The 129,476-nt window shown below is 32.7% G+C and overlaps 5 protein-coding genes, 3 long non-coding RNA genes and 1 pseudogene across 18 annotated transcripts; 6 read left to right on the forward strand and 3 right to left on the reverse strand.

Annotated features, from left to right (window-relative positions):
- Positions 1-1,084: 1,084 nt before the first annotated feature.
- Positions 1,085-18,486, reverse strand: LOC148617087 (uncharacterized). 2 transcript variants are annotated; one of them, XM_088584399.1, is made up of 8 exons: positions 18,165-18,486; positions 13,017-14,006; positions 12,375-12,504; positions 11,123-11,288; positions 8,926-9,964; positions 6,726-6,843; positions 2,981-3,135; positions 1,085-1,923 (listed from the first exon to the last, which is right to left on the reverse strand). In XM_088584399.1, exons 2-8 carry the CDS (start codon positions 13,973-13,975, stop codon positions 1,818-1,820), a joined length of 2,673 nt encoding a protein of 890 aa, XP_088440525.1. In that variant the 5' UTR covers positions 13,976-14,006; positions 18,165-18,486; the 3' UTR covers positions 1,085-1,817. The 2 variants fall into 2 exon arrangements, with proteins under 2 accessions (XP_088440525.1, XP_088440526.1); XM_088584400.1 differs by lacking the exon at positions 18,165-18,486 and adding an exon at positions 14,517-14,622.
- Positions 18,487-26,230: 7,744 nt separating this feature from the next.
- LOC148617088 (sodium-coupled neutral amino acid transporter 7-like) lies at positions 26,231-40,787 on the forward strand. The gene is made up of 9 exons (XM_088584402.1): positions 26,231-26,565; positions 29,743-29,864; positions 31,904-32,102; positions 33,516-33,657; positions 34,202-34,294; positions 35,970-36,027; positions 36,564-36,823; positions 38,173-38,372; positions 39,098-40,787. Exons 1-9 carry the CDS (start codon positions 26,397-26,399, stop codon positions 39,286-39,288), a joined length of 1,434 nt encoding a protein of 477 aa, XP_088440528.1. The 5' UTR covers positions 26,231-26,396; the 3' UTR covers positions 39,289-40,787.
- A 1,217-nt stretch (positions 40,788-42,004) lies between these two features.
- Positions 42,005-49,445, forward strand: LOC148617089 (uncharacterized). The gene is made up of 4 exons (XM_088584404.1): positions 42,005-42,078; positions 44,522-44,857; positions 45,415-45,486; positions 46,199-49,445. The coding sequence occupies exons 1-4, from the start codon at positions 42,036-42,038 to the stop codon at positions 46,921-46,923; spliced, it is 1,176 nt and encodes a 391-aa protein (XP_088440530.1). The 5' UTR covers positions 42,005-42,035; the 3' UTR covers positions 46,924-49,445.
- A 6,190-nt stretch (positions 49,446-55,635) lies between these two features.
- Positions 55,636-62,758, forward strand: LOC148617090 (uncharacterized). Of its 4 annotated transcripts, none has more exons than XM_088584405.1 (6): positions 55,639-56,020; positions 56,227-56,317; positions 57,266-57,563; positions 58,388-58,420; positions 58,996-59,031; positions 60,475-62,757. In XM_088584405.1, the coding sequence occupies exons 2-6, from the start codon at positions 56,267-56,269 to the stop codon at positions 60,669-60,671; spliced, it is 615 nt and encodes a 204-aa protein (XP_088440531.1). In that variant the 5' UTR covers positions 55,639-56,020; positions 56,227-56,266; the 3' UTR covers positions 60,672-62,757. The 4 variants fall into 4 exon arrangements, with proteins under 4 accessions (XP_088440533.1, XP_088440531.1, XP_088440534.1 ...); XM_088584406.1 differs by having other exon boundaries at positions 55,745-56,020; positions 57,258-57,563; positions 60,475-62,755; XM_088584407.1 differs by lacking the exon at positions 58,388-58,420 and having other exon boundaries at positions 55,636-56,020; positions 60,475-62,758.
- Positions 62,759-70,304: 7,546 nt separating this feature from the next.
- On the reverse strand, positions 70,305-85,417 carry LOC148617091 (uncharacterized). 3 transcript variants are annotated; one of them, XR_015922394.1, is made up of 4 exons: positions 85,394-85,417; positions 80,952-81,018; positions 74,887-74,932; positions 72,571-73,710 (listed from the first exon to the last, which is right to left on the reverse strand). It is a non-coding gene; the product is annotated as an uncharacterized LOC148617091 (long non-coding RNA). The 3 variants fall into 3 exon arrangements; XR_015922395.1 differs by lacking the exons at positions 72,571-73,710; positions 80,952-81,018; positions 85,394-85,417 and adding exons at positions 70,305-70,774; positions 76,712-77,921; XR_015922393.1 differs by lacking the exons at positions 80,952-81,018; positions 85,394-85,417 and adding an exon at positions 76,712-77,921.
- On the forward strand, positions 75,281-78,935 carry LOC148617092 (uncharacterized). Its single transcript, XR_015922392.1, has 4 exons — positions 75,281-75,409; positions 76,650-76,749; positions 77,915-78,203; positions 78,869-78,935. It is a non-coding gene; the product is annotated as an uncharacterized LOC148617092 (long non-coding RNA).
- LOC148617093 (uncharacterized) lies at positions 84,714-85,769 on the forward strand. The gene is made up of 3 exons (XR_015922391.1): positions 84,714-84,863; positions 85,194-85,244; positions 85,667-85,769. It is a non-coding gene; the product is annotated as an uncharacterized LOC148617093 (long non-coding RNA).
- A 14,827-nt stretch (positions 85,770-100,596) lies between these two features.
- LOC148617094 (uncharacterized) lies at positions 100,597-106,274 on the reverse strand (annotated as a pseudogene). Its single transcript, XR_015922396.1, has 4 exons — positions 106,177-106,274; positions 103,217-103,322; positions 102,454-102,745; positions 100,597-101,890 (listed from the first exon to the last, which is right to left on the reverse strand). The product of XR_015922396.1 is annotated as an uncharacterized LOC148617094 (transcript).
- Positions 106,275-106,965: 691 nt separating this feature from the next.
- On the forward strand, positions 106,966-116,177 carry LOC148617095 (uncharacterized). Of its 4 annotated transcripts, none has more exons than XR_015922397.1 (6): positions 106,966-107,308; positions 109,884-109,947; positions 110,804-111,103; positions 113,035-113,097; positions 113,563-114,217; positions 115,258-115,366. XR_015922397.1 is itself a non-coding variant. In XM_088584410.1 (6 exons), exons 2-6 carry the CDS (start codon positions 109,887-109,889, stop codon positions 115,377-115,379), a joined length of 582 nt encoding a protein of 193 aa, XP_088440536.1. In that variant the 5' UTR covers positions 106,976-107,308; positions 109,884-109,886; the 3' UTR covers positions 115,380-116,177. The 4 variants fall into 4 exon arrangements, 3 of the variants coding, with proteins under 3 accessions (XP_088440537.1, XP_088440536.1, XP_088440538.1); XM_088584410.1 differs by having other exon boundaries at positions 106,976-107,308; positions 114,182-114,217; positions 115,258-116,177; XM_088584411.1 differs by lacking the exon at positions 113,035-113,097 and having other exon boundaries at positions 106,970-107,308; positions 114,182-114,217; positions 115,258-116,177.
- Positions 116,178-129,476: the final 13,299 nt, after the last annotated feature.

Consider the following 129,476-nt stretch of genomic DNA (forward strand, 5'->3'; position numbering starts at 1 on the left):
ACAGCACAGACCCATCTATATAAGAGCTGGGTATGAACTTAGTTGCTTCGGAAGTGTGAGTGTTCTTTTTCCTTTAAAATATATACACCGGCGGCGATGTTCATTTATATTGGAGATCAAAAGATATCTGTGAACGTAACGGTTGTTGATCATAATATCATAATCTAAAAGGACACTATATTGACCATTCTGGTCATATTGACTACCGTACAAATTTTGGAAAGTGTGCAACAAATCTGTATCCAAACAAATCCATAGTTCAAATGCAATTCTAGATCATAGTAAAATGTATATTTATTGTTTGAACTTGAAAAATATTGCCAGGTTCAAGATCTTGAACATAAATATTTTTTTTTCAAATTTTGATATCATTTATACGTCCATCTAATATACAGCTGTAACAAAGCAAGCAAAGGATGGATGGATTAAGTACTAAAACATCAACAGACAGAAATTGACAAACATGAACAAACGGAAAACAACAAACATCTTTATAAACCGTGTACTTATTCTATCTCGCCCCTTTCAGTTATCGGCCCTTTTTTCAATGATTTTACAAACGTAAGAAAAATGTATAAGTGCAATGTTCGTTAAACGATTAAAATTTGATATGAGTAAAGCACAACCAACAAACGTTGTTGGTTGTGCTTTACTCATATCAAATTTTAATCTTTCAAGGCATTTTTAAACTTCAATATTCGTTGAAAGTTGATTAACTACCATTACATATAAGTGTTTTAGGAGGAGAAGCGGATATGACAGGGGTGCCTCTGAGCGTATGGGAAATACAGAGGGATAGGGATTACGGGTGGATATTCAGACTGAAGGGCATGCATACACCCATAACTACATAGTGATACTTTGCAGGAGAGGGTTAAACAGAGAGTCAAAACAGAAAACAATGCTTAAGGACATATTACATTTTTAAAGGGGAAACAACGAAATACATATTTAATTGTTTAGGTAAAGATGATTGTTAGTATTTCGATTTTAGGCAACATGGGGCATTTTTTATGGCAATCATTGGCAGGCACGTTTGCCTGGATTCTTCCATTGTCGAGGATTGAAAAAGTTAAAGAAGACATAATTATTTTCGTTTATAATTATTAGTCATTTGATGACTATTCAGGTGAAAGGAATGTTTATATGAATCGAATGCAGTTACAAATGAAAATGAAGAAAGGTAAGATCTATATACATGACATGAAGTTATCTCTCTCAATTATAAATACGTATTGAAATACAATTAAACAGATGTTTTATATGGAAAAGAAATGTAACTGTAGTAAACACATCTGCAGATGATTATTTAAAAAATTATTATGGCGAATAGATAGAGCATAAATGTCATGAAATTGTTCACAAAATATATACATTTATAAAATGTCGATCAACTGACAAAGGTGTGGTCCAGTCGTTAAATTTCAGCCTGTTCCTTTGGTATATAACGTAATAACAACTATGAAAAATTCCTATCCGTTCTAAAGGTAAAGTGCTCATATGTCACAGAAAAGCAGATCTACAAATACATGTAATTACTATTTTCGAAACCGCACTCTTATAAGATTCTCTGTAGAAGATTGCTTTCTGTATCCTGCTGCATATTGGCGTACTACGACTCATTTAAAACAGGCAAAGATTCAGCATGCTTCAATTAATGAACACAGCTATTGTGGCCCATTGACTATTTTGCATTCGCACCTTTCTGCTAAGATCCTAACCAACTTATACATTTATTTTAGTAAGTTATCCACAATAGGTCAATAGCACTATATTTTGTAATACATATCCAAAGTGTATTCAGGTCACATTGTTTCTTACATTATTATAAGAGATATAACGAATACAGTCATTATGATCAATGTTTTGACTGATGCCAATACAGACGGTGCTGAAGACACCCGACAAATTAGCTGATCAAACCTGAAAATATATATTACACAGTAATGATAATCTTGCATGAATAAAGGAAAAGTCGAAACGTTTAATAATATAATTATTTAAATAGTTGGTGACAACTTCTTAATCATGAACTATGGTTTATACTTGATGTGTTCCAAATCAAATGCGAGTCACCGAATTTTAAAGTACCTTTCTGTGTAAGAATCAGGCAATGGGTGGCACAACATATTTCTCAATTTGGTCTTTTTTGCCTAAAATATATTCAATACATCTAGAAAACAACTGAAAAGCTTTTTTAATTTTATCCTGGAGCATCTGTGACGTAGATCTTTTTCACTGCTTTATATATATATATATATATATATATATATATATATATATATATATATATATATATATATATAAGGAAAAAGTGCGGGAAAATTTTCCCGCCATTTTCCGTAGTGCATTATTTCAACTAAATTTGACCTATTTTTATCTTAAATAGGCAAAATTTTACAAACACTTTGATGGTTTCTTCTTGAAGTTATCGGGCATAAATACTTGGTTAATGCAATAAAATCTGTGTGTTTTTTTTCCTTTATGTGCTACACCTTATACATATTTTGTCTGATTCTTAGACGGAGGGTTTCAACGTTCACGGATCCGGATACACTTTCTGACGACTACATGTATTCTGCGAGATTTACGCGGGATCATCGGGATTCATCAGGAATCAGAAAGCAACATTTCTTCACCCAATTATAAAAGAACATATGGGTACGGCTGATAAAAGTGATGTATATATTAAAAGGTAGACAACTCAATATTAGAAACTGTATTAACTGTGGGGGAGTCGATAAGTTTGCGTAGAGCACTTCTGTTCTACCTAAGTCTTACCTCGCGAAAGTATATATTGATCATGCTAACCATAATTTTAATGGTCTTTTGATTTTTGTCAACTACGCTACTGCAGCAGACCGACATACTACCAGTAAATTAAGTTTACAGTATTTATATATATATATATATATATATATATATATATATATATATATAATATATACTTTTTTTTAAATTACTTATTTCATTATTATACCTGCTAAACAGATTTTTCTTTTTCTTTTCATACTCCAGTTCAATAAGTGACCCTTCAATCCAGAATTTCCCATCTCGGATTTGATACTCATATCCCTGACGGCAATCACATCTATATGCCCCTCGTGAAAACTTGAATCCTGCTTGCGGTCGGCACTGTTGTTAAGTAGATAACAATAGATGATATTATAAAAATGTCGCGAATAAGAAAAATGCATTAAGGAGTTAGACCTGGAGTAAGGGACACAACTATTACAAGTCACGTTTATATTTACCATTTTAAATCATTCTCATGGAAGCATCAAAGTAACTTGGATTGATTTCATTCTGTTTCAAAGCAAACTTGAAAGGCTTTTAATTGGTGAAATTGAATATGATACAAACATATTAGTGAGGGTTATGTCCCTTACCCTAGGTCTACTTCCTTGATTGTGTGTTTTCCTCTACGTCCGTTTCCAATACCGACGCTGAACGTTTTATAGTCGATTAAAAAAAAATATCCGGATTTTTTCCGGTTACGACTTAATCGTCTTGAAAATGTAAAATAAAATGTTCTTCCTACCAATCTACTTATATTTTTCGATAAAATACATGTAGGTAACACACAATTTATTTATTTTGTCAAAGGAATATTTTTTTAACTCTAAAATAGAAATATATATTTATAATCAAAGGAACCAAGGTTATAGCGGTAATCAAAAGAATGCAATCCAGGGACAATGACCAGACATGGAAAACAGACACACACAACAAAAACATAAAATAACCAAAATAATACGTACAAAGCAACAAAAGTAAAGTTTACAGATTATCTTTTTATATACTTTATGAGATTATGAGATATCTTATAAATTTCATTTAATAAGATATATCAATAATAAAGTGCATGTATGTAAGATATCTCATAAATTTTATAAGATATCTTAATGCTTTATGAATATCTTATTACATTTAAGGGATTATCAGATATCTTAAATATTTTGAAAGATATCTTATAAACTATTCACTATATAAGATACATTATAAGAAACATAATATATCTACTAAATTATATAGCCTAAGGTTATCTACAAATTGGAATGATATAAAAACGGCGTGCCATACTCTTAATGGTATTCTAGCTATTCCAACATTTTGAAATTACATATTCTACCTATTCCAACATGCAGAGAAAAATAGATGTTGTTATAGCCTAATATGTTGTTACAATAATTAGTAATTAATTAGTTTTACAGGTAAAATTTACCTGAGAATTAAATATGAAAAATTACTGTTTATAAATTTTCCTACAAAATAAATTTTGAGTGAAAATGAATTAAATTCTAATAATATAAGAAAATGAGGAATATGTTTTATTAAAATAAAAATAAAAATTATATTAAACTTTTTAAAACCATTTTAACTTTCTACCATTTAACATGCCAATAATTGACAATGCCAAGCTGGTTTTGGTTGATGAAGCCAAGCTTATTACTTTTTTATTTTAATGATTTATGAATAGTATTCACTTTTATCTTGATGCCAAATGTCAGTTCAAAGCTGAACATCCCAAGCTTTAAAACGAGCTTAAATAGTGAGGGTCAGCCAGTCTGTAGTCATTCATGGTAAAACATGGCAAATGCACAGTTAGATTCCACCTATTCCAACATGAAATTTTTGTTTTTTTAACTTAAATTTCAAAATGTTGGAATAGGTGGAATGAACCCTCTTAAGGGAAGTGAACACCTTTAGCGTATTGAAATACTAACTCGACTGAAAATTCTGGTTTCGCTCTCCAATTTTGGACGGACGTACGTAACGTACGTAACTTTTATGGATACATGTACATGTAAATACATATATTAAATCAATGAATCTTTATCAAAACCCAAGTAGCTAACAATCGTAAACGGAATGTTCAAATACAGTCAAACCTGTTTTAAGTGGAAATCCAAGAAAGAGCAGAAATCATGGTCACAAAAGACAGTTGATCTACATGAAACATGCTTATTCTACATAGAATGCACTACAAAGGGATATTCTAAGTATAATCTTTTAAGACAACTTGCTGTTGAATACAGGTGGTCGCTATGACAATGTACTACGAATGTTTGAAAAAAACAGAAAGTTTTCATTCAATATTTAAAATATTAGTAAAATATTAAGAAAATGTTTCATTTTTTTTCAAGAGACATAGCCCAAGAGACAATACTAGAAAACATTGAGATGGAATCCATCTCTGTGGGTCACGCTGTTGCAATTTGATTTAAGTATTCTACCCACACGCCAAATATCAAAAGCCCACATTGGAAGACAGAATACCGACCGACAGAGTAATCACTACAGGGCTACCGCCATTTTTCGTGGAGGGCCCTAAGTAACCGGTGCAGTGGAATCAACTTTTGTAACCTCTAATTTTTCCAAGTACGCACACGTCTTTTTCTGTTTATAACCTTATTTATGATGCTCACTGATATTTGAAACAGGAGGAATAAGATGTATAAAGATCATTTTGGTATACTCATACTACAGTTTAAAGACATGATAGATAATCTGGAATTTTGTGGGTAAAGAGTCAATTTTCGGGGTATAAAAACCCTCAGCATAGGGTAAATGGACCTTCTTAGTATCAGTCCAAGTTTGTATATGTCATCTTCGGTAGCTTTTACTAATTAGTAGTTTTGAATTATCTTTAATGTCATGTATTTGAAGATCGCTAACTTATGTTAAAATAATAAATTTCCCTGCTACCACCTAGAAAAAATAGGGTAGGTAGATATGGGATTTGTTTTTTTCAAAAGCATTTGCATTGCGTTAATGAGGAAACGATCTAGACTTTAATAACGGTATCGATAAAGTGTTTTGGGTAGGCACGAAAAAATAGGGTAAGTAGGTAGCAGAAAAAAGACATGTTTTTGTCTAAAAAGTGCATTTGAAGATGTTTGTCCATAGTAAATACTGAAAGAATAACCAAGGGAACTAAGGCCATAGCGGTAATCAAAAGAACACAGTCCAGATACAAAGACCAGACATGGAAAACAGACACACACAACAAAGAACACAAAGTAACTTAAATCATACACACAAAGTAACAAAAGCAAATGAGCAACTCGGACTCCACTAAAAACTGGGAGCATGGACCAGGTGCACCGGTAGGACAAGCGTCCTGAAACTACTGATTAAACATTGGTAAGATGACTTAGACTAAACAAATTTGCGTTCCTTCGTTTGCACTTCGATGTAGATCATTGCCAAGCAGTGGTCGCAAAGAGAATGTTTCAGTATTGAAAATTAACCTAGAGCTGCATTCGATACTTAAAATTTAAAAGGCACAAACCTCAAGTTTAAAACAAAGTAGTCTTTTCACACTGAAGTACTTTGATTTAGATTCGATCAGTTCATTACATGTTTTATAATCACCATCAAATTTAAACATGCACATAGGAGATTGTATCCGAGTCATTTTTCAGCAGGTTATTTTCTATTCAGATGATCCAGATGTTATTTCAGAATCTGTGATTTTTGTCCAAGTACGTACATGTATAAACCGTGAGACAGACACGATAAGTGATTATAGATGCTCAAGAAGAAAACACTGTTCGTACATAGTTTCATCATAATGATTATTAATTTGCATTTTCAAGCCTATAAATTCACCTCCAGCTGCTATAAATTAGATCAAATGTAACCCTAGTATAGAATGCAGTAATCTTTCCGAACTTTACTTCAAGAAGCATTGGTGACTGCGACTATAATTGTTTGCTTACCTTGGTTGACATCGTATGGCATCTTGCTGTATTTTTGAAAGCATTGGCAATATAGAATGGCTGTGGACATTGGTTCACCTCTAGATTATCTAATGGGACATCTATTGTCACTACACCTCTGAAATACATCACGAATATTGACAAATAAACTACATGTACCTGACCCGATGCGTGAAACAAAAATTGCGATCGGTCATCGATCACTAATCAGTTTTCAATAGTTCAGCGATCAAACCGATCCTTTAAACCTGCGGTCTCTGTATTTTACGGTTTTATTAGCTTTCTTTGTGAATTTTACACATTTTGACATAATGCAATAGAATTAAACATATTCAATTTATACTTTTATTTACATTTTTTTTTATTTTAAACAGATCATCCGTCATTTTACATAACAAAACTGCGATCAGGTCGTCACCAGTCATCGATTATCGATCCGTCAGCGATCAATCAGTCAGCGGTCATCAACCCGTCAAATCGTTGCGCGGATCTATTCAAGAACGGTACATGTACATGTAATCTCTAACTACTGATTGTGGAAAAAGCACGAAAACGTTTGTTTTGGTGTGGTACATGTGTAGGATACAATCAGGTCTAAAGTGAAGTTATACATTTAACATAAGAATACAGCTTTAACATACTAGATAGTGAATTCAGAATGCAGATATAGCAAATTTATATTTCCCGTTTATATTTTAATATACCGGAAATATTTAATTAATGGAAGCGGGGGGTTTGCGGCTATAGAACCATTTCCTTTGTGATGTGCCTTTTCTAAGTCAGTACAATTGCGCTGGTTTTGAACTTTCAGGTTTTTACCACGATATTTCAATTTGTTTTACCTACACTGCTAATGACTTTTCCTTTTGACTATTTACATTACAGTTAATTGTTTCCAAAACATATCACAACACTGACAGTTAGCACAAATTCTTTCCGTAGCCAAATTGGTAAAACTTTCATCGCGTCAGCAGCTTAGAGTGAATTCTCATGTACTGCAGCAATTTCATGTAAACAAATCATGAACAGCAGCAATACAGTTTAGCTAATGAGCAGACACTATATTGCAGTGCAAGTATAAAAAAATCTTTGGTAGTAAGTATTTTTAAGTATAATGTGTTGCATTAAAAATGCAAGAAGAAAGCCTTTGCTGCAGCCATATCACAAGTCTTGTGGCAGGAAGAAGAAATAATCACGTGCCGCAGTCATTGCATGTACTATAACAACAGAACAGATCACGAGTTGCATGATAGAAGAAAATATCACGTGCACATGTAAGAACAAGATCACGTTGCAGCCATAACACGAGAAGAAATCAGCAACTAGACAAAAATAGATCATGCGTAATCATGTTTATTTAAACATAGTAACTTGAAGCCCTGAACATAAGTGTCAGTTGGTGCAGAGTCTTTGACATTACTGTTACAAAATATAAGTAACAAAACACCAAGTAATAAAAGTTCAAAGTATTGCTTTTTTCGGAACACAGCTATCATATACTTAAATTGCGCATTCTTATTGAATTATAGTATATCATTTACCATTTTTGTACACCTATACAAAATAGAACATTTAGAAGGTGTCGTCTTTCTAACAATGTTATTACATTCTACATGTACCCCGACCCTACATTATATTCTAAAAAAAATGTTAATATCTATTACAATATTACGAAATTTACATGTATCCGTTGAAGTAAGAAAAGTATGGCCATGAATGTATTTGTCAATATTATATTATACATGTATCTGTTGATGTAAGACTAGTGTGGTCATAAATGTTTTTGTTTCAATGTTCCATGCTTGGTTGACTATGTCTTATTTTTGAGAAAACTATGTTTATACAATGTACTTATATATAACAATCTAAGTTCATCAACACTGACGACTTTTTGGAGAGAAAATGTGATATCTGTATTTTTTCTCAAATAAATTTAATATACCCATTATACTAATGAAATACTGTAACACATTTTTATGTCTCAATTCTTGCACATTATAATATATATAGCGTGCAGTTATTCATGTGTAACATAGGTGCAAAGAAACCGATTAAGGAGGAATTTGAAACCTCTAAACATTTTCTAAATTTATCTTTTTTTTAAATTTGAAACCATATATATTTGTATTGAAGACTCGCTTAAACAAAATCAACCTTTAACAGAAACCTCGAGACCTTATGTACTATAGTAAATACTTACGCAAACTCAATCTTATTTGAAATATAATTCTTCAAGAAGAACGGTGTTGAGTACGTCATAACCCACTCATCGACCATTCCATCACACCGGAAGTATGGATGAGACCATTGACCATCATAATACGCAGGCGCTATGTATCGCATGGGGAAATATTCGAACCTAATTTGACTGGTACCAGCTGGATCGTAGCGTACCATAGGTCTCATTTTATACGTCATTAAATGATCGAAGTTGGTTTTCCAGTTAGCCTTAACTCTAACGTAAAAATCCTCATAGATATATTTCCTCGGATTCCCGGCAGTATCGATGGCAAACGCAACACCGTCTTTCATATATGCAAATGGACCAAATAGTTCTCGTTTCGATCCATCTTGATTTTCAAACATATATGGTTCAAAATAAAGACCACATGATAAAATCTTATGGTCAGCCATTACATTTGCAATAACTTCACCGAACATTTGTTCCATGTGTAGTCGGCCACCACCTCTGAGGTTACCGAAATTATCACTCGACTGTACATTCTGAAGAAAATTACTGAGAAAATGTGCCAATCTTAGTGCAGTTCTACCTTGGTATTCGAACTGTTTATCTACTCCGTAAGCAGCATCTCCTGGAAGATTCAAATGACTTGGCGCTGAACTTTTGCAATTATCTTTGTTGATACTTGCCTTTTGTCTAAAAATTCTCATCATCTTTTCAAATCTCATTTGATCAAATTCAGATCTTTCGCCACTGTTTGTAGTTCTCTTTCTACGTTTACGGTATTTATCTTCTAAATATACAGGCGTCAGTTTTTCGATTTGCTTTTTCCTCTTTTCATAAAGTTCTTGAACTTTCCTTGTGTATTTGTTAAACTCCTCAATGTAGCGAGATGCATTATCGGCGATGGATTTCAACGTTCTTGAACTATACCTTACTGGTTCTGCCATGGATTCATTAAACGAACCAACTGATCGCTTTCTCACGTTTACATTTGCGACACCAAACTCAACTACAACCTGTTGTGTTTTGTCAACAATTGGGAGCACACCAAGTTCTACAATACATAGTGCACACAAGTCTATAATATATAAATAATATTGTTTTCCATTATAATAAAGGCACGTACCATATTCTTCTCGAAGAGGCCTTGGATTTTATTTTGACTTATTCGGTAATGTGGGAAACATTGAGGTTTTTTTTCTGTCCATGCCTGAATAAAATTGGAATAATTATTTTTATTTTTACAATCCACAATACCCTACCTAACCTTCCTAATAAAATGGTTGGTGCATAATAGTCTTCTTCTAGAGCTTCAATCATACATGGTATTTGGAATTTTAGTACGCTTTTAGAGTTGACTTTAGTAAGAATTTAGATATAATCAATATATTCACCAGGGAATTTTATTTTCATTTAAGCTATTTCGTGTTATTCGAAGGTGAAAGAATTGTGAAGGTCCAGGTTAAAAATCTTTTAAACGCGACAGTCAGAATGATGGTACTTATTCAAAACATTAAAAATGACCATTTAATGAAACCTGACTAAATTTAACATTGATTAAACCGAAAACTTGTCTACTACAGACACAATTAGAAGTCCTTTGGTGTCAGTTTAAGTACCAGTCCATATAAAATCATGGACTATGGTAAGGTCATTCATGGTGAAGAAAAACCCACCAAACAAAAGATGCTTTTTTGGTCTACATAAGCAACATTTTTATATAAGAAAAGTCCAATGCATATTCAGATCTGTATTTTTTTTTAGAAAATCACACTTAAACCTCCCACTAAAATCAACAAAATCGGACAAAGTCAAGAACGATAACTTTTTACGTATATATATATATATATATATATATATATATATATATATATATATATATATATATATATATGGACTTTATCTCAAAAGCGCAACACCCAAATGAAAAAGTACGACTAGTTATGTGTTCGTTATCTGATTCCGAACAAGAATTACAAGTAAATTCCATGGGTTTTTGACATGCATGAATCATCTCCTGCCTGATATTTATAAAGACTGGTACTGAAATGTATTTTGAACCTTGATTAATCGAACACAGACAGAAGGGGTTCGGTTTAGACGGTTTTTATTGTAAATCCTCAAGAAGAGACCTCTTTTTTAATATGTACTTTTAGCCTTGTACGTTCGAATCGTGATCTCTCGATTTTATGAAGGACATGTAAGGACTTACGTTGATCTGGTACACATTCGAAGTTGTTTTTGTACTCATACTCTGTAGCTCTTTCTACATCATCTCCTTGAAAGGGACCAGAAATCCATTTGGGGTACCGATAGGGATTTTTACAGTGACAAACGTATCCACCACGTCTACGACCGTATCCCATTTTATGCTTGCACTAATATAAAAAGTTCAAAGTGTTCAATCAAAATTCATATGTCAAAATATCCAGTGCCATTTTTCGAAAATTAAAGAAAAATCAAAATACAAAGCTATCTACATCAAACGTAACTCCTTGACTTTTGAAATCGACACTTTTAAGTTGAATCTGAATATTGTCCTTTAAAAAAGGACAAATTGGTACTTTTCCTTGAATTCTTGTATTTTCAATAAATCTTCAATTTGCTTTTTTTTGAAATTTGAATTATTGAAGGGTTAAAGGAAAAAACTAAAGTAGATTTATAAAAATAATACTAAGACTAGAACTGAATTGCTTTTTTCTATTACGATGGTTTATAACGTCTTTCTATCATTTCTGGCCACAACATCATTCTAAAACTTTGACATAAAAGTACACGTATATGCCTATCCTACTCTGCTACTGCCAGAACTTTTAAAAACACCTATTAATTCTGAATAATGGTTTGCTTTAAGTACCAGTCCACTAAAAATTCAGACACTACCAATGGTAAAGTACGTATAATTCATGGTGTAGAAAAACCCACCAAATAAACGATGCCTTTACAGTCTATATTTGCTACACATTCACATAACGATAATCATTTCTGTATTCAGATCTACACTTTTTAAAAAAATCAAACATTTATCTCCCATTAAAATCAATGAAAATGAACCAAATCAAGAACGATTACAAAGTGCCAATTTCATGTAAAATCTATATAATTTTTTATCTCTAAAGCGCAACAACCAAATGAAAAACTAATACCGGTTATGTGATCGGTATTTTTTTTTCTGAACAAGAAATAAAAGTGCATTTGGTAGGGTTTTGACTTGCATGAATAATCTTCTGTCTGATTTTTATAAAGACTGCTACTTGAAAACTTTGCTAGTAGGTAAACCGTAGGAATTGCTTTTTCCCCTTGTTCATTCATGTTGTAAAAGATAATGATGTATTTTAAGGGGCTTTCAATGATTGGCTGTCCTTGTTATCATCAACCCTTTTTCGATGATGTAAATCGCTATTCCCTTCATCAATGAAACATAATTATGCCAAACTAGTGAAGAGTATTGTTGTAATAGTTACCCCTGTAGTTGGTGGTTTACATCTTGAAATTCCAGCCAGAAAGCTTGGTCCTGGGTTACCCGGACTTACACCACATGCATTAAAATCTATTTCCTGGAAATCGGTGTCCATAATTACCAGACCAACAAACCTGTAAATTGTATCAAAAAAGACTGTATGTATTTAATTGAACAACTGTTATGCAAAATGATCGTTTGAAGAAAATCGGTCAGGAAGATTGTTACAGTTTTGTAACATAAAACTGCCAAGGACACAAAAAAAAACAAAAAAAACCTTTGAAAAGAACGACGCAAAACGTTGATCCTGATAACTCAGTGTCTCGAAATACAAGATCTATGATATAATTGTTTTTGTTGATAGATATACACGTGCGTTTTTGTTTGTTTGTTTGTTTGTTTGTTTGTTTGTTTTACCTACTACATCTGATTCAGACCTTGAAATTACAACGCCAGACGTATGAATTGAATTTAGATGTGTATGCTAGTGATGGACTGAGAGATTTTCAAAATGGTTGAAGAGATAGATTCCTATTTTCTCAAACTAATAGAATGGGAGAGAGCACGCAGTGTGTATCTGTTCTGCATGCTAGGTAAGTGTATATAAAGGTCTGAGGATTTATTGCATGCAGGAAACATAGATTACCTTTGTCTTCTTAAATGCGTCCAGTTTGAATATCTTGGCATAAAGTCGACAATTGGCGCTACGGCACTGACTTTCCACTTTTTAGAACCCCGACAATCAAAATATGGTTCTGTGAATCGGACTGGCAGCAATGAATCATCATTGTTTTGTTGCTTCGGTAAGTTAGGTCCAAAGAAATTATAGTTGTCAAATTGATCATTAATGAATTTCCCTGTTACATTGGAGTATTTGATTCCAACGCCGAAAGTGAACTTTTTGCTTTTGTCGGATTCGCTGTTGACATCGGGTAAATAAAACTTGTACCATGGGTTCATTTTATAATTGCTGTGCGTATAATTTTTATTTGTCCCGGCCCCTATATCGGTAACATAAGCTGCTCTTCTAGTTGGTTCTCTGAGATAATTGTCCTGGTCATATGTGTCATCCCATCGCCAACCTTTGACCCCGAATAAAGGAATCGTATTATTGAAATCGAGGGTCACAAACCAGTTGGGATAGTAACAGTTATTGTCAAATATGATAGAACTTCCGTTTATATTGTTCGGATTGGCGTTCATATCGGCGGTAACAGACATATATAGATAATGTATGTTAGGTTGTTGATAAAACAGTTTAGTGTCGTTCATTTTCTGAAGAATGTAACTCATGAAATAAGCGCGGTTCAAAGCCATGTTATGCAAATGAACCAGATTCGTACGATTCCGGTATATCACTTGACTCTTCAAAACGTTTGCCTTTGGAATTTGTGAAACAACGTCTTTCCGCATTAGCATCGAATTGTAAGATTTGCTCCGACATGTTTTGCCATTTACTGCATGGAAATAGTCATCAATGTAGTCAAAATTATCATATTTCATCCATGAAAACTGTCCTTTACCAGCTAACACGAAATGGATGAATACAACTATGATCGCAGGACCTGCCCTGATCAGTATAGAACAGGAACTTCTCTTCGCCATGTTGTCACATCTGTTTTGTCATTACTATTATCTAGATATTTAAAAAAATATATATATTCAAACAAAAGAGATCCAAACAAGACAATGCACTTTTATAAGCAAGACTTAATGTATGATTAAACAATTTGTCGTTCGGTGAGCCTTGGTACTCTATATTGAAAACTGAATGTTGTCTTCCTGTTGTTTCCGTGGTTGCATATTTAAGAAGATTATTGGAGATTTTGTCTCATACACGTTTCCCTCAATTTCTCTGTATCAAAATGGTTAAAATAGGATACACGTAGTTTAGAGAGAAGTAGAGAGAACATGAATGTCATTTTAACTTGACTTTTCATGTGTTTGTTTTTTTTTTGTTTGGTTTTGTTTTGCTTGTTTGTTTTTAACGTACCTAATGCCATACATAAGTACATGAAAAAAAAAAAATAAATAAAAACAACACAAAACAACACAAAACAGCAACAAAATACACCACAATACGGTTTCTATGTTAGAAAATATAGTACGTTATTTTAGTTTGAGCATAAGATTGCTTCCGTCTTACCGTGTTTCCGTGCATTATCCTGTCTTATCAAATTCCCATTTAAGTAAAGTATTTAAATGTCAAAAACAAGGGTCGTATAATTGATATGTACGAAAGATTCATGTAGCTGAATCATGTCAATAAACGTACTTCATGCATGCAAAAACTTTTCATCGAAGGTCAAAAAGTTAAAATACCCTACGTTAAGGCTCATCCCGAGGATGAGGTACAATATCAGATAACTAGATTATATATTAGTCAGGTCTAAAAGTTTTTTTTTGTCTTAATCTAAGTAAGAAGAACCCTTCATAATGGATTGTATTTTTTTTTTTTCATGTAATTTTTGGGGGGATGGGTGGTGTGGGGAGGGGCGTATGTTATTTGTTTGTTTTGAACTATATCATTTTAGCTCCCCTGGACCAAATTGAGGTGTGCTTCCTTCTTCGGCTTGAAGACCTCTTGATATAAGTCTCCATATAATCGACACTCTAAACTCTTTATTAAATTTATTGCCCACAGAAAGTGAAAAATGGCATTTTTTACAGTTTTAACAAATACTAGTATCTTAAGGAGGTAGACATAGGGTAAGTGACATAACTATTATATTCAATTTCACCAAAGGCTCTCAAGCATTCGTTTGAAGCAGAATAAAATGAATCCAAGTTAATAAGATGCTTACATACGATTGATTTAAAATGCTGCATACAAACGTTTCAATGATTTTTAAGACTTGTGTCCCTTACCCTAGGTCTATCTCCTTAAAACCAAAATAAGACGGAAAAATGTTCAATCAGTGAAAGAATCCATATGATAAAGCTTTTTTATGTTAGTCAATAAGCAGAGAACCGTAAAAGATAGAAAGAACTTTTTATTGACTTTTAATTGATGAAATAATCCTCATTTTAAATCCTACTGTAGTATACTTTTGGTCGAGGTTGCAGGGCAATTCCTTGCTCGATTCTCTACACTTGGAAGGTGACAAATGATTATTTTGTTTCGTTTTGTTTTTCTTTCTGTCCTTGCTTTCTTCTTGTTTTTCTTTTCTTTTGTATGTTGGTTTTTATTGTTCTTGTATTGTTTTAAATGTTTTGCTTTTATTTTTTTTTTTATTTGATATTTTGTTTTTGTTTTTTAAGTGTATTACTAATGTCATGTTTATGGATAGAAAATAACACTTGCGATTGATGAAATGAGTGATCAGTCCTACAAGATTCAGCTGAGTTATGGTGAGAAAAATCTCATTAATAATATAAATTTAGTAGTTCTTATTGTCCCTTGAAAGTTAAAATAAATATATTTTTCATATTTTCGCTTTTATTTTACGAAACCCGTGGTATTGATTATTCCTGGCATCATATATTTTAAAGGCGAAAAATGAGTACAAGGTGAGCAGGTCATGTCCTCTGTGGTCTAGCTCTGGGCTAATTCGAATTTTAAGGAACTATTGTCAACCTCACATGTAGGTAAATATGGTCTCGGCTTTTTAAACACCAATTAAGTCTGGATATGGAGTGATATGTTCTGCTGTAACGATTTAATTATATATTAATCCGAGATAATATCAAAATTAACGTCCTTTGCATATTTAAGGCATAGTGTTACTGTACCATCAATTCTAACTCAACGCTAGCACGTTTAATTAGCAAGCATGTACACGGTAGGATGTACAGGGTGTTGCATCAAAATCACGAATCCTTAATCCCTGTTAAATATGACATATTTGAATACAATGTAAATGGTTATAATTATGTTATTAGTATTTTTTAAAAGTACTTTGTCTATTCCATAACAGAATCAGGCAAAAGTTGACACATCATTCTACTTAATCGTATCTATTTTTAACTATTTGATGTACAAAAAATGTTTTTCAATATTGGAAATGATATCCGATATAGAAGGGCTACTATTTTAGTAAAAGATGCCAAACTTTTCTTTTAAAAAATCCTTAAAACTAGTCTGATAGAAATTGGCGATTCTTATCATAATATATGTTTTTTTGTCTTTTTTGAAACATTACAAAATGATTTTTGTTTAAATTTTTGCTTATCTAAGACGGTAATTCAAATGTTTTGATTTTTTTCCATTGCATGTTTCAAATAAAATTCAACAAAGTACACCTAATTATTATTTTTTCTGCGAATATTTCTTTTTCAAAATCTCTTGCTTGTTTTTATTACACTTTTTCAAAGCATTTTACGTGATTTCGTATTGCTTAAATGTTTCCTTTGTCTCTTATTGGACATACGTGAAGTACGCATTGAAGGCAAATGTCGCCTTTTTTTGGTAGATTTTATCGTAAAAAAATTATGTGACGAAAAAAATCAAAATACTTATCACTATTAAACAAAGATTGCCGGAGCAGCTTCCACCTTCATTATCAAGTATGAAGTTTGTTTAGTACTCTAGTAATTCTTGTCGGGCTTTATATTCATATCCACGTGACTGTAGCATTCATTTGAAATCGCGTTTTGTTTTGTTTTGTTTTGCTTTCTCAGGAAAACTCAATCTCAATGCTTTGGTTTATGCATGTACAAGTATAAAGATAATATGGGCACCGTTGGTTTGAATTGCATGCGCCCTTCTCTTATCTTATTGATTTTGCCAGATCAGATAAGTAAAAGTTAAACCGTTGTAATTTATCATAACATAGATATCACAATGTAATTTTATGAACAATAAAAATGATTGAGTTGCATCTTAAATTCAATCCGTTTAGAGCTGTTGCATAACCACTTATGATGCATGAGACTATCTGATGCAGCTGCTGCTAGTACGGCCAAGGACAATGGTACATATAACAAGGTCACACACAAAAAATAGGTACATGTAATAGTAAGGATTCCTTATCCAGCAAAAGCGCCAAGCCACGCATTGGACATTAAGATTTCCCTTAACAATGTTTAGTGGTAAATTTTCAATAATAATCTAACGGATTTCCGGGGGATTTACCCACTTTTGGGGGAATAAAATGTATTAATGTCCTGTATTTGGGGTGGGGCAAAAATTAAACAATTATAAAGCCTAGATCTCCCTTAAGTTTTTTTTTCACGAATTCCCCTCACTAGAACCGCCACTGCTTGCTTCTGACAATGTCGAACGAAAGAATTACTAGGTTAATCACTTGTAAAACGTCTCTTTCCATCATTATTTGGTGATAAGGTTATAGATATTCAACCAATGAATTTCTAAGAAAGAGAAGGTGGTACAAATGTATGTATGAATAACTGATTAAAAATCATTGACCTCTAAAACTAAAAAGAATAAAATAAAAACAGAAATTAAAATTATGGAAAGAAAAATATCCTAGCGGTAAACGAACATCAAACGGGTACTGCTACTAAGTGTATGTGTGGTCTCTTTTTTTGAAATGTTATGATTTGCTCTGAAGTACCGTTATTTATGTTAATTTGTTTTATAAATTCAAATAACCAAAGAAGTGTTTTTTTCTTACAAGTCGAGCAAGATTGTTTATAAGTCGTACTTAAACTTAATTTTGTCTTTTTTGTTATACCATATCATGGTGTCAGCCTTCACTTCCGGTCCGCCATTTCAGCTTAAATTTCATTTAAACACAACTTTTTCAAATACGGAATACATTCAAAACCGCGCGGGAGGTTCTTCCTATAACACCAAAGTAATTCTTCATTATAACGAGGTTTAAAAACTTACCAGGAATCCTGCAATTTCACTTATTTACAGAAAAGTTCGTTGTTTTGGAATTAGACTTGAGTCACATATAGAAATTGTTATCTTTCAATGTCCGTCAAACCAATGGCATTTATCTCTGAACCTGATAAAGACATGTTATCATCACATTTATTTAGTCCTATATAGCAACACAAAATCGCCAGATATTACACGATAGGATATCAGAATACAAACAGCTTTAAACCTTTTAAATTCTGTGGATGCGCATATACTATTACTTGCATATATTGTATTGAAAAAAAACCACACTGTTTATATGTGTATGCATATTAAAAAGAAAAATCTCGGAAGAGTCGTAATTTCTTTAATTTATTTAGTTTATTTTTTATCCGACGATGAAGTCACGGTAGTTTAATTTTCGAACTCGTCTTTACCGGTACCGACCAGTTAGCAGACGAAATGTACTTTTATCGAATTAGTCATTACCACTTGGCCGCGTTTAATTAGGGGTTACTTTGATGTGTAATCATGTTTGGACTCTTAGACTATAAAAACCTGGAGTTTTTGTTTTGTTTTGTTTTTTTGTTTTTGTTTTGTTTTTGTTTTGTTTTGTTTTGTTTTGTTTTGTTTTGTTGTTTTGTTTGTTGGTTTCGTTTTTGATTTGTTTTCGTGGTCTATATACACGTACCTAAAGCTATGTGTTTATAGTCGGGTTCTCAGCGCATTTTATACGTTGCATACGTGCATCTTATGTCTTAGCAATACTCTTTTAGCATTTACTAAAAAGTGCATGCACTGAATACCTCTACTCCTACAAACATGGCCAAGGGATTCTCTCTAGCTCAAGGTTTAAGTATGTGAATGTCCATTTTTCTCTTTTTTCCTTTTACCTGGTTGGTCTACTATAAATCTATAAGTGTTTTTCTAAAAGGTCGTATAAAATACGTACATGTATAAAACAACAAAAAGGGGTTTACATGTATGTACATGACACATTGACGTAGCTAGTAAGATACTTTCACTTGACACTGTAACAGACACAAACTAACAGCATTAATAAGTCGCCAACCCGTTTTTCAAAGGCGCCGCCTCATTTTATCCAAATTAAAGTTACGCAAATACATGTTTTAGTTTGAAAGTGTCCTTGACATTTTAATATAATTAATGTTAATAACTAAATGATGTTAAAGCAGCATATCACAAAAAAAATATACATAAACACAAGTGTATGTGGTTTTATCTTGATCGTTATGTATCAAAATAAAATTACATCACATGTATTTTATTCTGCAATTTTATTAGTTATTCATAGTTCTCGATAAGATTCATCGTTACTTGGTTTTGCATTTATCTCACCAAAAAACGAGTTTAATTCCGTCAAATAAATAATAATTGATGTAGATGGTTGTCTGAATTTGTTGTGTAGACACATTTTTCATGATGAACGAAAAAAGAGCTTTACTGAACCTTATCGATGTGAAACCATTCACCTCTTTCAAAACGAATGTATTTACAAACGTTCAGTCCTTCAAACATTTTTATATTTCTATGTTGATCATAGATGTAATACTGAATAATTCAAGATATACAAGCAATGTTGATAGCTTTTAAGGAGGTAGACCTAGGGTAAGGGACACAACTCTTGTAAATCATTTGAATGTTTGTATTCACCATTATACATCAATCTCATGTAAACATCAACGTAACTTGGGCTGACTTCATTCTGTTTCAGATGAAAGCTTGATAGGCTTCAGTGTAATTGAATATGATACAAACATATCAATGATTTCCAGATTTATGTCTCTTACCCTAGGTCTACTTCCTTAAGGAGACAATGTAAATTCCACATAGTCCATTACCAAGAATGAAAAACAAAAACATGGCAGCCGTTATCATTCCCCACCAGGAATGCTCAATTTTACCTGAGCTTAGATTACTGTGGAAAGTAAAGGAGAAAATGAAAGGTGTCATTACTACATTTATAATTAATTCCTTATATCTTTTAAATCTAACACCGCTTGTTACCTGATATCTCATTATTCTGTAATTTTTTTTCTTTAAAATGGTGTTTTCGAAAGTAAAATAAAGTATTGAATTTATCTGTCTCCAATGTTTTGAAGTTCGGTGATTTATTTGAAAGTTTTCAGAAAAGAATCCATAATAAAATGAATGATGATAGTTGGGAATATAAAATCATGACTTTAACAGTTATTATTTGATACTGCAAAATTTTCCATCATTAACCATTCTTTTTTTTTTAAATATTCACTAAATGATTTTGATGGCTCTGGACGTTTGAAAAGGAACGATTTTTGTTCACGTTTACAGTTTGTTAAACCTATGAATGGTGACAAAAAAAGCGTAACTGAATTATATATGTTTTTGTAAGAATCAGGCAAAATGGGGAAAAATCAGAACTAGCACGTCAAAATCCCACTGATCTGACAATATAATTTTACTCAAGGATGCTTTCTTTATTTGAAAAAAGACCAATATTTGATCTCTGCATCACTTATCTTATCTTTATTCCTTGATTTTGATGGTGTAAATAGTCAAACTTAACTTTCAAAATGATGTTTTTTTTTCATACCATGTTTCACTCACTGCATGATTTTTACAAATACTGACACATAAGTGTTATTTGGGAAAAGGCAACTACTATGATTATATTTTTTCATTGTATATTAACCTTAAAGTTTGTTAATGGAGACTTTTTTCTTTGTTTATTAACCTTTATAAACGGAATTTGACTATACTCATGTGAATCGTATTCCGACAGTCTTGCTTCATATATCGCCTTCGTATTTAAAAAAAAAAACTTTAAGGGTGAATAGCTGCAATCAAGAACTCACTTGTCGTGACATTAAAGAGTATGCTATGAAAGCTGATTAGTGTTATATCGAGTTACGTGTAGGTAACTGGTTATATCCAATTACTTACTGGTTATATCTACTTACTAAATGGTCATATCCACTAAGCTTTGTACTTGTTAGAAAAAAATGTGAATGTGACGAGATAAAAATGCTGAATTATGTCGAGAATCGGTACTAGTAAATGTCCGAAATACGTTTCCATAAGTAAGCGGATGTAACCAGTTAGTAGTTACAAATGTAGTATCAAGTTACCTATAGGAACATGTAACTCGATATCACTAGTTAGTTGTTTGGTGTAACAAGTTACCTACATGTAACTTGGTCTAGTTAGTTGTTTGGTGTAACAAGTTTCCTACATGTAACAAGTTATTTACATGTAACTTAATAAAGTATAATTAGTAAGTTGTTTGTTGTAACAAGTTACCTACATGTAACTCGATATGACTAGTTAGTAGTTAGGTGTAACAAATTACCTACATGTAACTCGATATGACTAGTTAGTAGTTAGGTATAACAAATTACCTACATGTAACTCGATATGACTAGTTAGTAGTTAGGTGTTACAAGTTACCTACATGTAACGCGATATAACTATAGGTAGGTAAGTCGATATGTCCACTTAGCCAAGTTGGTATAACCAGTTAGCTCGGTAAAAAAAAATATCCATGCACCTGACACTAAACTGCTTCCGTAACATGCCAATATGGATGCATCAAATTTCACTCCACACAATTTTGTATTGGGTAAGAGGGTCATAGTTTTTGATATATCTCGCTTCGCATCGGCCATTAACTCGACTAATCTAATATCTCCCAAAACGCTGGAGCCCAACTGAATAATAAAATTAAGGGATAAGAAAAGCTTTTATGTCCTCAACTGTTTTTGTTAAACCATTCCAGAGCATGCCTTTCTTTCCAAACCAATTTATATAGAAATTTTAATTTTGTAATTCGTGGTGCTCCTGGCCTTTCAACTTCTAGAAAATGAACTATTATGTGCTCAATGTACTATGGGCGAACCAATGATCCAAATGAATTCTGAACATGAATTTGAAATAAGTAATATGTTAAGTCAAAAACAAATTGCCCTTTTACTAAGGATAATTTAATATATCTGAGGTAAGCTTGTGAGATCCATCGATCACAAGTGTTTATATCGTCTCTTCACTACAGCCGTGTTTCTTTTGCTATATCAGAAGCTCTTCCTTTTCCATGTATGAACTAATGTGAAAATATATTCCACAGAAATCAGAGTATTTTTAGAACTGTATAGAACTGGTATTTTGTTAATGCAGTACCGTCCATGTGCGTGAAAAGCTTTGAGAAAGACCCGAGCACTAGAGATCGTATTTGAATGTCTTCTTTGAGTAACTTAAAGGGTTAAATAACTTCGTCAACATATTTTTTAATCAAAGAGTAACAGTAATTCTCTAGTTTGAACTGTTTTTAAGCTTAGAATCTTTAAGATTATAGAGAGATTTTTTTAAAATGGTAAATAACATACAATAATCACACCACGCATCTGATGTAGCACTAAAACGATATCAAATACAACTTTACCCGTATTCTGGTGCAAAAGGATCATTAATTTATTGGCGTAATTTAACTACGAAAATCGAAAAGTAAACTGGCGCAAAAGGAGTACTGGCGCAACAGAGTTGTGGTGCAAAAGGAAAACGCCCACCTTAAATACATGATTATTTTCTTTTTAACATATACTTTACTGAAATGTGACAATTAAGTTTTGCAAAAGCAAGTTTTTATTCTACCCTCACATAGGAAAACTAGAAAAACTGTATACAAAGGTCACATTTTTATGCCAACGCTCAATTCCATAGAACCCCAAAAAGTCATTTTAGATGGGAAAACAAAATAGAAGGTCACACAGGCACCATAATGGTCATAAATAATGTGTGAAAGCTTCATATAATTCCATTTATCGGCTAGAGGAGTTTCGGATTAGAACTGAAGACGGTTGAATGAACTGACAGACACCATGATCACTATACACCTTCCATGATAAACGGTTCTCCGCTTGACGTGCATATACTGGATTTAGCAGTTAGGAATACATGTAGTAACAATTCGGTCATTTCCGCTCGTGTACACTATATGTAATATCGTTTATTTATTTATCACTTTTGTGTGTTTTTTTTTTTTTATGTAACGAGAAAGACTGGAGAGCAGTCCCGATTGTAACGAGAAAGACTGGAGAGCAGTCCCGATTGTAACGAAAAAGACTGGAGAGCAGTCCCGATTGTATCGAGAAAGACTGGAGAGCAGTCCCGATTGTAACGAGAAAGACTGGAGAGCAGTCCCGATCCCGATTGTATTTTTCTTGTTATTACATTGATTTTATTTAAATATGTTTTATTTCGTAATGAAAGTGTTACCAGAAAGTGTGGATAGTTCCGATTGGTACATTACATGTAATCGGAATAACTCAGTCTCTCTGGTACGTGTAACAATTTTGTGGAGATGAAATTCCGATCATTACTATGCAACATGCAGTTCTTGATAGTCAAAACTTAATAGAAATAAAATATAGCTTTGAGCATGGCTCAAACAGAAAAAGAAAGATCAACAGTATGTTGTGTATACAGATATTCTAGATTTTCATTAAACGTAAAGCTGATTGAAACTAGAAGTTAAAATTTAATATGATAAAATTATACATAATTCTAAAAGGGTAACAAGCCCAGGTAATTAGTAACCCAGAATCACTTGAGTAAAAAAAAAAATAAATTGCAGGTACATAATATTGACATAACACTCTCAAAACGATTACCCAAATTGAGTCAAGTAGTTTTAGAAAAGTTGTAGATACAAAATATTTATAAATCTCTTCAAAGAACACAGCATTGACAGCCTAATTAAGGAAATGGGTCTTGACAATTCACTTAGCAACTCAACATATTCACTAAGCACTACATGTATGTCCAAAGAGGGTATGATTAACAATCACATGACTGTAAACGTCCTTGTGTGTCATTTTAGTCATATTCTACCTTCTATTTGTTGGACACTAAAACTTCACAAATATCCTTACAAACAGGGGAAAATTTCCGTATCTGCCAAATGCATTACGTCCCTTTCAAAATTCCTTACTTAGTCTACTTTACTTGCGGCAGTTTAAGATATACTTTAGAGTTATGGTGATAAATCCTACTCTACAAGTGGAACAATTCATGGTCAGTTGTGGATTCTGAAATTCAGAAGATTTAGAGGAATGTCTTTCTTCTAGTTGACTTTCTTTTTGTAAAAATATACAAACTTTTTTTATTTTTCTACCTTGTACATCATACTGCAATACAGCAGGTTAACGTCAGGTCTGCATGATCTCATCGCCGTTTGTTATGTTCAAAGCAAATAACAGGCTTATTTTGTGCACAAAAAAAAAACAAAACAAAACAAAACAAAACAAAAACCAAACAAACAACTGTAAAATTGGTCCAAAATTCCCAATAAAATAAACAAGAAATCTGAGTGTCAGGGTTCTTTATTTCATCATATGTGGATATGTTTTACAAACGAAAAAGGCCCTCGCATGAGGTGCAAGAGGCCTCGGTTTCCAGGGACAGTGCAATTATTACATAAGCTGTTTATTCCACCTTCATTGCATTATCAAATCTTCCACAGACTTTAGATTTAGTCAAATTATGTTGAAGTTCAAAGAAGATAAATTATAGCTTCCTTCTTCAATAGTTTTCAATAGAGTGTCCAGAACAAACGAAATATTCCCGCTCAAAACCAATGACCCATAAACTGACCTATAGATATAGACTAATCCTTATATAGTGATATATAGAAAATACTAGAGACAGAGACTAAGTAAACATTGATTGTTTTAATGATTTTTATTAGAGAAAACAGTTAAATAATTAATAAAGATATAAAACAGTTATGAGTATATAAAACACAATGAACTATCAACATTTCACTCTGCCACACAACTAAACAAACAAACAAACGAAAATAAACAACAACAACAACACAAAACATACTGATTGAAACAAAAGGTACTCTGAGTCTGATGTTGTTCTAAAAAATATTTGAATTTATGGTCGACATCTTTTTATCGAATTTGGAGGCCCTTTGATACAAGGGAACACATTGTACGTAAAGGCATTTCAATACGCGCCTTTGAAGTCAGAATTTTATAAGGGACACTGCAGACAAAATTAAGAGAGAAATGCGTGGTCCAGTCCTTCAGATTCAGTTTCCTTTATGTTGATTCAAGTATTATTTACATCTAATTTACCTTTTTGACACGCGCGATGATTTTTATTCCGATTGTAAACTTCCCTTTTCTGAGTGGATATATACCGACCACTCCAGTTTACGGGGTAAACATTTCACAGCTGATCCATATGCAGGCTCGGCTTCTATATAATCATAATATGATGGAATATGCAGTTTCTATCTCACATGCACTGTGTCGGAGTAACTACATTGCTAGATCTTACTGAACGGTGCAATCATCTATTCCCAAACGAGCGTTAAAATTCATAATAGAAATACATTCCATTTCCTTACCAAATATATTAAAATTAAGTCCTTGCTGTATGGTTCATTAATGATCGAATGTTTTCATTATTGAATGATTATCAAGTTTAAGAGCTAGATCAACCGTTCAACATTCGACATTTAATTTCTACCTATCTGAGTAGTCTCCACCATCAAATATGCAGTCCGAGAAATATGTAAACACATGAGCTTGTTTGCCAGCAATATCAAAAATTGTGTGTTTACGATATTTAATAGTGGGATCCGATCATATTGCAAGACCCTTTGGTTAAAGTACTAGAAACGTCAAATTCATTCGGGTCCAAATTTTAAACTGCAGCTGAACAATATTATACTAGCATCTAATTTACTCAATTATTCTACCCTTAAAGTAACAATTGGAGTTAATAAGGATACATGATAGATAGTCATGGAGAGGTGAAAGAACAGACTGACCGACAGACGGATAAACAAGCATAATTCTGATAAATTTAGAATGAAACTTAAATGGATGTTACTTTTGCTCAAATTTTTGAAATGATTTAACTAGGACCCTTTTTAAGAATTACAACTTGGAGATTTTTCTTTAAATTCTTCCTCATCTCAAATGTTGTCCAATCAAACCACTTGAAATTGAAGATTTGAGGAAAATTACAAGGATTTGAGGAAAATCTCAATTTGAGATGTCCAATATATATTATCATTTACTTTCACAGTACGCCTTCTCAGTGCATCACGTGATAGTCCAAAATGGCGACTGCCAGGTACTTGTTTTGAAGTGAAAACGATGATTAATTCTCACGTATTTATTAATTTATTGACAAAATGTTTAACTAAGAATTTTTTTGTATCGAGTAAAACATCTTGAATACAACATGTCTACCTATGAGAATCTTGACTATAGAAGATTGAACCCGGTAGCAAATGAAGAGATACAGTCACTGCTGGACAATGACCGCAGACGAATAGTGGCTGTGATTAACGAAGAGGAAGTTAATTCGGTGTTGTATACAGGGCAAAATTCATCACAAAGTTCTTCATCAGGTAGGGTTATGTGCATTTTATTGATAACAATTATAAAGAATAAAAAATTAAGAATATTGGAAACACAGACTCTACCTATTGATTAAATCAGGGTAGTTCCGTTACGAAACCTGTTTGCCTACAGAGTTGTTTCAACAACTTTCCTGTTCACCTTCAGATTTGTTTCAACTACTTTCCTGTTCACATTGGGTCATTTTGCTTATATTTTACCCTGCCTTGGGTTATTTTCGTTGTGACAAATTTACGATTGAAATGATTTTTTCCCAAATTTTGTTTTTTTCATAATTTATTATTATTTTTTTTAATTTCATTTCTCAAGATGTTTAATTACCTTTTAAGTAGCTTGTTTAATAAATGTTAATTCAATTATAAATTTTAATCACAACAAATTAACAATTGTAACTTTCTTAATCTTACAAAAACATCATTTATATTAAATCAACAATAAAACCAAGCTTGTTTATTCAGTTAATTTAATTACAAAACAGATTAATTGCATGAAGGAACTCAGTTATTTGGCATTTTTATTTTCGGAAATCCTATCTTTTTATTCCTTATTCTTGTTAAATAACCATTTTCTTTATGCATATATCATTGTATATGCATGGGTAAGAAAATTATCGATATTGAAACTTCTATATTCTGTTGTAAATACTGTCAGTCCAACCTGAATCAATCCAGTTGTTGTTTTTTTTTCTTTTTTATTATATATAATTATGATTAGTACTCCCATGTGACTCCACTCACATCATCTTCACTGTGAAGAGTGCAGAAATTAAAATAAGTGTTGACAGTAGTGTATTTTATTTGTATGGAAGTTACATATATCCACAAATCACAATAATTGTTTTGTATTATGTGTACATGTACATAAAACACTATAAAAGAGTAATCAAGAGAACCAAGATTCTAGCGGAAATCAAAAGAATGTAAAAAACCTGACATGGAAAACAGACAAACACAACAAAGAACGGAAAGTAACTAAAATAATACATACAAAGTAACAAAAGTAAATGAGCAACTTGGACTCCACCTAAAACTGGGAGCATGGACCAGCTGCACCAGTAGGGTAAGGGTAAACATAGTATTTTTGTTGGTGTAATCATTTTGACTTTAGTAGTAATCAAATAAGCATGGTAGAATCTGTAATTAGAACCAGCAGTTTCATATTTTTTTAATCTTTGAAACCTTTTAAATTACATGTTGTTTCTTTTTTTTTAAAGGACAAAAATGAATTTCTACAAAACCTGTAGAAGTTTGAAATTAACAACCATGAAAATAAATAAAAAAGTTCTATCAATCATGTCCATGGTTTCTGTAATTTGTGTTGATCCAGTAATATTTTTTTTCCATTACAGATTAGGACAAGATTGCATTGAAGATCCCTGTTTTTCTTTAACTGGCAATATCATAATTTAAAAATTGAAAACAAAAAATAAACCTTCAAAACATTGAAAATTAATCTTTTCTTAAGAAAAGACACCAAATATAAGTATAACATATTGGGCAAAGAAATGAATACAAAATGCTAGAACTTATTCATGCACTTGGGTTATCTGATAAACTGAAATTTTTAAATGGAAGGGTAAGCAAGGGAACCAAGATTATAGCAGAAATCAAAAGAATGTAATCCAAGGACAAAGATCAGACATTGAAAACAGACACACACAACAAAGAATATTAAACAAACAAAATTGATAAGCAATATTTTACCAGGAGAAGTAAGACTTACATGTAAGTAGCACTCCAGCTAAGAATCATGCAAAATGTGATTTATGGGTAAAAAGCCTACATATTTTTATTTTTGATATTTTATTTGAATTGCCATAGTAAACAGAAATTATCATTGTTTTTCATATAACCTATGTTTTTAAGAGATAAAAAATATATAGAATGCATTGTAGATTTCCAAATTAAGGGAGATAACTCTGTAAATGACACTCAAATAAAATAGAATCTGTTGGGTTTTCAATGTTGATTATCTCCTAAGAGCAGGCAGATTTAAATGAATAATTACACATTTCATAGCATAGACCCATAGAAGAACTTAATGACAAAAATTGAAATGTGTAGCCTTTTTTGGGTGTATCACATTTTTCAGATTTTGCATAATTCTTACAATGACAGCTACTCAAAAAATGGAAGATAGGGAATATAGACTATTGCAAATTGCAAATGTTTAGACCACTGCCAACATTGTGTTTTATATTCAAGAGTTTCAAAATTGGGTCAACATCAAACTTGCAGAAAAAATAATGCTTAAATATATAGTCTTTCTTGTTGGTAACAAAATACTGCAAAAAGTTATTAAAATAAAAATGTCATATTTATTATTGGTTTTGTTAAATGAATAACATTACTGAACGCAATATAATACGATAAATTCATTATTGATAATACGATAAATTCATTATTGCTCTTTAGAAATAAACTTTGTCATTTTATATCTAAAGTACATGTAAAAATCTATACCTGCAGAAATTTTAAAGTTGATTGGAAGTACAACAAAATGTACATGTACATGTATATACATTTGTATAAGATAAACATTATTCTTCTCACTCTTTTCTGTAAAGATTTGAATTGAATAATAATATTATTGATACTTACATTGTATACATACAAAAATTGTACCAAAACACAATCATACTTACGGTGAACATGTGATATATTTGAATTAGTATATCTAGTACATTTATAAGTTTGTAGATAAGTAATTTAAAGGGATGAATGATTGAGAAGTGTAATCTATTCACAGATAAATTTGTATTTTTAATTAGTTTACATGGTTACAATTCTAACATAACGAATGTGTCTGAAATAAGACCCCCTGTCTTATGGAACTAACTTTGGTGTACCTGTGGTTAAATCTGTACCCACAAGGTAATGATCAATGTAACTGTTATTGTTGAATAGATCAGAGTTAGAAGTAGTAGCCTGCCTACCAGCTCGAGACTGGATATTTTTTGGCAGGGCTGGATAATTTTAGCAAAATCTATACAGCCATATAGTAAATATATTGAAAAATTGTATTCAGGACTGACTAGAATTTGAGTGAGTTTCCCACCTTGAATAGATATCATGGTTTTTTAACTTTATGACCCTGACAACGTGGAATATAATGGTTGTAATACCTACAATATTCTTAAGTTTTAATAAACGCAATTTTAATTGTAGGTTCATCATGGTATACCTCAGTTTTCTTGGTTGTGAATGCTGCTTTAGGGGCAGGACTTCTAAACTTCCCAGACTCCTACAACCAGGCTGGAGGAGTGATGATTGCTATTGTTATACAAGCAGTAAGATTTTACATACTGTATTGTCGGTTTCGAATTATGTTCCCCCACTGAAGTCGAGGAACATGCTATTTTACTCCTTTCTTTATAATTCTTTCCTCTTGTCCGTGCAACTCCTTTGAAATGACTAAATTGTATAAAATCAAACTTGACACGAAAGTAAGGCACCATTTCTATTTGTGTAGTCTATAAGAAGACAAAGTTAAATACATGTACATGTATATTGATATTTTTTTTAAAGGGTAGTGCCAACTAGGATTTTTTTTTTCTTCAACAATTTAAGGAGGTAGACCTAAGGTAAGGGAAATAACTCTTTAAATCAGTGATATGCATGTATCATATTCAATTTTACCTAAGACTTTCAAGCTTTCCTTTGAAACAGAATGAAATCAGTCTGAGTTACTTTAATGCTTACATAAGATTGATGTAAAGTGGTGAATACAAACATTCCGATGATTTGTAACAGTTGTGTCTCTTACCCTAGGTCTACCTCTTTAAGACTTTAAGACGCGAGCTACAAACATTTCATGTTGTTAAAGATACTAAACTAAGAAGATTCTTGATTTATGTTACACTTGATATTACAATTTAACTTCCTGTAGATATGACTGAAATCAGGTTTCCAGTGCTTCTAATGTATAACCTTGGTTCCCTTGATTACTCCTTCACATTGACTCTCTCATGAGGACTTTGTCCTCTACCAAAATGTCAAGGGCATTTAGAAAACTTGATCAGAAATCATAGGCTAATTTTTTGTACAGTTGTAAAATCACATACATTATGGGCTCGAATCAGGTTCATGTATGTTTTTGCAGGAGTTCATGAGCAAAGTTAAAACCATTTACAATGAAACCTGTCTAAACCAACCTCATTTTGGTTTGGTTTATCAAGGTCTAAACTACATGTACAGTACATCTAGAGAGGGAGGATTCTCTTACTTTTATTTCAGTGTGCAGTGGATCACAGAGTTTTACAGAGTCCAATCCTAAAATCCTCCGAGTGATTTCTTCCATCTGGGAGTATTTATTGCCTTTTTTGGGAGTATTTCAGTGTCAGTCCAAGTATTTTATTACCTTGTGTATTGTTATCATGTTCACCTGACAGGTAAGACAGGGTGTTGGTGATTTTCAAAGGATAATCAGGGCAATAAAAAAATCCCAGCTGGGAGTATATTATTGCCTTTTGAAGGAAGTATGCCAAGATCACTCCAGGATTTTTATGGCATTTTTGGGAATAATCCTGGAGTCACTCCGAAAAGTGACTCTGAAATAGGGAGTTTGAGAATCTAAAATCTTTGGGCGTACTGTACATTGTATAATTGAAAAGTACCTAGTAAAACTTCAGCTAAAAATCATGCAAAATGTGATTCATAGTTGGAAAGCCTACATATTTTTATTTTTCATATTTTGTTTAAAATGTTATTGTAAACAGATATTCATATATGTTCTGTTCACAGGAAATATTTATTATAAAGATGGTACTTTAGAATTAAAAATAAGGGAAATAACTCAGAAATAACACTGAAACACAATAGGAATCATTGAATTTTTTTTAATTTGAATTATCTCTTAAGAGCATACAGATTGGAATGAATGATAAAACATTTCATCATATAGACCCATAAAACAACTTGATAACAAAAATAAAGATGTGTAGCCTTTTGAAGGTTGTATCACATATTGCAGAATTTCTATGATTCTTACTTCTGCTACTTAAATTGATATAAAGGGTCTTTGAAAGTGTTTGGTTTTCAAGGATTTTTTTATTATTCAGGGTTCAGTATAGACAGGTTTCACTGTATATGAGTGTTCAGGGGTGGGTCCAGGATTTTAGATTAGGGGGGCGCACAGTTAAATATTCTTCTTGAGTGGGTGCAATGTAGATATCTTTTGTGGTAAAATTAGCGAGAAATTAAAGTTTCAATCTAAAACCGCCTAAATCTACCCCTGACAAGCCATGCTTTGTAAATTTTAGGGGGGGGGGGCACATATCCACCATGCCCCCGCCTGAATCCACCCATGGTGTTCTTTTCTCTGTTTCAGATTTTTCTAGTGTTTGTCGTCTTTGCAATTCTGATACTTGCCTATTGTTCTGATATAAAGAATACAGCTACTTACCAAGATGTAGTTCTATCAGTATGTGGTAGGAATGCCCAGAGATTATGTGCCTTTACAGTGATGGTATACTGCTTTGGGACATGTATAACATTCCTTATCATCATTGGTGACCAGTGGGAGGAATGTAAGAATAAAATGCTGTTAAGGCCACCCAAACTTATTTTTTGCCACTCCTGTTTTTAGGCCATCTCTATTTATTTTTGTGCTACTTCTATTTTAAGGCCACTAAAACTTAATTTTTTGCCACTCCTGTTTTAAGGCTACTTCTACTTAGTTTTTTACTACATCTGTATTAAGGCCACCACAACTTATTTTTTGTGTCACTCCTGTTATAGATGTAGACTTTTTAAGATCAAGTAGGGAAAATTTTAAATTTCCACCCCAATTTAAAAATATAGTGATTTGTTCCTTCTTTAACTTAATATTATCAATCCTTAAAAATCTTGATACATGTATATGTCTTTGATAATTTATAAAAAATATCTTTCTGATGTTTTTTTAAGAGGTAGTATTCCTTTAAGCAAAAATAAATTATATATCTGTTTTCTGCTACCTTACCTACCTTATTTTTTGTGGCTACCATAAACATTTTATGGCAATTTTGGCTCAAGTCCCTTTAAAGTCTAGATTGTTTCCCCATTAACTCAGTGTAAAATGTTTTTAAGTGTAAGTGTTTGTAAGAATCAGGCAAAATAGGAAAAATCAGACACCTGCATGTCAAAATCCCACTGATCTGACAAAGTAATATCACTGAAGGATACTTTTTTTTCTATTGAAAAGACCATTCTTTAATCTCTGCATCACTGGCTTTGCTCAGAAATTTTTCAATAGAATGTTAGAAAGAAGGTTTTTGACAGAGTTTTCTGCTCTTGAAATTTTCATTTTCAAATCCAACATGATATGGACAACATTGTTTTTTTCCCTTGATTATGATGATGCAAACAGTCAAATTACACTATCAAAATGATGTTTTTTTTTTCATACCATGTTTCACCAATGCCTGTTTCTTGCAGAAACTGACACTTAAGGATGTATACTTAGGGTAAGGGACACAACTCTTAGAAATCATTGGAACGTTTGTATTCAGCATTTTAGATCAATCTTATGTAAGCATCTAATTAACTTGGATTCATTTTATTCTGCTTCAAACGAAAGCTTGAAAAGCTTTGGTGAATTTGAATATGATACAAACATATCACTGATTTCAAGAGTTATGTCCCTTACCCTAGGTCTACCTCCTTAAGTATAAATATGTTTCCCTACCATCTTACCTACATTGTACCAACCTTATTTTGTGTTTGCTAGTACATGTAGCAGAAAACAGGACAATTTTTTTTGATTCTCCAAGTATGCACATACACAATACATGTGTATCTCCTAGAAACATTTAGAATGTTGAAATAAGAATATATTTGGAATATAATCTTACATAACTTTTGAATGGATTGCATAGATGTGCCCAGTTATTTTTATTTCAACTACTTCAGGAAAGGATCTAAAATATATGTATATAAAAGTTGTTTTTACTCTATTTCAGTTTTCCTGTATATAGCCAAAGAGTTCTATTGTAGTCACCACCCATGGTATATGAGCAGGAGCACCACTATATGTGTTACGTCTGTCTTACTTATTTTGCCTCTTTGTTTCCCTAAAAGGATAGACTTTCTTAAAATACCCAGGTAAAAAAAACACTGATACACCTATACCTGTAAGTTATTATAGCACTGTCCTTTGTAGAGCTATCATTTTCAGCACTGTGCTATCTAGTAAGGATACACTGTAAGCAATGTGTTATAATTTGGTGAAAAGATTGAAAAGGTGTGCCTTGCAGGTCAGCACTATGCTATTTCCAATTCATAGAGAGAATACTGTACAAAAATGTATTTGAAACCCTACTCATACAATGTAAAAAGTTGGAATACCGTTAGGATGGCATCAAGTCAGAAAATACTGGCACCAAGTCAGAAAATAGCTTGCCAGACAACCACCAGCACTGCTGGAATACTTGAAATCCCTGTCCCCCCACCAACCCCCCCCCCCCCCCCAAAAAAAAAAAAAAAAAAAGGTGAGGGAGTGAGTGACATTTATGTTTATGTACTTCAATATGACTGTTTCTTACATCTTTGTCTTGCAGTATGTTGGCATATTTTTTAATTCTAAACATGTTGTTTTTGGATGTAATATGGTGGGATTTTTTCTATTCTATTAATTTTGTTTTTACAGTATGTTGGGAGTATTTGCCATTCTATATGTTGTGTTACTGGTTACTGTTAAATATTTCCTGCCTCACCCTCCACCTGGTCACATCAGAACAAAGTAAGTACATGTACATGCATTGAGACAAAAGTATGTACTGTTACATGTTTAGCATGACACTTCTCTATATGTAGTAAAGTAACAGCCTCTATGAATGATTTGCATTTAATTCCTTGCCACATTAATTTGGCAGGTATTATATGATACCCTTGGAAAAGTTACAGTGAGTTATGTGTCCATCTGTCTGTCCCCCAACAGTTTTCATATTTTTATGTAAGAATGATTTTTTTTAAACTATGCACTGTTGTTAATTACTATAAAACACAGGTTTTGTTCATTTTTTGCAAAATCCAAAATGTAAATTCTGAGTTATTTTTAACATTTTGCCATCCCCCCCTTTTTCACCATTGAGTGGAGGGTATCACATAATGTTCAATAAACATCCTTTTAATACCGCAGCATTTTTTGGAGTTGTACATTGGTATGGTGATGTCCTTGTCGTCTGTAGACACTTTGATTTCGGACTTTGTGGCCCTATTGTTGTAGAAAAAGGGGCCAAAAGGGTAAAAATAGGTGTTTGGTCAAAACCCAAGTAAAATGTTTTTTTTTATTATTATTCTTTTTTTTTTATTGTGTCCCTTATTAAATTCTGATAAACTAGTGTATTCAGCAGGTTTATGTGTTTTGGTTTGTTTTCAAGTTATAGGGGGCCATAGTTGGACAATGCCCAAAAAAATTCAACTTTCTCATTTTTGGTCCAATTTTGAATTTTTTATTGAATTCCTCATAAAAATCCCTACCTGTATTTACTATTCAGATTTCAGATATCTCTTACAGTTTTTAAGTTATAAGGGGTCAGATGGGCCATGCCCGAAAAAGAAATTGATTTTTTATTTTTGTTTTGATTTCAGTTTTTTTTTAATTTGGAAGAGTAATCAAGGGAACCAAGGTTATAGCGGTAATCAAAAGAATGTAATCCAGGGACAAAGACCAGACACGGAAAACAGACATACACAACAAAGAACATAAAGCAACTAAAATCATACATACAAAGTAACAAAAGTTAATGAGCAACTCGGAGCATGGACCGGGTGCACCGGTAGGATTCCTCATTAAAATGCCTGCTTGCGTTTTTCAACCAGATTTCAGATATCTCTTACAGTTTTTGAGTTGTAAGGGGCCACACCTGGGGATTTGACTTCTTAATATTTTTGGTCTGATTTTGCAAAGTTTAATTGAATTCAAAATTTTGTGCAATACTGTATCCAAACCATTTGTTTTTGTCCATAATAAATTGGAATTCCTTATGCTTTAGTATGTCACAAACTAATATTGTGTCCACACTTGCCCCAACTGTTCAGGGTTTAATTACTGCAGTCATATCATGCTGTGCTTTGCAAGGATTCTTGATTTCATTTGATAAAATGATAAGGCAACCAGGTTTATAATTTATTTTCCAAGTGGGCTGTTCAGGCTCTTTGGAGACTATTGCTGTACATGCTATATGTATTCATTGCTTTGTTTATTATTTCAATGTAAAAGATAAGTTTGTAAGAAAATTTTTTGTTGTAACTTCAAATACTATATACCGTGAACTATACCTGTGTTAAAATGCCGTTTTTGGATATTTTGAAAGTTTCCTGTTGTTAGAGAACATTTTTTGGGGAAAAAACTAATAACTAGAAATTTATTTTTTTTGCTTATTAGATAATTAAATTTTTTTTTGTAATTTCAGGCCAAATCATTTGATAGATGTATTTCTGGTGATACCAACCATATGTTTTTCTTATCAAGTGAGTATCCCAGACTTGTATATGCTTTTGCAGCTTAAAAGCTATATACTTCGATACATGTATGATATACCCACAGAAATTTTAAAAAAATGTTGTCTTCCCTATTATGGAAAAGCTATGCTTTGGTTTGAATAATACAATCGGGCTATATTTTTCCCAATGTATAAAATTCTTGAACAGCTGTTGGAACAGCAGAGAAGGTGCATAGGTACATGGAACATTTCCTGAACTTTTCAAAACACTGCTGTTCCATGAATTGTATATTTACTAGAAAAAAATGAAAGGAATGCATTGGAAGATGAGTGTATATGTTTAATGATAAAAATTAATGCTAATCTATTTTTGTTTTTTGTCAATTTCAACTAAATCTTCTTGCCACAGAATTTCCCAGTTTCTGCTGATTTCTGAACTGGACCCCTTTTGGCTGATTACTATCACTTACCTTAATCTATGAGTATTTTTTTTTAAATAAAGAGAACCAGTGACAAGACAAATTCACTATATTTAATTAAATGTGTGTGTTGCTTTTTTTTCAGTGTCATGTCAGTATAATTCCTATATATTCCTGCATGGAAAATCGTAACCTGAAAGAATTCTCGAAGACAATAGGATGTGCCATGGTTGTCTGTGTTGTCACATATACTGGAACAGCTGCATTTGGTTATTTTACATTTGGAGAGAATATTACAACAGATATTTTATTGTCATATGATCCTGATGTTTGGGTTATACTTGCTGTGATATTAATAGCACTTAAGACATATACAACATATCCGATTTTGTTGTTTTGTGGCAGGTAGGCTCCTATTGGTAATTAAGTACCACTCCAGCTAAGAATCATTCAAAATGCGATTTATGGGAGAAAAGCCTACACATTTTTATTTTTGACATTTTGTTTGAATTGCCATAGTAAACAGAAATTAACATTCAGTTTTTTCATATAACCCATGTTCTTAGGAGATAAAAAAAAAAAACTATAAAGAATGCACTGTAGATTTCAAAATTAAGGTTAGATAACTCTGTAAATGACACTCAAATATACATGTTGAAGAATCTATTGGATTATCTCCTAAGAGCAGACAGATTTGAATGAATAATTACACATTTCACAATGTAGACCCATAAAAATATGTAGCCTTTTTTGGGGGAGGGGTGTATCAGATTTTTCAGATTTTGCATGATACTTACAAGGGCAGGTACTTAAGGTGTCAATTTGTAAATTGTCTCAAAGATTTTTGATTATTTCCATGAGCGCTGTACAAAGTCAATTGAACTTGGACTAGCAATGGGGGTTCCAGTATTGTTCTAGGGGTCAGACCCCCCACTTTTGGTGAAAATTTTGTTAATTTCATGCTATATTTGAACAAAAAGGGGTAAATAAAAGCTAAGAACCCCCTCTTTTCTGGAATCCCCTTTTTCAGAATATCTGGATCAGTCCTTGAATGTAGTCAATTAATTTAGAAAAAAAATAATCTTACAAAATTTATTCTTTTTCAAAATGCCAAATAATTGATAGGATTCATGGAAGAGGTACAAAAGTATTTGATATTAGTTTATTGATCTCTTTCAAATATATTTATGTGCTTTTATGCCTTCAGTGATGTAAAGGTATTAATAGTACTCCTATAGAAGTTGTGTTTTAATGACAGCTCAAACATGTACAATTTTTAATAGCCATAACAATATTTTTCGGAGTTATTGCCCTTTGAACTTTTCATTTTGCTAAAATTCCCAAATAAAAAAAAATGTTCTGACACATACAATTATATATTCTATTTATTCATTGATGTTGTCAAAATCTTTTCCAAATAAGATTTCATTGAAAGTGAATTATGATGTTCCTTGATTTATATTTAGATAACTGAAGAAGTTTGAGAAAACAGAAATGTATTTTATTGCAGTAAAAGATATCTGGGTATATATAGTTTTTGTACACATTTACATGTACATTAACTAATTTGTTCATTGGCTTGCACTAAGTGCATACTAAAGTGCATTTCCTTGATATAGTTAACACCATGTACTCTCCTTATCACTGATGATATAACAATATTTCTTTCTAAAAAGAGATAAAACAAATTCTGAAATAAATGTATCATATATTTAAATATAAAACACAGCTATCAAAATTGTTGCTAATTTCAGGGCGGCTTTAGTGAGTCTGTGGGTTGATATAAGAAAGATGACATTGCACCAGATTGAGGACACAGAGAGAATAAGAAGAATTGTTGTTACCATTGCTTGGTTTATATTGACTTTGGTACTTGCAGTATTCATACCTAATATAGGAGTTGTTATACAGATACTTGGAGCATTTGCTGCTGTTTTTATCTTCATATTTCCAGGTATGTTTTTTTGACGCAGTCGGTATATTTTCGCTTTTTACTCATTGATCTTGAAGACGCTCATCCATGGAAACGCAAGTCACCTGATCGCAATTCTGTTTCCTGATTGGCCAAACAATGATAACTTAGTGTAAAAAAACTGTATCGAAAATTGAAATTGCATGCCATGTGTTATTTTCTGAATGAAATGTAGAAAATTATATGTAAAAAGAACAAATTTGAAATTACATATTTATTAACATATGATATAAAAGATCATTTTTACATATGTCTGTCCCAAAAGAGGGGAGATTACTTTTACCCTGGTCTATTTTCACCTTGGTTGAATTCCTGGTAGAGTTACACCAAAGACTTTTAAATTGGTAGTCACTATTTCTCCATAAAACATGTAGTATTTCAGGGGATAAAGTGAGGACTGGTTGTCTCTGAGTCCAAATAAAGTGTTTAACTCGGGGAAGGTGTGGTAACCTGCAGGCAATGGCTTCTGTGAGCTAGCACAATAAAGATCCTGCTCAGAATAATGTGTCCAATTGGGTGATATGGTAACCTGTTGGCTGTTGCCTATATGAGCTATATTATTCAATAAAGGGCTGGCTCAGTCTGTGTGACTAATACACAGCAGGGTCAATTTGATTGGTCAATTGTTCTCATCTTAAATGAATGGAATATCTGCTATAGGATGTTAAACCTTAATCAAACAATCATGTTTTGTATTCTATTTTTAGGAATGTGTATGATGGCGGCAGTTCAAGAGAAAGTAGATGCAGCTATATGGACCAGGAAGTTAAAATATTTAGCAGCTTTTGCTTGTGCTTTCATCGTTCTAGGTGCATTTGTATTTGGACTAACATTTTCCCAATCTATAATGGCAGATCAAGGAGGAGTCAAAGCAGATAAATCAAAATATACCTGCTAGAGAGTCAATATCAAAACTAAAAAAATGCAATTGGAGCAGAATGGAGAAGGTGGGGAAGGAGAATGCCCTTTATTTGTCTAATTCTGAAATTCTTTAAGTGATAGGATGAATAGCAATTAAAAATTGTCATTTAAATTAATGCCAAATAGTTGGGAATTATGCAATATTTTGGGGAGAATGTTGATTTTAAATTGTGCCAGGTCATTGTTAAACATTTTAAATGTATTCATGTGTTTTTACAATTGTGAGATTTCTAGAACAAATATAGTGTATATCTATTTTTTTTTACTAGTAGCAGACTTGTGATTTATTCAGTGTTACAATATAATTTTATACATGTTCATTTTTAATATTCCATTTAATTTGAATTCAAAATTTTTCAGTCTTAAGACTATTGACTCAGGGAGTAACCACTTGATTTCTGTTGGGGACAAACTTTTCATGGTACATTTTTTTTACCATAAATCATCATCCTGCCTTTTTATTTTAAATTTGGTTCTAGCCTCGCTCCCATAAAAATCAAATAGATGCTCCCTTAAATGTATATTCTTTGTTCATGACAAGTAAAAATACTTATTTAGAGGTAGACTTAAACAATACATTTAACTGCATCACTATAATGGTACTGATTCCCTGTTTCCGTCAACCATTTTAATGTTACCAATTGAATTTTATTTACCATATTTATCAAAACTTGCAGTTTCACATATTTCAAAATACTTAAAACACTGAGGCTTCATTCATTGTATTGTGAAGAACCTCTCGGTGATGGATTAAAACACTGACGCTTCATTCTTGGTATTGCACAGAACCTCTGTGATGGATTAAAACACTGAGGCTTCATTCTTTGTATTGGGAAGAACCTCTCGGTGATGGATTAAAACACTATGGCTTTATTCTTTGTATTGTGAAGAACCTCTTGGTGATCGATTAAAACACTGAGGCTTTATTCTTTGTATTGCACAGAACCTCTCAGTGATTGATTTGTCTTCCTATTTCAATAGTTTTGGTTTTGAGTACTTCTTGTATACAATTAATTTTGAATTTAAATCTTCCTATATATTTGGTACTAATGCTGCTGACAAGAGGTTACTCTTTGAAACACAAGTATAGCACATTGAAATTTGCAATACTGGTATATATGATTGATATTTTGTATAAAAAAATGAGAGCTAAAGAATATCTTGCTCAAATTTCAAGTGTATATGTAAAAACTCTTCTTGTAATAATGTTCATGTATGTGCTGAACTTGTTCAAATGATTTTATGATTTAATTTCTAGTCATACATGTATTTTTAGGAAGGAATCTTTTGTTTTACTATGCATTCCTTTGAATTTGTTTATAAAATAGTACGTTTTAATTATTTATTTTAACCATGTGATGAATATGTTCATGATTTTATATGACAGGTACAGACTCAAAACCAACATAGTGTATTTTAAGATGACAGTTTTCCATTTTTTTATTAAAAATTGCAATAAAATTTATGTTCAACTGATATTTGTTGTGGTAATTGAATTGAATGAATCTTACACTTCAATGGATTAGTCTCATTTTAAGTATCACAAACGCGACACAGCATAATCTCCAGGACAAAATATTTGCTGCTTTAAGAAAGTAGACATAGACTAAATTTTGTGGAGTCAACAATAGCAATAAAATAGTCTCAACATCGCGGAGCGTCACGTATTAGTCTGAAATGGTCTGCAGGTTGTACAACTGTATAATGCAAATAGTTTTAAAATTTGTACATGTTGTATGAAAAATCAGTGATATTCAGTCTTGCAATAGCAGTTATTTAAAAAAGAATGCTTCTTGAAATCTACTTGGTTATTTAACAAAACTGTTTGGTAGCTAACTTTAAAAAATGGTCCAAATCCATTAGCTGAATGCCAACTTCTTTGAGTGCACAGTTTTTGTACTCGCCCAAGTGAGTGGTATATAGTGATAGAGGCGTTCTTTCTTCCGTTACAAAGGGGGTACACATCTCGTATTCGTTACTCTTCCTTCGCAATAAAAGGGAATTTAATGAAACTTTCACAGAATCTTAATTGCATACTTTTATCGTGCACCTCCTATTTTAGATTTTTATCCAAAAAAAAAACAAAAAAATGTAGGTCTTCAGGTGTATGTTATCGAAAAGGGGAGTGGGGGTATCAATTAAGTGAGTATTGTTCACATCATCTAGTTTTGTTTTTAAAACTGCCCATGCTCGTCCAAAACATTTATCAGAAAAGGTTTGGTTTCCCACTTACAAAATATCATCTACTTTAATTCGGTTAAACAAGATGGCCTCTTTTCTAGTTTGCTTATGGAAAAAGTTCATTTGGTCGTAATCTTTGAAATGTTTTTTTTCTGTTCTTACTGTTACATTCAGTTTGCATCCAAGTGGCGCAATTCGGAATCCCATTTATGGTATGAACAAATAATTGCTTCGAAGTGCGACGACTTCGAAGACTTTTTTTTCGTCTTTTGTGTTATATCAGTCAATTTGCCCCCAAAATCTAAAACAGAAAAACTCAGAATCTCAGTGAGCATGCAAATGCTCACAAAACAGAGTATTGTGTTTTGTTTAGCTATTTCTTTTTTCTCATTAAAAAAACATACATGATTTTATGTGTATACCCTTATTAGGACGGAAGCGTTAACGCTGTATTTTAGGAAAAAAATGTTTTAAAAATTATGTCATACATTGATTACACATCGAGGTCGGCACTTAAATGATACTTATATCAATAGGATTACCATGCTTATTAGTGTGATGGATTTTTATCTGAACTTATGTGCTTGTAAGTATAAAGCTTTGTGAAATACTTCTTATTTTATTGATATAATTGGTTATGAAAAGAATGAAGTATGAACACATGTGAATCTTCATTTTTCTGTATGACGTAACTTGAAGGATATTCGTTCAGTTTCATTAAATTTCTCTTTTAATGCTGTTTGATGCACTTGTGTTATACACTTACCCCGGAAAAAGCTCTTAACCCAGAAAAAAGATAAAGTTAAGCTCGAATAATTTTTAATGGCACTAAAATCATCACGTTCACGGCTACACAATTGTTCATTTTAACATACCTACTCCAGTACGATCCTAATAAGGAGGGATAAATTTATTATAGTTAGAATGTTACTATTTCTCTTTTTATGTTGGTATTTTCTCCTTGACACTGTGATTGGCCAAATTATGTTGATACATACTGAAAACTATTCGTCGATTCAGCTTTAAACATGATTCAACTTTACAAATATTTCAGTTTTTTACACCAGTTTTAAGTGAAGTTCAGGTAGCTCATTTATTCAAATTACTTTGTACGTGTTACTTTGGTAATTTCATATTTTTTGTTTCTTGTGTCTGTTTTCCCTGTCTAGTTTTAATCTTTGGAATAAATTATTCTGATTTCAACTCGAGTCTTTGTTCCCTTATAGATTTACTTATACTTTCATAGCATGTGAGTCATCAATAGAAAGAAGGGGGGACATGCACCCCAACCATCGACAGTCTGCAGAGTAATCAAGGGAACCAAGATTCTAGCGGAAATCAATAGAATGTAATTCAGGGACAAAAACAGACATGGAAAATAGACAAACACAACAAAGAACATAAATAAATATAATGTTCATTGAACATAAAATAATACATACAAAGAAACAAAAATAAATGAACAACTCGGACTTCACTAAAACTTGGAGCATGGACCAGGTGCATTGTTAGGGTAAGCACCCTCTGCTTTTCTAGAAACACCCGCCGACTTGCTCAACAATGTAAGAAATATCTAATTCGTTATCGTATGACTTAACTATTAGGGATTGTTATGATGATAAAAGATATGTTGTTGGTTTACAAGTATTGGGAAAAAATACTGTAGCGTCAACAGTTGGATGATTCAAATATGAAAATTTAAAAAGGGCCTTAATGTGAATACATGAAACTGATGTAAAAGAAGCTGAAACAAAACGTTTAGGCGAGCTTTGGAGACCATGAATAGAAAATTTAGATCTAATTAAGACAACAAAAAGTAAATCAAGAAATCAGATAAAATAACATAGATTGTATTTTAAAAGCGAAAATAATACAAACAGAAGAGCTACCCGGACTGGACTCCAAAACCTTGAGAAGTATATGCGTATAGTACAGTTCAAATGTAAGCGTATCGTCCTTTGCTTTTTTAAGAAAAACACAAACCCTATTTCATTTTTTTTTAAGATAAACAATTAAATACATGTCTTCCTACCTACACTCTGATCATTTAAACTAAGATACAGGTATAAGTAAATGACTCGAAAAATTCTTAAGAGAATTAAATACTAATCTGAAGTAAATTTTACTTTTTGGAGCTTTGCGTACAATTTATTTATGACACTTTTGTCAAGTGTCGTTTCAAGGGTGTCTTGAACAAACTGATTCATAACCAAATCTTCATGTTAAGGGTATTGCTGACCTGTAGGTTTATAGTTAATTTTCCCGGGTTTAGAGTATTTACGGGGTAAGAGTATATTCGCACGTAAAATCAGTTTCAGATTAGATGGCAGCAAACCTTTCAGAATCTTAAAGTAGGTTAAGGTAATAACTAAATTACGTAGTTCATCATCATTAAACGGTGTGAAAGAGTAATCAAGGGAACCAATGTTATAGCTGTAATCAAAAGAATTTCATCCAGGGACAAAGACCCGACATGGAAAACACACATACACAACAAAGAACATACAGTAACTAAAATCATATATACAAAGTAACAAAAGCAAATGAGCAACTCGGACTCCACTAAAAACTAGGAGCATGGACCAGGTGCACCGGTAGGGTAAGCGTCCTCTGTGAAATATGAAATAATACACGAATTGACAAAGTTAAAAATGAAGAAAAAAGCCACTGTGTTCCTGACTTAGTACAGAAAATTCAATGTAAAATTTTGGGTTAAACCAGGTATTATGGCTAGTCACGATTCTTGTTTCCATAATGGCCATACTTCCGGTATGGGTTAGTATGGTGCACACATATATCGACATTGGTAAAATAGTAGTCAACTCCGTGCTAGTTTAAAGTTGTGATTGGTCAAGAAGTAACTAACAATTCAAATGCTTCTAAATATTGTGAACGTTTTGTGTAAATTGCATGAGAATTTAGCGATTACATTCAAATACTTCAAATGTACTTTTTGTTTTTAAAATTTTGAAATGTAACTCGAGTGAAAATGATCTTAATACGTATAATAACATAACTGTATTTTATAGTGGTATTTGTGTGTCCTGTGATGATCGATTGTGTGGTTATTGATATGGCATGTGCTGTCATTAGTGAAAATGTTACTTTATCGTGTATATTAACAACAAATGATACGCATACAGTTCCATCCAAACGGTTCGCAGGTTGGTCGAGTGATCAAACAGAAATAACTCAAAATTTGAAAATAAACGGGAAATTTAGTGGCAAATATAGTGTTTCTTATGATGATGAGCATTACAAACTAACAGTCGTGAACCTCACAATTAACGACGCTGGAATGTACTATTGTGACATATTTTATAACCAGACTTATCGTCGGGACACATTTGAAATAAAGGTCATAGGTAAAGTATAATGTAATTTATAATATACCTATCATCATGTGGAATAACTTCACGCTTAATTACAAAAAAGGTATTTAAAACACAAAATAAACATGAAAAAAACCAGTAAAAGAATAATCGATGAACAAGTTTGACTTAACCAAAGCTTGATGGAGGGAGCTTGAACGGACCTACTGCTACTGATCTCTATCATTTTCTAACAAAATATGCCCGAAGTGCAGTTAAACATGTTAATACCTCAAAGTTCATAAAAAGCAGTCAATTCTTGAAATAACAAACAAGTGTATTATTGATAACATGCACAATTGCATGCTAATTTGAATGTATTAGTCTTATAACAGGAGTATGTATCGCTATTGAGTGGTGTGCAATAGGTTTTTCTAAGGAATGTAATTTTTCGGATTTCGGACCGATTGTTATCAATGACGTCACAAAGCATGGTATATAAAATAACTGCGTTTGCTAAAAAAGGAACCAACCAATAAGAAAGCTTTTTACAAATCAAATTGAATTGTTACTACTTTAGTTTTACATATTTATTTCTTATGTCATTTAAGGTATAAATAGTACAACACAAAGCAATGAATGTTTCCACACGAATAGAAATTCCACAGAAATCGTACCTATAGGTAATATATTGTGTTAGCGAAACTGCTAAACCAATTATGATAGAACACTTGAAACCGTGTCATCGTAATTACGCTTATCTAAAACTCATAGTCATTGATACCATTTCTGTTATCAGTAATACGGTTTATGATGATCTTTGTTCCTGTTTGTAACATAAAGAATATCGACCACAAATCTTTGACGTAGTCCAAATTGAAACTAAAACATTGATAGTCTCTCAATGTCTAACCCTCGTTCTAGATTCTAACACAGATAGACACTACTGATAGTTTTTTTCAATCATCAACAAAACCAAAAATTTTGCCCAAAGTAGATTGAAATTAACATAAAATGGTGTGTTTTTTTATTGCAAAATTTTCAAGCATCTCTTTTCCGAATGGAACGCTCGTCCTTCTTTTGATTTAGGTCATCTGTATTAATTTTAAGTAATTATATTTTACTTTACGCCTTTGTATCCGGGTATCAATATGTAAACGTTATTGACCACGATAAAGAAATAAGATGCAAAATACTAAGGTTTACACCGTTAAAGCGACATATTGAACGTGAAAATCAAAGAACAAAGACAAAACAGATATTTTCGTATTATCATTTAACGACCGATAAGGTGACCGGATATGTACTCTCCTACTCGGCGATATACATAGTAGATAAATTGTCTTTGTCAAAATTACAGGTAGTTTATAATCACGTTAAACGTTTTCGTTTTAGATTTTTTCCTTAGAGACAACTTGTATTTTGTCGTATTTGGAGCTGGTCTAATTTTTGTAATTGCTGTTAGCTGTATTATTGTCATTAACAGACACTGTAATTCATTTAAAATGAAAATTCAAAACGAATCCACAAACGAGGTAGAAAATGGTGTGGTGGAAAGTAATAGCGATTGCGCTACAGAAGTCCATGACAATCCTGACAACTACAATTTAATTGATGAGAGGAAAATGACATATTACGACTATGTAAGTGACAGTGACATTGAAAGTTTTTTAGCAACAGAAAAACGTCAACATCGTCTAATTAAGGATCTGTCTTCACAAGAGCAGCATTGCTCAACATCAAAGAATGATACTGATAGTTGTAGTCAACAGAGTTTTCAAAAGGATACAGCCATGTGTGCATTAATTTCCAAAGGGAAAATGGCTAAAAATAAACTTTATATATTGGAAAATGATAAAAATACAAATATCGTATTCAATCGAGGTTCTGCTGATACTAGTTCAGATACAGATGAAACAATATGTTTAAGCACCCAATTTCCGACCGGTTCATCACGATCTATTAGCGAAAGACATAGTTACCAGAATGTAGAAACTACACAGAATGATGCAATCACGAACCTTTACGTCCCTCTTCAGTTAAATGACATGGAATATTTAAATAATTATTCTCCATTAACAATACCACTATCTGGCAGTAAAGACAAAAATGATTCATAAACGATTCTTTACGTCCGATTACCAACCAATGACATTTATTAGAGACCCCTTCCCGACAATTTTAGTAGTGATAAAAAAGACAAGATGGTGAACATTTACAGAAGTATAGAACTTTTGTCGAAAACATTGTAGCTTTTTTTAGTAAGTATAAATGTGACTAACCGAATAGTAAATTATTCAACAATTTGGGAGAACGTTGACGTACATAGTGGCTAAGGTGGTGGAAGAGGATTAAGTGCCAATATTTTGTTTGTAAATAATCGGTGGTATCTTTCATAAAAGATGGAGATTTTCAACTTGTGGGCAAAGATGGGTCTAAATTTCCGAAATTTTCTCTGTAGGATGGCCGTTAGCAGAACCAAAGCTGTACAAAAATAATATGGAAAAATGAATGTTCAAGTACTACACATTTCAAGTCTTTGATATAATGGTCTTTGATATAATGACTTACATAAAGTGCGAAACAGTTTTGCAAGTTTACTGATTTTCATATTAAATCTTTGTATTTTCTTTCTATTTCAACACAATCTTTTTTCTGTTCGACTTTAATCATATAAAACATAGATCTTCGTTCTACGCTGTTACATGTGTAATTGTTTAAAAGGTGAGAAAGTGTAGTATATGCTGTATTGTTGTAAAAAAAACACCTTAAGAACAATAAACGTTTTGAGAAAGTACAATTAATTACTTCAAGACAATTTTATTCAACAGATACCTATCACTTAGATAGCCAACCATCAAATGTTTCTAAGCTAATAATCACTTGTTTTCTAACTCATGCCAATATTCGTACCGTTTGTCGCAGCATATGTTTTTTAGTTTTTAATTCCAAAAGTTGTGAATGTGACAGAAGTTAGACGTCAGATACGTTTTATAATTTATTTTATTAAAAAGTGGGTAAACCGAAGATATTGTTTTATTATTAACTTCTGTTTCTTTTCAAGACAACAACTACTTTTTTATATCTATTAAAATTAGAATAATTCTGTTTTATGAAAATTCGGAGCTTTATCAATGTCATCGCGTTTTTTTTAAAATCATTTTCATGAATGTATTTCCTTTTATAAAAAAATATGAATATCCGTTGATTCATATTTTTTTCTGCAACAAATTTCAACTGAGTATTTACTACAAAAATATAAAAGGAAATAATTCAGTCTAATACAGGTCAAATTCACAGTATAAAGTAAGTTTATAATATCTCCATTATATTCTTTTGAGAAAAGATGCATAATTATGCATAATTATGCATAAACCTCAACAGAAAACCGATTTATTTAACAATTTTCAGCAAATTCAAAACAAACACTCGAAAACTTTGTTGTTTTTTTTGTATACAAATTCACAATAGTATTGATATTGCTGAGTGTATTGAGTTTTTGTTAGTGTGCACTTCAGTGTAACGATAAGCAAATTTTCTTAAAACCTAAAAAAGAACTCATTATTACATCGCCACAACTGGTCCGTAATGATAGGTTTAACTGCAGTTCTATTGGCTCACTTCTATGCTAGTTATTTGATTATTTTTGGTTAGTTTGTGTTATTTATATTGCTTTCCTTGTTTACAAGTCTTTGTTTCCAGATCAGGTACGTTCTGTTCATTGTTATACTTTGTTCTAAACATGTTCTTCTTGATATCTTCTCAGTGGTGATTTATTTTCACAAAATGAAAAATAAAATTCAGCAATATATAATTTACCTAGTGATAATTGCAATTTTGTTTTTAAAAGTTGGAAACTAAGACTTATTTTTTTTGATTTCGCACCGTCGGTTGTAAATTATACATTGATCAACATTTCTACAGGAACAACACCATATTTTCAAGTCCACATTGTAATCGCTCTTTACACCAAAATTCAAAATTTATACTAGTGCGATATTCGTGGTATATAATACTTTATTTTCCAAGATAAAGCCAATAAATGATATGCCACACGTTACTATATGCTATTTCATTATCTGATTAAAGACTATGGAACCAAACTACATGTAGTCATTGGACGTTTGATGGTCTACAGTAAAGGTTGTATACTCCTTACTCGACCATTGCAGGTCCGGGTGTCAAAAGAATAGGCCTGCAGCGGCGCTAAGCTTGTCGTAAAAGGCGACTAAATAGTGCTCAGAATCTTGGCCCGGGCCTAGGGTGCTCTGCCCACAGAGCAACTGGGTTGTGTGCCCCAGGTGGTGGAATGGGGTACCCCTGGTGTGTTACATGCTGGGGTTGTCAGGCTATAATACGAATATCCTGACCGCAAACCATAGTGGTGCATCGTGTTGGGAGAGATTCCACGTTCCTCGCACGTTAAAGAAAACTACTGTGGTATTATCTAGGAGTAGGAACCATAGGGCTCCGCCACAGGAGGCTAAATTGCCCGACCCTACCCACCTCCCCCTATTTCCAGTGGCAAACAAAATTTGTCGACCCCATTATCCTTGTGTCCCATCCCATTTTTCATTTCATCATTATTTCATGTTCATTTTATCATCCACTTCATGTTCATCGCCTGAATATAGCTGAAATATTGCTGTTCGGGCGTTAAACCCCAACAAACAAACAAACAAAACTCCTATACTCTCCATGAATATATTATGTAGGTAATCTCTTGACATGCCTAGGTTTTACAGGAGAAAAAAATACCTTGATCATTTTTAATATTTAAGTAGAAGAATTTTGCAATGATTTTATTTCACAGTATTTTTATTTGCCCTGATTTGAATACTGTGAAAGTACTTTAATTCGTGGATAATAGTTTTCGTTGATTTGGGAAGAAACACCAGTCCGTGAATTCTTAAATTCGTGGTTTTGAGGCTTTCAGCATACACATCAATGGAAGTCTCCTTTTCGATGGGAACTATATTTCAAGGATTGGCCCTCCCACGAAAACCACGAAAATTGGTACCCCACGAACAATAGCAATTGCACAATGATCATAAAAACGTAAAAATCATTGGCAATTCATACATGTCAACAATACCTGTCATAGTTTCCAATAACGCATAACAAAATCAAAAAGTTTTACTGCATGCTTCATCTAAAGGAAAATAAAAAAATGCAGTATTTATAATTGTGAAGACAATTAATGTAAAAACTTCTTTTGACAAACTAATTAGGAGCTGGTTCTACTTGTTCCAGAATTGTTTAAAAACATGTAGACACATTTGATTGATCAATGTTGCAACACAATAAAGGTGAAAAGTTATTGTTTTTGCTGCTTTTAGATAAACAAAAAACTCAAACTTATTATCTAAAACAACGAAGTACATTTGGGAACCGATTAAAGTAATGATGAATATTGAAAAGAACAAGGTATTCATATAGCACTAATTGATGCTCATCACACAAATGCGGCACTCAAAATATGTTATCAAAATATTACTATCTTCTGTTAAATTGCCGATAAAAAAAACCTGTCATTTCCTTCTTAAAGTTCATGTTCAAGGCAATATTATTGCTCCATTTGTTTAGATGGACTTTATATTGTCATAATGTATTTTTTCGTAGTTACAGATTGTCATCTTATTGGGACTGTAAATATGACAAAATCAACGATATTTGCAGCTTTTGGTACAAATGTCACCCTTACCTGTAGAATGAGTCCTAATTTACTAGACAACGTCTTGTGCTGGTCAAGATATAATGAAATAATAATAGTAAGCGGGATGCAGTTTAATAGCGGCAAATATGACATCATGAAAAACAAGAATAATTCGACTTCGTCTCTTTTGATTTTTAATGTAAATCTAACAGACTTTGGAATATATTTTTGTGACTGGATCGTTGACGAAACTTTCTACAAAGAGACAGTTGAATTAGATAACTAATACAACATTGTTAAAGTTAAGAATGATAGAGTTTAATGTAATGGTATTTGCTTATTCCCTTTTATAGTTTTTACCTGAGGAAACCTAGAAATTCTCGGTGTGATATAGTAGTTGAGGGATGTACCTTGCCAATATTGGAAATGCAATGTTCAAAATTTAAAGTATTGTCACTGATTGACAATGAAATGGTAAAAGGAAAAATATAGATTGTCTGTCAAATTACTAAATACCTTATAAAAACCTATTTTGTTTTAGGGTTTTTCTCTGGAGACAATTTTTATTTTGTCGCATTTGGAGCTGGTCTACTCATTGTTTTACTAGCTGTTGGCGGCATCATTCTTATAAAAAGTAAATGCAAATTTCATACGATGAAAATCAAAACGAATCTCTAAATGAGATTGAAAATAGGGTAGTAGATTATATTGGCATTGACGAAGAAGAGGTCAATGCTGATCATGAACACTACGACCTTATTGATGAGTGGAAAATGACGCATTACGACTATTTAAGTGAAGGTGACATAGAAGGTATAATTGCGACAAGGAAAATTTAGCATCGCATAAATGAAGATGTTTCTCCACCACAGCATTTCCAAACAGTGGTAGATAATACAGATAGTTGTTGTGTACAAATTTTCCAAAAGGAAAAAGACATGTCATTAGTGAATCGTCATATTAAATGAAAGTGTCTGAAAATAAACTTAATAAATTGAACAAGATAAAAAAAAAACTTCCGAAGTCGTATTTAATCAGGAGATTCTAGTTACTGTACGAAATGTGAATGAAACAACAGATTAAAATATCCAGTAGTGAAGGGTTCCCAGCGACCTTTTGAGGAACAACGAGGAACAATAAATGTGAAGACTACACATAATGACGCATATCTCAACCCTTACGTCCCACTTCGGGCAATGACATGGAATACTTGAGCAGCTATTCTCCATTAATGAGACCCCTATCTGACAGTGTAGATACGAACTACAGCAATGATTCATACATGAATCCATCAGTCAGATACCAACATGAATCACTGACATAGTTATCCCTTCCCAACATCAACATGTTAAATTAAAAGGAGTTCTTAAACATAAGTGTGAACATTAAAAATAGCGAATTGATTAAAAAGAAAAATAATGAACCTTTGACGTAAACATTGTAGTTGATTTGTTTTGTGTACTAAGAATACAAGACGTCTTATGAACTTAATGGTAAAATCATTGCTAATCAGTGCAATTCATAATGAGCAAAAAAAATATATAGAGATGTCTGCAGCTGGCTTTACTTTTTATGTTATTTTATATTCTCTATTTAACAAGAAGGTCAAGACCACAATATTTAAGACTTGAAATTGATGACTAGTTCACGTGCGGAGTATACCTCATTATAAAATACACTGAGCATTTTGTTAAATTGTTAGAATAATTTAAAATGGTATTGCTTATTGTTAGATAATTGCAAATTAAGTGCTATAATCTAACGTCTTCACTAGTACTCTGTTTAAAATCTTAAACAGCCATTTGGATTTAAACACAATCTGAAATCGACTAAATATATACTGAAATGTCTGAGTAAAAACCAGTTAAGACCGTGTTAGATAATCAAATAAATTTCAGTCCAAAACGTTATGACCGAGTCAGACCGTAAGTTCATAACAGGTAAGACTTGTCCAGTCTTGTCTAACTGCGCAGGATCGGCGATCATATATTTTGTTCACATAAGTTTAAAAATGTTCTAATTAAATAATTTTTTATAAGACTGAAAAAAATAAAATTAGTGGTTATCTCCCTTCTACTGTATGTATTACTTTTATTTAATATTGGATTTAACGTTCGTAGAAAATAGTTTACTGTTTATATAGTGTTTGTTTGTAATCTAAAATTTCACTTTTATTATCACTAAGTGTCGGCGACTAATTATTTTACTCATTTTTTATTACTTTTTGTATTAAATTATTATTATCAATATTATTATTTTTGTACGTCATAAGAACTAAGCGCTAGCTCATATGATTACAGTCAAATATTTCATCCTAATATTTTGTGCTCCACTTTATATACTTTATCGGTTTATGTGAGCAATGATTTAATGCAGTTCCGTGTTTCTCTTACAAACTACCCTAACCCCATCTAAACAAATTAAGAAAACCGCGTCTGACTTACGCGACCTTTATTTAAAAGAAATAACTTCTTCAACGACCATGAAATAAACTGTCAACTGTAAAGCTAACAACAAATGGCGATACCACGATTTTTAAAGATTGCTCTATGTGATGTTTTATCTCCGTATCTGATGAATCTTAACCAATGAATTTAGGACAGAAAAATAGCATGACAAAAAGCCACGGACATAAAGTTACGTCAAATTATTCCTTTCTTAAAGTTCTTAAAGTTCTAGTTCTGTGTTATTGAAGTGATAAGTGATGAGGTCAACGCCCTTACGGATACAAAACTTGTTATCAAAAATTTCTAGCAGATGTAATCACAGCACCCACGCCTGCACGGCTAATAAAATATACATCGTCGGCTCTTATCAACAAGACATAGACATCAAAGAGAAGTGATCACGGCTTTTACTCACGTAAATTTCAGAACGTGTCGGGAACACTTCACACTAAAATAATAATTCTATGACGGTTCAATAACAATATAGATGATATTAATTTGATTCAGTTTATGAATTTGAAACGCCCATTCCAAATGACAGTACGTTTATTGAGAAAAAACAAAGTCATGCAAAAATTCGATCATTGCGGTGTTTAGACCGACGGCCCCATGTACTTTAAAAGGTTGAACTTAAAAGCTGTTCAAGCTGTGTCAATACTACTACACCACTCATTCATGTAATACGTATTTATTTCAACCATTTTTGTAAAGCATGTATTCAATACAAATTAATACTAATTGAAAAGAACCAATAAATATGGAGAAACCGAAACAACGCGGATAATTAGGGTCAATCATGACGTGTCAACCTAAATACCGAGAAACAGGCTCAATACCATCAAGGTTAATATGTATTTTTTGCTTAATCGTCGACAACAAAACCTCTCTAGAACGTTATAGAATGATGCATAATTCCGAGACTATGACGTTTAAAACGGGTAATTTTATTCGCTAATTAATTTCTGTTTTAACTTTTTGTTAACATAAATTATGTTCCTGATAGTGAATAAATTCATTTGTATAACGTGTTGATATATAAATAGCTAATGTACACCCTAATATTACACTGTAAATTGTCAATTAGTTGTATATTTGTCTCTATCAATGATTGATGGTTTCATGTATTACTTTTTATAATGACAGTATATGTATTTATATCATGTCTAGATCGACAAAAAATACAGATGCATCGAGTCTTGCATTTGTCTACGGATAAAATGCTATAAATATACTTTTACATTTTCTATGATAAAAAGGCTAAAAGCCTGCACTATATGCATTGGTAAGGAAGGTTCATTTTGTAAAATTCGGTAAGAGGCATATGTAACAAAATTTAGTGAACACAAAAAATCCATTGCAGTCTCTTAATTCTTCCCGTCCCATTTGTAGCGAATAAGATTCAGAAGAAAATCATGAACCTTTGACGTACAAATTGTAGTATATTTTGTGTGTGTGTGCTTAGTGTACAAAAAGTTTTACAAACTAAATGGTAAAATCACTACTAGTAGTACATTTATATAAAAAAAAGCAAACAAATATATAGATATGCCAGTTGTCTTTGTTTTTTGTATAGAAAACTCATGCTCACTGATTAAGAATAAAGTCAAGACCATAGTGATTAACATGTGAAGTTAAAAACTAGTTTACTTGCGGAATTGACGTCATAGCAAAATACACTGAAGATTTTATTCATTTGCTAGAATAGTTTAAAATGGTATGGCTTATTGTTTGATAAATGTTAGATAAATGCATTTTAAGTGAGAGAATCTAACGTATTTGTTACACATGTTAAATCTCATATGCACATTGCTTCCAAACCTAATTATTGGATTTTTATGCTAGTCTGAGTGAAGGTACCGACATCATATATACACGTGCATGAAAAAGGATAAAATACATTGTGTTTTGGTTTTATTCAAAGAGAAGCAGTGGGTTTCCTTTACTATAAGCTTGACTACATCATATCTTTTTTTTTCTTTTTTGGTGGGAGGAGCTGTTTTTTATTTGTTTATTTATTTTTTGTCATTTTTATTTGTTTGCTTGGTTTGTTTGTTGTTGTTTTCGGTTTTTTTCTGCCTGTGTAAGGTATAACATATTAGTCAATTATTAATGAATGAGTCATATCTATACTTTTTCTCACTTAATCGGTTGTTATATAGTAATGTTGCATCTTCTTGCCCGTACATTTGTTCGTTCGTCAATCTGCCTGTACCTTAGCATCCTTGTATGAATTACACCCAAGATCAATGTCTGTTTTATTCGAAAAATAAATAATCCTGAAGATATTTCATGTCATAAGTTCAATTTTTCACGGTTTGTGGATTTTGCAATTTTAAATAAAGTTTCAATGCAATTCTACATCTATTTAGCTAATATTGAAAAAAAAAATTATAGTAAACTGTTCTTGATCATGAATGTCAAATTCGCTTTTTCACATATTATTTTTTATTTATTTCACTGTCTGTCATTGTAACGTCCCTTTAGTCTGTAATCAATAACATAAATTAACTTTGATTTCAATCATTCAGAGGTTTAGGGGTGTGTTTGATTCTGTGTAACATTCTACTTAAGTCCTGCGTTTGAACCTCCCTTCGACAGATCCCTATAACTTTTATGGCCAACCATCAGATTTTTCAAAGGTAAAAACCACTTCTTTTCTCATTTACGTCAATATTTGTTCTGTTTGTGGCAGCAATTCAAAAGTTATGAACGGAATAGAGATATGATGTAACTTATTTAAGTTAGGTTATTGTTTTATTATTCACCCGTTTCTTCACAATGGACACGATTTTGATTCCATACTTTAACAATTTTTAGATGAAAGAGAAAATTAAATTATTTTCAAAACTTTCGAAGTGTAAATAATTTCATGACGATATTTATCTTTATGTTTAAAATGTACTTGCTACACTACAAATACCAATAACAAATGCCAACGCGTCATGTCAAAATAAAAAAAAAACATTGCATTATCGTGAACACAGGAAACAACTCGATCTACAGATCAAACGTAGACAATATTTCAATGTTTATACAACCGGAAATTTTAAAATTATAATTAAACAGCATAAAAAATAATATAAATCAGTCTAATACAAGTCAAGTCAGTATAAAGTAAGTATTTTTTTCTCCTTTGAATACCAAAATTTAACAACTTTCAATCTTTTGGATAATGCACTTTTGTGTCTACAGATTGTCAAATATCGTGAACAGAAATGTGATTTTTCTTGTACATTTATATTGATATTGAAAATATTCAAAATAATACCAATTGATGTGCTGCTGGAAGTTTCTACTTGCTTTTCATTATTTGATTTAAGAAATTGTGGAGCCAAACTACATGTTATAACTAGAGGTGGAATGTTATATAGTAAAGCATGTATTCCAATATACTCTCCATGTCTGTATTATGTAGGTATCATACCTTTTTAGTTTGAAATTTAGTCTATCTACATCAATGTATAGACAAATAAGTTACCATGTTTAATTAAATATATTCGTAGAAGAATATTGGTTTCTGGTCACGGTTGTTCATTTGTCTTGATTGGGTTGAATAATAATGCAAAAAAAATTTTTTTTTCACACGAAACAAAGGTAATCTATTAACACAATGTAAAAAACAGAATGAAATATAATACATACAATTACTACGGATATGGACACATCAAAGCACATATAATTAATAGAAAAAAATCCAGAAAATTGTAATAATTTTCACTTAGCTAGATAAATGTGATATTCCAAAACTACATAAATGTATCTTTCCATGATAAAGTTTTGAAAAAATCCTTTATCATCGGCAGGACAAATGTTCCAAAGTTATAGAGGTTAACATTAACATTTAACTGCATTTACCGTAACTAATAATAATAATAGGATAATTAAGTGGAAATAGTGAATAACCAAATTATGATCACCAGCACCGACGAACGCTTAAATTTAACTGGTTCCGCGTACGTATTAAGTCGTAATGCGTTCCTGGCACGAGGTATTATATTTCGGTTATTCGCGATACCCTGTTGATTATTTATCTTATATATTTCCCCCATTATGTATTGCTATTTTCAACATAAATCGCAAATCTTGTGATTGTGTAGTGACTTTTTGGCGGGAGAAAGTATATTTTTTGCCAAGTATGAATTATCGAATTTTTCACAGGGAAACAATCAATGTTACGCATATGCAACAAAAAAGCAAACAAATAAACAAAGGGGAGAATAGCCAAAAAATTCTTAAACAATGCATATTTAATTTCGTGCTCTAGAGAGTTGTTTTTCGTCTTCGCTGTTGACATTGTTATAAATATTCCGATGTTCTTAATATTATCTTCATGTATAACTTGTGGTTTAAGTTTTTCAGCTGTTTGAAACTATTAATATGGCAAAAACAACAACATATGCAGATGTGGGTACCAATGTCACCCTCAACTGTGAATTAGATGCTAACGTCGAGGAACGGGTCCCACGCTGGCGACGACAAAACGGCACGCTAATAGTAAGCGGAAAAGAGCCTGCTTGTGACAAATATCACATCATGAAAAACCTGAATAATACGATTTTTCATCTATTGATTTTTAATGTAAATCTAACAGATTCCGGAACATACGTTTGTGACTGGACGAAAGACTCACATTTCTACGAAACGACAATTGAATTAGGCAAACAATACCACACTGCTTACGATGAAGTATGAGACTGTTAAAAGTTTTTTTTATATTCGTTTTTATTGTTTTTACCTTGGTAAACCATTAGCATTTTTCATTGAAGAAATTCAATGACTGGTTAAGTGACAAATAATTACATGTCTCAAGAACAGATATTGTTTGAGACCCTGAGCTGGGAATCGAGGGACATACAACCAACGTTGACGTGTACATATATATGGGGTGACCCTATAGCCAACACTCTTCAAAACTGTCCTCAAATCAGAGATAAGGCATGATATACATTTGGACGTAAAAGAATACTTATGAATAAACTACAACGCTCCAAATACAGGAAACCTATACTGAAGTTATTTTGAATTGCAGTCTACATCTCCTTTTGAAAGCCATAGAAAGTTACAATAAATCTGATTATTGTTAAATAAAGACATATTTTTATTTCATTCTATCTTTTTTATACTATATTTCATTAGCATAGTTTCAATAGTTATTGGTTTCACAAAGCCCAGGTTTGTACATATTTTTTTTATATCGTCCAATCATTCGAGCCTCGGCGAGTATTATTATTTTTATGTTAAAATAAAATGACGGGAGTGGGGTTCATTTTACTTATAGTGCCCTGCGTATTGTGAAACCCTTTTTTTTATTCAGTATGGATTATATCTCTTCATGTACAAATAATACCAAGCAATGAAACATCCCTTAATTTGTGTTGTTAAAAGTGATTAGAGAAATTTAAACATAAGTGACATGATATCATATATATTTATGTGGTATTCCAGTAATATTGGATTTAACAACTATTTATCAAATTACAGCAGTTGTAAATCGAGAAGCATCAAACCAAACACGTACGTAAATATTTGTTTAAATATAATTTACAAATTTCAAAATCCCCAAGACATTAAGGCTTCATTCACATTGCACATGGTAGAACCTCTTGGTGGTGGATGTGGCAGACTATGGTTTTGAATACTTCTTACATATGATTAGCTTTTGGATAAATACTTTTCTTTGTAGCTAGTTCTTTTGCTACCATTGACGGTTACTGCATATATTAATATGATACTTTTTTTCTTAAATACATATGTTCCAATATAACATTTAATGTTTGGCTATGAAACTCAGAGACGAGTAAGATAGAAAAAAAGTATCAGAAATGAGTAACAAATCTTAAATGTAGAACTAATATGAAAAGACAGTCATATGTTAAATTAAATCATTCAATTCAACCTCCTCATCGTGGTCTGATGCAAACATTGTGACATTCTGTTAATCATCAATATGAATAAAGCAACGTTTTGATGAATTAGTAATGCGAAATGACTGAGCCTAGTTGTTGTGCACATATAATAACGACAGAAAATATGTTTACAACCTCAGTATGATCGTGGTAATACCGTTTGTTTTATTTTGATTTTTCCAGGAATTAGAAATAAAACTGAACCTGTTATAGACAATGGTATGAAATATTTAAGATAATAGATTAAGGATTTAAGTCAAAGAGTAGTCAAGGGAACCAATGTTATAGAAATAATCAAAATAATGTAATCCAGGGACAAAGACAATGTATGAAAATTAGACATACACAACAAAGAACATAAAGTAACTGTAACTAAAATCATACATACAAAGTAACACATGCAAATGAACAACTTGGACTCCACTAACAACTGGGAGCATGGACCAGGTGCACCGGTAGGATAAACGTACTCTGCAAATCTTGAAACACCCGCCGAGCATAAAAAGGCAAACCCGCGGTAGACGACAGAGGAAAGGAAAACAATTACACGTTAAACAGATCAGTTCTCATGGCCCAAATGCATACTCCGTAACGATCAACGAGTTTATAATGACGACCATGAAACTTTTGTAGTAATGACTTCGATCCTGTAGCAACATAACTCTGTTCAAAAAGCCTATTTGTCAGAATTCTAGCGCAATACAAAAAAGTCTTCGTAGTTTCGGCAAAGCTCTGGCATAACGTATGAGTTGTAATAGAACACTCCATACGAAGGAGTCAAAATATACCATATCGTAATTATTTCAAAAAAAAACTATATACTAAATCGCAGCCAAGAATCTTAAAGACTAAAGAAAAGATTTAACAAAACGACGAGATTAACAATTGTTTGTGTCGTAAAAATTCCAGAAAAATACCTTAATCTGCGGTCGAAACCACTAAATAAAGAAAATGTATGTTTTCTTGTTCAAATTGTTTTTAAAAAAAGTTGGGAATCTTTTTTTTTCAAAAAAGGCAAGTTCGTCAGCAAATATCAATTTTTATACTCAAACGATTAATCTGGAATAAAACATTGAGTATTACCGACTTACAGTGGTCAGCGGCTTAATGATAACGAACATCAATTTAACTATCAATAAGCCCCGTGCAGGTCCGGATGTTAAAGGATTAGGCCTGCGGCAGCGCTAAGCTTGTCGTAAAAGGCAACTAAATAGTGCTCAGAACCCTAGCCGGGGGCTAGGGCACTCTGCCCACAGAGCAACTGGGATGTGTGCCCCAGGTGGTGAAATGGGGTACCCCTGGCGTGTTACATGCTGGGGTTGTCAGGCTATAATACGGAAAACCTGACCGCAAACTATAGTAGTGCACCGTGTTGGGAAAGATGCCACGTTCTCTGTTTGTTTGTTTGTTTTGTTTGTTTGTTTTGTTTTTGCTGTGAAATAATGTGACATACATTCGGTGAAATACCTAAATATGAATCTGTAAAATATGCCGTTTATGTCTTTTCTCACCACTTATATATCTTCATTGACCTCTTTTTAAAGGTCACCGCTTTCAAAAGTGCCCAATTACTTTGTTCATGTTTTTTGAAACTGAAAATTTTAAATGCTTTTAAGAATTTGTCCTGTTTCTCAACACATTTTTACAAATGTTGTTTTATAGGAATGTTCTTTCGGGCAACTTTACATGTCACTGCGATTGGAGCTGGCTTTATTATCATTTTGTTGGTTATCGTCAAGATTTTAATAGACATAATGAGTACATCATGCACATGTTGTAAATGTAACATTCAACATGAAACTCAACCTGCAACTGAATGTAGGTATCATAGACCTGATTACGATGAAACTTTATGTTAGTTGCATGATGATCCAGACTTGTCCGTTGTCATTTATAAACAGAAATTACTTGACCTAATGACAATGTAGACGAAAGTGAGGCTTTCTTCGTATGAACCTTAAATACATCGACGGCCAAAATTCATTACATCATGTTTCTACTGTGCTGGTATATGAATTATTCATTGAAAGCCATATTTCAGTCAATAGTAATGCTAAACAATCGGTATTAAAAGGTTAATATCGCTTTTACCCATGGAACTTTGTATGCTATGTATTTCGTCTAGTTACACTAATGGCTATCCAGTACAATAATGCACAGTAAATGTAAATATGTGTACATATTTCTTTGTGTGTTTTTTTTTTCTTCTACATTGACGAAGCACTTAATGTTTCGTTGTTGAAGTTCAGAACTTATCAAGCCTGATTAAATACTCATTTTTCCCTTTTTCATTTTTTATCATTTAATCTGGAAGATTTTTATCAGAGTCGCAATTTTCAATTATCAAACACATTCATTTTTATGGTTATTGTACGAAATAAAACCAATATAATGTCGGTGATGAAAATATAGGTAAAATACTGAAGCTTCAATGATAGGACAATTCAGATAAATCAAAATCAAATATCTTCATAATATCATATAAAACTGAAAATAATGAAAACATTAGATCACATAAAAACTTGGAGTTTCACCAAAGGCAATAGAGCAAAGCAATGTGTGCAAAAAGATTGATCAGCTAATCGATGAACCAAATTAATCAGGATGACAATAATTAAGGTGATTGAACATGTCTAGAAACAAGAACGAGAAGTCGTCCTAAAAAGGCAGATTGAACATAGGTTCTTCCTCTCAAAGTAGAAGAAAGACACAACGATACTTAACAATGGCCAACAATTATTTCAAAGTTCCTGTCAACGGTCAATCAGTATTGACCCAGTTATAAAAATCCCATCAGACACAAATGTATTGAATTTCTAAAGTAAACTTCAGCAACATCATATGTAGGATAATGCTTCTGCTCAGATAAACAATTGGCAGCCTAACCAAGTTGTCATTTATCGAGCCAATGCAACAACATTTACACAAGTTCGGTCGTCTCGGATAATTCATACGTTTTGTGGGAAGGTTAAGGCAACAAACATCGGATAAATTTCAGCAAAAAATCTATGGACCAGGTTCTCAAACTACTGTATAATACAATTACATGTTCAGTCTCAAAATTTCCCTCCTACAAAAATGTGTCCGATTATGTTAATAATAATACATATTTTTTGTGAGAAGGAACATTAAGCAACGCCTTTTCTTAGACATTATAAATTGAGACCATAACCTGAAAGAGGACGAAAATGAATATTGACTTTTTTAAATAGGATAATCATGCTTTTTTACAGTTTAACATTAACTAGGATTTATTATTATATCTCTACTCGTAATACTGGCTGCCGACTGAGATTTTACTACACATACTTATGTTATCAATGAAGTTACATGTTTTGTTCTAACACGGCAATATACCTTTCTCATTTTAATTTCATGTTAGAAGGAAATAAGGGCTCTTAGTATTTCGAAGGTTAAAGATTAAATCCGTTTTGATTTCCAGTATGTGGACTTTATCTTATATTAATGCCATCACGATATTATTCTCTGTATTTCAAATTGAATTTCCCACAAACCAAAATGATGCATATCCGCTGATTCATAATATGTCATGTCGGAATTTCAATTGAGTATTAAAAAAGATGTGAAAGGAAATAATTCAGTCTAATATAGGTCAAGCCGACATTAGAAAGTAAGTATTTCCGTAATTACCTTTTAGGGAAAGATGCATACAAATGAATAAAACTCAAAGGTTAAGATATTTTATGTACATAAGCAGCTTCTGATGAAACCATGACTCCAAAACTTTTTGAAGTAAGTTTACCAAGGTATAGGGGATTCACGGTTTTTTAACAACCACTTTTTAAAAAATGATATATCTATGTGTATCAACGTTTTGTTGGTCAGATCCCAGTGTTATGATAAAATATTCTTAAAACTCAATAAAATTTTGTTTTTCAATATTATTCGAGCTGAACACATCCGTGCATTTAGGCCATATTTCCAGGTTTTTCCGGGTCCGGTATTCATTTATTCGTTAGTTACTGCTTTTTACAGTCGAAAACTAAAATAAATTTTATGTTTGCACCATTGTCGGTTATAAATAATAAATTCTACAGGAAGACAATCATAATTTCAAGGCCACATTGTAATCGTTCTTCTCACCACACGGCTTCAAGTATATTTTGTGGAAGTCATCTACCTTCACACAATTGAGCAAGAACACATTGAGTTGAATAAAGTAATCAAGGTAACTAAGATTATAGCGGAAATCAAAATAACGCACTCAAGGGACAAAGACAAGACAGTGTAAAATATACACAAATCAAAAAACATATAAAATCAAAATAATAAGTGCAAGAAAGAAAAGGAAATTTCAACTCGAACTACACTAAAACTAACGGTTTTGAATAATAGATACAATGTATCTAATCCCTCTCGACGTTACCGTTATAGTTATAGTGCAATTGTTTATATTCCCAAATAAGGCTTTGATGTGATGCAATGAGTTACTTTATGCTATTTCAAGATTTTCAATAGTTTATATTCCCAAATAAGGCTTTGATGTGATGCAATGAGTTACTTTATGCTATTTCAAGATTTTCAATAGTTTATATTCCCAAATAAGGCTTTGATGTGATGCAATGAGTTACTTTATGCTATTTCAAGATTTAAGATACTATAGAACCAAACTACAAGTAATTACTGAACGTGGGATGATCTGCAGAAAAGCTTGTATACTCCTATACTCTCCCTGTTGATATTAAGTAGGTATCTTCAATATGAATTTGGTAAATCATTTTATAACCGTGATGTTATAGGAGAATAAATCAGCTCAATCACTTAAGTATATATGTAGGATAATTGAATGGTATGGTTTCTTTTGTCCTGATTGGAACAATTATAAAATAGTGCCGTTTAAATAGATTCGGGATCAATCGCTGTCAACAAACCCCGAAATTGTTTAATAGAGTAATAAATGGAACCAAGGTTATAGCGGTAATCAAAAGAATGTAATCCAGGGACAAAGACCAGACATGGAAAACAGACATACTCAATAAAGAACATAAAGTAACTAAAATCATACATACAAAGTAACAAAAGCAAATGAACAACTCGGACTCCAGTAAAAACCGGGAGAATGGATCAGGTGCACGGTAGGCTAAGCGTTCTCTGCTTTTCTAGAATCACCCGCCGAGTTGCTCATAAAAAGTCAAATCCGGAATAGACGACAGAGAAAAGGAAAAACATGACACATTCAACAAATCAGTTTTCATGGCCCAGATTGATACAGCGTAAAGATCCACAAGTTCATAATGACGATCATAAAACTTCTGTAGTGATGATTTCAATCTAGTAGCAACATAACCCTGTTCCAGAAGCCCATTTGTTAGAATTCTAGCGCAATACAAAAAGTGTGCGTTGTTTCGGCAAGCTCTGGCATAACGTATGAGTTGTGATATGAACACTATACGCAGGTGCTGAAGGGATGTTGCGACAGATGAAAGCAAAGTTGACAATTCTGAATGAAAAGTCATCACGTTTGTCTTATAGTTTGGTCAATAGTTTTCCTTTACCATCGATTTCTAAGTGTAGGTCAAGAAATGAGACTGACTTCACAGTGTCTGTATTATCCTTTATCTCAAGTTCTTTGGAGTAGATGCGATGTATTAAATCCCCGAAATTAAGATTGTTTAAAGAGAAAATGTCATCTCTATAGCGGAAACTAAGATTTAATAATCTAGCTATATGATGTTCTTTTTTCGGATCAGATCAGCTATTAAGTCAGCCTCATAAGAGTAAATGAATAGGTCAGCAAATAGAGGAGCACAATTTGTTCCCATTGGGATTCCGACAGTTCGAAAAATGCGTACACCTCAATGGACAAATATGTCGATTAAAAAAATCAGCATCTTCTTCTGTATATTTGGAAGATGATTTGGAATCATTTTTTTACAACGTATGAGGAATCTCTATCAAGAACTATGTATTTGTATCTAGGTGTACCATCTTTTTGGAAAAAACAACGATGTATAATGTTTTTAAATCGGGATTTTAACTGAGTATGTGGAATAGAAGTATACAATGTTGAAAAATCATAGCTTTTAATGTTATTTTATTCTGATAATAGTCTTGAACTGATTGTCTCCAAAAGATCTTTTAAATTTTTTGCAGTCCACATTGAATTAATTCCAGTACAGGAGTAACAAGTATTGTAGAAGGACTGTAGACCCTCTTTGACAGCTGTGAGTATAGTAGGTAAAAGTTTTGAACGAGGTTTGGTGGTACATTTTGCAGATCCAGCTATGTAACGTTGTTTGATTGGATTCTTGTTAACGTATGTACACAATAAAATCGAGTACTTTATAATCCGAAATCTTGTGTAAATCAAACATGTTTTTAAGCTCATATATATCAATTTTACTATATTTTGAACCTATGTGAAACTAAAAAGTGTCCACACCGAATGAATGTAAATAAAGCAATATATATTTTTTTTTCATTTTATAATTTTGATAATTATAGGTTTCACAATGGCAAAAATTGTAAATATTCTTATATTCCGTCCAGTGTTATTTGAGCTTCAGAGAGCAGAATCAATATTTATTAAATTCAGTAATAGAATTGGGGTTGCATGCTATATTCGAGTACTGTGAAAACCTTTTATTGTAATTATTGATTCAGTAGGGATCATTTCGCTTTATGAACAATGAATACCAGAGCAATGGAACGTCATTCAAATTATCTGCTTGACAGTGAGTAGAGAAATTTAAATATAACTATCACAACATCATAAATACTTATATGGTATTTCAGTACTATTGGAAATAACAAGTATGTATCCAGTCACATCTATTTTATATGACGAGATATCAAGCATAACACGTATGTAAAGGCCCTCCTTTCTAAATAATGTAGATCTATCTAATAATACAATATGTTCACAGAACATTTACTGTTTTGCAAACGTTTTGAGGCAAAAATAAGACTTACACGTGGAATGTATATGAAAGGTATGTCGTATGGTAAAGTACAGATTAAGTCATTCAACCAATCAAACAAGTGCTCATCACCATTGTGGTCTTATACAGTCATTGCGACATCAAAACTATAGCAAGCTGATGTATGTTTCGTTTCAATTGTTTTACAAATGTTGGCAATCGAACGGATTTTGTTAAAGACAATAGTATTAAATATTTAAATGTCATTGAATAAGCAGTGAAGTCAATGTATTCCATGCTTTAAAACATTATTAAAACAAGGAGTACAATTGCAACAGAAAATCTCTTAGGCCAAACAGGACAATTGTAATCATCATCTCCATGCTATTTTTTTTAACATAAAAGCTATCAATCTCACCGAATTTATATATATATTATATTCACTATTCACTACACTGCTCCATCGGATGAAATTAATACAGGGAAGATATGTAAACGTATAGAAAGGTCTGAAAAATTCCCAATGATGTTAGAACTGTCAAATTTGCGATGCAAATTGTTGGTCGTTCCCTCCGTGGGACTCGAACTCGTACCGCTGTGACATCTATGACAACACCGCCTGCACAAAGTTCAGCGCCCTAGACCACTCGGCCAGCTAGGCTATATAAAAATATAGCTTTCGCTGGCCGGGTCATTCCTCCTCGTAGGATTAATCTAGGACTGTAACTTAGTATACGATGTATAGTAGTACGGAATAGTTCATTTAGATGTTATTATGTAGGATAGAGGATCAAATTAATGATGCATGAGTAGAGTCGTCAGATTCTAAGACATTTGTATAATATTGATTTGTTGTGACATGCATCATGAATTTAAATTTTGGGATTTCAAGACATATGAATAGTCAAAATCCTCTGCTTTTGGTTTTAGTTTCAAGGATGAAAGTTTGTAGGTTTGAGGCAATAATGTGCACGGGAGGTGTCTTGCCCCACGTTTTGCGAAAAGTGAACTTTAATTATGTCGACCCGACGAATGTGGAGGCGACATATTGCTATTGTTCTGTTTCTTCTTCTTCTTCTTCTTCTTCTTCTTCTTCTTATTATTATTATTATTATTATTATTATTATTATTATCATTATTATTCCAATGAATTTTGCCCGGAGGTTTTAGAGAGCATCTCTAAAGGGAATAAACCGAAACTTGGTATAGAGGTTGATGGTCTTGAGAAGGGGTGAATCAAAAATGGCTCTTATGTAATTGCTAGAATAATTTAAAATGGTATTGCTTATTGTTAGATAATTGATAGATAATTGCAATTTCAGTGAAAAATCAAACGTCTTTGTTTCACATTTCAAATCTCATGTGCATATCTCTTCCAGGCGTAATTATTGGATTCTTATGCAAGTTTTATTGAAGGTTCCGCCATCCATGTAGATATGCATTAAAGAAGGATAAAATACACTGTATGTTGGTTCAGACCACTATGAACTGTTAAACCAACAAACCCTCATGATACAGTCAGAGAGAAACAGTGGGTTTCTAGGGTTGTTTGTTTGTTTGTTGTTGTTGTTATTTTCAGCTTGTTTTTTTTTCTGTCTATGTTTTTGACTATCTATTTAAGATACACCATACATGTATAAAGTCTATCATTAATTAATGTTTGTTTGTGTGTTTGTTTTTTGTTGGGGTTTAACGTCCGAGCAGCATTATTTCAGCTATATTCAGACGATGAACAAGAAAAGATGATGAAATGAAAAAGGAATGGGACACAAGGACAATGGGGTCGACAAATTTTGATTGCCACTGGAAATAGGGAGAGGTGGGTAGGGTAGGGCAATTTAGCCTCCTGTAGCGGAGCCCTACGGTTCATACTCCGGGAGAATACCACAGTAGGGTTTTTTAACGTGCGAGGAACGTGGCATCTTTCCCAACACGGTGCACCACTATGGTTTGCGATCAGGTTTTCCGTATTATAGCCTGACAACCCCAGCATGTAACACGCCAGGGGTACCCCATTCCACCACCTGGGGCACACATCCCAGTTGCTTTGTGGGCAGAGCGCCCTAGCCCCCGGCTAGGTTTCTGAGCACTATTTAGTCGCCTTTTACGACAAGCTTAGCTCTGCTGCAGGCCTATTCTTTTAAAACCCGGACCTGCACGGGGCCATTAATTAATGAGATATATCTGTATTTTTTCTCTCTGAATCGGTTGTTATATAGTACCGCGTAACGCTATATCTTCTTGTCGGTCCATTTGTTCGTTCGTCAATCTGTCTGTATCGAAACATACTTGTAACAACTACATTCAGTGTCAACGTCCAGTTATGGATTGAGACCAAACTGTTTTTTCACTGTTTGTGGTTTTTGCAATTTTAAATTAAGTTTCAATTCAAATCTATATCTATTTAGCTAATATTAAAAAAAATAATTTAATTTATAGTAAGCTGTTCTTGATCATGAATATCAAATTCGCTTTTTCACATATTATTATTTATTTATTTCACTGTCTGTCATTGTAACGTCCATTTAGTCACATTAACTTGTGTATCAATTGTTCAGATAGAGTTTTGAGTATCTTGTTTTTTGTGTTTTGATTCTATGTAAAAATTACTCAAATCTTGCCTTTGAACTTTCCTTCGACATATCCCTATAAATTTGATGGCCAACCATCAGATATATCTAAGATAAAACCACTTTCTTTAGTTATTAATAACGATATAATGACGATATGTTATCACTATTTTTAATATGTAATTCCTACTCTACAAATATGGACAAAAATACCGAAGCGCTTTGCCAAAAATATGGCCTGAACGTGAACACAGGAAAGAAGGACGTTTTACAAACCCAATGTAGAAAATATATGTTCCGCTGAATCCACATTTATACAACATGAAATTTCAACTGTATAATTAAAAAAAAATCATAAAAAAAGGAAATAATTTAGTCTGATACAAGTCAAGTCATCAGTGCAAAGTAAGTATCTATTTTCCTTTGAATATTCCTTTTAGGGATAGATACTTACATTAAAAACAATTTTCAACCGATAAACGTGTTCCGTCTTAGTTAATTTCATTCATTGGATATGTAGCATGTAACTATGAGGCTGTCTTTGAGAAAACCATGCAAAATCTCATTTTTTGTCCAAAAGTCATTTTTGCATTGACTGAAAATTTGTGTTGGGTTTGGAAGGTATTAAGTTAAGATTCCCAAAAATGCTTATTATTCTTGTCAAACATTGTTTTGTTTATAGTTACAGTCATTTTCAAGTATTTACATATTTTTTTTTATTTTCCACCATTTTTCATCATTAAATTTAGACTAAATTAAGATTGTTAAAAAATGAAAGTGTTAGAATGTTAAATATAAAATAATTTTGAAAAAGTGTAAAAACAAGGCTTCTTGAAGGTAAAGAAACTCAGTTTTATAGTTTATTTTGAAAATTGTCACGCTGCCAAGTTAATGAATATTATTGACTTTTTTTATTTCTCTGATATGGGCATCTTGGAAGTATGTCATATCCGAAGTAACGCTTAAAATTAACTATAGTTACTTTTAAAAGATCAGTGTTGCTTGAAATTACCTATTGATAAAACATCGAGGTGGGATTTTTATATTTTCATAAATTTTTATGCACTTGAAAAATGGGTATTTTTCGTGAAAATTTGAAATTTGTTAAGCAGTTTTCATATGTTATGTTTGTCCTATGCCAATCTTTAAATGTACATTAAACAAGTTAACTAAAAGATTCAAATCAGAGAAACATCGTATATCATTTAAATACAAGTTGGAAAACAATATTTTATTTATAAGCAATACTTGGGACGAGATAACTGTGGTCCGACTTGGTCAATGGGGCAATTAGATGTCCTCATCCTCTACATTTTGTTCCTTGTTTGTTTGTTTGGAAAATGTAAATAATCTACGAAATGATAAAACATACAAGGCCTATATAAGATGACAAACTCGTACCTGAATATCTTTATATCGGAAGGGTCTGTATCTAACTTTGTCACGAACAAATATCGACGTAATTATTGGTGGTAATGCTGGAGTAGTGGAGAGCACTGCTTAACCATTCAAAAATTTAGCTCTGAGCCGAATGCAGACTGTCATTTAGCATGAATTTTAGCAATGCGTATAAGGCGTTGAGAGAACACAACACAACATTTTTTCAGAGTAATCAAGGGAACCAAGGTTATAGCGGTAATCAAAAGAATGTAATCCAGGAACAAAGACCAGACATGGAAAACAGACATACACAACAAAGGACATAAAGTAACTAAAATCATACATACAAAGTAAAAAAGTGAATGAGCAACTTGGACTCCAATAAAAACTGGGAGCATGAACCAGGTGCACCGGTAGGGTAAGCGTCCTTTGCTTTTCTAGAAACACCCACCGAGTTGTTCATAAAAAGTCAAGTCTGGGGCAGACAAACGAGGGAAGGAAAGCTATGACCCGTTGAATAAATCAGTTCTCATGGTGCTGATGGATACACCATAACGATCCACGAGTTCATGATAACGACCATAATGTTGCTATATACGTGTGTGAAGGATAGACCAAAATGGTGTATTGATGAACGCGGGCAGAATCACGGAAACTCGAACGCCAGTAATGGATTCAATAAAGGCAGGTAAGACAAATGTACTGATATAATCATTATTTTATAACAAAAAAAAAGAGAAATCTTATAGCTCAAAACATTTCGATTACTACTGAAAAAAAAGATATATGTACAGTTTGTAGTTGCACATGTACAAAAAATGTTCAATGTATGGTACAATGTACTGAATATGCATGAAATAAGCCTGATACCCAATGTGGTGAATGCTTTGTATTTTGCCTTACAGTACAACCTTATCCCATTTATTTTTGAGATTCAGTGTCCGTGGCTATTTTTTTCTGAATTGGCCACCCAATGGTCAAAAAGGATTAAATATAACCTACGGCAAACATGGAAAAATACCGACTATATAATTTGCATCTGTAAAAGATGTTTTTCCTTTTAGGAGCCAATATTATTTTCAGTAGTATTCGCTGCTGGGTCCTTGCAAAGCTTGTTCCCTGCTTTGGTTTCTTAAAAATAAGACAAAAATTATCAAAAAATATTCATAAAATTACATTGTCTGTAAAATGCTGAATAATTACGGAGTTGCTTATAAAATGTAACAGTGCGTGTATGTTTAGTTTTCTTTTTAGAGTAAACCAGTATTCATATCCAAATGTTTTTTGTTTTGCTTGTTTATTGTGGTATTTTTGTTGTTTTTTTGTTTTGTTTTTTTTTTTCACTTGTTGTAGACAAATTTACAAGCAGATACGTTGGACATATAAATGTCCATATTATTTTTTTGTTGTTGAAATGAATAAAATCCTCAATGATTTTAATTATTTTAAACATGTCATTCTCAAGGAAATGAGTTTGAATTACAAGCATGAAGGAATGCAAGAAGATGATTGAAGCATTTCAGTTCCTCGACTATCATTCTCTTCATCAATAATAAATGTTCATGAGGATTAATAATGGTTATACTTGTACATGTACATACATGTAATGGTGATTCTCAGTATTCATTGAAATTCTGAGTAATATAATTTATTTATTAACGGGCATTGCTTAAAATTTAAAAGATGCAACTAAAAAGAGAGATAGATTTTTTAAACAAACATGTAAAATAATGAGCTTGTCCATTCCTATTGCAGACAAATGAGTCTTCTAAGAGAGTGTCAGAAAGCAGAAAGGGTAGAAACGCTACGAGCCTCCATTTGAAAAAGAACAGAATGGATAAATCCAGACTTTGATGTTGTTGCTGTTGTTGGGGTTTAACGTCCGAGCAGCAATATTTCAGCTATATTCAGACAATGAACATGAAATGGGTGATGAAAGGGGTCACAAGGATAATAGGGTCGACAAATTTTGGTTGCCACTGGAAAAAGGGGGGTGGGTAAGGTAGGGCAATTTAGCCTCCTGTGGCGGAGCGCAAAGGTTCCTACTCCTATCGAATACCACAGCAGGATTCTTTAACGTGCGAGGAACGTGGCATTTTTCCCAACACGGTGCACCACTATGATTTGCGGTCAGGTTTTCCGTATTATAGCCTGATAACCCCAGCATGTAACACGCCAGGGGTACCCCATTCCACCACCTGGGGCACACATCCCAGTTGCTCTGTGGGCAGAGCGCCTAGCCCCCGGCTAGGTTTCTGAGCACTATTTAGTCGCCTTATACGACAAGCTTAGCTCTGCTGCAGGCCTATTCTTTTAACACCCGGACCTGCACGGGGCTTTAGACTTTGAATTCTGAATCTTATGATGGGAATTTTGAAACAAACTATGCAAAACATTACCAATCTTGTTAAAAATACAAATGTACAAAATGTACATGTGTTTGAAATTTATATATTGCATATACACACAAGTTACAGTTCTATATATATGTACATATATGTCTGCAAGCAAGACTGTCAAACAGTATTACATACATATACATGTATATGTATGTCATATGGAATTTAAAAGTGAATCTCTCTTCTCAGAGAGATATTGGCATGATGTTTTTTTTTTTAAGAAGTTAGTACGTTGTCAGTGGGAGACACGCATTGTGCAGCTTGTTCATGTAAATCCAGATCTGCTATATTTCTATAATCCATTCTTAAGAAATTATCTCCCCTTAAGGGATACACATGATTTTGTTCAAGATTCATTGTCGGTTTTATGGATGTACCATATATTAGTGCCTTTATGTGGAAAATATTCTTAATGGTGATGAATGCTTTTGATTTTGTGGTAGATATATACATCTATGCATGATTATTTCTTTTATGTTAAAACATGCAGACAGAATACCTAAATTGGGTATTCAGTGTTTGATCCCACCCCTCCAAAGCTTATGTTTTGCTATAATATGTCAGTACATAGGAGTTACTTATGTTATTAGCATAATGTATAAATTTGCAAAACTTTTTCTAGATTTTTCTTACTTGCAAAGACACTTTAAATGAGGTAAAGGTTCAATGATGAACACCAGAACGATTTTGATTCCTGGAATTTTTGCCTCACCATGCCAACTCTATCATGGTATTCGCAGCCGCAGCCCTGGCTTTTTTATACTGAAAGGGTGCATCATCATGTTTCCATAAAAAAAATAAATTTAAAAGCGTTACTTCGGCAATTAGAAGAAGTTAAAATGTGGCTAAAATAAGGAATTTTTAAAAGTTGGCAAATTTCCAAATTGTAAAACCTATTTATTAATTTTTGGTCGCTGATCATAACAATCTTCCTGTCGTTTTAGAAAAGGCTATTTATACTTTATTCAGTAAATTAAGTTCATTCCTGTCTTAATTTTGCATGTTTTCAGCTGAAAATTGTCATTTTCTTAGTAAATTCTTAGAAAACGAAATGGCAGCCATATCTCGGCATCTTGGATTTTACGGAAAATAAATATTTTGCAGTTTTTCGTTTCACACCGGGTCCTACCCAATGCACTTACAATTATTAGTAATTGCTGAGATCACTTCTTTTCATGGTTTTCTAAGAGACAACCTCTTAAGTTGGTTTCTATTATATTGTTTAATCGAGTAATATAGATAACAGTAGAAAGTTACCGAGGTATCGTGTTTTTATAAGCATCTGTCTGGTTTTGAGGCACGGCTGTACTTAAATGGCTAAACTGTTACAGGACACCACTCCAGTGACATTCCAGTGTAATAGTCAACGAAATCTACATAATCTTCCAGTATTTGCAGTTTTTAACAATAAGTAAATTAACGAAAACATATATCACTGCAGACTGTTATCGTGTTTTTAAAAGTTTCGCATCACCTTCTCAATCCAGTGTATAATTTGGTACAATATCGAATTCCTAAACAAATATTGTCGATCTGTAACTTCGAAAGCACTGACTGTCTCATCACCTTGGAATGCAGAATTGACTCCTATTTGCTAGAGTGTTCTTCCATTTAAGACACTATCACATATTTTACAAGAAGCAACTTTGACTGCAGACATTTGACAGCCTGCAAAAAAGTAGCATGCTTTTTTTCAATAGCCGACAATACTAATTTATTGTCAACTTTCTTTTCATCTTAGACAGCATCCCTTCAGCACCTGCGTATGAAGTTTTCAAATCACAACTCATGCTTCTTACAATTCGGCTTTTGGAACAGGGTTATGTTGCCACAAGATTGAAGTCATCACTATAGAAGTTTTATAGTAGTCAACATGAACTCGTGAATCGTTACGGCGAATCCATCTGCACCATGAAAACCGATTTGTTTAACGTGTCATAGTTTTCCTTTCCTCTTTCGTCTACCCCTTTTTTTATTTTATAGAGCAGTCGGTGGGTGTTTCCAGAAAAGCAGTGGACGCATACTCTACGCATACTCATTCTTTTGATTTCCGCCAGAATCTTGGTTCCATTGTTTAGTCTTTTGAAAATGAAATATTTTGAATTTTCTTGCTGACACTAGGCAACCAACAATTTTTCTTTAATAGATTTACCACAGTATCAGGGATTCACTATTTGTTATTGCCAACATCAAAAGATTAATGTTACCATATATTAAATTGTACTTACCGTACCGTTACACCTGGGCCAGATAAAGATACTCTATGTTTTTCGTTTATTCCTTTATTATTGTGTCTATTTATTAGTGCCCGTGCAGGTCCGGGTGTCAAAAGAATAGGCCTGCAGCAGCGCTAAGCTTGTCGTAAAAGGCGACTAAATAGTGCTCAGAAACCTAGCCGGGGGCTAGGGCGCTCTGCCCATAGAGCAACTGGGATGTGTGCCCCAGGTGGTGGAATGGGGTACCCCTGGCGTGTTACATGCTGGGGTTGTCAGGCTATAATACGGAAAACCTGACCGCAAACCATAGTGTTGCACCGTGTTGGGAATGTTGCCACGTTCTTCGCACGTTAAAGAACCCTACTGTGGTATTCTCCCGGAGTAGGAACCACAGGGCTCCACCACAGGAGGCTAAATTGCCCGACCCTACCCACCTCTCCCTATTTCCAGTGGCAATCAAAATTTGTCGACCCCATTGCCCTTGTGTCCCATCCCTTTATCGTTTCATTATTTCATGTTCATTTTATCATCAATTTCATGTTCATCGTCTGAATATAGCTGAAATATTGCTGCCCAGACGTTAAACCCCAACAAACAAACAAACAAACAAACTGTTGGGAAGACTTACATTTCGCTGTGATTGGAACTGGTGTCATTATCATTTTGTTGATTTTCTTCAAGATTTTTATGAAAAGAAAGAGTACATCTTATTAAACATTAAAAATGTATCGCAACCTGCAACTGAGTGTAGAAATCATAAACCTGACTACGATGAAATTTTATGTTAGTTCTATTATGTCATAACACAGATGGTAGTGTAATTAAAAACTTGTAATGACGAAAACGTGTTTGAACTTTTGTTAGTCATTAGACCCATCTTTGTGGCTCCTTGTACATCACTGTTGCACCTAAGAGTCAAATTAGGACATGAAATCAATCTGAATGTGATACATTCGTGAAATATGAGCTTTATATCCGTCAAACAAAAATTTCTGTAACAAATATGAAACATTTAAACGTCTGCAATGTAAAAGCTGAACGTATTCTTGACTAAGACATTTATCTGAAAGTAACCGTGCACTAAAAAGAAAATCCGTTTACAAGGGAAAAACATGTGTATTGTCATTAAGTTTCACGTCTTAAAAATCGACGTAAGTAATACATTATTTATTTATTTTATTTAATTTTCAACTTCGAAGGTTTAAAAATGATACAACGATAACAAAACAGAATATGACATTGAGTATAATCAGACTTTTATTTGTTTTACTTAATTAGATCCTCGTTGTACTTCTACATCATTCATTATATGATATATTGAGGAAACGTAGAAATACTCTGTGTACTAGTTTTTGAATTGTATTTTTTTCAGTTGATTGCCAATTATCAATACCATAATCATATTTCCTGGTTTTTCTTCCATCACGTTCGTTACCGTTTAAACATTCCCCATTGCAACTTAAAGCAAAAGCACAGAAAACAAATATATAAAAAGTACAGTCCTTAACAAAACACAGTCTAGACGTCAATAGAAATGTCTGTCGCTTGGATATGATAGAAGAAATGTATGTCAAAACACAAATAATTTGGACGCTGGTACTATGCTAAAATCATACTATTGAAAGCAAGGTCAAATTGGAAACCGACAAATAATAAAAAGAACTCAAAGGATGGTCTCGATTTTAAAGTGTATTTTTCAGTCTGTAAATGTACTAGATATAATAGTAAAAAAGTTAAAATTTCAGTTCTCACGGTAAATAATTTTGTAAATTAGTTTGAAATGTTGTTTTTTTAAGTACTTCCGCCGACGCTTTGCCAACATACCCCGGAAATTTCATAACTGTAGTGGCAATATTGGTAAACCAGGCTATTTTATCAGTTTATCAAGTTAAATACGGCGCTTTGTCGTAGAAGAACGTACGTTATACATTATTTATTTATTTATTTTATTTAATTTTCAACTTCGAATGTTTAACAATGATACAACGATAACAAAACAGAATATGACATTGAGTATAATCAGACTTTTATTTGTTTTACTTAATTAGGTCCTCGTTGTACTTCTTTAAATTCATTTTTGGTATTTATTTTCGGTACTTGTTTATCTGTCCTTTCTAACCCACGGGTATATCGGCGTATTGAAAATGGTGAGATCTATTTAACCTATTCTTGACAGTCTGGATTTTCAATTGTTCTTTTCAAATGTATTGAACCAGGGCGTCCTCAAGTTCTTATATACAATATAGAGAATATCGGTTAAACTGTTAGCACTATACTCGCACAAGTTTTTTAACAGGTATGTTGAGGTTTATGCAAAAAGAATGCAATAAAAATATTTTAAAATGATCCTTATTAAATTTATAAAAAAAAAATATTCTAACCACATTTTAGGTGATAGTGAACCCAAATAAATAATTGGACGAAAACAGCATGATTTCAATCCAAAGACATACCTTCCTACTGATATGTTACTTTCTTTACCAAGTCCTCAGTAAGTATTTATTATCAACGAAAGTCTGTTCAATACAAAAAGAATAATTTAATCCTGGAATATCAATAATAATGTTTAATATTAAATACGACCATTAGTGGTGGCAAGATGCATGCCCTCCTGGCACCTAATTACCAGAACCAGATGTTTCGCAAAACCTCTTTTAATTGTGATCTTACATCAACATCATACTGTCACGTGTGACTTATTATGATAACTGACAAGGAATATGCAAAACGTTCACATACCATATAGTAAACATGGAACATACTCTTTTACTTCACATGTTAATATCATTTCAGAAAGATCGCATGAAATTTGTCTTATACTTTTTTCGAGTTATAGTTATTCGCGTTATTTGTTTATATATATTGCAAGTCTAGTGTATTTACAAATGTTTTCCCATTCTGAGCCGGTGATAAAAAAGGCAAGTGACTTTTTCCCCACTTAGCATATCATTGAGAATTTCCCCGCCTTCATCATTTTTAAAGATTTCAACACAATTCACAACAAAGAGGAATCTACCATAGCCTATTCTTGATGTAAACTATTTCTTCACCCTCCATGCTGAGTGAAAGTCTTTAAGTAAATCTAGACATTTTTTTGTTTTCGTTTTCTATTTCAAATCAAAACTTATATATACATAGTGCTACCAAACATTGAGGTGAAGACAATACAGCAATCAAAATGTATATATACTGCTACCAAACATTGAGATGAAGACAAAACAGTATTGTAATTGATGGAATCATTGTTATAATCAAAAGCTTAACCGGACATAAATCAAATATAGTATTTTACATTAAACAAATGGATTATCATACTTCCACGTCGAGGGGGTTAAATGGCAGTACAGACACTACATGCTCTACTGAAATACCGAGATTAAAGAAACCCAGTATTTCAAACTTCCGTAAGATAGACAATCCTTATTTGCCACAACATTCAGGATTTAGATTTATATTTTCTTAATATTTGTGCATAACGTTATAAAAAAGATATTTGCAAAATCGTTAATAACAAAAGGAACTCGAAAACTATTTATTAAACGTAGGATGATCTAGACTGACACTTTTACCCCTTTACTAATAAAAAATAGCGATTCCATAATGATTAAATGCTTTGCAATATTTTGTCATGATTACATATTGTCATTTTCATGGAGCTGTTGAAACAAACCATACAACTATGTATGCAGCTATAGCTACCAATGTCACCTTGAAGTGTAATATAGAACCAAATGTTATTGCGAATACTTACCGATGGCGACGGGAAGATAACAGTCCTTTAATAAGCGGTAAACGAGTTGGTAATGTCAATCACTACATCATGAGAAATCAAAACAACACGATTTTGTCTTTATTTATTACAAATGTGAAAAAAAACGGACTTTGGGACATACATATGTGACTGGCAGACACATTCGGGTATTAAACAGCAGAAAATTGAACTAGGTATGTGAAAAAAAACAAGGTTAAGTTGATGTTTTTTTTTTTACATTTTAATCTTCTTATTTTAGATACCTAGCTCTTTCAGCTATATTGCAACAAAAAAGCGGTGACACAACCATTCTGAGATGGTTTGGTATGTGTACTGCTTATATGCAAATTAAAATAATGATTTACTTGTACTTGAAGAGTGTGTTTGTGGAAAACGCAGGGCTGGGGGTGGACCATGCCAAATTTTGTTTTCAAATAATTGTCTTTCATTTTGGATCACAAGCTAATGCAGATGTTTCCTCGAAATTGATGTTGTTTTGTACTTTATGGAAATGGTAAGAATACAATAAATTACATAGAAAGCATTTTACATTTCCCTTCATAATTTTGTAAATCTGTTCTAGAACTTTGACAGTTTGTTCTGAGTCATCCGCTTTTGATATAGAAAAATCACTGATATTCCTTGAGCCATAATTAGCTAAACAATACATAGGTGCAAACAAATTGGTTTGATAAATTTTACAATTAATGCCAAATTCTTAGGATCTGCGAGAGAAATTAGTCGTAAGTCATAATGTCATAATAGATTAAAGTATTATGACATCATAACTTACGATTGATTTTACAAGTACGACTTTGTGTGAAAAGGACTTTTGGACAGTCTCTTAAATGTATTTTAGTATTAAAGGAAGCAACAAGTTTATATCCAATACACGTGGTCCGGAGTATAGAGAGTTCTAGCCAAACAGGTAAGTTAAACAGCTGTTGTGAAAAATCAATAGGTTTCATTGGTAAAATTTAAAGATCGGGTTATCTTTCACGAATTACATTCACGCGTAGCGGAAAGTGAAAATTCCAAGAATCTCTCTAACTAGTAAAATATAACATGCTCTTTGTTTTTTAATGAGTAGATACCTCTTCCGTAAAAACATACATTATATTGTTCGCTCCTCAAAGAGTGTCGTCATTTCTGGATACAATGTATATAGTGACGTCTATATTTGTCTTGCCTTTGTTTTGTATATATCTATGACGCTGCCACTTTTAACGCTTTATAATTTAAGAGAACGAGTTAAGTATACCACTCGTCTTGACACTTTTAAAAAGAAATGAAAATTGCTATCGACCGAAGATTCATTCCTCCTATATGCATTCCCAAAATTGATTTTATCTTTTGAGGTTGCAATATTGCCATTGATGCCTCGGAATGAAACAATTCAACAACACAAATAAAATTGATACAATATAATTGAAATTTCTTTAAACATATTTATTTAATTTGTTAATTTTCTTTTTACATCTATACAAATAACCATAAAAAAATATTTTAAGCAATAAGTTAGTGTTGTGACCTGATTTTACAAGAATTTACCAAATTTTATATGGGAATGCTCAGTTGTACCATTATTAATCTACCTTGGCTGATTTTGTTTGGATTTTCCAGATGTCCGAAATCAAACTGTACTTGAAGTAAGCAACGGTATGATATTTTAACATGTGTATTTGGGAAAAAATGCATAGAAAGGTCTCTCTTAATTATAAATATTAAAACAACCTTTAGTTTTTAATACTGATCGACATAGATTCACACAAATCCGTAAAAGTACAGATTAAATTGCGATTCTGAAAGCAAAAAGGCGTTGGACAGGTGCAAAAATGTTCAGTGACCTATGTCTGTTTATGCACCTTAAACTTATGAAGAAGTGATGAAGCAATAACAGTTTTTGAATGTAATGGAAATACACAAATCGTATACGTCTAATGATTTTGGAACAACAATTAATATTGTCTAACATTTAAAAATGTTTCTCTTTGATCTGTTCAATGTGGCCTGTTTTAGCGTCAGTTATTTAATTAAATTTATATGTTTTAGGTTTGTTTTTAAGGGTAAGCATTCATTTTGTCGGAATCGGTGCTGGTTTTCTGGTCATAGTTTGTATCGGCTGCAGTGTAGTTACCTACAGAAATCGTAAATCACGTAAAGTTGATATTCAAGAGATGAACCGAAAGGTTGAAGTACATTTACGGGCGAAATTATCTCTTTATTTCCTGAAAGTTGATGTTTGACACACAGCAAACTTTTACTTGCTGGTCAAAAGTTTTAAACCTAAAGTTTAATAGCCTATATTTTTAACATGTAGAAACTACGCATTTAAGTCATACTCATTACTCTAGAAAGCTGACTTTTCTTTAATCTCACACCATGAAGTAAATTATCCATTCCACCTGACCAATGTAAATCAATGTAATATTTTGATATTAATTATGAATTTTTTCATCTTTTTATCATAATTCTTAAAATTTGGGTAGGTCTTCGTTTGAGAAAAATTTGAGAAAATGATCATTTTTTCCAAAATTTATTGTATTTTTGCAAATCTTGAGTAATTAATTACGTTCGACTTGTCATTACTCTACAAGAACTAACTAAATCTATAATACGGTAAAGTTGTCGTATATGTACTACCTTAAGTCCTTAACAAAAATGTAGATTGGTAGCATTTTATTGTCATGTTAAGAAATTCATTCCACATTTGGGTGAAAACATTCCTGAGTGAACGTTGTCCTTTGAAATTTATGCATGAAGGAAAATAACTTTCCTAGGACATAATACATAAAATACATAAAAAAAATGTATGATTTAAGTCAAAGAGTAGCGATGTATCTTCTTTTTTATGAGATTTTTGATTTAACATTTGTAATATATGACTTATATCCATATTTGTTTTCTCTTTATCTGTTGCAAATGTAGTATAGTAGCAGTACCTTATCCTTTTTTTCCATCCATTTGTCCTTCCATTAAAATGTATGTCCTTTCGTACCACCCTTGAACCTGTACCTCCAAATAAAATATGAAGAATGTTTATGATTTTTGTTCATATGTGAAGGCCTAGGTCTATGTTGAAACTTATTAAATTATCTTTTATATGTATTTGTAATATGTTAAGGAGTAATCAAGGAAACCAAGGTTATAGCGGTAATCAACAGAATGTAATTCAGGGACAAAGACCCGACATGGAAACAGACATACACAACAAACAACATAAAGTAACTAAAATCATACATACGAAGTAACAAAAGCATCTCAAAACCCCACCGATCTGACAAGAAAATATCGCTCAATGATGCTTTCTGTATTTGAAAGGACCATTATTTCATCTCTGTACAATAGGATTTGCTCAGAAACTGTTTGATAGATTCCTACAAAATGAGGTTTTTGGCAGAGTTATCTGCCCTTAAAATGTTCACTTGTATTGTATTTCAGTGGAATTGTAATTCAATGGTTCAGCATGATATTGAAAACCTTGTCTGTTTTCCTTTATTTTGATGATCCAAATACAACATCAAAATAATGGGTGCTTTCATACCATGTTTCACCTACTGTATGATTCTCACAGTAACCGACACTTAAAACATTTAATAAATAAGAGACATCAAAGTCGTTAACAGTACGTTCTCATTCCGGTGAATGATTCCAAAACAAATAGTGTCTACTTCAATCTGAAAGCCCGGAATGTTTCCCTAAAGTGGAATAATAAATTCAGGATTTGTCTTTCTTTCATCATTTCGTTATCACCTATCTTACAAACAAAAAACATTTTTCTACCGTCGTATGACAACATGCATCACACTTCAATTTACTTTATGATATTTCAATTTTAAATTTAAGAAACTATGGAGTCAAACTACATAGAATTACTGAACGTCGGATGATCTACAGTAAAGCTTGCATTTTACTCTATTACTCACCCTGTAAATATTATGTATGAGAATAAATTCGTTTGATCCCTTTAGATATAGATGTGTAGTACTTGGTAAAAATTCTTCAGAAGATGTTTTCAAAATGTTGGAAGTTTTTATCGACAACATATTTGTCAAGTGTGATGGACGCGTTAATCAACAAACTGTCGGCATTCCAATGAAAACAAAGTATGCTCCTCTAGTCGCTGACATATTCCTTCATTCTCATGAGGCTGACTTTATATCTGATCTAATCGAAATGAAAGAACATCGTGTAGCCAGATCCTTCGATCTCAGTTTCCGTTATATAGATGACGTATTATCGTTAAACAATCCTAGTTTCAGGGATTTTATACATCTCATCTATCCCAAACAAGTTGAGATAAAAAATACTGTAGACAGTGTGAAGTCAGCCTCACATCTTTATCTACACCTCGACATCGATGGATAAGGAAAACTTTTGACCAAACTAGACGACAAGCGCAACGACATTTCATTTCGTATTGTCAACTTTCCTTTCTACCGTGGCAACATCCCTTTTGCACCTGAGTAAGAAGTTTTTCATATCACGACTCATACGTTATGTCAGAGGTTGCTGTAACTATGCAGGACCGCGCTAAACTTCTTACAATTAGGCTTTTGTAACATGGCTATGTTGCTACAAGATTGACGTCATCACTACAGAAGTTTTATAGTCGTCGTCCTGATCTTGCAAATTGTTACAGTGTATCGACACCATGAGAACCGATTTTTTCTTCGTGTCATAGTGAAACGATCTGTTTAGCGTTTTTTGTTTGTTTGTTTTTGTTTGTTTTGTTGTTGTTATTTTGTTTGTTTGTTTTATTTTGTTTTATGCCTATTAGGTTTTAGTGCATTTCAGTTAATATCAATTCATGCTGTTCTTCAACAAAAGTTTACGAAAGAAATGTCAATATATCTTATTTCATGGGTTTTCCCTTTCGGAAAATATTACATTTTGCTGCGATTGGAGCTGGTTTCATTATCGTTTTGTCGGTTGGTTTCAGGATTATAATAGAGGTTCCTTATACTTTGTGAACAAAATTCAAATCATCTTCCAAATATACAGAGGAAGATATTTTGAAATACAGGAATTTTTTATTGACGGTATGTTTGTCCAGTGTAAGGGCCGCGTTTAATACAAACGGACGGTCCGCTGCTTTCTAACATATTTTGTTCACTCTTATGAGGCTGATCTGATCCGAAAGATAAAATATCGTTTAGCTAGATCTTTAAATCTCAGTTTCCGCTATATAGATGACGTTTTATCGTTAAACAATCCTAATTTCGGGGAATTGATTCATTGCATCTACCCCAAACAACTTGAGAGAAAGGATACTTCAGACACTGTGAAGTCTGCCTTACATTTTGAGACCGATGATACAGGATAACTACTGATCAAATTCTACTACAGACGTGATGCCATTTCATTCAGCACTGGCAACTTTCCTTTCATCTGTTGCAACATCCATTCAACACCTGCGTATGGAGTTTTCATGTAACAAACCCGAAGTCAAGGGAAACAAAATTCTAGCAGAAATCAAAAGAATGCAATCCAGGGACACAGATCCGACATGGATAACAGGCAAACACTACAAAGAACAAGAAGTAACTAAAATTATACATACAAAGCAACAAAAGTAAATGAGCTACTCGAACTCAATGAAAATTGAGAGCATAGACCAGACGCACCGGTAGAGTATGCAACCTCTGTTTTTCTAGAAACACCTGTCGAGTTGCTCATAAAAAGTCAAGTCCGGGGTAGATAAAATTGGAAAGGAAAACTATAATTACTATCTACTATACAATGGCACTACAATTGTAAGCGGCATAGAGATCGCTTCCTATAAATATCTGATCAGGAAAAACCAGAATAATACAACATTGCATCTTTTGATTTTCAATTTAACGGATTTTGGAACAAACGTTTGTGACTGGTACAAGTATGGAAGGGTTAAATGTCAAAGTTTTCTTTCTATTCTCGTTTTTTTTATTGTGTTTACGTTTTTTTATTGAATAAAATGTAATGACTGGTCAAGTGACAACAAGTACATGATCTTGTTTGTACCAGATTCACACACTCAATAAATGATTCTGACCCAGCACTAACATATTGCTACTTTTACCGTGTATAACTTTTGTGTATGTCGTATTTGGTATAAATCTCTCGGAAACAGAAATAAAATTCACAATGACATTGAAGTTTACACAAATGTGAAAGATGACCCTGTAGTTCAGACTTTAAAAAATTATCCCCAAAACAAGCATTAAGGTATGCTTCACATTTGTACGTAAAGGAATTCTTATGTATAAAACTGCAGCGCTCTTTTTATACAGGAAAAGTGAACTGAACTAATTTGAACCTGCAGATTGCAACTCCTATTTAATGCCATACACAGTCACAGTAAATTTTATTATTGTTGAATAAACAAATATTTGTTATTTTATTTATTTTTCTTATTAAATATAGTTCATAAGAATAGTTTCAATAATTATAGGTTTCAAAATGGCCCAGATTTGTACACATTCATTGATATCGTCCAGCGTTATCCTAGCCACGGCGAGTAATATAATTTTTCGTTAAAAACAAAATAATGAGTGTGCAGTTCATGTTACATACAACATCTGCATATTGTGAATTCCTTTCCTTTTTATATTCAGTATGGGTTATATTTCATTATGTAAAGATGATACCAATAGCAACGAAATATACTTCAATATATGTTTGTTAAAACTGAGTATAGTATTTTAATCTAACCGTCACAACTTCATAGCTACTTGTGTGATATTTCAGTACTATCGTAAATAACATATATATATCCAATTACAGCATTATTTTCGAGATGTTCATCAATTGTATGTTTTACTTTGGTGGGGAGAATTCAGACCGAAAGAATGATAATGCGTCAAATCAAACGCGTACGTAAAGTGTTTTGATCTAAAATACATGATTTTATATACCATGTACTGTTTAAATTCATAGAGATGAGAATCAAGGCTTATATGAAAGGGCAGTCAAATTGTAAAGTACCATTCAACCATTCACTCAATTCATTATTTCAGCAGTCATTGTGACATTTTTTTTAATCATCATGTATCAATATCGATAAGCCTTGTTTTGAGGAAATAGTTATGAAAAATGTCTTTGTCTAGTTGTATTTGCACATAAAATAGCAAAATATTTTAAGAACATTTAAAACTTTACTACGATCATGGTAATTTCGTTTTTCATTTTCTTTTTCTTTTTAGTTTTGATGTTCACAGATGGAAGAAATCAAATTAAACTTGTTAAAGACAATGGTATGAATTATTTTAAATATGAATTAAGGATTGAAGTCAAGGTATACAATATCTGAAACATTATATATAATTAAACTGATTAAATCGCATTACTTAATCATGACGACCAAATAAAAGAATGAAATGAAAGGTAAGTAAAGTCTACTCACGTTTATCTATTGCAAAATATCCTCAAATTTGTGCCAACTTCAAATTAATAAAATACATGTTTTGATAGGAGTTTGTTTTTAATAATAAAGGCGTGTTCGTCAGCAAATGTCAATGTTTAGTCACAAACAAAATAAACTTATTAAAGGCAATTGATCTTACCGATTTACTCTTGTTCTCCTGTTTCACAGTGGTTCACCACCTTCATAAACGTTTTAGTGCATTCTAGTTGATGTCAATTCACGCTAATCTTCAATATGTTTATATTGTAACAGGTATGGCGAGTGGTCCGTTTGATAAGATGGCTCTCGGTTTTGAATATTACGTTTCTGTGTATACTTTAGGTATATGGATGTAGAACAAACCAATTAAAGTGAACTAAGAATTTATTACAATAAATGGGTTTTCTATTCAGCAGGATATATAACAGACGATATTGATCCCTAGTGATAGCAGTTTCTGTGTCTTTAATCAAGTGTACGCCTTGTGTGACTTGTTAAGTTGCCTAGTCCAATTGTAATTCTAATAGCTTTCAGCACCGTTACTAGAAGTCACCAACGTAAGGTAGTAATTCCTATATATAGTTCCTGTTCCACATGAAACGATCCTTGTAAATGTGAACCATGCATCCTTAGTCCCATCTTACTTCTTATCCTCCATACATAATGCTTGTAATTCACTCATTTCAAAGTCTGGTTCCCATTACATTACTTAGGTGTTGGCGGAAAATATCGTATGATATTGGAAAACGCAATAAACGTCAAACCACAGCATCGGTGTGGTGGGCAATTGAATTAATGATGGTTTCTTGCATTATTAAGTCCTTCCCATGGCTGTTATATTTCAAATAATGTTGACAGCAATGCAAGCCAAATGCAATCTGCCATCTTCGGCGAGTTTGCTCCATTTTTATACCTTCGAAATTATTCATACGCTGCCTCACGATAATGATTACATATAACCAAAAAAAAGGAACCTGGTTCATGATATGTTATTTCATAACTGTGTAAAGATCCATGTGGTTCTCGTCCATGAACTCGTTCTTTTGCTATAAAACTCAAATTAATTGGCTAGCGTTTCCATTGACGCTGTTGTGAAATACGTCATTACAAATGGTCTATGGTCCCAAACATCTATAGGTTTGAAATATTGGAATAAATATCAAAACTACTATCATGCTAGGAGTAAACATTTACATTAAACAATATCAAGATCAAGATATTACTCAAACCTAGCTTGAAAACTTATGAAATGCCATCCCCCAAAACAGGGAAGTGAAAGTAAACGTAAAGATGTCGTCATAACATTGAAGACGGTGTCAACCTACTTGGTCAAAAATATACTATAATCAATATGATCAGAAAACGTGACCGATTACACTACAAGGCGTTAAACAACAAAACTAATATTGCTATTCAAAATTACAAAAGGCAACGTAATAAGGTCTCCAACATGATGAAATACGTTAAGGAATAATTTTTCTTAAGCGTAGGTGACGTGCTTACTGCCAGTTCTAGCCCAAAGACATTCTAGGGTTTAGTTAATAAGATCAGGAAAGGCTCGGGATCATTTACCCATATACCAGCACTTCACGATTCAACTAGAAACGAACATGTCGTTGATGACCAATACAAATATGACCGCCTTAACCTATATTTTTGTTCGATTTCTACAAATAAAGATACAAATCGATCAACTCTAGAATTTGCATCTGAAACTGACCAATCACTAAACCACATTATAGTTAGTAGAAAAGACGTGCTAAAAGTCTTGAAGTTGGTTAATACGTCAAGACATAACTGTATTAGTCACCATATGCTCAAGTACATCGCTGATAATATATCGGTCCCGTTACATATACTCTTTAATAAATCATTATCGACAGGGGTGTTTCTGGAGTTTTGGAAGCTTGTCTCAGTTATGCCTAGCTTTAAAAACGGGGGAGAAGTCTCTGCCTTCTAATTATCGACCGATTGCGTTATTAAGCTGCGTCGGAAAGGTTTTTGAGAGAATAGTATGTAAGTACCTTTACAACTATCTAATTGCAAACTCATTGTTATATGAATTTCAGTCAGATTTTATGGCTGGGCACTACACAGTCCATCAACTGACTGAGATTTATTATGAGATATGTGAAGCTCTAAAAAAGAGATGTAATACTTGTGTAGTGTGCTCTGATATTTCGAAGGCATTTGATAATGTATTGCATAAGATGTTAATAGTAAAGCTTAGATCATATGGAATTAACCATAACGTACTTTGTTGGCTTCATATCTATTTATGTAAAGGATGACATAAAGTCTTTGTTAACAATTCTGTGTCATCTGAGTCTTTTATCAACGCGGGAGTTCCGCAAGGTTCTGTTCTTGGTCCCTTACTATTTTTGATCTTTATAAATGATATATCTAATGGTTTGAATAGTTTTACTAGATTATTTGCTGACGATAACTCACTAGGCTGTTTCTCTCAGAATCATTTAACAATAGAGCATACCATTAACTCTGACCTTGATAAACTACAAAAATGGTCTGCAGACTGGAGGGTAGACTTTAATCCTGTCAAAACCAAGGCTGTATATTTTTCAAACCAAGAAATACAACAACCAATCAATATTAAATTTAATGATGAACGAGTAGAGATGTTTGATACTCACAAGCATTTAGGAGTAGTATTGTCTTGGGATTGTAAGTGGTCAACCCATATTGATTATATATGTCTGAATGCAACAAGAAAGTTAGGTGTTCTGCGAAAGCTCAAGTTCACTCTGAACAGATCAAATTTGAATAAGATATATCATACTTATATTTTACCATAACTGGAATATTCTTGTGAACTGTGGGATGGATGTTCTGCAAAATGTGCAAATAGATTTGATAAAATACAAAATGAAGCTGCCAGAATTGTAACCGGTCTTCCAAGATATGCCAGTATTGAATATTTATATTTTGAAACTGGTTGAAAGACATTAGCAGATCGTCTATTCCATAAAGTACACAATGGTAAGCTACCAGGATATCGAAAAGACTGTTTAACACCTATTGTAGGCACAACCAATCAATATAATTTGAGAAATGAGGCTAACTATGTTTATCCTCAAACTCGTATTGAGACAGGTGCCAACCATAGATAATTTCAAACAATTACTGAGAAATCAGAACCTCGTGTTCAAACCACCTTCATATTATTATAATGGAATTCGAAAGCTTAATATTTTGCATACAAGACTACGTCACATGAGTAGCACACTCAAAGCTGATTTGTTCAGAGAGGGTTTGGTGCCTGACCAGAAATGCACCTGTGGCTGGCCTATTGAGGATAGTATGCATTTCTTTCTAGAAAGTCCTTTGTATGTAGAACAACGCAGATTATACATAGACAATCTTCCGGATACTGGTGAAGATCGGGTGACAATGATTTTATTTGGCAACGCAGTACTTGATAACACCAGCAATGATGACAACTTTAAAACAATACAACATTCTATTCAGCACTCAGTTCGATTTTGTTTAGACTGATAAAAAATACCTTTGGCATCTTTCTTGTTTTTATCACTTATTAACGTTTTACACCAATTTTGATTTTTTTTCCTTTTTGTGATTTTGATCTACTGTCGTAAAAACTTAAATTATCAATTTCTGTACACTATACTTGTCGTTATTTGTTCAATAATTTATCGTGTGTTATATTCCATGTATGGAGAAGACCATGTGAGTTGGAATAACTCGTGTCTAATCCAAATTGTCTATTTGCAAATAAAATATGTTTAAACTAAACTAAACTATAATAAATATTTGACGTTTGGATAATAAATCAAACTTGTTTGTACTCATATGTAATGCTTTTTCACGTTCAATATTACTCTTCTTAACGCAGAACCCACTAAAAATATAGTAACATCACCACAACTGATGTTTTTGGACATGTGCTTGAAGCATGTTGAATGAACTTGAATCATTCCAAAATTGTTACTAGAAAAGCAGAAGACGCTTATTCTACCGGTGTCCCTGGTCCATGCTCCCAGATTTTAGGGGAGTCCGAGTTGCTCATTTGCTTTTGTTGCTTTGTGTGTATGATTTTAGTCACTTGATGCTCTTTTTTGTGTATGTCTTTTTTCCATGTCTGGTCTTTGTCCACGTCGAGGGGGTAAAATGGCAGTATTTTCACTACGTGCTCTACCTGAAATACCAAGATTTATGAAACCCGATAATTCAAAAGTCATTAAGACAGACAATTTTTATAAGAAACAAAATTCCAGATTTAAGGTGACATTTGCTTAACGTTTGTGCATAAAGTTATTACCAAGATTTTTGCAAAATTGTTAATAATAACAAAAACTCGAAAATTATTTATTAAATGTAGGTGATATATTGTACACTGACACTTTAACACCTTTACTAATCAAGCATAAAGATTTCATGATGAGTAAATGCTTTGATATATTATGTATATGTTTACAGTCCATTTTATTGGAACTGTTGATATTAAACACACAACAATGTATGCAGCTAAAGCTGGCAATGTGACCTTGAGATGTAGTATAGAACCCAATGCCATTGCAAATACTCTAAGATGGCGACGACTAGATGGTAGTCCAATAGTTACATGTAGCGGTAAACATCATGGTAATGACAAACACTACATCATTACAACTTTGAACAACACGTTTTTGTCTTTAGTTATTACAAATGTGACAAAGAAGGACTCTGGTACATATGCATGTGACTGGCAGACACATTTGGGTTTTAAACAATAGACAATTGAACTAGGTATGTGAAACAAACCGATGTTTAGCTAATGTTTTTTTTTAACATTTGAATATTCTCATTTAAAATCTTCAGATCTTAAAATTAAATTGCAATATAAAGGTATAACACAAACGCTTGTGGATGGTTTGGTTATGTGTGCCGCTTACATGCATATTAAAATAATAATTTATCTCAAGAGGGTTTCTGTGGAAGACTCAGGGTAGTGGGTGGTACATACCAAAGTTTTGTTTTCAAATAATTGTCATTCATTTTGGATCAGAAGCTCAAACACATGCTCATTAAAATATTGATGTTGTTATGTACTTCATCAAAATGGTAAGAATAAAATAAATTACATAGTAAGCTTTGCACAATTTGAAGTAAGGAGAAATAACTCATAATTTTGTTCTAGAACTTTACAAATTTATTCTTATTCATCCGGCCGTAATATCGAAAAGTCCCTGATCTTCCTGAAGTCATAATTAGCTAAAACAATACATAGGAACAAAAAGTTTATTTGGATAAAATTTACCATTGATGCCCATTCTTAGGATCTGCAAGAGAAATTGTTCGTAAGTAATGACATCATAACTCACGATTGGTATTATTGTTACGAATTTGTATGAAAAGTACTTCTGGTTTTCAGTATTTCAGTACTAAAGGAAACTGCAGGTGTTTGCCCAATACACATGGTCAAGGGTATGGAGGGGGCTAACAAACAAATAAGTTAAACAGTTGTTGCAATAAATCAGTAGGTTCTTACATGGGTAGAAATCGGGTTATCTTTTACGAATTCCAATCACACGTAGCGGAACGTGAAAAGATCATAATCTCTCTAACTAGTGAAAGATAACATGATCTTTTTTTTAGAGTAAGTACCCCTTTCTTTCGTGAAAACGTAAATATTTTGTTCGCTTCACCTAGAGAGCGTCGCCATTTCCGGAAACATAGGCTGTAGTAACGTCAAAATTTCTCCCGCCTTCGTTTTGTATGTCTATGACGCTGCCACTTTTAAGGCGTTATTAGTCTAGCGCGCGTCACATTGGGTCATCTCAACTCCCAACGGACAATTCCTGGAATAATATAATATCATTGTAAACACCTAAATCAGTATAAATACTTATCTTAACTTTGAAAATAAACGTTCATGAAAGATATGAAGCAACTTTTTTAAATGAAATTTTATTGCTATTGGCTAAAAGTTCATTCTTTCTAAATGCATTCTCAAATTGATTTTATCTTTTGAGATTGGAATATTGCCATTGTTGCCTCGAAATGAAACAATTCAACAACAAAAACAAAACTATTACAAAATAATTGAAATTTCTTTAAACACCTTTTTAATGTTCTTACTACATACATCTGAATAAATAACAATAACATTATTATTTTGAGAAATAACTTAGTTTTGTGACCTGATTTTACAAGAAATTAACAAATGTTATATGGGTATGCTCAGTCCTACCATTGTTAATCTTCCCTGGCTGATCTTGTTTGGATTTTCCAGTTGTCCGAAATTACAATGTACTTGATGTTAACAACGGTAAGATATTTTAACATGTATATTTGGAAAAAGCATAGAAAAGTCTCTCTTTATTATACATATTAAAACAACATTAAGATAATAATACCGATCGACATAGAATCACAAAACTCCGTAAAAGTACAGATTAAACTGCAATTATAAAACCAAAAGGCCTTGGACATATGCGAAAAATGATAAGCGTCCTATGTCTGTCAATACATCTGCATCTTTTGGAGCGATGAAGCAATAACAGCTTTTTAATGTACATTGTAATGCAAATACACAAATCCTATACCTCTAATGATTGTGAAACAACATTTAATATTGTCTAAAATTTTAAAATGTTTCCCTTTTATCCGTTCAATGCGGCATGTATTAGCTAGAGTTATTTAATTCAATTTATATGGGTTAGGTTTGTTTTTAAGAGAAAGCATTCATTCCGTCGGTATTGGTGCTGGTTTGGTGGTCATTGTTTATATTGGCTGCAATATTGTTACCTACAAAAATCATAAGTCGCTTCGAGTTGAAATTCAAGATGAATCATACATTTACGGGCGAAATTGTGTCTTTGTTTTCAGAAAATTTATGTTTGAGTCACAACAAACTTTTAGTTGCTGGCCATAAGTGTTAAACCATGCGTTTACTAGCCTATATTTATAGCTTATATAAACTGCACATTTAAGTCGTTATCGTTCCTCTAAAAAGCTGATTTTTCTTAAATCTTATACCATGAAGCAAATTACCCATTCTACCTGATTATTGCAGATCAATGTAATATTTTGATATTCTGAAACATTTTTGTCTATTTTATCAAAATTCATAAGAACGTGGTGAGTCTGCGTTGGCGCAGGCATCACAATTTTTAGGAAATGACAAATTTTGTACCAAATTAAATATACGTTTGCTTGAGTATTTAACTACTTTTGACTTGTTATTACTGTATAAAAACATAACTAATAATTATAATATGGTAAATTTGTTGATATTCCTTAAGTCCTAAACAAAAATTCAGATTGGAAACATTAATTTGTTACGGCGATAATTTCTGTTTGGTATATAGTGACACTCCCCAGTACTTAGAGTGATAGCATGGTACATCCTGTGTACGCCACCGATCAATGATATATTTTCATCGATTGTTTCCGTGTATTGTGTGTATTGTCAGTGTATTCTATAAATAGGAGCTTGAATTGGCAATCCAGACCTGTTAAAAAGATAAAATTTTATACAATAGGACTTACACTGTTCGAACGTTATAACTCGCTTTAATTCAAGTACTCTGATATGGCATTTTTGTGATTTGCTCATAGATTTTACGTCAAATAATTAAAAAGAGCACATGTGATAGGCAGAGTAAATTTCAGGTTGAAATCTGACAATATTGTAAATGTTTCAATATTTTGCGATTTACTAATTTCCGCTCTTTTTGCGGAATATGGTCAATTGACCACGAAATTAGAACGTTTACAATAAGTGGTTCTTGTGCCGACCTTCGATTTTACACCAAGGAACCGCTACCAATTAAATTCTATGAGACTTAAAATTTATTTGACAAAATTGAATACAAATAAAGGCCGCTTATTTGTAAAAGAAATGTACATTGTTCTTTTTGATAAACTTATTTTGACTTTTGATTTACTATTATGCAAAAAAAAAACACTTGCAGTATTTCACACACAAATAGTATGTGTATGTTATAAATTGCCATTCCAACATCCGTAAATTGGCAAAATTGCATGAGGATTTCTTATCCATATCTGATTTCCCCCTCTTAAGTAGATATATGCTCTTGCATGAAAGGGTCATATACCAATGCCCGTTCGAGTGTACATTCAACGCCCCTTTCGGTGATTTGTCCAAGATTCTTGAGACAGCCATGAAATAAGACAAAACTACCTATGCGTGAGCAACAGGAACAAGCAATTACATCAAAATCCAAATACATAACCCGACCGTGGAAACAAGGAGCACAGGCGATCTACATACACAATGTAAAGAGCCGAATAAAATACATTACATACAGAAACTCAAGGACTAACATTTTAAACTCCTTTATAAAAAAAAACGGAAGTGACATCAGTTGATATCCGTCATATTTCAAGTAACTGTCATCAACATTTATCAAAGTAATTTTTTTGATAGCAGATTTTTTAAGTTTCATTGTTCTTAAAGGAACAGAGCTGTGTATGTAAAGCCAGCTTAGAGTCGCATGTATGGTACATATCAATATCTAGCAATAGTAATGCAGTCCGCGACAATGTCATAAATAATATTATGGTAAGATGATGAAAGATGCCTTTTCTGTTGATTGATTTCCGGTTTTTAGTATAGACTTTAACGTCATAAAAGTGTTCGTGTACCGTGCGTACGTAATTCCTCGACATTTACTTTATGTTACAGTTCTTAAAACAAAAGTTCATTAAGGCTTCTCTTGTTTATAGAAAATACGTCCTAGTGTTTGTCACCGTTTGTTTTTTTTTAAATTGCGCCCTGAAGAACAGTTACAAGAATTATTTCACTTTTCCAGAATTATTTCATAAACAATACTTTTATCCAATACCTACAAGTTTGATTGTAACGTCTGTTCAACATTTATCAAAGTAATTTTTTTATAGCAGATTTTTTTTAAGTTTCATTGTTCTTAAAGGAACAGAGTTGTGTATGTAAAGCCAGCTTAGACTCGCATGTATGGTACATATCAATATCTAGCAATAATAATGCAGCCCGCGACAATGTATGGTAAATATCACTGCAATATTGTTACTGATATATGTGTTCAGAATTTTACCTTGCATATTTCATTAATAATGGACGAAACATTTAAAGTTGTCAATAAAACTAATTTGATATGCATTGATAAAAGTTAACTTCCTTATAAAAAAAATGCACGAAAATTCATCATAGTTTTCGACAAATGTCATATATAGTATGATGTTAGTACAAATCTTTGTCTGATCAGAAAACTATAAGAAAAAAACATAAAAACAAAAACAAAAAACAAAAAAAAACAAAATTAATTGTTTCATTATTTACTCTAACTCATATACATGGTTTGCCAAACCTTTACAATTTTGGACTCGCTATAAGGTTCAGGAAAATGAATAAATATGCGCATGTATACATTTATTAAAGATAGTTCATGACTCGAACAAACAATAGTGGGCAATACCATTCAACAGGTATAAGCACGAGAGTATCGATTACTTGCCACAGATTTATCACACTACCACTTTTGGATTGACATCCATTATAAAATACGTAATTAAAATCTGTATCCGTTTTTTTTTTTAACAATACAATACCGGATTGACTTGAAGTTATTGATTTATTATTTGACACATATTCATAAAATGTATTGAAGATATGTCTTTCAAGAATTTTGCTTACAATTGACAATACCAGAACTGGTCTATAGTTTTTTACAATATGATCATCGCCTAATGTGAATAAAGGAATAACCCTGGCATTTTCCGGAATTAAGCCACAGAGACACCATTTTTTTTCTATAGAATAAAGTTTTATTATAGTTTATATTCTGGAAGTGTGATTATAAGTCATATACGAGTACTGTGCACTAAGAATTGTGGGCTTGCGTATTGATCTAAGAGATAAGCTTTTTTTTATGAAATTGAGCTGTACATCATTTGCTCCATATTGATTTGGGATTATAAAATATTTGGATAGCAGTTCGCTGTTTAAAAATGGAGCAATATGTGATGTAAATTAAAAACTCAAATAAACATTTTATCAAATGACTCTGGAAGGATGTACAATCTAAACTACGAAATTATTCAATGCACTTAAGTTCATTTTTTTCCGGTAATGAATACAGCGTATCATATCATATGAGCTATACTTATGATGACACGCCGATGCAATTTAAACGAAATTCCAATCCTTGTATTGCGAACATATTCTAGTTGAATTTTGGCTTTTATGATCTTTTCTAATAAGTTGGTTTTAATAGTATGATATGTTTGTTGTGTTTCATTCCATTTCTTATGATTTTGAAATTTTATGGAATTTTATGCGCGTGTGATTATGTTACATTACATTTTCTTTTAATATAATTTAGTGATAGCTTTATGAATTTGTTTCTGCTCTAACATCAATTGATTTTAAACTCTTTGTTATAAATTCACGATTTAATATCCATAAGCTAAGTTCCACGTAATTTGATCAATACAAAAAGTGCCTGCCCCGTGCAGGTCCGGGTGTTAAAAGAATAGGCCTGCAGCAGCGCTAAGCTTGTCGTAAAAGGCGACTAAATAGTGCTCAGAAACCTAGCCGGGGGCTAGGCGCTCTGCCCACAGAGCAACTGGGATGTGTGCCCCAGGTGGTGGAATGGGGTACCCCTGGCGTGTTACATGCTGGGGTTGTCAGGCTATAATACGGAAAACCTGACCGCAAACCATAGTGGTGCACCGTGTTGGGAAAAATGCCACGTTCCTCGCACGTTAAAGAACCCTGCTGTGGTATTCGATAGGAGTAGGAACCTTTGCGCTCCGCCACAGGAGGCTAAATTGCCCGACCTTACCCATCCCCCTTTTTCCAGTGGCAATCAAAATTTGTCGACCCTATTATCCTTGTGATCCATCCTCTTTTTTCATTTTATGTTCATTTTATCATCCATTTCATGTTCATTGTCTGAATATAGCTGAAATATTGCTGCTCGGACGTTAAACCCCAACAAACAAACAAACAAAAAGTGCCTAATATAATATCAGAGTGATCAAGGGAACCAAGGCTATAGCGGCAATCAAAAGAATGCAATCTAGGGACAAAGACCAGACATGGAAAACAGACACACACAACAAAGAACACACAGCAACTAAAACCACACACACAATGTAACAAAAGCAAATGAGCAACTCGGACTCCACTAAAAACTGGGAGCATGGACCAGGTGCACCGGTAGGGTAAGCGTCCTCTGCTTTTCTAGAAACACCCGCCAAGTTGCTCATAAAATGTCAAGTCCGGAGTAGACAAACGAGGAAAGGAAAAATATGACTCGTTGAATAAATCAGTTTTCATGGTGCAGGTGGATACACCATAACGATCCACGAGTTCATGATGACGACCATAAAACTTTTGTAATGATATGCCCCGTGCAGGTCCTGGTGTTAAAAGAATAGGCCTGCAGCAGCGCTAAGCTTGTCGTAAAAGGCGACTAAATAGTGCTCGAGCCCTAGCCGGGGGCTAGGACGCTCTGCTCACAGAGCAACTGGGATGTGTACCCCAGGTGGTGGAATGGGGTACCCCTGGCGTGTTACATGCTGGGGTTGTCAGGCTTTAATACGGAAAACCTGACCGCAAACCATAGTGATGCACCGTGTTGGGAAAGATGCCACGTTCCTCGCACGTTAAAGAACCCTACTGTGGTACTCTTCCGGAGTAGGAACCATAGGGCTCCGCCACAGGAGGTTAGATTGCCCGACCCTACCCACCTCTCCCTATTTCCAGTGGCAATCAAAATTTGTCGATCCCACTGTCCTTGCGTCCCATCCCTTTTTCATTTCATCATCATTTCATGTCCATTTTATCATCAATTTCATGTTCATCGTCTGAATACAGCTGAAATATTGCTGCTCGGACGTTAAACCCCAAGAAATAAACAAACAAACTGTAGTGATGACATCAATCTTGTAGCAACATAACCCTGTTCCAGAAAGCTATTTGTTAAAGATCTGATACGATACAAAAAAGTCTGCGTAGTTTCGGCAACTTCTGGCATAACGTATGAGTTGTGATATGAACACTCCATACGAAGGTGCTGACGGGGTGTTGCCACAGATGAAAGGAAAGTTGACAATTTTGAATAATTTTAAATAAACATGTGTTAAGTATTCTATCTGACACTTTGTTGTTTAAGTAGCGCTCCGGGTAAGAATCACGCAAAAAAGATGATTCAAGTTTTGAAAGCCTACATATTTTTATTCATGATATTTTGTTTAAAATGCTATAGTTTACAAAAATTAACAATTAGGCTGTTTATTCAACCTGTGCTCTTAGAATATTAAAAGATATATAGAATTTCTGTAGAATTAAAAATTAAAGGAGATAAATACAAAGAAATTCAACACAAACTATTGGATTTTCGATGTGAATTTTCTTCTAAGAGCAGACAGTTTGAAATGAATGATAATATATTTCATCATATAGTCTCACAAAACAAATTAATAACAAAAATAAATATGTATAGTCTTTTTGAAGTGTATCACAAATTACAAATTTTGCATGATCCTTACTTAGACTGCTACTTAACCACTCAAACCCAATTTCCGTCCGTTGGAAAACTGAATATTTATTGACTAAAAGTAGACAACCTCTTATTAGAAAAAGACAAAAACAAAATATACGTTTTCGGTCATGTTTTAATAAACTATACTCGGCGTCACATAAATAACATACGGTTATAATCTGAATAAAAATATTTTCTACGACTTTATTGACACCTACCGTCGTTTAAATTGTCTTAAATGACTTGCTCATTCGTTTAGCCAAACGGCTTCTCCCTAAACAAGTCGCTTATTAGCTTAATCATGCGTAACAAATCCTTACGGGGAAATCCCATACTAATATCCGCCATGTTGGTTTCTACGGGACGTATTGTTTACAACGGAAGTTCGTAAGTTCCCGTAGATCTCCGGTGACAATCGTATTAATTCCCGCCATTTTGTATGTAAACAAAAGCTGATATGCTGGACACTTTTACACAATGCTGTTCTGGTTTTAAGTAGTTAGACATGTCAGTTTACATTGTTTTTGTGCATCATTTACGATTTAAGGCAATTTTAAACTAGATTTAAAGTAAGACAGCCAGGACTCCTGGGTTCAGACATTTTTCTTTTGTTACCAACTCACATGCAACGTATTTTAGTCGGATTTAAAACATTGTGATCGAGTTATTACTCGATCATTAAGCACGAGAGCCGGAGAGGTTACAGTTTACAGTGCGGAATTTGTATATGACACATGGCATTCCTTGCAAAAGCTTCCACGATAGAAAAAAAAATATAAAAACATGTTTACATGTGACAGGGACAATAAATGTATATACAATGTGCATGCACATACATGTACAGTACTAATAGCCATATAGAGTCCCTGAAAACTTCATAACAATCCTTTTCAGGGCACTTTGAATTTGTAGAGACACAGGCACTTTGAGGGATGCTTTCCATTTTAATCTTAAGGAGACGTTGAGTAATTTCTCGCATTATTGTCATTATCACTGTATTGTATTGTGTAATGAATTGACAACTGAAAAGATCATGAAAATGTAAATTTATTACACAGTAATCTTCCTTGGATTGGACTATATAGAAGTACAAAATGTACACCATCTCGGTACACAGGTGTGTTCCCAATAGCAACTCTATTCAAGTTAGTTAATATGTGTTTGATTCAATATAGAACTGTCGAGATATACCAAAACTCACTGCAACGGTCTGTCCATATTTTCTTTTCACTGGTGTACTTTTTAACCAAGTTTCTAACTATATTGTGATAAATCAGAATGCTTTTAAGTACTTTGATAATTCGGTAAATAGAACTTTTTGTGTTGTAAGAAACCAGATCTTGGACTTGTATGTAATTACTTCTGTCAGTATGAATTCTAAATTCTCTACTCTGTGCTGTAGAGAATTGATGTGTATTAAATGGTACATTGTTAATGCATACATGTATAATTTTGCAACTCCATTAAACACAATATTGACAAATATTTGACTCCACATTTTCTACAAGTACATATACATGTAATAGTAAAATATGGCCACATTATTCTGTCAGCTTAAGTCTACAAATTAACATTTCTGAATGTTTAATTTAATTATACCAGTCCTTGACAAAGTAATACTTGTTATTCTTGTGCGGTTGTGATTGTCCTTGACTCATTTTGTTGTTGTTATTTAGATAGGAAATATGTATTACACATTTCACAATTTCAAGTTTTCAAATATATAAGTGTTCAACAGACAAAAACAATTGCAGAAAGATCAGTTTTGTTTTTCTTTGGAGAGGAGGGTAGAGACATTTTGTTGGGTACAAACAAGTAGGTTGAGAAAAAGTGTTTACATGCAATTTTAGTATGAGGCTTACTAAAATTCACCTGAGTTTTGTACACATCTAATTCATTATTTTATTCGCCGACACATTGCAAATTTTCAATGAAAGAGTCAAGACATGGAGAGAAAAAAATAGTATATTATAAGTTTCACAACATTTAACAACTATAATATAATTTAACAATTCCAATATCAGCATGATAAGGTTCATGTACAAGTTCATTCCAATAACAATATTAAGTAATTGTGCATTGTAAACAAATCAAATTCAATGTTATCATACAAATGTATATATTAGTCCTCTAGTAAATATAAAATCTATATCAACTGTATTACCTTAAACTATCAAGGAATCAAACAACATTGTAAACATTAGGGTTATCAATATATATTATGAAACATGATAGTATATATAATAAATTTAAATTATAACAAATAACACGATTTCAATTATTAACAGGACAAGTTATCACAGATGTTGAAATTGTATCACAGATTTTGCTTTTATCACAATTCAATCTTATGTGCAAGATGGGCTAATGTATTCATCAAACCAACTGTCCAAAAATCTTCCCTTTTCAAGCAGTAGCCGAAGATTAGACAAATGTGTGCTGAGGAAAATCATGTTGAGTTGTACACAAATCAAAAGTTGCAAGCATGTCCACTCTACAAGAGCCTTTGCGGTTTAATAACACATGTCATACATACATGTACATGTAAAAAAAGTTTTAATTCATGATTATCTTAGTGCCAAATTATTACTGTTATTTTCAAGCAATAAAGAGAATAAAAAATTGCTATTTTTAGATTGCTTAAGATATGAAAATAAGTATTGTGATCAATTGATAAATTAAATCTAAATAATCTTGTACATGTACAAAACATGGTTATTGAATTTAAGAAAGATATTATTGTTCCATATCTTCTGGTGGCAAAATCAGTGGTTGACTGAGGTCCCGGTGGTTAAGAATGGAGAAGCACCGAAGACATACATTCCTTGCAAGGGAAGGTTTTGTGCTACATCTGTTATGCACCCACCGATCACACATATCACAATGAAACCAGTCAATGTGTTTGTCCTTCCGAATGGACTTAGGTGGCTCGGCATTGCCACAGGTGTTGCACAAAACCTCACCAGCTGGATCAATGAAATCAGAGATATCGTCTAGGTCATCGTCATTTTCTAAGTCATCGCCCTCCCCCTCTGAAACAGAGTAAGGAATAGTCCTCTGGCTGTCATCAGTGTCAGAATCGTCCGGAACAGTAAAAGCCACGCGTGGCACGTCCTCATCTCTGAGTCCATCCATCTGCCAGAGCTTTTCCTCATACTCCCTTATCACGTGACTCTCATATCTGTCCCAGGTCTGACCATCAAAATGGGACTTGGCCCCCTTGAAAAGCTTTATACAATCTGATTTTTTGCAGGTAGTATTTCTACTAGCTACAAAGCCTTTCAAGTTAGACCAAACCATTTCGATTGGATTGAGCTCACAATGATAAGGAGGTAATCGTAAAACCTCATGGCCATGAGCTGATGCAATGCCGTCAATCACATACTTTGGACCAGGCTTGTTTTGACTTACAAGATCACTTAACTCAGCCTTGTTCATTTTCTTATCGTAACGGACATTGTTCTTTTCCAGCCATGCCGAGATGTCTGACTTTTTGGCACTTTTTGTTGACACCCTAAATTCAGGATCCAAGTGGCTGTGATACGGAGCATTGTCCATTACGATCACAGACTGAGGGGGCAATCTTGGGAGGAGGGTGTCTTTGAACCACTCTGTAAAGTGCTCCTTATTCATCTCGTCATAATAATCCTGACTATTGGTTTTAGATTCAAAGTTCAGACCACACCCAGGGATGAGGCCTTGACCTTTGTAACCAGCATCAAGTATTATCAATCTGGTACCTTTCCCCGTAGGTATTTTACGAAAAGTGCCTTTACAGTGTGGCTCAAAAACTGACATAGAGGTACTGGGAACATCCAGCCAATCTCCCTTGATCACATGATTTGTATTCAGCCAAGACTCATCCAAGTATACGATATTGCGGCCTTATTGCCTAAACTTACGTATCTTGCGAAGGTATGTATGACGCCACTGCACAATGTCAGGACGCTCTGTAATGAATCTCCGTTCAGATGCATTCTTGTAGAACCTGACAAAGAAAATAAAATTTTGATAAGTACATGTATAACTTGCCATGATTAAACATACAGTTATCACCTTTTCATGGAGCACACATGTGCTTTGAATTGTGTGCAATGAGATTGTACCGATGAAAATTATAAGAATAGCTAAAGAGTGATTTCCCTCTAGATTTAAGTTTTATCAATATAGCAATTTCATGTCAAGTGCACTGACAAATAGTAGGGTCAAGGTTATGTGAACTCCTATCTGTTGAAAAAATTTTTACATCTGTGCAAAACCTTGCCCAAAAAAGAATGAGAAAATAAAAGCCTTGAACCCCCCCTTTTTATTTTTAAAAAAGATCAAGAACTACAAATCTTGCAAAGTACTATTTTATATACAGATTTTATCTTTGGATCATGCATTATGATCAACTGAATGACAAACTTGGTTATATGATTTTTATAAACCTATCAGAATTAAAATCAAATATCTGGTTTGTACTTATAGATGCACTACATGTACTTTTTTACAGCTAATGTGTCAGTATGTTACTGTCTTGTTGTAAACATAAGTAGTGTATAAAATTACCGGAAACCCAGTTGTTTCACTGTTCTTGCCACAGTAGATACTGAAACAACAATATCTTTCTCTTTCAAGGCTTGCTGTAGTGCGGGCATGGTCACAGCATGTGACTTCTGGTGCATCTCGTAAACGTAAACTGTTCTCCTCACCACACCTTTGTCAAAATCATCCAACTTCTGCCTGTCAGGAACAGGTTTTTGGGCAGTGGCCAGATGAATAGACTTCACCACATCTTGCACAGGGTCGCTCCTCGTCTCATTCTTCTTAAGCCATGCAATAATGGTATTCTTATGAATTCCTGAAAAAGAAGAAGATTTTACCTCCCTGACTGGTAAATACTATGAATATGTTAATGTATACCTAGCTAAGGAAATGTTTCTGAGAAAAAAGTAGTCACTTCCAGGTTTGGACTGCCGAAGATAATTTTTCAACCAATTTAATTTCTTCTGTATTTGTTCACTTTTTTGCTGAATTCCTTGATCAACTCAAGTGACAGCTTTCTTCTTATTTTTGGTGCTCAATATTATCATTCATAGAGAAGTGAATAGTGCTTACGAGTTCCTTTTAATTAAAACCCATAATTTTAATTATCTCTCGTTGCAGTCAGGGTGATTTCTTTTATACCCCATAACTATATTTGCAGGGGGTATAATAACTTAAATATTCCTTGCTAGATCGAGGCAATATTGTACTATATAAACATTAATTTCCAACTATGTATGAATCACATAAACTTTCTAAATTTGAAATTGACCTGTGTCGTTATTACCTGTTGCTCTAGAAATACGACTAACAGGGCTTTTAATACACCATGCTCTTTTTAATCTTTCTTCCATTTGAAAAAACTTCAACATATTTTTCACAATATCCAAAACCTGAAAAATATAATTTACGTTAGTTTAAATAAAGATTTGCTCCATAAAATACCTGAGTACAGTATTGCACTTCAAAAAAAAACTTCTTTCTATATTAAAAAAAATATAAATACATTGTACATGTACATGTACTTCATTTTTGTAGGGATTGAAATGCTTTGCAGGGCACAGCTTGACACAACCACAAAGTTCAAACATTGAATAATTAAGTCAAGTATGAATTCTATATATTCAGGCTTAATATCATTCATAAAAATTGGGTAACCCATCTCAAAATCTAGCAGGTATAGGTGACTGTGCAATTGCAATTTGTTATCCCTTAAGGTACGTATTTGACCAGATTCAAAATGACACCTTTCAACCCCATATTCTAAAACTGTTTCATGAGACAGAATACATGAAATCAATCCTTAAGAGAAATACCAATTTATATTTGATTTAACATGTTTTTTCATGTCCATTTGTAAAACAAAATGTTATTAATGTTTTTATTTCATACATGTATATGTTGTAACTGGGTCATAACCAAATTTCTTTTGTGATTGTTGCCAATAAAGTATTTGTATTTAATGGGGGTGGGGCTAGGAACAGATTTCAAAGAAAAAGTCAGGATTGAAGTAGCAAGAAAAACAACAGGCTCCCAGGAGCATCAATTGCTCACCTGACCAAATTTTTGCCTGTCCAACCCTTATGTTCTTTTTTTAGTAATTATGTGAATGTTTTTTAACAATAAAAAATTCAAATAGTAATTTTGTTTAGGATACCCTAAAAAACAAAAATACAAACTTTTTTTGAATTCTGTATTGTATCTTTTAAGGAAAAGATTTTTCAAAAAAAAATATAAAACAACCACAAAAATGTCTAAAAAAAGTCAATAACTCCAATACGGGTCAACATATTTTCACCAAGATTTTATAACAGATAGTTACAAAAAAAGTAGAAAAAGTTATCAAAGTCCACTCCTCCCATAAATTTCAAATTGTTGTTACCTTAGTGGTGTAGCATCTTCTCTGGCCTTTTATTCCCAATATAGGTCAATTCACCACCCCTAAAGGACATGATATAGTAATTAAAGAATAATAATTATAAATCCTGACCTTCCCTTGGCTTTTCAAAAAGGTATGAATAAGAAGTACATTTTATACATCTTAGTTTATGAAAGAGGGCAGTAAGGATAAAATTTGAAATGAAAAAGCAGAATTTAAGTTTGCAAGAAATAAGGAGGTAGTATCTATCATTGTCTTACTATATCTTGTATATGTGTTTGTATTTATATTTTTTAGAGCAAGACATATAGTTTCCTACAAAAAAAAAGACAAGATAGAAAATTCGATCTTGGCCAAATTTGAATTGAATTGTTACTACATGTATGTGGACAAATCAAACTGCACCATGTGAAACCTCTCTTCAAGGATTTATATGGGTTTCTTTGATTAAAATATGAAATGATTGTTTCTATATTCACCACATAAGAGTAAAGATTGAAATGTTCATTATAGACCCACAGTTTTAGGTTTTTATTATGTATGTTACATATGTATAATGAAGATATTTGGTGGTGAAATTTGACTGTTAGTGAGAAATTCAAACATGTTTATGACGTTGCAAGAAATTTATATTTAGACTTTTGTATTTCTGTGGATTGTTGCTTTACAAATTAACCATGGTTGATCAAGAAAAATGGTGTATGTTGGCTGACCTGGGGTGGGAGTCGAGTGATTTTCACCATTTTTAGTTAACATGACTTTTCTAGTATAAGGGGTCTGACATTTAAGAATTAGAATTAAAATTGAAACTAGGTACAGTTTATATTAATATCCATTGGAAATTTTATTATGCAAAGAAGAAACATAAAATGAGTGGCTACACTCTATCATTACGGGAGTATGTAAAGTTATAATAACTGTAATATAAGAACTCATATTCCAAACAAAAAGAAAGAAAGTGCCTGGCTCAATATTTGACATGAGCAGCATTTATGATATAGGGCATGCTTATCAGATTCTCTTTTAAACCTATGCTTGCTCTTCATTTATTATCTATCAGAGTAAGAAGACAGTCTGATGATTTGACAAAACATAAAGGTTAGTCATTAGAATGATATTTGCAAGCTAAGATTCAATCACTGCATAGCATTATGAGTTACAGGTATGTATCAATACTTACTTAATGGGTTATGGGGTGATCATTTGCTTCTGAGGGCGCTTGCGAATTTTGTGGACACAGAATATTTATTCTGGAAATTTTGCAGGTCATTTTCTGCCATATTGTGCAATGAATTATTTAAAACCTTTTCGGTATATGAACTACCTTGACTGAGGTCATAAAATATATTTATTTTCACCATAGGAGGTTTTAGGCCAGAATATTTATTTTCATCTAAGGGCCATAATTTTCATTTCCAAAAACTGCATCCCCCCAACTCAGAATAAAATAAAAAACTGCACCCCCCAACTCAGAATAAAATAGTTTTCTCCTTACTGTACTAGAAGTTGTACTTTATAGATTTAGTGACATGATACATATATGATAATGAAATATCATTTTCAGGCTATACAATGTGTTGTAACTTGTTTGAAAAGATTTCATACAGGTCTGTCTTTTAAAATATGACAAGTTCTGCAATGTGTGTACTTGTATTATCAATATTTAACAGTCTTATTTAAAAAGGGGGGAATTTGCATATTGATTTGATATTAATGTCTGTGATTCTTAAGACCAAGTTGTCTGATAAGGCTCTCTGTTTTGATTCATTGACATTGTTTTGATTTGTGCTTGATTTGGAAACGCTGTATTGCCAGTCACTCTGTTACCGGAATAACATCAATATTGTATTAATTTGGAGATTCTCTACCTCAAAATTTCTCCTCCTATTAACCATTTTCTCACACTATGATATTCTTCTCAGTTTGGATAATCAAAACTGAAGTTCGTCTGCTTGATCAACTTCTCGGCAATGTACGTTGTTTGCGTAGACTAAATCCGAAATTTCCGAACTAACGCCGAAATGTATTCTGGGTTCTTCGGTTTTTGGATAAATCATTTAAACGTAAACAACATCTCCTAGCAATCCGATCACTGTAAACATGGCCGACTTTTTACAATGTAAATATTGGCACCGAAAATTAAAATCGGACAGGAATTTAACGATTCAATGTTTAGGAAGAAGCCGTTTGGCTAAACGAATGAGCAAGTCATTTAAGACAATTTAAACGACGGTAGGTGTCAATAAAGTCGTAGAAAATATTTTTATTCAAATTTTAACCGTATGTTATTTATGTGACGCCGAGTATAAACAAAATAGGGTGTGGTACGTAAAACAATTCGAGAAAAAAAGGAATGAGAGACACATTATACACAATAATAGTGTTTACTCACCGACAGTTGTCAAATGGGGTATCTATATAACCGTCACAATTTAGAAACTCGAAGTTAGTAAGATACATTTACAATTAGCGATTTTCAGAAGTTGGGGAAATATCTGGGCCAAATGAATTTGACAGAATATAATATACAGGAAAAAGACTTGTGTATCTACATTTGACTTTGTTAAGAACTATCGTAGGCGTGGTTATTTTTGCGATAATTTAATTTTCTCTATATATGCAATCAATAATGGAAAGTGAAAATTAAATCACATGAAATATTAATGAAGATAAATTAGAGTTATTCATCGTTATCATATTCATTAAACTTAATGTCTACTGCAAAAATTGCATTAAGCAACAAAAAAACAAAACAAAAAAAAACACAACTACTTTTAGAAGAAAAAACGCCAAATTTTCCACACGAAAAAAATATGTATACGGTATAACTGATTTTAATTTTTTGAAATTATAACATCATTGCTACACTTCATTTATTTGTTTTCGTTGCAAGTGTTTAATTGATGTACTTATATTAAACCCAGGAAATTAAAAATTTGTGTAGTTGTTAATATTTACAAGGAAATAATTCAATTTTTCAAAGTATATAACAGCAGTAATGTGAGTATTTTATTTTTCCAAACTAATTTTTAAAACGTCAAAAAAATAAAAGAATATGCGGTCGTCCGCTGATACATCAGTACAAATAAAAAAAATGTTAGTTTTTTTTCTGTCTGAAGTATACATTTAAACATAATGATTTAAGGTGTCCATCCAAACTTAATGTTTTTGTTTATTTAATATAAGTTATAAATTTTTTAACCCATATTCTAAATATTAAAAGAAAATAGCGGTCACTAGACTCTTTTATCCATAAAGAGAGGTCCAAAATGGGGAATATTGCCGAAATGAATTCTTTGCCTTTAGTTTATTTAGTATATTGCGCATTCAAACTCATTTATCATTGTTATTTGTTAAAAAAATATATGTATATAATCTAAAACATGCATTTAGTCATATTTTTATTCTTTTCCGCTATTAAGGCACAGAAATGCCAAAAAATGTATACATTTATTAAAATCAATAAAAATCACCTAATGTTTTTTTTTTCATGAACTAAATTGGGTCACCAAAATATACAAAAATTGTCGGACCATCCCTTTTTCTGAATTTGAATTTTCGGTTAAAAATAATCGATGGATTGGAATGAAAATCAAAATGAATAAATTGTATCTGCATTTTTATACTAAGTAGCTATCCACAAAAAAGGCACTTGATATAAAGCCATATTTGTGACTTCTGGTCATAGAGTTGTCTCCTATTATGATGCCTTTTCTTCTACTTTAGAACTTACCCTTATTGAAAAATAAACGATACATTACCATGATGAGTTCACTTGAAATAGTTTTCTAATTCCCTCCAACAGAAAAATTTTAAGAAAGAAAAACACTGAAATGGGGAGCCACTTTAATAACAAGTAAAACAAAACTTAACTTATAGTTTTTTATAACAACTACTCAAATGATGCAGTATAACTTATTCAACAGTCATATTCCAATGCCGACCTTTTATGGTTGCTCCTGCTTTACCGTGTCCTTGATAGAAATTTCAAGCATGTGCTTTTTTATGAAGAGTGGTCGAAATTATGATTATTATAGATTTTCAGTGCAGTTGCCTCATTAAACCGAGGCAGTCGCTAACTGTAAAAATGACCCAAGGGTTACGATTTAACAAAATACACACCAAATACGAATCCATCCTAGTATAAGAGTAGACAAATGCAATTCAGTTGTTAGTTGTCAAACGGGTAGACGGGTAAAATAGTTGCTGTTTAATGTCCCTTTGTCAAGTTTTACATCATAAACAAGTCCTTTCGTTCAAGTTGTTTATAAAGACATTTGTAATTTGACCAGCAGTTGGGGGCAACTGCCACCTCTGGTGAATTCAAAGGAATGCATAGCAATGATTTTGTAACATTGATTTCTTCAATTTCATTTCTCCAATTTTGAACGATTTCCAAATTTCTTGACCATTGTGAGAACATTACGTCTCGTCTTTACAGCGATTCGAATTCTCTGGCGCTGATTGCAAGAAATTGAAAGGGGCGATTGGTTGTAACGTGATGTATCGCATTTTCTATAAAATCTCATTGATCGAAATCGACGATATGATATTTCTAACGCGGTTCCGCAGTAACAACTGTTGATGCCATAGACCAACGATAGCTAGAGTTTCATCCAGGACTCACATGCCGAATGACGCTTCATTTTTCGTTTTTCGGTAAACAAAATTAGAGAAACTGTATCTGCAATATTCGCTTGTCTTTTCTCACAAAATTTCCATAAACAACTAATCATCGTTGTAGATTCTATAGTCATCCATACTAAAATTAATCTGGTAGTGTGATGGGTTTTAAGAAAAGAAAAGCATTCTAGCTAAATCACGAAAGGTCTGTATCCTCTGCTTAAGAAATATCGATTTGAACTGATCTTGCGGTTACAAGCTTGGTCATTATTGTATCGATCGATTATTCCATTACAATATCTTTGGTGTCATCAGGATGGAGTAGCTTGTTACACCTTCTGATTCTGGAACTAACAATATCAGAAATTGCACCTACTCTCGTGCATATGTGGTGACGAAGGCATAAGTTCTATTGTTATAGATCAGAAAAAAGGCATTGGCTCGAAATGTTTCCAACCTGTACTTATATAAACAAATTTTGGGTTGGAAAATTTGAACAAAACAGGATCATATCTTACTTGAAAATGCAGTATGAACAAGGCTCCTATCTCTTCACTGACAGTGGTGAAATTATTTTACTCGTCTATCGTATTGATTAAAGAATACAGCATGTGCGTTTCTGCCCTAGCCATTACTTCTTAAACTGACGAATGTTTTTTTTTTTCTTTCGGCCAGCTCTTTCATATCCTTTTTTAAGTTAATACCAGACAATTTATCTCTATTTCTTTCATTAATTGATGAGCAGCAAGTTTATTTTGGCCATTTCATTTGGAACTTTATTGTTTTGTTAAAATATAATACTCGTGGACAAAAAAATGTTTTTACGTATCCTGTATTCATATGGTGGTTTTTCTTTGTTATTTACAGAGTATGAGAAAACAGTTTTTTATTTAAAACTGAAAAAAACTGATGGCCATGCTATTAATAACCGTTGTTACATCTTTCTATTTAGGAGATGTCTTTAAACTTAAATATGTGGTCTCTATTCAAATGTATTTATCTGAACCTGCAGTACAGTAAGTAATTCTTTGTAAAAACATATTACATGTAAGAAATGTTCATTACTAACATGTGTCCATCTGTTGTATAGTTTTTGTTTCCATGTCACGTCCGATAACAACACTGAGACATCGATTTAAGAAAAGGACCTTAATTTATAAAAGATTATGTCTACCTCTATTTTTGTTCTGTGTGTGTGTGCGTGTGTGTGTGTGTGTGTGTGTGTGTGTGTGTGTGTGTGTGTGTGTGTGTGTGTGTGTCAGGTTAACGCAGGTGTACGTGTACGTACAGTTGAAAAACAGTCATTTATTTTTATATAACACTCATACCACAACACTTACAGGAAACATTTGAATTGGTCAAAACACGCAATTCGAAATCGACAACAAAATTAGGAGATTGGGAGGAAATCAAAGTTAAGTCGGTTTAAGCTTTCCTGGGGTACTTTGATTTCAGAATAAATCAGGAGGTCGTCGCTTCCAAAATGGAATGTAAAAACATGCAAAACGTATGCCGGTTAATCAAAATAATATTAATTTTAAATCAAAATGAATAAAGTTCAGAACATAATCACTAAAATTGTATCTATAACATAAAATGTAATCATTTTCATGGACAGAAACGAACAGCAGGAGTAAATAACTCAAAAATGAAAAGATGTAAATATGTAAACAGCTAAAGAGTGAAAGTATATGCTTAACACAAAGAGAGACATCGTGTGAGACACAACAAATGAAATAAGATTTTAGACTTAAGTAATATCTGTTTTATCTGATAAATTGAAAACCATCAGTCATTTCGTGATCGACAATATAATTCATATTTCTGCATCATCTTGTGACATTATTGCATATAAATAACTTGTGATTATAGGTTGTCAATTAATTGCAACTGTAAGTACGAGCTCAACGATATATGCAGCTGTAGGTAGAAATGTAACCCTGAAATGTGAAACAGAGTCTAATGTTTATGAAATCTCCTTGCGCTGGCGTCGTGAAAACAAACACATTTGCAGCAATGGAATGTGTTATAATAGTAGATATCTAATCAAGAGAAATACGGAGAGACGACTTTTTAATTTATTGATTTCTCCGGTGAAGAATACAGATTTTTGTGAATTCTTTTGTGACTGGCAGACGGAGTTTGGGACAAAAAGTGCAAAAGTAAAATTAGGTAATCTACAATAAACTATGAATGTTAAGTTATTTCGGTTATTTTCAGGATTTTAAACCAGCATTATTTAAAAATTTATACTGACAAAAGACTTAAACCTTGGCTAGGTCTAAAATTGTATCTATCTTTTAATCGTGTACTACATGTAATTGCAAAGAAAGTAAATCAAAATAGTGACTGATGATAAGAACATCTCAAACATATTAAACGAAAATTTATAGAGAAAAATACCTGGCAAAATCCATAACTTTTGCCGTCTTATCCCGAGATACCAATATCAGCAATAGGGCCTCAGGTCAGATTGGTGATATTGGTCGAGGGGTGCGGTATATGATACAGATTTTCCCATGTATTAAACGATTCATTAAATATTTGAATAGGGAAAATTAGTGATATTTTATTGTTAAAGAAATAGCAATTCGTTTGGTCTAGTTTTGATACTCAAGCCATTGCATTTCAATTTGAAAATTTTAGATTAAACTGTTGTAGTTGCTTTCTATGATAATTCTCTTCATTTTACATCATTACGGTATGCTATTTGGAAAATTCATAGAAACACCGGGTACAATAGCAGAGAAATTTGAGCTGGGTGTGATAAATGGGTGAGATAAAGGTTAGATATGCAATAAACAGGGTAGGATAAAAGTTATGACCTCACAATGTCTGTTACTAATGAAACAGCAAGTGCTTTATCAGATATTTAAAACAGCTGTATACAGTATAAAATACATGATAAATACATATTTATTCAATCTTATTTCAATGATTACTTTTTATGTTATTTAAGCAAGTAATGAGTCAACATTTAAGCATAAATATTCTTAAATTCAAAAGTACTAAACATTAAAACTGAAATAAGAAAGCGTAAATCGAAATCATCGAAGTGCCAATGAAAATTGAGGATCCAAAGAGGCTTAACCTTTTTAAAAAGTTTGAAAGACGCGTTCTATAACATACGTCATATTATGGACAACCAACCAGGATTACACATGTGTTTCGGTTTGTACATGTAAGCAAACACAATTATGTTTAGGTAGATAAGAAGACTATTTATGGATTAAGTATAACTAACCATTCCAAAAAGATAGATTTAAATCACATATTAAATGCAAGTTACAGACTAGTTTTAAATTAAGAAATTAATCACGGAAATCAATTTTATCATATAGTCACCGTGTCGTTACTTAACAATGAACATACATGGCCACCCGCCCCGTGGTAAAACAATGATACAAATGACATTTCCCTGATTAGATACTAAAATGACTAGTTTCTTCATATTTTGAATAGATATGTTTTGCGAGAAATGTTGGTGATGATATATTACTTTTTTACTATGGCTGTGAAATAGTTTTGAAGCAAAATATAAATGATTGTGAAAAAAAAAATATTGTGTATATTTTAATCGATGAATAATACTATTTATAGGTATAAATGTCACTAAAGTACCGGTCTATATAAAATTCAGACACTGCCTATGGTAGGATGATTCTTGGTGTAGAAAAAAAAACATCGATCAGACGATGCTTTTGTTTACTCTTTTTGTTTTTTGTTTTGTTTTGTTTTGTTTTGTTTTTTTTTTTCCTACATATGCTATATTGTATGTGACAATAGTCCTTCCTGTATTTAGATCTGTATTTTTGAGAAAACTACGATTTAACCTCCGACTAAAATCAACCAAATCAATCCAAAAAAAGAACGAAAACTCTTGCAAAGTGATAATTTCATGTACAGTCTATATAAAGTTCACCAAGCGCAACCCCCAAATAAAAAAAATAAGACTGATTATGTGATCTGTAGCTGTTTCTGAAAAAGAAATACAATTCGTAGGGTTTTTGAAATGCATGAATTACCCTCTGATTTTTTTTTATAAACACTGCTATTTTAAACATCATTGATAATTATGCGAAGATACTAATGCAATATTGCAGAAAGAGCAATCAGGGGAACCACGGCTAAAGAGTTCTTGAACAATACCACTATCAACCAAATAGGTATGTTAAAAAAAACTGTTTTTGTTTTTCCTTTAGTTACAGTGTGGAGATTACATCCATTTCCGCACACTAGTTCGACACATAGATTCAGTTGCGAAGGGAATAACACGATTTCTCTACTCGAGATAGTTAAATTTTAGATTTTGACCCACAAACATTAACGAGGGAAATGAAGGAGAATCTGTTTCTCCCCTGAATTAAACTATTAAAAATATAAATTCAACAACACCCTAAATTCTCCCAAATTCCACTACGTTACCATGGACCTCCCCTCCAGTCATCAAGTCATTGCGTCATCGATATCACTACCATTAGAATTAGTTAATACACCATTTAATCTTTTAGAATATGAATAACATTAGTGAATCAGCCAATATTTAATTAATCAACTATATGAATAACAACTGTAAACATCGTAAACATTGTAGTAGCGTGGACGCCTTTACGCGACATTTTTATTTTCAGGTACTTGGCGGGAAATTACAAATTTTCAATCACTCGCTCGTGCGGTGTGAATGAAGCCTATGAATGGGAGCAACATAAATACTTACGTTGAGACAAGTTAACATATGCATGACTTATATTCTACACACCTGTTTCGTTTGTCGATATAATATACTAATTTAATCATTAAAAAAAAATCTTATAACAGAAATTGTGCCAGACATCAGACATAAATTACCTTCGATTAAATTATTTAAAAAAAAATAATTTTCAAGGATTTGTTTTGAATGCTTCTTGTTTCAAATATTTTTAATACATCGCTTTATCATGTGTTAAAAAAAGACTGAATAGGCTTTTACTTTGTAACTATTTTCAATTGGTTGTTCATATGTTGGGGATTTTATTTATTTGTATGTTTGTTTATTTGTTTGTTTTGTGGATTATTTACTCATTTGTTTTTTTTTACTCGTCACGTAGAATTTAATGTAAGATCCACTCTGGCGTAAGCTGGAAATCATGAGTCCAGAAAATAAGTTGTACTACCAATAGCTGTAAGGACAAAATAAAAAAACTTGCTTCACATTCAATGATTCCCGTTCAAAGATATTGGAAATTTAAAAACATATGCTTATTTTTTCAGATGTTCGGAATCACAATGAACTGACAGAGGACAATGGTATGCAATAGTTAATACTGTGAAATGAGAGACCACCGTTAAGAGCTCTTTTTGTTTGAATAAAAAAAAAAAAACATAAATTCCCAAGTGACTGTAATCAAGTGCACTACATGTTAAAATAATAATCGTAAATTCAAAAGTCAAGAAAAAAAGCACGCACTTAAACTTGAAAAGGCAAGGGTAAGGGAAATAACTTTTGAAATTAATGATATGTTTGTGTTATATTTAATTTTACCAAAGTCTATCAAACTCACATTTGAAACAAAATAACATCAGTCTTAGTAACTTCGATGTTTACATGAAATTGATGTAAAATGCTGAATAAAAACGTTCCAATGATTTGTAAGAATTATGTTCCTTACCCTAGGTCTACCTCCTTAAGTACTCTTTTTCGTCGTTTTGCATATCATAGTTGCGTTCGTAAATTAGTTCTTAGGGAAGTACACAGTCAGATTTTATTTAAATAATTTGTTTGCCAAGGAGTTATATCATCAATCTCATTTTTACTGTTAACATTTTGTTTGTTTATTCATAGCAGGTAATGTCTTTTGCAAATCAAAATATGAACAAAAACTGTTGAATCCAATTATGGTTATTGAATTCATATATTTCTCAAAATAGCAATGGAATCTTTTTTCCAATGTCGTAAAATGTCGGAGGAAATTATCACCTACCGCTCCTCATACTGAAAACTTACAATTTTACTTTTACGATATTTGGAAAAAAGGTCTATCACCGATATAGGCATAACAATGTGTACTACATTTTAGATATACAGGTTTCAAGATTGACAACGATATAACTTAAATTTGTAGATACTTAAAATAAATATATATCTTCAATGGATAAAACCCTTTGACAATAGAAATGAATCAAACTAGCAACATTTCGGTTACTGTGACCTTTGTTTACAAAATAACTATTGTATGCGAATATCATTATTTGAATTATTTATACTCAATTCGAAGACCATACCAGAATAAAGGGGAAATGAAAAAAACTACAAATAACTGAATAACTTTGATTTGATCTTGTTAAAGGTTTGATCTTTCGGAAGAACATCCACTTCGTTTTGATTGGAGCTGGTATAGCTGTTGTATTAGCAATTTGCTGCATCTCACTGAAAAATATACTTGGCAAATCTCGTAGAATTGAGACTTGAGACCGTCACAAACCAAAGCCTGCAACTGCGATTATGATGGAAGCTATCGAATGATATGAATTCTGTAGCTGTGAGTCCTAATCGTCGGTTCCAAAACTGTCATATTTTGATTTCTTGTTTTTGTTTGAATTTTCTTTTTTTTTTTTTCCTTTTAAATTGTCAATTATTATATATATATTACTTATCATCTCACGTTGAAATATAAGTTAATCAAATAAAAAAGGCGGAGGAGAAAATTTAAAGCAACGTGATCCAAAGAAAGATGACAAAATTAAACTGCGTCAGAAACAACGAAATTTAAAACATACAAAAACCATATATATTGCACAAAAAATAGATATTATTTTAACACAGTTTATATACTTTAAAGCTACAAAATAATTAAATAAATTTAAGAGTAATAAACACATGATTTTCAATCAGTGGAATAATATGCTTTGGGGGACAGAAAACAGCAAAAGAAAAAAGAACGGATATGGTGAAATGCACCAACGTATAACTTAGATAAATAATAGTGAATAATTTTAGATACCACCAAAAGACCTTTTATGTCAGTGAACAACTTTTAGTAAAGGTATCATGGAATGATATATGGATTTTATTAAATCCATACCTCATAAAATTAACATTATCATTGATATTGTATATGTGGATATCAATATGAAGCATATTTACATTTAGTTTGTTGGCAATTTTTCAGATATACCTATTTTAGTATTTATGATGATACTCTCGAACTTGTATGTATTTCAAATGACCATATATGTATATTTTTATTATAAATAAATAAACAGTAAAGGTGCAGTGTTTGAACTTTTCAATTATAGCTGATCTGCGCAGAAAGAAAGAATATCGTTTGGCTAGATCCTTCAATCTCGGTTTCCGCTATATAGATGACGTATTATCTTTAAACATTCCTAATTTCGGGGATTGGATACATCGTATCTACACAAAAGAACTTGAGATAAAGGATACTACAGACACTGTGAAGTCAGCCTCATATCTTGACCTACACTTAGAAATCGATAGTAAAGGAAAACTATTGACCAAACTTTACGACAAACGTGATGACATTCAGAATTGTCATCTTTCCTTTCGTCTTTGGCAACATCCCTTTGGCTCTTTCGTATGGAGTGTTCATATCACAACTCATACGTTATGCCATAGCGTGCCGAGACTATGCAGACTTTTTGTATCGCGCTATAACTCTAACAAATAGGCTTCTGGAACAGGGTTATGTTGCTACAAGATTGAAGTCATCATTACAGAAGTTTTATGGTCGTTATCATGAACTCGTGGATCGTTATGGTGTATCCATCAGCACCATGAAAACTGATTTATTCAACGGGCCATAGTTTTCCTTTCCTCGTTTGTCTACCCCGGACTTGACTTTTTATGAGCAACTCGGCGTGTGTTTCTAGAAAAGCAGAGGACGCTTACCCTACCGGTGCACCTGGTCCATGCTCCCAGTTTTTAGTGGAGTCCGAGTTGCTCATTAACTTTTGTTACTTTGTATGTATGATTTTAGTTACTTTATGTTCTTTGTTGGGTATGTCTGTTTTCCATGTCTGGTCTTTGTCCCTGGATTACATTCTTTTGATTACCGATATAACCTTGGTTCCCTTGATTACTCTTTCAATGAGCATCTCAATTTTAAGGCCATGCATGAGAGATTGCGGACAGATGGACAAAACTTTAATAAATCTCCTTGTAGAATAATCCTTTTTCTGTTTTATTTTATATCTTGTTAACGTTTCAATTATTAAGACACAAACATACATTTTGGAAAGAGTTCTGGTACAGGTTTTATCGCCCCGGGTAAAAAAAGAGTTTAGTTTGTTTTGTTCTTTGGGAGGAAGAATGGACTTGTCTTTTATTGGTATGTGACACATAATTTAAATGCATCACCGAAGTATTTTTAAAAAAAAGAACACTGGTTATCCAGTTTTATTATAAATTATAGAAAAGAAAGTGTCAACTGAAGTGTGTCATACACGAGTTCTGTGCTATATATATGACAAGATTGAGTAATGGTTACATTTGGTATGAAGATTCAAATATTTCACCAAAATATACACAAAATTTAGGTAACTGTACTTTTTTTTCTTTTTGTTTTTACTATAATGAATGAATGTGTCGATTTCTAAGTTCTAAATGTATTTCGTATTATGAAAATACAACAAAATATAATGAAGAATCAGCCATTCCGTGAATATTGTCCGAAAGACTTCTAAAGGGTCTAAATAAAGGTAAAAAACGAAATTACCGAGCATTATTTCGACTCATAATCTAGTCAAAGAATCGGGCAAAATAGATATTACAACACAGGAGCACCTGGTACAGCAATGGTCCTGACTTGGTACAAGCAATTCCAACGAAATAGTAGGTTAAATCCAGGTTTTACAGCGCGTTAAACCTCCTTCTTTCATTATAGCGTTAATATGCCAGTGGTGGTAAAAAGGCATTTGCATGCTATTGTCATAATTGGCAAATCGGCGGTCAAAAGTATTCTCACTATACAAGGAAATACTTTTTGATAGCAAAGTTCATTCTAATGGTATTGTACATACTAAAATAGAAGTCTAGTAAGCCCTGTTCAGGAGGGCCCTTTAAACTTGATCCAAAACGCCCTTGCGCTTTTCATGTTTCAATATCATTTTGATAATTAGAAGAGCTATAAATCTAACAAGATGTAACATTATTTATGACCGGTAAATAATCAGCGAGAAGCAATCAGCTGATCAGAATTATCCTGTGATGATTGACCAAAAATGGGTCCCTATATGCATGCAATACAATAAATTGAGATTATTCGCAGATGACACATAATCTGAAGATTATTAAACCCTACAGGAAAAATCTGCTGGCAGTTGAGAACAGCAATGGGTCATGCATTTTCACCTTGACAAATGTAATGTTCTCAGTGTCACTCAAAAACAAAGAACCCATAGCATATACCTATAAACTCCACGGTCAGTCTCTAGAAAAAGTTGATTGCACAAATTATTTAGGTGCAACTCTACAATCAAATTCAAAAAGGTATAAAAAAAAAAAACATATCAACAATATGACTACAAAAGCAAATCAATCTTTAGGTTTCTCAAAGGAAATCTAAAACCATCACTAGAAAAAGCAAGTGAATTCAAAGCTCAAACACGACAAAAATTAGAATACGGTACAAGTACTTTAATTTGTGGATACCAATTTTCGTTGATTAGTGTAGAAACACAAGTACGTGGATTCTTGAATTCGTGGTTTTAATGTTTGCAGTACATATCAAAGGATATTTCCTTTTCGTTGGGAACAAAATTTCTTTGATTGGCCTTCATACGAAAATTAGTACCCAAAGAACAAGAGTCATTTTAAAGTAAGCTACAAATACTCATTCTTTCCCCGCACAATTTCGCCATAGAATAAACTACCAATGCAGCACACTTCGGCCAAAACAGTAGACAATTACACGTTTTGCATTTCAAATTGTCAGTTTCCATCCTTACAATTTTTATTTGTTTCTGTATTTTCAACAGTACAGTATATTTGCCTATTGTTGTGTTTGCAATAGTTCTGGAAAATACTATCCATTTAAATAACTGACTATTTGGGGAATTCAATTGGAAACAGCAATCTCGATTATTTGTTACATCCCCCCCCCCAAAAAAAAAAACAAAAAAAAACTATATCTTATGGTATGCAGTAAATGTAATGAAATACTAGCCAACTCTTACCGATCTAATTATACCGTTTTATTTACCATTTTTTTCATAAGAAGCTATTAAATCATGTTAGCTTAAAATTGTAGCAAGTAAATAGAAGAAAATATGAAAGAGTAATCAAGGGAACCAAGGTTATGGCTGAATTCAAAAGAATGTAATCCAAGTACAAAGACCAGACATGGAAAACAGCCAAACACAGCAATGAACAAAAATTAATTAAAATAATACATACAAAACAACAACAATAAATGAGCAACTTTAGGACTCTACTAAAACTTGAAGCACGAACCAGGTGCACCGGTAGGACAAGCGTCCTCTGCTTTTCTAGAAACACCCGCCAGTTGTTCATAAAAAGTTAAGTCCTGGATTGAAGAAAAAGGAAAGTAAAACTATGACAAGTTGAACAAATCAGTTTTCATGGTGCAGATGGATACACCGTAACGATCCACAAGTTCATGATGACGACAATGAAACTTCTGTAGTTTTTTTTTCAATTCCCATGTAATTATGCAAGTTATTCTTTCATAGTTCATTAAAAGTTCAGTAGTTTGAATTTATATCCTATATCAATTGATTTACTTGTTTCATTTCGTGAGATATATATAGAATTTAACACCGCTGAGAGTGCATAACAGAGAACTTTCAGACGCCAAAAAGGAAGATTTCAAGTTATCTAACGAAGATCTGCCGATTTTTTTCTCACTATTAAAATAAAATTTGTAACTAGGTCGCCAATTTAAAGTGTCCTGTTACGTTATTGAAAATCTTTTTCATTTGCAAGACGTCATTAAATGTCTCATTGTAAAGTTTCAAACGCCATGTGTTTTATTTCACTCATTATTTAAATCAGTTAATCTCATATGACAATGTTCGTGTCTCTTTAGTAAGAATGTTTTAATTTTGACCAAACGTTTTAAATTCTTTTATTTTAGTATAAGCATGTACAATGTACTTGTACCCCTTGGTTGCATAGCGTATCTTATATGTTCATGCCAAAATAACCAAGTGTCCGAAGTTTATCTGGGGTATGACAAATGAAAAAACAAAATATATGTGGACCTAATCATGTAACCAAATGTCCCATTATTTGTTGGTTTTAAATAAAATGCATAAATGTTATATTTTCTGTTAAGCTATACAACGATTTGTACGTTTGGTGGTTTTTTAGGACTTGTCGCAATGTTTGAAGTTGAAAAAGATAAAATATTTCTAGAAGGGATTTTAAAATTTACCATCAACTATCGCAGAAAAAAGAGTTATTTAAGCCGATAGAGAATCTTTTTTTTTCATCATGAAACTACTGTTTTTTTTTTTGTTTTTTTTTTTTGTTTTTGTTGTTTTTTGTTTTTTTGTTTTTGTTTTTTTCTTCTTTAAAAACAACATTAGACAAATATGTTTAAACATTACCAGAACATTTTCAGAATTCAAGATTTTTATTTCGCCCATTATTGTAATGTTATCAAAGTACAAATTTTACAATAATAATCAGGTATGTAATACAATTATATCTCCCAAACTATTTGTATCGAACGACAGGTAACTTGGAATTACAATACTAGCAAATTCTCTTTTTTCATTTTTATAAATTTATTAATTTAAAATGCAGGAGAGTGACAAACTCTGTAACGTAAAACCATGCAGAATTCTTCTATAGGATTTTATTTCTAAAATAGCATTTGCTGACTGTGATATGTTCTATCATCGTCGTTAGCTCAACTTCGTTATCTATCAGCGAATTCCTCAACGGTATTATTTAAGAGTCGGTGTTGACTTCCTAGTCAATCTTTATGTGTTAAAAAAGTCAATTTGACTATTCCGACAAGTAAAATTTCCATACTTATACGCATTTTCTTCATCAAAGCGATATATATTTTGACAAAAATAATCATGTACTGCGAATTTGAAATATATAAACAATTTGTAGCAACAATAACCTAGGGCAATATTTTGATTTTCAGAATCGAACTTTGGCAGAAAAACTGGTTTTAAAAAAACAAATCACTAATGACCAAAAAATGGCCTTGTAAACAGACTCAAATTTAGGGATACAGGGTGTCACTTGATTTGGAAAATGTACATATGAAATTGTTGCTCCGATGGTTCATATAGGAGACCACAACTTTTTATTGACATGTCTTAAACTTTTGTGAGGTCGTCTCAAGAGACGTCGGGAATAAAAATTTATATTCCTGCCTTTTGATCCACAGAAGAACTTACGAAAAAAAATATTAAAAACTAGAACAGGGGTGAATATAAATACTTTCATAATCTCTTGGTTAATAACATTCTCCTCTTCGTAGAAATGCAAGTGATTTGGAATGTGCACGCCTAGCAACATGCGTCTAAAATCATTTTTACAAAAGAAAAGGAAAAAAATGATTAATTTCCATGTCTGGTCTTTGTCCTTGGATTGCATTCTTTTGATTACCGCTATAACCTTGGTTCCCTTGATTACCCTTTGACAAACTTAAAAATTGCCAAGAGGAACCACTGGTTTTTAATAACAAATTTACCCTGTATTGCGTTTATGGTATTGTCCTTTTCACAGGTTGTCATTTTGTTGAACCTGCACGTATGAAAAACACAAAACAATATCCAGCTTTGGGTGACAATGTCACTTTGTGTTGCAAAATAGGACCAAACTTGAAAGAAATCAACCATACGATGGCGACGAGATGACGAACCGGTGATCGTCGGGAAATATCACAGTAAGGATAGGCATCGCCTGCGAAGAGGCGTCGGGAACAGAACAGAATTTATAACTTTAAACTTTAAAAGAATAGGCATTGGTAAATATTACTGTGACTAGATGGAAGGTTCACAATTTGTCGTGAATACAATTGAACTAGGTAAATAAATTCATTTTGATGTTGTTAGTCATGTAGGATATTGTTTTGCTTGTAAGTTTTTTTACCCAGAAAGAGAGAGTGAGATGGTTCCTCTTTTTTTCAATCGAAAAGCAGAATGCTGTTTTAACATAATTCAACCGAGAGAAAAAAATATCACGTCCATATCTAATTGAAACAAATGGACGAAAAGTTTTAGAAATACAAACCTTTTTCTTATAGATGTGAGAATTTCATCTAAATTATGCAAAAAGTCATTATCACATAGGTGAAAAAAGTACAGAGGGGTAACAATACTTTTAAAGTAGTTGAAATGTATAAGTATTTGTGAAATATTTTAGCACTAGTGGAAACAGCAATTACAAGTACAAATACAACTACTGTACCTGAACCGATCCATGCCACAAAAATTGCGATCGGCCATCAATCAGCGATCAGTTTCCGGTCAGTCATCGATCCGTCAAACCGATCCATTTAACTGGTGATCACATCACATGACCACAAAGCGGTCAATGTATTTTACGGTGTTTGTTGTTTTCTTTGTCTATTTTACACATATTTACATAATGTAATAGATTTAAACATCATTATGTACTTTTATTTTACATTTATTTTATTAAAAACAGATCTTACGTCATTTTACATAACAATACTGTAATCCGATTGGTCACCGGTCATCGGGCATCGATCCGTCAGCGATCAATCAGTCAACGGTCATCGATCCATCAAATCGTTGCACGGATCGGTTCAAGGACTGTACTGAAGTTTCGAATGAAGAGCCTACCGACTAAACACGTAGGTCAGAAATCTTATAATATACCATTCGGTGTGACAATAGTATGACTGCAAACCTTTAAAACCATTTCAAACTGTAAATAAAAGATAAAGACAGAAACATTCTCTGCTAAAGATATCTTAAAACAAAACAAGTTATAAAGTAAACGAAATAATAGTTCACATGTAGTAGCATTTAAATGCCTTTTTTAAAAAAAAAATAAATCATAATTATATTTCTCTTTGTCTTATGTTCGTATAGATGATGCTATTAAAATAATACAAAACTTAGGTAGGAATACATTAATGTGTAAAACAGACATTTCTGATGCGCTTAAACTTATACCGATTGTTCCTTCTCAGTGCCATATGTTTTGTCTTAAATGGAGAGATAGTTACTATTACTATACTAAACTTGCCTTTGGCTGTCGCTCATCACCAAAGATTTTTGACATGCTTTCACAAGCAATTTGTTGGATAGCTGAGAACAACTATGATATTCAGTTTATTTTCCATCTTCTTGATGATTTTATTACTTTTGAGCATCCTAAAAAATGTAGTCAAAGAAACATGGACCATTTGTATACAATATTTGGTAGACTTAATGTTCCTATGGCTAAGCATAAGACAACTGGCCCAGATACTGTTATGGAATATTTAGGCATTATATTGGATTCTAGTTTAATGCAGGCTAGGCTACCACGTGAGAAACTACTACGTATTACTGCCTTTTTAACCGAATTTTCGTCCAAGAAATCCTGCACCAAACGGGAACTCTTACAACTGCTTGGTCATCTTAATTTTGCGTCCCGTGTTGTAATTCCTGGCAGAGCTTTTGTGTCACATTAAATTAAATTGTCAACTACTGTTCGAGCTTTACATCATTATGTTAAGATAAATAAAGAGTGCCAAGAAGACATTAGAATGTGGCGTTATTTTTTCATGTAATTAAAATGGTGTCAGCATGTTTTACAATGTGGAAAGTATTTCATCTGATGAATTGTGTCTATATACAGATGCTTCAGGAACTATAGGTTTTGGAGGATATTACAAAGGGTTGTGGTTTTCTGAAGCATGGCCATCAATGTTTTTAGATGTATTAGCGGAGGACAGTACCTTCTCAATAGCTTTCAAGGAACTGTACCCCATAGTAGTGGCTGCCATCTTGTGGGGGCATTTGTAGCCAACACAAAGAATAGTGTTTATGTGTGATAATGAGGCTACATTAGCTATCCTAAAGAAAGGCAGATCAAAATCACAGCATATTATGCCCTTAATGAGACGAATCACTTTAGTTGCCGCTCAATATAACTTTACTTTCATGTCTAAACATGTGCCAGGTAAATACAATTCAATAGCAGATGCTTTGTCTCGTTTGCAGATGTACAGATTCCGCCAACTTGCGCCAGAGGCTCAAAGCCTATCATGCACAGTGCCTCCACCTCAACATGTGCTTTGGAACTCTACAATGTAGTGGATCAATTGTGGTACAAATCTATATCAAGTAAAACTAGACAAGTGTATCAAGCTGGCTTTAAGGCTTATGTGAATTTTTTGCTATTAACGGGGATGTAGCTTTTATAGTACCAGAGTATTCTAATATAAATGTTGATGAAGAAACCCTACTATTTTTCAGATTGCACTCAGATTGCATAATTACAATTTATACAGTCTGATTTTTGGCCGTTTCAATTAATTTTTAGAGTAAGGGATTACCTAATGAATTAATCCCCAAAATGTTTCATGCTTCATTTAATTTTAGTGTAAAATTACATGCTTTAGGGTTCATACTACATGTATTTTAGGCATTATCTTTTAGGCGGTTATGCTCTTTCTACTATGGTCTTGTACAACACACCTGCTTGTCGTCCGGCTGTTGTAGTTCCAGTTACACCGAGTAGCATTTGGCTACGCTTCCGGCTCTTGTAGTTAACTGCACCGAGGTGACAAGTAATCAATTAGTTAGAGCATCATTTCAAGCTGCATTACTAACAATGTTTTTCCGGCTCTTGTAACGTATGCTGCACCGATACATCTATTCATCGGATCTTGTAGCATGTTCAGCTGTTACACCGAGTTAAGCATTGTTAGTAAGACTTTCAATACTGAGTCTGCCCCAAAGCCAAAATTGAGTATTAATGTTGTTGAAATGGTATGGTTATTATTTTTGTGTAACGATATTGTTAAACTTGATTATAAAGATTAATGTTTTCTAATGTTAAGATTATTATATTGTGTAACGATATTGTTAAACTTTGTATATATGTTTTGTTTTGAACTAGTAATAGACTTGTTAACCTTTAAATTTAGTTGGGTTTTAATTATTTTGACACGAGGTAGTGAATACATGTATATGATAACAGATTTCCTACAACAGATCACCTTTTCACTTCAAAAGGCATAGGCTGATAATACAGATCAGACTATTCATATGAACAACACAACAACTAAAGTACTATAAGGCGGTGATATTCTTAAAGTCATGGCCTAACTGAGGTAGGGGAAAACAATGCAGTCAAGCTATTCACAGAGGGCCTGCAAGTATTTGTGCAGCTATTCATTTAGTTCATTACGAGTCGTCATATAGAGGGTCAAGGTAATTAGGTCGAGGAATGTGGATGTAGGACAGGGCTATACAATTCACCGGAACAAATACATTAAACTAACTAGGATGATACTTCAGTCTAAGTCACAAGTCATACATTGTACATGTAGGTGTCCTGTAGTTATCAGGAGAACTCCCTTCCCTTTTCATATCATAGATGGCACGTTAATAACTTAAGGTTACATCTAATTCTGATTTTAACGACATAAATTAGAAAATGAATTTAGTCGTAAAATAAAGTTTTATACTTTTTCATCGCTATTTCTAAACCATTTTTTCTCTGGTGCGTATTAAAGCTTATTAGTTTGCATTTATTATTACATTTTGTAAGGAGTTCCGTTTAAAAGTTAGTGATGATTTAATGATGTTGATCTTTCATTTTTATGACTTTCAATTATTTTCGTTTCAGGATAATTCATTCAAGAAAACATTTATTTCGCCATTATTGCACCTTGCTTACTTGTATTACTTGTGATATTAACGTTATAATCAAAAGATATTGTAAATTGATAAAAATTGAAATTCCAAGACGAACATCAACGATAGAATGACAACAGCAATGTGAATAAATGACAACGGTTACGTTAGAATATGACGATTCTGATAAGGGACATAATAATTTATGTAATGAATATATGGTGCTAATGATTAGTTACTTCTTGAAACACATTTACGGCATTCTAAAACTTCCAATATTTAAATAACTGGCATTTTTGGTATATGCACACAGTCTTCGAAAAATAATAAAATGTGTGTCTAATGAAAAATAAATATGGTCTTATTGATTTTAAAGAATACAACTAATAGTTTATTTATTTCGTCATGAACCCTACTACTAGCAACATCCATGAAATCATCTACCAACAGATAATTGATACAGTAAGAATACACAGCCAAATATGCCACATATGATAATCACATGGTGTTCGTTTCATATGATAATCATATGGTAATCATGGAAAAATCATATGATATTCATCATGTGGTAGTCATATGATTATCATATGATTCACATATAATATGGGCTTGAAAACAAAAGATAATCATATGTTTGTGTAAAACATATAATCATGCGATTATCATATGTTTACTGAAACATGATTATTATATGGCGCTTGATTCATATGATAATTATATGATGAAAACCATATGATTCTCATATGTGGAATCCTTTTAAGACATCTGCCAATGTGCCTAAGTCATACGATTGAAAAAAAAAAGAAATGTGCCTTATTTGGCTAAACCAAAATGTTTTTAATATTAAGATATTTCCCGTAAAGTAGCATGACCACAGCTAAATCAAGTTAAGCTTTTTTTGTATTTACGGTGTTTAGATTAACACAAATCAAATCTTTGAATGATACAATGAAGTTTGTTGTAAACCTGTCTTAACCAGGCACCTTTTGAACTCCCTTTATATTCGTTATAATGGATAAAGCAATAACTGTCAGAGCGGATCGACTTTAAGTCTAGAGGGGTTTTGCTTAGGATATATTTCACTTAACCATAATTCTAAGAAATTACAACCGCGCTTGTGTGTGTAGATTTCCCTCTTATGTCCTATAAGAGATAATCGCATAACCAACTTAACGAACGGCCGTAATGTGAAAAGTAATAAAAATGCATTCCAGTTCTCTTTCTTTTCACAGAAATGCCCTGAAATAGACAAGGCAGGCCTAGATCTGGATACGAACCTTATTGACGAAACAAATCCCAAATTTACATTCGATTTATTCCCCTTTCGTTAGTTTCTTCAAATAAGTTGCGTAAATTCCGAGTACAAAGCAATGCACACGAATGATATTTGATTTGCATGCAATGGTAGGGTTTAAACTTTGGTGAATGGTTAGACGGGATGGAATCTTGATTGGTTTGATTTTTCTCAGAAAGCGGTTTACGTGGAACAGCTTTTTCAGAAGGGGAAGGGGTAATTAAAAGGAAACACCAACTATTTAGGGATATATACCTCCTCCATTTCTAATTACTTTCCTACAAACCTTACGAATGATTTACAGTGGTAAGGGTTGGGATTGATTTATTTTACAAATGGTCAAGTTGTAAATGTACCTTAATTTGGGACATTAATTGAGGGTTTAGTAAAAAAACAAAAACAAAAACGATTTAGGCTTGTCACCCTTGGTGTCTCTCTTTTCTAATTGATTCCATTCAAATCATGCTGGATATTCAAAATCAATAAATACTTTTATTTATTTATAAAGTTAATAACGAAGTTACATAATACATTGGTTTTAGTGTGTTGGCATTTTGAATCTGGTCGTTTTAGTACTGAAGTGATAACGTGACTTGAGCCACCAATGTACCAAAAGTAAAAAAAATATATATATACTTGTTTAAAACAAATTCAAAACTGATTTAATTGGTACACTGTATCATTCTTTACCTGGTAAAAAGCAGTTGCAAGAGTAATGAAAGGAACTAAGGTTATAACGGTAAACAATAGAATGTAACCCAGGGACAAAGACCAGACATGGAACACAGACATACACAACAAAGAACATAAAGTAACTACAATCATACATACAAAGTAACAAAAGCAAATGAGTAATTCGGACTCCACTAAAAACTGGGAGCATGGACCAGGTGCACCGGTAGGATAAGCGTAGGATTAAGCTCATTACCGATGACAAAACAAAACAAATCATAACAAACACATTTATAACTGAAAAAGCATCATGCTGTCCAGAGATGTATTTGTGTGGTGGATCTCCATATACCAGTGGATTAATTCAAGGTCAACTAAGAATTTTATAGGATAACCTCCTGTGTACTTCTAACTATGGCATCAAAACATACAACTTGAAAATGAAAAAATGCATTTATTCGTTGCGTTGTCATAAATGTCTGCAAATGATACGTGACTTGGTTTGGGGGATGTTTTTTTTGGTAATTTTATTTTTAGATCTGATAATTTCGGTTTATGTTTAGTTATTTTTCAAAATTAAAGTATTCCCTATTTGAATCTTTACTGTTATAGTGTATCACAAAACTTGAGATAAGGGAGATAACCATAATTTAAAATACTGACTCTTTTGAGATTCTTTCGTTGCGTAAGAAAGTTAGGTATGTATGGTAAGTATTCGAGTATCTCTGATAAATAGTACTCCAGATAAGACTCATGCAAAATATGATTCATGCTTGGTAACCGTACATATTTTAAGTTTTGATACTTTGTTTAAAATATTAATGTAAACAGAAATTTATATGTCGCTTAAGCGAGTCGGAATTAAGATAGCTGTTCTCGTAGTAACAGTCCACAATAAGGCATGTAATTTCACTCAGATACATAATTCTGACACGCGGAGCAACCTAGGCGTCACTGTATCTCCTATGTCTGGTGAAGAAGCAGTTAGGCCTTTGGTATAACTCTGTGGAGATCGAATCCACAATAGTCCACATTCGACGAAAGCCTGCTACCCAGACATCACGTGCACGACGTTGGCGTGCAAGAAAACTAACAAGTAATGAAAACAAAAACACGCCAACACAGAAGATTTTAATGAATTACAAGAAAAGCAAAATGGCTGCATTCTAGGTAACATGACCCTTTTGTGTAGCTTTCCTTCCATTTCCTAACCTGGTAATGTCACAAAGACTCCTTTTGTTTATGGATTGCACTCAATCTTACAACAACTATTCTTTGTTCAAACCAATACAAAGGATGTAAAAATAAATAATTCACATACAATGTTATACATTTCTACACAGAAATTATGATTGTATTATATTTCAATTCGTCGAAATCAGAATATCATTGCTTTAACATCATATTCTAAAAAATATGTTATGTTTACGGTATACCAATAAACTTAATGGACTTATGTTACATTTATATTTTGCTTTCGGTTGTAAAGAAGTAATTTTCAAATAAACTTATATTTGAAAATAAGCTATGTTGTTTACTCTTATTTTGATTTTTTTTTAATTCTAAGTACTTCAGAACACATGTAACCGTGTATCATGAAATCAATTTGATCATTTTAATTTAAAAAATATTTTTGATTTTGTCTGTGACTGCCTTTTCTGATTGTTTTTATAGTAATTAAACGTAACCGTGTCAACACATTAATAGTAATAAACATGACAATTTAGACTACTACAGCACTTTTCACTGTAGGGAAATGAAAAAAAAAGTAATCAA

This window comes from Perna viridis, chromosome 5, assembly GCF_037379345.1.
Source record: "Perna viridis isolate PV_CMFRI_1.1 ecotype Kerala chromosome 5, ASM3737934v1, whole genome shotgun sequence".
NCBI lineage: Eukaryota > Metazoa > Mollusca > Bivalvia > Mytilida > Mytilidae > Perna > Perna viridis.

Excerpts from the sequence above, each read along its gene's own strand:
- LOC148617088 (XM_088584402.1), top strand. The coding sequence starts at position 26,397 with ATGTCTACCTATGAGAATCTTGACTATAGAAGATTGAACCCGGTAGCA. Across the intron at positions 36,028-36,563 it reads CCATATGTTTTTCTTATCAA|TGTCATGTCAGTATAATTCC; the intron begins GTGAGTATCCCA and ends CTTTTTTTTCAG. Across the intron at positions 36,824-38,172 it reads ATTTTGTTGTTTTGTGGCAG|GGCGGCTTTAGTGAGTCTGT; the intron begins GTAGGCTCCTAT and ends TGCTAATTTCAG.
- LOC148617089 (XM_088584404.1), top strand. The coding sequence starts at position 42,036 with ATGCTTATTAGTGTGATGGATTTTTATCTGAACTTATGTGCTT. Across the intron at positions 42,079-44,521 it reads TTATCTGAACTTATGTGCTT|TGGTATTTGTGTGTCCTGTG; the intron begins GTAAGTATAAAG and ends TGTATTTTATAG. Across the intron at positions 44,858-45,414 it reads ATTTGAAATAAAGGTCATAG|GTATAAATAGTACAACACAA; the intron begins GTAAAGTATAAT and ends ATGTCATTTAAG.
- LOC148617087 (XM_088584399.1), bottom strand. The coding sequence starts at position 13,975 with ATGGCGAAGAGAAGTTCCTGTTCTATACTGATCAGGGCAGGTCCTGCG. Across the intron at positions 11,289-12,374 it reads GTAAACCACCAACTACAGGG|TGCAAGCATAAAATGGGATA; the intron begins GTAACTATTACA and ends TTTTTATATTAG. Across the intron at positions 9,965-11,122 it reads CGAATGTGTACCAGATCAAC|AACTTGGTGTGCTCCCAATT; the intron begins GTAAGTCCTTAC and ends TATGTATTGTAG.
- LOC148617095 (XM_088584410.1), top strand. The coding sequence starts at position 109,887 with ATGTCTTTAAACTTAAATATGTGGTCTCTATTCAAATGTATTTATCTG. Across the intron at positions 111,104-113,034 it reads AAGTGCAAAAGTAAAATTAG|AAAGAGCAATCAGGGGAACC; the intron begins GTAATCTACAAT and ends GCAATATTGCAG. Across the intron at positions 114,218-115,257 it reads TGAACTGACAGAGGACAATG|GTTTGATCTTTCGGAAGAAC; the intron begins GTATGCAATAGT and ends ATCTTGTTAAAG.
- LOC148617090 (XM_088584405.1), top strand. The coding sequence starts at position 56,267 with ATGTTATATAGTAAAGCATGTATTCCAATATACTCTCCATGTCTGTAT. Across the intron at positions 57,564-58,387 it reads CGAAACGACAATTGAATTAG|CAGTTGTAAATCGAGAAGCA; the intron begins GCAAACAATACC and ends ATCAAATTACAG. Across the intron at positions 58,421-58,995 it reads AGAAGCATCAAACCAAACAC|GAATTAGAAATAAAACTGAA; the intron begins GTACGTAAATAT and ends TGATTTTTCCAG.